This window comes from Acomys russatus, chromosome 10 (genome assembly GCF_903995435.1).
Source record: "Acomys russatus chromosome 10, mAcoRus1.1, whole genome shotgun sequence".
In the NCBI taxonomy this organism is placed as follows: domain Eukaryota; kingdom Metazoa; phylum Chordata; class Mammalia; order Rodentia; family Muridae; genus Acomys; species Acomys russatus.
The window spans coordinates 12,270,908-12,415,086 of NC_067146.1; the positions used below are offsets into that span (position 1 = coordinate 12,270,908).

The 144,179-nt window shown below is 45.9% G+C and overlaps 1 protein-coding gene across 6 annotated transcripts; it reads right to left on the reverse strand.

The window, feature by feature from the left end:
- Positions 1–42,642: 42,642 nt before the first annotated feature.
- On the reverse strand, positions 42,643–113,735 carry Nrf1 (nuclear respiratory factor 1). Of its 6 annotated transcripts, none has more exons than XM_051151799.1 (12): positions 113,557–113,734; positions 112,265–112,499; positions 112,114–112,149; positions 103,982–104,096; positions 100,401–100,527; positions 95,875–96,015; positions 81,247–81,405; positions 80,020–80,217; positions 79,140–79,241; positions 77,172–77,329; positions 70,638–70,762; positions 42,643–43,745 (listed from the first exon to the last, which is right to left on the reverse strand). In XM_051151799.1, the coding sequence occupies exons 2-12, from the start codon at positions 112,485–112,487 to the stop codon at positions 43,582–43,584; spliced, it is 1,548 nt and encodes a 515-aa protein (XP_051007756.1). In that variant the 5' UTR covers positions 112,488–112,499; positions 113,557–113,734; the 3' UTR covers positions 42,643–43,581. The 6 variants fall into 6 exon arrangements, with proteins under 6 accessions (XP_051007756.1, XP_051007757.1, XP_051007754.1 ...); XM_051151797.1 differs by lacking the exon at positions 42,643–43,745 and adding an exon at positions 50,498–51,076 and having other exon boundaries at positions 112,265–112,496; positions 113,557–113,735; XM_051151796.1 differs by lacking the exon at positions 42,643–43,745 and adding an exon at positions 50,499–51,076.
- Between the last annotated feature and the right edge of the window lie 30,444 nt (positions 113,736–144,179).

Below are 144,179 nucleotides of genomic sequence, written 5' to 3' on the forward strand. Positions count from 1 at the left end.
CTGGAAGGAAGGCCTTCAAGCCTTGCTCACAGGCTTTTCCTCCATTCTAGTAGTCCTTAGTCTCCTGGTTCTCAAAGTGCAGTGTATGGGGCCAAATACCCAACTGCCTAGATCTCTTAGGAAGTTGGTAGCTCCAAAGCAGAACCAATGACGTCAGAGGAGAGGCGGGACCAGATGCTGGAAGGTTGTCAGATGGGGGAGGACAGCTATAGAAATTCAAGACAACCCCTCTCCCCTCCCCACCTCTCCCACCTCACCCCACCTTGCTCAGGGAAAAGCTCTTCCAGATGGCAGCAACACCCATGTCAACATCTTCATCCCTCAGTGTTCAGTGAGGGTGGGTGAAGAGTGTGCCATGTGAGCTGGTCAAGGTGACCCTGAGGGAGGAGTAGGAGGCAAGGCCAGTCAGCTCCAAGACCTGGCCCAAACTGGACGGTAGTGGTGGAGGTGTGACACCAGAGAGCCTGGCCAGAGGTGGCATACACTGCCTTCTGGAGAGTCTCTCAGAGATTCAGTTTCTACCCTGCCCTGAGGTAGAGAAACCTGTGGTCCCAGGTTTCAGAGCATCCTCAAAATGCTGTGAGTGTAAGATCCCCACATCCTACCTCGCGTTCCTCAGCGGGCTGCCAGAAGTCCTGCTTAGTGGCTCTTGCTGTCCTGTTGCTAGAACCATGGCACATGAACCCATGTTGAGCTGAGGGGCACAGGCAAAGGGTGAATAAGGGCACTGGCGGCCCCTCCCCAGCTCCTGATGACAGCTACCCACCCTCTGCTTTGGGGGACAGGTGGATAGGGTGGGACCCAGCTGCACCTGGAGCAGTCAAGCCGGTCTTGGAGTTCCGTTCCCAGACTCTGTCAACTTCAAAAGCAACTTCCTTTATTGTTGGCACCTTTGGCTGGAACAGTGGATGAGTAAATTAACATTGGGAGCAGGTGGGCTCAGTTGATGCCTGTGTGTAGCCTTGTGTCCTCTCTATAGTAAACAAAGAGAACCCCGGGCACACAACAGTGGGTCGGTCCGTTTCACACTGCCCCTGCTGCCCCACACCCACACCCCTCCCTCGGCATAGATGAAGGCTTCTCCGTGGAAGAGACCTGGAGCCCTTCCCCAGCTCAGGGTGGTGTGGACTGCTGGGCCTCACGGTGGACACCAAGCTCAGCTGCCCGACCCTGCAGGCTCAGTGTGGCTCCTTCTTGACACTCTCTAAGCCCCTCCTCACCCACTGCCAGGCCACAGGAAGTCCTAAACACTGCAATTGCTGTTATTATCCTGTGCCTCCTGGGGCCTCCAGGCCTGGCTCACTCCCCAATCTCCACACCCACTCTATCTACTTCATGAGGACTGGGTCTGGAGGCCAGCAGCAGCTCCTGAGGCCTGTGTTCACCCTTAAGAGGCTCCCACCCTATCCCATGGGAGGAAGGACCCTATCCTGACAGAGACTCTGTTGGGGTGCCCCTTGGCACCCCAGAAACTAAGATCCTACTTTCTGTTAGTCTCTAGGTCCTCACACACTGATCACCAATGTATCGAACACTGACCGTGGCCTCGTTTCCCTGTAAGACAGGTACGCTGTCTTTTTTTATCTGGTCTAGACCGGGACAGCCACACAGATGGCCCCACTCCCTCCTTTCATGGACCCTTGGAGACAGGTGCTGAGTCCCTCCCTCCCTCCCTCCCTCCCTTCCTTCCTTCCCTCCCTCCCTCCCTTCCTTCTTTCCTTCCTCCCTCCCTCTCTCCTTCCCTCCTTCCTTTCTGGTGCTGGGAACTGAAGCCAAGGCCTGAGCTATTCCAGGTAAGCACTCTAGCACACAACTGCATGCCCAGCCCTGAAGCCATTGCTGTGACCTACCCCTTGACCAGATGGAGTACCTAGCATAAGGTCAGGTCAGGGAATGGGTAGTGTCCTTTTACCCTGCTCACAATGGTGTCATGCTGCCTGCCCTTAGACACCACTCATCGCAAACAATGTAGCCAGCGTCCTCCCAGGATCTGTGTGCTCTCTCTCCCCAGCCCACAGCCTGCATCCTCAGGGGCTGTTACTGATTCCCAAGACTCTCCTCTGCCTCTTCTCCTTCTGCTCTCTGTGTCCAGTCTGTCTTCTGCCACCAGACAGCTTTCTTCACATCCAGATCTCCTGCCAACAAAATTGCATGGCAAGTTCTCAAGTAGGGCATGGTGACACACACTGTAATGCCAGTGCTCAGGAGGTAGAGGAAGCAGGATCAGAAGTTCAAGGCTGACCTCAGTGTGGTGATTTGAAGGAGAATTGACCCCATGAAGGGCCAGTTCTGGCTAGAGTAAGACCCTGCCTCAAAACAAATAGAACAATTGATACCCCAGCAGAGCTTTCCATTAAAGCCAACACTGATGGCCTGGCCTGGGTTTGAACCCCGAACCCCTGGACCACATCCACAAGGCAGAGGAGAGAACTGACTCCTGCAAGTGGCAAGTGGTCCTCTGACCTCCTCATAAGCTCTATGTCACTCCGCCCCCCCGCCACCCCACCCCCCAGACAGAGTTTCTCTGTATAGCCTTGGCTGTCCTGCTGTCCTAGACTCGCTTTGTAGACCAGGCTGGCCTCAAACTCACAGCAACCTGCCTGCCTCTGCCTCTGAAGTCCTGGGGTTAAAGGTATGTGCCAACCACGCCCGGCTCTGTGTCACATTTGTCATTTGTGTGCCCCTCCCACAAACAAACAAACAGAACAAATTAAATAAACAAAAATAAAATAAAAGCCAATAGTTGGGCGTGGTGGCACACACCTTTAATCCCAGAGCTCTAGAGGCAGAGGTAGATGAATCACTGTGAGTTCAAGGCCACCCTGGTCTACAAAATGAGTCCAGAACAGCTAAGGCTACACACAGAAACCCTGTCTTGAGAAACAACAACAAAAGAAAATAAAAGCAACAATACTGGCAGGCGTGGTGCCAAAGACCTTTAATCCTATCAGTTGGGAGGCAGGGTCAGGTTGGTCTCTGTGAGTTCCACACCTGCCAGGGCTACACAGAGACCCTGTCTCAAAAAACAAACAAACAGCTGGGAGTGGTGGCAGAGGCAGACAGATCAATGTGAGTTCAAGGCCAGCCTGGTCTACAAAGCAAGTCCAGGATAGCCAGGGCTACACAGAGAAGCCCTGTCTCAAAAAAACCAAACCAAACCAAAGTGATGATAGAACCAAAATTTGGAAAGGCATGAAGCCGAATGAGGTCAGTGGATTTCTGGAGTCCATATTGTTTGCTGTGGCATCCAGTGATGATGTGCTGCCCAGGGGACTCCAAGCATCAGTTCTGAAGGAAAATTAAACAAAAAGGAGGAATCAAAATTCAGGACACCCCGCCAGGCGTAGTGGCGCATGCCTTTAATCCCAGCACTTGGGAGGCAGAGGCAGGCGGATCCCTGTGAGTTCAAGGCCAGCCTGGTCTACAAAGTGAGCCCAGGACAGCCAAGGCTACACAGAGAAACCCTGTTTCAAAAAACCTTAAAAATGTCTTCTTAGGTCCTCAGAGGCTCAGGCCTGACTGAAAGCAAACCCTCTTGGCTCCCCACACACTGAGTTTCCAGCAGCTGGGGTGGGGGTGCTGGACAGTCCTTAGTGAATTGTCACTACCCATGGCTCCCCAACTGCAGAGAGAGGCCTCAAGGGCCCTTGTTTCCATGTGAGGTGCTAAAACACGTTCCACAGATTATGGATTATAAACCCAGTGTTCCTATGAAGGGGAGACGTGCTCACCCCGACCCTTAGAAGAGGAAGCTGAGGGAAATGGAGGTAGACACTTTGCTTTAATGTAACACTAGCCAGGAGGCCGGCAGAGATCCGGTTTCCTGACCTGGTCCTTGCTGCCACTCAGGACTTTACCTGTCCCTTCCCTGGGTCCCCTCTAGGGCCCAGCTGGGGCCCCAGGGTTGAGGGGAAAGGTCTGATAAGGCCTTCTCCTCCCACCCACAGCCTTCCCTCTGCAGGGAGACCTGGTGTTCCTGGTGCTATCTTCCCCACCCCACAAGGGACAGAAGTTATCCCCTCAGGCATGAGCCTAGCCTGCTCCCAGGGGAAGCAGAGAGGTGAGAAGGGCAAGAGCTGAGAACCCCGGAGGGCTCCCTTTCTTGGAAGGAGCAAGATCTGAAGTTCAAGCCCAGAATTAACCTGAAGGCTGACGCCTTCCATGTATCTGAGTTCTTTCTTTCTTTCATCTCTCTCTTTCTTTCTTCCTTCCTTCCTTCCTTCCTTCCTTTCTTTTTCTTTCTTCTTCTTCCAGACAGGGTTTCTCTTTGTAGCCTTGGCTGTCCTCCTGCCTGGACTTGTTTTGTAGACCTCAAACTCACAGTGATCTGCCACCTCTGCCTCCCAGAGTGGTGGGATAAAAGGCATGCACCACCAGGTCTAGTCCAAGTCCAAGTTCTTAGCACCACATGGTGGTGCTGACAAGGTAGGGGGTGGGGGAGAAACAGGTTTGGTTAAGGAGCCCAGGTAGTGTTGCTAGATTTAGAAATAAAAACCCTAAATCCAGCCAGGCTGTGGTGGCACACGCCTTTAATCTCAGAACTCAGGAGGCAGAGGCAGGTGGATCACTGTGAGTTCGAGGCAAGCCTGGTCTACAAAGTGAGTCCAGGACAGCCAAGGCTACACAGAGAAACCCTGTCTCGAGAAAACAAAATCAACAACAAAATAAAAATGGAAAATAAGCCGGAGCACAATGGTACATGCCTGTAATCCCAGCACTTGGGAGGCAGAGGCAGGTGGATTGTTGTGAGTTCAAGGCCACCTGGTCTACAAAGCGAGTCTCCAGGACAGCCAAAGCTACACAGACAAACCCTGTCTTGAAAAAACAAAGAGAGGAAAGGATGAAAAATAAGTAAATATGAATCTAATAAAAATTGAAGATTATCAGTCAAGGTCTTTTTGTTTTTGTTTTTGCTTTTTGGTTTTTTGAGACAGGGTTTCTCTATGTAGCCATGGCTGTCCTAGATCCACTTTGTAGACCAGGCTGGCCTCGAACTCAGAACGGTTCACTTGCCTCTGCCTCCCAAGTGCCGAGATTAAAGGCATGCGCCACCACACCTGGCCCTCAGTCAAGTTTTTTTTTTTTTTTTTCTTTTTCGAGACAGGGTTTCTCTGTGTAGCCTTGGCCATCCTGGACTCACTTTGTAGACCAGGCTGGCCTCGAACTCACAGCGATCCGCCTGCCTATGCCTCCCGAGTGCTGGGATTAAAGGCGTGCGCCACCACGCCCGGCTCTCAGTCAAGTTTTAATTCAGAGAAACCATGAATGCTTTCTTTTCTTTCTTTTTTTTTTTTTTTTTTTTGGAGACATGGTTTCTCTGTGTAGTCTTGGCTGTCCTGGACTCCCTTTGTAGACCAGGCTGGCCTTGAACTCACAGTGATCCACCTGCCTCTGCCTCCTGAGTTCTGAGATTAAAGGCGTGTGCCACCACGCCCGGCTCATGAATGCTTTCTGACTTGCCCTTTGGAGAATCTGGTGTTGTACCTGGTTTCCAGGGCCTGTGCTTTCCTTAGCCCCATAAGTGAGTGACCACAAGGCTCCAGACTGTTTTTATGACCAGGCAGCCAAGACCGGGCCTCTATGGTCCTGGTACAAACTCAGAGCTCATCTCACACCCAGTGAGGCCAGTCTGGTTCCAGTGGAGGGAAGGATGACCGATGACAAGCCCCCTTCCTCAAGGCCAGCTCCACCTCAGGAACCCGAGCTATGCCTCCTCCCTCCACGACTCACCCTGTGTAGAGGTACAGGCTGGCCCCGGAGCCTGTTGCAGCCTGTGAGGGAAAGTGTCCTGAGGAGCTCCAGGAGACCAGGAAGCTGAGCCTGCAGGCTCCTCAAGGAGTATTTAATGGCAGCTGGTGCACTGAGGAGCGTGGCTTCTCCTAAGGGTGTCCAGGGGCCTAGGCATGGGGGTGCAGCCAGGGAAGTCCCCTAGCCAAGCAACTCTTGGGACAGTATAGACCGCTAAGGCTGGAAAGAACTCTGACTTTTTTGTTGTTTCATTTTGGTATGCCGAGAATGGAACTCAGGGCCTTGCACCAGCTACGCAAGCACTCCAGCCTCGAACCACCCTACACCCCTCGACGCCTGTGTCCTAAATGAGTTTGTTTTGAGGTCCTGAGAGGTAGTCGTAGTTTCCCTCTCCCCCGGGGCCATGCCACATGTCATGACATCAAATGCTACCTCATAACTCTGGTCTCCTGGCCAGGATATGTGATGCTGTCCCTTAAAAATACCCAGCCAGTTTGGTTAGCGTGTTTTGTGCCTCTTTTTGTCTCTGCATGAATAACACAGGCCCACTGTCCCTGACTTCACGGATGGCGGAACAAGGGAGCACAGAGTGTTGCTCAAGGAAACTTGGTGTGGTGGCCCAAGCCGGGAATCTAAGCACTGGGGAGCTGACGTGAGCAAGGTCAGAGGTTCAAGGTCATTCTCTACTCCATCTGGAGCTCAGAGCCAGCCTGGGCTATATGAGACTTGGAGAGAGCAAAAGACGTGGCAGTGGGTGGCGAGATGGTGGATGAGCCTATGGAGACCCGGAAGCCTGTTTGCCATCCCAGCGGGGTGCAGTAAAGCCCAGGGTGGGAGGGGTGGCTCACGAGGTGAGAACGCTGTTCAAACGTCAGGGCCTGAGTTCGAATCCGTAGAGCTCAGGAGAAGAGCACCACTTGGGCCCTCACACCTGCAGCCCCAGCACTGTGTGGGCAGGAAACAGAGGGTCATTGGGCCTTGTTGGCTGCCAGCCCTGACCAAGCTGAGTGTGACTTTGTCTTAAGGGAATAAGGTGAGAAATGATAGAATAATATATCCAACATCCTTCTCTGGACACGTTTGAATACACACACACACACACACACACACACACATTCATATATACACACAAACACATATACACATTCACAAAACACACATTCACACACACATATATACACACTTATACACATACACAAAAACACACAGACACACACAAAAAACACACTTAATAGCGGGGCATGGTGGTGCATACCTTTAATCCCAGCACTTGGGAGGCAGAGGCAGGTGGATCTCTGTGAGTTTGAGGCCAGCCTGGTCTACAACGGGAGTCCAGGACAGCCAAGGTTACACAGAGAAATCCTGTCTCGAAAAAACAAAAACAAAAACAAAACAAAAAAAACCCCACACTTATAGACACACACACACACACACACAGAGAGAGATTAAGGCAACTGGTAGCTCTTTCCTCAACCAGCCTGGGGTGGGTTCCAGATGAGAGCCTGTTCTGTGGACACTCAAATGAAATGCATGGGCATGCTCAGATGGTGACATAGATGTGTTGTGAGTTTGCCTGAAGAAAAGAACTCCGTAGTCTTGGGAGATTCTATGAAAACATCAGAGAGACAACACCACCCAAGACAGCACCATCCCGAGCTGTGCCTCCTCCCTCCACGCCTCACCCTGTGTAGAGGTACAGGCTGGCCCTGGAGCCAAGGTCTCTCCTGTCTGGGGGCCTAAATGGATTACTTCCAATCCCCTCTGCTCAGTTTCCCTGTCTGTGTAGTGGGTGGAGCCATGCTCTCATCTCAGGCTCACAGGGGCCCAGTGATGCCCTGTTTGATTACAAAGTGGATTAAAAGCCTTGATCACTTGATACAAGTAACTCTATCCTGTGCACAGACAGTTTCGGTAGGCAGCAACCTTGGGTGGCCTCTCAGCAGTCTCCTGCCACCCACCCAACAGGAAGAGCTGTGAAGCAAAGAGCACAACAGCTTCGACCCTGAAACATTGCTCAACTGAGGACTCTTAGGAAGACCCATTGAGTAATGGCTCCTAGGTTGTCTCTGTGGAAAGTGGCTATATTTGTCTGAGTAGAGACATGCACAGAGGCCACGTAGAGCCCATGAGCACCCACATCCCTCTCATACTGGGCCTCTCTTGGGGAGCCTGCAGAGGATCTCATGCCACATCAGCTCAGATCCTGCCTATGGCTAACATCCAGTCCCCCCATACCCCGTGGAAAAATGCGAGCTGACTCTTGGAGAATGACTGGGAAAGCTAGTGTCACTATGTGCCCTGTAAGGACTCACTGGGACCCCTGAGCTCAGCTCAGAAAATGTTTAGCCACCACACCACATTAAGTGTGGTTCAGAATGGCTTTGCACTTCTCCTGAGGTAGGGGCAGGTCCTATTCATTTTAGTGACTCTCCTCCTCCTCCTCCTCCTCCTCCTTCTTTTGGTTTTCTGAAGCAGATTTCTCAGTATAGCCCTGGCTCTCCCGGAACTCATTCTGTAGACCAGGTTGACCTCACACTCAGAAATCTGCCTGCCTCTGCCTCCCGAGTGCTGGGATCAAAGGCATGTGTCACCACCGCCACCCAGCTAACTGGCTTTTTTCCAGTGATTGTTAACTATGGGATGAGTCCTTTGCACTCTTCTGGAGGGAGGCATGAAGCTAAAAAAGAAGTATTCATTGAGATATAGCCTAATAGCTTTTAGGAGATCAGCCATTAATGGAATAACACACCTTCCCTGCCTCTCCCAGAGCTGACAGGGACCCATCATGCTGACATCCAGGTCTCTGTGGCCACAGCAGTTCACTTACAAATGCTGGCTGTCCATAGCTCCTGCGTCCAAGGGGCTTTGTGAGGACCAGAGATATTGAAAGTCTCTGGCTGTTATCCTGTAGAGTAGAGAGACCCAAGACTGAGGCTGGTGCTGGGTTTGAGGACATGCTGCAGCTAAGAGGTTGGAATCCATTGTTTTGTGATCAACGCATTTGACAGACATAGGCAGGCAGGTAGGCCAAACAAGGCCTATGGAGAGGTCACCTGCCTCTGGCTCCAATTTGAGCTCTCTACATTCTGTTCACCAAATTGTGAGACACCCCAGCCACAAGCTCCCACAGCCCTGGGGTTCTCATGCTGTCCCTGCCGTTGTGGACTGTATCCCTGTAAACTGTGAGCCAAAATAAGCCTGGTCGCCCTCAAATTGCTTCTGTCGGAACCCAGCAGAGGAACAGAGTCCCTCACCCCAGGCAGAGGAGTCTCCTCAAGGACAGGTGGCAAAGCCAGAGAAGAGGCATTCTAGTTCTTTTTTTTTCTTTTCTTTTTTTTTGGTTTTTCGAGACAGGGTTTCTCTGTGTAGCCTTGGCCATCCTGGACTCACTTTGTAGACCAGGCTGGCCTCGAACTCACAGTGATCTGCCTGCCTCTGCCTCCCGAGTGCTGGGATTAAAGGCGTGCGCCACCACGTCCGGCTTGAGGCATTCTAGTTCAAGCCTCAGTATAGGCTGGGTAGGGGCATTGGGTTCCCCGTCAGGATGTCTCCATCTTCTTCTTGTCTCTTTTCTCTCGACCACTTGACAAACCATCAACAGCAGGAGGAACAGCCATGTTTTATCTCTTGGGGTCTGCATGTTTTACACCCTCTCTAGAGGCCCCAGAATTAAACTATCTTTAGCTGGCACAGTCACACCCTGGCCAGAGCATGCACAGGGAAATGGCCAGCTGCTGTGGACAGTCTGAAGCAGCCCCATATCCCACACCTGGGATTTAAAACCGAAACATGTTTACATCATATATGCAGCCTTGGCTGGTCTAGGGCTTGCTGCAAAAACCAGGGTTGCCTCGAGAGTCACCTGCCTCTGCCTCCCAAATGATGGGATTAAAGTCATGAGCCATGACACCCAGCTCATCTGTTTTTTGTTTGTTTGTTTGTTTTTGGTTTTTTTTGAGACAGAGTTTCTCTGTTTAGCCCTGGCTGTTCTGGACTTGCTTTGTAGACCATGCTGGCCTCGAACTCACAGCGATCCACCTGCCTCTGCCTTCTGAGTGCTGGGATTAAAGGTGTGTGCCACCGCCCCTGGCCTGGTTTTTTGTTTTGTTTTGTTTTGTTTTGTTTGTTTTTTTGTTTTTCTGTGTTTTGTTTTGTTGGTCTGTTTTATTTTTTGTTTTTCAAGACAGAGCTTCTCTGTGTAGCCTTGGCTGTCCTGGACTAGCTTTGTAGACCAGGCTGGCTTCCAACTTACAGCGATACACCTGCCTCTGCCTCCCAAGTGCTGGGATTAAAGGTGTGTGCCACAACTGCCCAGTGTGTATACATTTTTATCTTATCAAAACCAACCAAACAAAACTCAAACTTTACCCACTCTGCCCCACCTCCTCCACAGACATGGATCCTGGTGGATACACGCATTACTCACCTGGAACAATCAGAGAAAACTCCCTAGCCAAGGGGCTACCTCTGGAGGAAGGCCAGAGAGAAGCTACTTTGAGTAGGACAGGTAGGACTCATGACTCTTAAAGTTACACCTACCTGCCTGGCTTTGGTGGCACACGCCTTTAATCCCAGCACTTGGGAGGCAGAGGCAAGTGGGTCGCAGTGAGTTCAAGGCCAGCCTGGTCTACAAAGCGAGTCCAGGATAGTCAAGGCTACACAGAGAAACCCTGTCTCGAAAAACCAAATGACCCAAACAAACAAAAAAAAGATACACCCACCCTAAGATAGACAGAGCCAATCAGATGAGCCCCAGAGAAAGCTACTCCACCAACAACCCTCCCTACCTTCCCAACCCTGCAGAAACTGGGGGCTCAATGCTGCCTAGCAAAAATGATGTCTTTTCTAGAAAGGCTTGTGGAATTAGGAAAACTGGGGTTATATGAGTTTAGAGGAGAGACTACAGAGAGGAGACTCAAAAGGACCAAGCCTGCCAGCCGACTGCCATCTTTTGACATGTGTGTGTGCTTGGAGGGCTAGCATATGGCCAGTAATGACCAGCTGTTCTCTGTCTGTTCCAGATGGAGTCTGAGAAAAAGGAGCCTCTTGGATAGCAGGAAGGATTTAGGTGGCACACAGTGATGAACTTTCTGAGAAGATTCTTGAGAACAGTGGGCATGTGTGTGTGCACATCTATGTAGGTACATGCGAGCCGGGGTGTGTGTGTGTGTGTGTGTGTGTGTGTGTGTGTGTTTGTGTGTCCAGAGTGAAAGATCACAACATTGGTATGATTCTTCCCTCTGTATCATGTTAGGAAAGATAAAGCTTGCTCTGAAATGAGTGTGGGTCCTTCTGGGCTGGAGACAGAGAGATGGACTCAGACCCTTTCTCTACATATTTCTGAGGGCAATTAATGAGCTGACCCATCGGTAAGACCCCAAACCAGAGGTCTGTGGAGCCAGATGGATACTTACTTCCATGGCCAATCTCCTCCCAGACGGCCCTCTGCACTCTCCTCCCCATTAGAGCTGAAAAGACCATCCATCACCCTGGTGGAGAGCTGGTGACATCACAGCCACAGCCTCCACTACAGAGGAAGCCTTCCGACTCCTTCAAGGTGCTAAATCATTCATGGGGCAGAGGCTGGGTGGTAGGAGATTACTGCTGAAGAAACACTGTAGGGACTCATGGAAATCAATTCCTTAAAGAGACCCCATCAGCTGGCTAGTGGCCTAAGGCTGAGGCTTGGGTGCATGACACAGTGAGATGAGGTGGACAGGCCCTCTGCTCCAACACAGAGAATGGAAGTGAGCCGGACATGGGGGCCAAGGAAGGGCAGCTTCTAACATTCTGAGAGAGAAAGCAGGGGAGGAGCTCCCAGCCCTGCCGCCCTCTGTCACCTGTGTGGGGGTTGTGGCCAGACCCACAGAGGTTCACAGGTGATTTAGCCTCAGAGAGGAGGGTTGTTACCACTTACTGGTTCTTTGAGTTTGCAGGTCCTTCAGTGCAGCTCCCTACCACCCTCAGGCACCCGAATGCTGGAAATTTCCAGAGCCATGTGGTCCGTCTTAAGTGGTAGGTAGAATATCGTCTACATGTGTATCTGTAGAACAATGTGAGCTTAAAGGCCCACACAGTCTCTGGTGTGTGACAGAATTCTGGGCCTGGGTGATTCAGCTCCCATGGGCCATCTATTGTCCCATACCACATGGCACATAATGAGAGACTCATCACACGCACACTTTTGAGCACTACAAGTTCTGTGAGCCTCAGTTTCCCCATTTGAAGAAATAGGCAGTACGCATCCCTCTTCTCAGAAGGAATAAAGAGGATGTGCATGTGAGCAAGTGCATCCAAGGCCCCTCCAGGTCAGGCCCTGCATTCTCAGTGCCCTCAGATACCTGGCACTGCACAGCCTGTGTGCTTCATGGGACAACACACTTCTTCAATGTGTCTTGGAAAAGGAAGCTGGAGGAATGACACTGGAAGAGCGGACCTATGACAATGAAGAAGCCTGGGAGGTCCCCCCAGCAGTCCCTTGAAGTGTCAAGACCCAGGCTGAGGTCCTGCTAGCTAAAGCAATTGCGCGGAACAGGAGCCACCACAGAGAAACCAAACGGGCTCTGAGCTCTTCTGTGGAGTCTGCTGTGCTATCCCTGTCTAGCCAAACACAGACTCAGGGACAACCTTTCTGGATCCCCAAGAGTTTGTGCTAAAGGGCTGACACCAGCCCACCCGTGAGGTGGGAACCAGGCTCAGATCCACACTGAGCTCCCAGCAGTTTGGCATCCTTGCTGCAGACTGAATGCTGCCTCCCTCAGGCAGAGCTGGCAGCTGCTGAGGAAAGCCAGCACCCGCGGCACCCCTCTGTCTCTGTGGGTCTCCAGAGGAGGACCGTTAGTGTTTCCACAGCAGCAACTCACTGAGGGGTTCGGTTCCCTTTCTTGGCTGAGGTTGGTGGACAGATCACAGCGCTTCAGGAATTCTTGATCAGCACTTGTTCCAACAAACACACAGACTGTCCTTCTCTCCCTTGATATTTTTTTGTTTTTGTTCTGTTTTTTTTCCGAGACAGGGTTTCTCTGTGTAGCCTTGGCTGTCCTGGACTCTCTTTGTAGACCAGGCTGACCTGGAACTCACAGCAAAGCACCTGCTTCTGCATTCCCAGTGCTGGGATTAAAGGCGTGCGCCACCGCGCCGCGGGCTCTCTCTGTTGATTTCTGATAACCTCCTCTCTGAGAGGCCCAGCGTTGTCCCTGGGGCTAAAGAGGAAAAGGACCTGAAGCAAAGACAATTTGATAATCTTTCTACGAAGTCCACCCTCCAGGGTGTCCCCAGGAAAAATTTCTGCAGTCCTGGGTAGCTCCCTCAAGAAAGGCCCCTACCCCACCCCGCTTTTCTATGGGTCCCTTGGAGTACTTTAATCTCCCCCCACCCCCGAATTCTCTATGGATCGACTAGGTTTCCAAGAACTAGATTCTAGTGGCCACTCTGCCCGCAATTACGGGTCTACCTGGGCTTCCAATCTTTCATCTACAAAAACAAAGAGAGCAGTAACAAGGAGATAGCACGGCACAACCCCGTGCCAGCTCTAACGCGAACGACAACTCTGCACCTTCGCTCATGCAGTCCTGGTAGTCAGAAACCAGGTCTGAACTGAGACGTGGCCCGGGAAATAAGGGACTCTGCTACAGCAAGGAGCGGACTAGCATTCTCCGACAACTTCATCTCCTAGAACGTATGTGACGGCGGGGGGTGGGGCTGGGGGGGGGCAAAAACAAAACAAAAGGATGATGACAACAAAACAGTCCACCGAAAAAGCGCTTTGTCTTAAAAATAAAAAAAAAAAAAAAATTAAAAAAATGAAAGAAAAACATTTCCTAATTTGATGTTCACAATAAGCTCCCAAGTCATAGCCGGAGAAAGTGAGTCTCAAAATGGTCACGAAGGGAGGAACAACCCCCACCCCCTGGGGAGGGGCAGGGTTTCCAAAGAGTTCTTGGCTGGCCTGAAACTTGTGGGTGGTGCTCCGCCGGCCTCTGCTTCCCAGGTGCTGTGATTACAGGTGTGTGCCACTGCCATCCCCAAATATGTTTAGTGATTCATAAATACTGCAGATTATTGTTTTTAATTTGGGACATTTATGAGCTGATTCTTCCCCTGGGCGTGGTGTTGCACGCCTTCAGGCGGGGGTGGGGGGTGGGGGTGGGACCACTGCGTTTGTATGGTTTGGGGGCAAATTATTCAGCACAATTAAGCTGGTTTTCAGGAGGCAGAGACAGATGTATCTCTGATTTCCAGGCCAGCCTGGTCTACAGAGTTTCAGGACAGCCAGAGCTGCACAGAAAAACTCTGTCTTGAAAGAACAAAACAAACAAAAATAAAAATTCTGCTTTGGGTTTAGGGAGTGAAACCTGACGCACAACCAGAGCTGTATCTGGGTCACCGAACTTTGGGTAATCAATCTATCGAGAGCTTCAGGGGGACCAATCCCCCCAACACTGCAAACATAAACTGACTAGACCCTCAAGGTTTCTGTGCCTGAGACCTGGGAACTCTGAACTTGATGTGTGGCGGGTGCGCTCTGCTCTCTCTTCTAGGTGCAGTGGACGCTGAAGGGTCGCACGGGGGTGGGGTGGGGATGAGGGGGGTGGAGGATCCTTCCCGAGTAAGGATGGGGAGACCCAATCCCAGCTGAGCAACGCGTGGAGACGTCCTCTGCCAGGCCAAACACCTTCCGTTGCGCATCCTCCCCATTCCGGAAAAAGGCATGGAGGATGTTTTTCAGTCTACCTAACGGACAAGGCAACCCGATAAATGAGGTCCTCTTTCCCCGCTGGCTTTGGTCTGTTCCGACTCCGGTTAGCCACTCTTGGGGAACGATGCTCAAGACACCATAAAGCGGTGGTGGAACTCAGCTAGGCAGTCTACAGATAGAGGAAGGGGAGAGACCGGGCTGCGAAGCCACGAGGACTCCCTAGCTTCTCTCCCCTCCCCCAGCCCTTGTTCGAGGCGATGGTTCCGAAGCCCTCTTGGGTGCCACTCCTCTAAGACCACAAAACAGGTCGGGTTTTAAAAAACAAAAAACAAAAAAACCCAACTTTTGAGTTTCCCTTTTAATTAAAAGGTCATAGAAAGGCAACACCGTCTCTTGGAATTGCCTAGAAAACACACAAGAAAAAAAAATCACAAAAATACAAAAGAAAAAAATCTTAAAATTCTTTGATTCTCTTCACTACATAAAAAGATGACGTTTAAACCTCTTGCCCCGTTCACGTATATTTTTTTTCACAAACAGGAACTGGTGTGCCCTTTGCATTTTTCACTGAATGCCCAGATAATTTTCAAGATATGGCCATATATATATCCTATTTAGCTGATTTAAATTAATGATTTAATTAATAAATCTACCCGGCAACAGGAATTCGATATGCATTCCAAGGCTGGCCTTAACCTTGCTGCAGCCTCTCTGAGGCGGAGATTACAGGTGTGTGCGACTCGAGGACCAACCGAGCACCGCTTCTGGTTCTTTTGAGAGCTGTGTGAATTCCAAGGAGGATCTCCTACCATTTGTGGGCGTGTTTCATTCTTTTCCACCTGGCACTGCGTCTCCTCCTCCCGCAGCTGGAGTAGTTTTCCATAGGTCCGGAGACTCAAGCAAGATTCTGCAACCTTGGGGGCCAGCGAGTTAGTTGGATTTTGAACAGCCCTCCGTGAGCACCTATTCTACTGCAAAGCCTTTCCCCTAGAGCTGAGGCTGAGTCAAGGCAGTACGCCCACATTTCCCTGAACGCCCTGTTTAATGAGGGGAAGGAGGTGTCCAAGGGGTCTGGGATACCATAGCAGAACCAGGGTGCAGGGTCTTGCAAGAGATAGGAGTCATGCTAACATTTTGTTGTGGTTGTTGTTGGTTTTCTTTCTTTCTTTCTTTCTTTTCTTTCTTTCTTTTTTTTTTTTTTTTTTTTTTGGTTTTTCGAGACAGGGTTTCTCTGTGTAGCCTTGGCTGTCCTGGACTCACTTTGTAGACCAGGCTGGCCTCGAACTCTCAGCGATCCGCCTGCCTCTGCCTCCCGAGTGCTGGGATTAAAGGCGTGTGCCACCACGCCCCGGCTCTTGTTGTTGGTTTTCAAGACAGGGTTTCTCTGTGTAATAGCCTTGTCGGTCCTGGAGTCACTTTGTAGACCAGGCTGACCTCGAACTCAGATCTTCTGCCTCTGCCCTCTGCCTCCCTTTCGAGTGCTGGGATTACAGGAGTGCGCCACCACACCCCGTTCCATGCCACTTCTGCAAATGGGAAAACCAAAGCTCATAGAGGTGAAAAGAATCTGGAAACCGTGCATGCATGTGATAAACAGAACATAGCTGTTTCGAACAGTCCATAAATACAAACAAGCAAAAACAAATTAACCCACAGATGTAGCAAAGGACCAAACTGAAAGTACGAGGACCCAATTCCTAAGAGGCCAGGAGATGGATGGAATTGCCTTTAGTGGTTTGGTTGGGGGGCTTGTAGCCCACACAGCAACCCCATCCCCAACGCATCCCACTTAATAATGGAAAGGCAGGTGGAAATTGAGAATTACTTCCTCCTCCTCCTCCTCTTCTTCTTCTTTTGGTTTTTCGAGTCAGGGTTTCTCTATGTCATCTTGGCCGTCCTGGACTCGCTTTGTAGACCAGGCTGGCCTCGAACTCACAGCGATCTACCTGCCTCTGCCTCCCAAGTGCTGGGACAACTGGGGCCACCACGGAGGAGTGAGGGGTTAGAATTAGGTAAATTGCATGGGGCAGCGGTTGGGAAAGATAACTCATCAGAACATGCAGAGAAATACCAGGAGTGCTAAGTCTGCGTGCCCTGGCACACAGCGTGCTGGCCGCCCAATATCCCACAAGCCTAGGACCAGAGAAGGCTCTGAGGTCCAAGAACCTAAGCACCAGATTTTGAAGGTGCGGGTAAGTAAGACCATTCCGAAACCGGAGTCGGGAAACAAAACTACGTGTCTCTGACAGCAGCACTCTGAGCTGAGTGGGTCGTTAGCCGCTAGAATAGAAGGCTCTCTGTAGGTGGGGAGTGCCGCAGCTGGTAGGCAGACGTTGGATTTGCTGAAGGAAGGGTAGGATACTTGCATGCAGCCGTGGGGTACACTCAGCGGGCCAGCAAAGTGGGAACTCGAGTTCGTCCTAGCCCTTCTCTGGCCTGAGCCCGGAGCTGTAAGCGATCTAGGATATCAGGTCCCTGGGGACCGCCCCCTCACCACTCCGGTCCAGCTCCAGTTACTGGCCGAGCCTGCTCCCTAAAATATGTATGAGGACCTTGCGGGTGTAATTTCGCGGTCGCTCCTAGCTTGAGCCGGGGGATGGTGTCTCAGGGTGCGAAAGGAGCGGCAGGGGCAGGCAGCCACGCTGGCTGTTGGGCGGGGGCTGTCTCGACTTTCAACAGAGCATTAAAGAAGGTAGAAATCGGATCCATCTCACCCGCGACCCCGCCCTTCGAGTCCCGACGGCGGGACCCCGCAGCCGAGCGGCTAGCTTTCCGTTCTGCGGTGTCTGGTTCTCGACAGCAGGTGAATGGGACCGGGCGGGGCACGTGGGGGGGGGGGCGGGGCGCACGCTATAAAAGGGCGCGGTGGGACTAAGGGGCCACTCGCAGCCAGCGTGGCCTGCGCGTCCAGGCACATAGTGCGGTGGCCGCCTGGTGCCGGACAGGCCTAGGGACCAGGTAGGGCGTGAGTAGAGACGACGGCCGGCTGCGAGGTTCAGGGCCACCGGGATTGAAGGGGAGGAAGTGGGGACAGGGAGGGGTTAATGTGGAGTCACCACACCCTCCTGAGGTCTGTTGGGTCGGTCGCGCCTTGCTCCTCCGTTCGGTTCTGGTACATCACTTCCAAACCCCAACTGTGATGGGCGAGGTACAAGCATGGCCTGGCCTTCCTGCCTTGGGATGGGTCTTGCTTCCGGAGCTGTCTGTAGCATCCTCGGCTGAAGTTGGTCTTGCCCAGGATCTGAGTATAAATATATATGGGTTCGTATCTGCAGCGTCACTCTCAGATTCTGGCGGACTGCAGAGGAGGGAGGAATCTAGGGGTCAGATTCGTCTAGTCCACTTCCTTCGCTGGAGCTCAAGAGAGTGCTAACGGTTTGCACCTCAGAGCAAGGGCCTTTCAGTTTGCTGGGAGCAGCAACTAAGCCTCACCCCACCCCCATCCCCGGTTTCAGAGGCTTCTAGGCGGTCAGACCTGCTTGGATTCATTGGGAGAACTAGGAGCTAAAAGGGAGGAAGGCGGATTAACGTTTTATTTTAATCTGGTTTTGAACTGTGGCTGCCGTCTGGGGCAGCAGGGAATGGGAGGACGCCTAAAGCAGGAGAGGGGATGGGGGCGCGCTCCGGCCTCAGGATGCTAGAAGGAAGAGGAAGAGGCCACCTCTACGGGGGACAGCAGGGGTGTACCTTAACCCTGTGGCTCCCCAAGGCTCCGGGGGTGGCAACCGAGCTAAAGAGGTTCCGAGGGATCTGATCCTGGTCCTCGATCCAGATGGCCCCGCCCCTTCCCGGGGGAGTCACTGCGGCAAAGGAAGGGAAGGGCGGTGGGAATGGGTCTGGGGGCGGCTCCTCTTCCCCTCCCCCTTCCGGGACAGGCGGTCTTTGTTCCCTGAGGCGGTAGTAGCCAGACACCTGTGAGGCCTCACGGCTAAGCAAAGGTGGGTTTGGAGGAATGGAGAGCCCAGGGTGCTCACTTCAACTTTGTGCCCTCCGGCTAGGTGCTCCCACCCAGACTGAATAGACTTGTCCTCAGTTCTCCGTGGAGACTGCAGAGAACCGTCCAGCGTGGTTCCCCGCTATTCCAGGGCCTCCAAACGCCTTTCCCCTCCTCCAGCCCAGAGTCGGATTTCCAAGTTTGCTGTGCTTCACACACCTCCGCTAGCAACCGGCTCAAAGGGGGTTGGGATGGCAGGGCATCGGGGCGCACCTTGGCCTGCGGCACCCCAGCCCGAAGGTAGGAGACTGGAACAGAAAGTGGGCGGCGGGGCCCCTTGGGGGCCAAACCCAGCAGGATTGGGCGAACAGGCGGGGCTCCCTGTGTCTCCGCAGTCCCGGTCGGGCGTGTCCTCCGACGCGCACCAACCGAAGCCACATTCAAGGTGAATCATCTTCGGTCCGCCTCCTGTCCCTCCCCCGCCTCACAGCACCTGAGCCAATGGCGCGGCGCGGGGGGCGGGCGGGGCGCTGGGGGGGGGGCGGTAAAACCCTCCCCGAGTCATTATCTCTGCACTCCGTCGAGTCTCCGGGTCTCGGTGCCGGAGCCCGCCAGCCTCCTTCTTTGAACACGGTCGGCGCACCTGGTGCACCCTGTTCGTCTGCCTCTGGGGCCCCGGTAACCATACAACCCTACCCCGCCTGCTGAGTGGAAGAGGCTCCTCCTCAGGTGGCTCAGCCGGGGCCTTCCCCTGCAGACCTGTCACCCGACACCCAGGAAGCGCGCGGCCCCATCCCGGCTTCTCTTTGTTCCCCCGCTGGGCTCAGGGCTCCGGCGCCGCCTCCTCCCGCCAGGGCCGCGGAGATTCGGGGCGCCACCCTGGGTTCAACCTGGGCGCGCCTCAAGTTCCGTCCATTGGGCCCTCTCCAATGGGCCTTTTTCCTCCCCTGTTTTCTTTTTTGCCTAGTTCCTCGGGTGTGGACTCCCGAGAGGAGCTGGGAGGCGACGGTGCTCCCTGCCCGGAGCCGGCGCAGGTGAGTGTGCGGGGCGGGGCCCTGGAGAAGGTGGAGCGGGCGCCCGAGGGCCAGCGGTGCTTGCACCCAGTTTTGTGGGCGGCTCGAGGGGCAAGTGGAGGCCACGTCGTTAGCTGTGGCCTTCGGGGATGACGCGGCACTGAGAATTCCTGACTCCCCTGGCTTTATGGCCGTGGTTGCTCACGAGGTGCCGGGGCCCCGGGGCCCTCAGTAGGGTGTGCTCTGCATCATTTGCGGTGCCCCGGGCAGGGGGAGGGCGGAGAGTCGTTTTGAGCGCAGATTGGGTTTGGCTCGGTGCGTTGAGCTGCCCGCCCTTGTGTCGCCTCCCGGAGGAATTCGGCTGGGGTCGCGGGCGTTTCGCCGCCCTGGTGGGCCAGGGAGGAAGTGCAAGGCCCGGAGGCTGCCGGTGAGGCGGGCTAGGGGAGCGTTCCAGCACCGAGCTGAGCTGGTTTCTCCAGCCCCTTCTCAGGCTTTCACGGCGCGTTGCTTACGGCTTCCGTGGCCCGGGGCCTGCCCCGCCCAGTCCCCTGAGGAAAGCAGGTTCCAGACCTCCAGCTCTCCTTCCTTCTGTATCCTCCGGCCTTGAGCACCAGGAGGCCAGTCCTGAATCCCAAGGCATTCGGTTAGCAAGGGCTAGTCGCCGCGTCCTGCTCCCCGGACGCGTCTCTTGGACGTTTTACCAGTCGATCGCTCAATTCTGCGGAGCCCTACAGGTTGATCCCTTACTTTTCCTTCCTTCATCCCTGGCGTCCATACACTAGGTAGGAAAGATCTGCCAGTGCTAGGGAAGTAAATCAGGTTAGGAGATTAGGGACAGGGATGGGGGAGGGGTTGCCCTATTCGCGGTCCCTTCACCGTCAGAGTTAGCTAGGATCGGGCCTTCCAGGTTTCCTGTTGGCTTCGCTAACCTCCTGAGGACTGAGTCCAATTTCCACACTGTGGGCTGGGTCCCTGCGCTACACGTCGTTCCCGAGAACCCCCGCCCCCGCCCCCGGCACCCAGCTCCGTTAGCCTGCACCACCCTCTGCCTGTCACACAGACCTAGGGCAATCGCGTTTCCAGATCTCTGCCCCAGGTCAATCCAGCCTTTCAAGAAGCCAGGGCATGAACCGAACCCACCTCTCAGCTTCTACTTCTTTTCTTTAGGACTTCTAGCCACATTTTTTCTTTTTCTTTTCTTTTTGTTGTTTTTGTTTTTGTTTTTTGTTTTGTTTTTCCAGACAAGGTTTCTCTGTGGTAGCCTTGGCTGTCCTGTGCTCACTTTGTAGACCCGGCTGACCTCGAACTCACAGAGATCTTACATACCTCTGCCTCCGAAGTGCTGGGATTAAAAGCATGCGCCACTTCACCCGGCCTAACCACCTTTTCAAGCAGTGATGGGAATTAATAGGGAGGGACATTAGACAAGAAAATTAACTGCCATAGTCTCTCTTGTGAGAATTTCGTTTATTCTTGTTTTCCACCAGGAGTATTAGCGGGGTCGGGTGACTCCAGGACCGTGCTTGTGCAAAGCACAGCTACACACACTCAGGGTATTGGACTGCATCGAACGCTGCTTGGGGGGCGCTTAGGAGCTCACTAACCCCCCCCCGGGAGGTTAGGCCACGCCCCGAGCGTGTGGAGGGCCTGGCCGCCCCAGCTTTTGGGGCATTCGAAGGAGATACTAATGACCAACCAGTGCTGGGCCGATTGCTGCGGGGAAAACTCCACAGGGACTCTAGAATCATTGTGTTGAGGTTGATCGGAACAGCTAAGTTACGGGCTAAATGGTAGCAAAAGATCCCTGAGACCCCACCGAACCACTCGCCTCTGAGGAGCTGTTAGCTGAGAGAAATGGGGGAGTGCCGAGGTACACACTGCTGTGGGGCTAGTGCCCCGGGTAAGAACCCTACCCCCCCCCCCCGCACACAAAGAGAAGGACGATTTTGAGAAGTGTATTGAGGATCCAAATAGAGTTCAGGATGGTGGGGCAGAGACTTAGCCGAGGGAAACCTTGCAGGGGGTGTAGCTCTCGCTTGCGCGCTCTCTCTCTCTCTCACCCACCTAGGAGGACACCTGTCTCCCTGATGTCCTGTTACACACCAGCTCTGCTTTTTTAATTGTTCTCACCTACCAGGCTGGGACACAACCTCTTTCCACGGCCCAGAGAGGATTTCTTAGCTTTTAATCTCAAGGTCAGGGCTCTGACCTACAAGAATAGCAAAAAAGACTGGTCTGAGGTCCTCCCTTTGGGGAGTACCAGTGATGCTTTTGCAGAGCTCCACACGTGCCCAGGAGATACTATTGCCTCTGACCCAGGCCAGGTTCTGCTTCAACTGAGGTCCAAGGATCACTGCTCAGTTGTTTGTTGGGGTAGACTCAGGCTGTGGACATGGGTGTGGCCCTGCCGGGGCACTGCGGCATTATCTCCTGCCGCATTTGAATTAGGAGGGGCAAGGCAGTGTAGGGAGGAGCCTCACCCAGCTGATTAGAACTGGATGCTGAAGGGGTTTTTCCCTGTTCTGCATCCTGCTTCATTACAGAAGAGGAAAATACAGTCAGAAGGGTGGGCATGCCCAGGCCCTTGATCTCACAGGGCTATTCTTTTCCTTAGGGTGCTTTATCCCTTCCTGGGTGCTCCAGCTGTATTCTCAGGAGGGGTCTGGGAAAGGAGTTTCCAAACACTAAGCAGCTTCCCCAACCCAGAGTCACACTCCCTGGGCTTATATTAAAATGTAGATTTCCAAGTGAGCCATGAATCTGCATTTCAAGAGGCTCCTCAGCAATTCTGATGCTGACAAAGGCACTCCTGGACCACACTAATTACAGCTATTCACCTCTACTTGACCCACAGCCTCACCCTCAACCCCCAAGTTCTAAGAATTATCATGCGAGAAACTGGCAGGACTACCACCTGTTCAAGCCGAAATGGTCTGTGGGGAGATGGCTGGAGGTTCCAGAATGTACTAAGTGAATTTTGTGACAAAGACCCATAAGTACAATATCAAGCCCAGGGCTGGAGGTTCAGCATGGGGCTAACCTGGATTAAAAGGAGAATTCTATCGGATCCTCCAGGGTACCTCCCCCTCCTGTCTAGCTTGCCCCCTGGGCTCAGGCTGGCCTAGGGTAGGCTGAGCTCTGTAATCTCCAGCTCTCATGCCCTGGGCACCAACTCCAGAGAGACCTACCCTCCCTCCATCCCCAGGGCACCTGGCACCAGAGGCAAAGGCCTCCCTGAGCCTTCTCTCATGGCAGCCGCTGTGGCAACCACTGATGCAACCGCCCCTGCCCTCCCTTAGCTCTCTGGCCTCCACCTTCCTCCAAAGCACTCTCGGAGCCTTCCAGAAGCTGCTTCCACAGGCCCCTGCCAGAGACAGGTCACTGGAGCTCCTTCCAAGCTGCCTCCTTGTCTGAAGAAGCCTCCTGTCTTGATCCTGGCCCTGGGCAAGCAGCAAAGGTGCCCATCAGGGGCATTTCACAGTCTTTCCTTCTGGGCCTCTGCTTGTGTCACAGGGCAAGCTGGGGCTGCTAGCCTCAGGGTTCAGGGGCCATGAGAAGCACCTTGGATGATCTTCTCACTGCCCATTTGGGACTAGGTGAGGTCCAGCATGACAGGTCATGAGGATCTGGCAGTGCTTGCTGACCTTGGCAAAAAAGATGGCTTGATTGGGTGATGGTAGAAGGCCAGGAGCCTCATGGCTGAGACGGAAAACCCAACTACCTTCTGCAAATCCAGGAAAGCAGTGTTTCTCCTCTGTTGTCTTGTCTCCTTGAAGGTCTCTTTGAGCTAATAAGCAACGGCAAGCTCGTGAAGAACTGGTGAGGAGAGTTGCTGAGCTGTGGGTGACAGCAATGGAGGTGGGGTGGGGTTGCAGGGCCTCCAGGAGTCCTTTTGGGTATTGAGGCTTCCTGGAGAGGGCAGCTGGGCTCTCTGCAGGGTCTGCAGGCCGGAGAGTGTGACTCCTGTTCTGTGTATGGCACTGGTAGAATTCACTGTGAACAGTCTCGGTCAGTGAATTACCGAAGGGCCATAAACAGAGCAGAGACAGATCCACGAGGGCCTCGGAGTGCCTCGCCCCTTCTGCCTGGATGATGGCGCTGTTTCCAGGGGTCTTCTCTGTCCCCAGATGACAGATCCGCGAGTGCCTGGGAGCGCCTCACCACTTCTGCCTGGATGGCAGCGCTGTTTCCAGGGGGTCTTCTCTGTCCCCAGAGGGCCTGTTCCAGTACCATCTGCTTGGCCGATTTTGGCACTAGCACATTTTTGCTTGTGTCTCTCCGCTCTGAGCAATCATGTGCAGTGCCAATATGGGAAAAGCGGGCTGCTGCGGCCACGTTGTTCACCTCCCCCCTGCATCCCTGGGTCTAAACTTCTCACGGCTCCCTGGCCCATCTGGCTTAATGTTGGGTGAGGGTACAGCCCTATCTGGGTGGACAGCCAGATCGCCTTACACTGCCTGGGGCCATAGTGGAGTCAGAGCTGGGCAATCTGAGCTGGGCCAACAGATGGAGTTGGTGGGGGTGAGGGTCACCATCTGTAGGGCCTGCTTCTGTGATGTCATGAGTAAGAAGTGCCCTGCTTGGCTCCTAGCACACCCCTGAGGTGAAACCTCTTCTAGCCGAATGGGGCCTGGCTTTCTGCTGCAGGGTTCCAAGGAAGCAATTCTAGGCATCGGGGTTTTCATGTGCTCAGCCTGGGTGTATTATGAAGGCCACTGTCCCTAAAGCCTACCATTGAGTGGCTTACCTCTGGTCAGTGAGGAAGGAAACTAGTGTGGTTTGGCATTAAGAGTGCTGGGGAAGGGTCAGTTGTGACCTTCAAATCCACACACTAGTGGAAGGGGGCGTTTCCCTCATCCTTGGATTCCCAGTGACTTACTGGCCCTAAGCTGCCCACGAGTGTGCTAGGTAATTTTGTGTATGTACAGCCACATGGGGTGTGTGGTTTCTAAAGAGCCATCTTACAGTTGGAGAAATAGAGGCCTTGGCAAGAGAGCCAGGCCAGAATTCTAGGGGTAGTGGAATACAGTCAATATGGTTCTTCAGTCCCTACAGAATACTGACCTCCAGTGGAGATTGCTTGTGCCCCGCCCCCCCCCAGGGTTGGGTGAATCTTGGCTCTGACCCTTTCTACATCCCTGGTCTCCAGGATGAATAAGGTCTGAACCTGGGCCATTAGGCTGGGAAGAGCCTACCAGCCAGTCTCTTGGGTGAAGCCCTGGTAACTAGCAGGCAATGCAAGGTGTGCTGGCTGACCTGGTCCACTGACCATCTGGTAGCCACCATCTCTGAAGTCCCTGGGCCAGCCCTAATGAGGCTGCGTCTCCTTGGGGAACCTCATGTAAGGACTAGTGACTCAGTCCAATTACTGAGTCATTTTAGGTTGCCAAGCTAGAGAGGGCTGGGGCTAGGTCAGGGGAATGTGGTTGAGTCTGGAAGTTAGACCTCAACCAATCTAATTGGTTGCTCATCAGGAGCCAGGCAGAGCTTCCAGGGCCACCTGCTTGGGTGCCCTGGGGACTGTATTGGGATAGCCAGGACATTTATCCTTACTATTGCCTGAGAGGAGGCTTGCATAAGTCTCTGGGGTGTGGTGCTAGTGTCCCTATGCAGAAGGCATTCTGAGTGCCTGGGGGAAGAGGAACAGCTTACTTATTTAAGGATTGGAAGGGACCTCACTACTGTGAGGTCTCTCTTCCAAGTCTCGCCTCTGTAGGCGCTGACCCCCTGTCTCTGCAGCCTCTGGCTATGGCTGTTTCAGTCAGACTGAGTCCCTAGCACCTCACTGCTCCTTCCTGCCTACCACTCAGCCTGAGTGGTTGCTCTTGCCTCTCACCCTGACCCTAGCGGAGGCATTGTGGAGCCCTCACTAGCAGGTGTTGGTGTGGCCAGTTCTACACTTCCATCCCGGCTCAGGGCCCCTGCACCTCTGTGGCCTGCATTCCTAGAGGACGGCCTGGAGTGGGGGGGGGGGGTGCGGGCACAGCTTTCTGGTTCTCCTCAACTAGCCAGTTCTAGGCCTGGGTAAAAGTTCACTGGCAGTGGAGGCCATAGGCCAGTTGGACTCCCTGGGGACCATGCTGTTGAGGGCAGGGTAAAAGAGGGCTCACCTTGTCAAGCAAGACCGGTTTCTCGCTGGCTGGCTGTGATACTGAGGAAGGATTTACCCCCTCAGTGGACACCAGGGCAGTTGGTGAGGTTTAATCCACCTGGGAATCATTCTGCTCTGTATTTTTCATGTTTTTCATGCACGGTGGCTCCTGGGCCTTGTTGCCCCAGGTTGAGGCTGCCTAGGCCGGCAGCTCCCCAGAGTCCCTGTGCAATGGATTTTCCAGACTTTCGCCCTTCCCCCATCACTCCATTTGCTTATTCAATCCAGGCCATTATCTGGGTCCCTGCCCGGGCTCTGCTCTAGGAAATGCGATCTGGCTCCATTGATCGCAAGTGGGCAGGTGGGGGCTGCTTGCTCCCAGCCTGGTTAATGCGGCTCAAAATTGAGTAGTTCAGGGTGGGGACAGGATGGGACCCTCCTCACTCATGCTGGAGTGGAGAGAATGACCCACTCAACCCACTGCCTGCTTTCCTGAACATTTTATAACATGATGAAAATGGCCTGCCTTTGATGGGTATGGGACCAAGAAATCCAGGCCCCCTTTGCGTTCCCTCAAAGTTTCACCCACTCTAGGTCAAGGTTCAAGGACCTTCCGTGCAGAGCAGATCACCCTAGCCCTTGTATTCAGTAATAGGATCACAGGTGTGGCCCACAACTCTGGTCCCTAGCTATAAAACAACTTTTTTTTTTCTGGGCAGTAGTGTCATCTAAGTGCCCAAGCCTAGGCCACTCGCCGTGCCCAGCCTCAGTGCCCTTACCCTGCAGAGCAGGAAGAACAAAACGGACGGTGGTATTGCCGCTGCTGGCCTTGGGAGCCAGCAGCTCTCATGTTTGGAAATGAATCCATGGATGTTTGGAGGCAAAGAAGTATATTGTCTTTGGGTGGCCTTCCTGGAAGGCTGTGGTGTGCGTATGTGTGGAGGGGGGCCGGGAACAACAGACAGACACTTTAGGAGGGATGGGTAAGGCGATTCTATGCCTTGGTGATACAGTGGGTGAGTGCAGCTGTGTTTGTCTTGGCTGGCCAGTGCTGGACTGCAGTGATGACTGCCTGTGCTCCCTTGAGAAGGTCTTACCCTAGGTGTCCCTCCTCCCCAGCCTCAGGGAGGAGACCACAGGCCCAGCATTGGTTTGCCTATGGCTTGACAAGGAAGTGTGAAGTGTGTGTTAACTTTTACCTCCCTCCCTGTGAGGCGGGCCATCTGGGGAACTTTAGGCTCTGAGGAATGGTAGGAAAGGATTAAACAGGATGCCACCAGGGGCACTTGGTAGATGGCAAAGCTGGCTCTCTGCAGCTTTCTTCCTTGGTTACCAAGCAGGGGACTCCCTGACCTAGAGAGCACCCATTCCCAAGCCCCTGCCGTCAGGTGCCTGGGGTGCAGTCACCCTCTAGAGCCTCTTTGATGGCAGTGGCTATAGCTCCATCACTGCCCAGTGTCCCTACACAGGAACTGTGGGTCTCAGAGGGGAAGGAAATGGCTGGGGGGGGTGGTGGTGGTGGCTGGAGGGGCTTTCCACACCAGAGCAAAAAGACTGTAATCTGCGTCTTTTGTCTTAACTGTGGGAACAGAGTGTCCTGCTTGAGTCACCTTAACTGCTTCTTCTTCAGCACAGGCTCACTGGTCTGGCTGCTGGAGGCCTCCCACCATCTTTGGCAATGGTAGAACTCACACCGGTAAAGTACCAGGACCCGGTGGTTCTAGACTTGCCAACTATGGTGTAAGTGCTGAGCTGCTGAAGGAGGGTCTGCACCGTGCTGGAACCTGCTGATCACCCGGAAGGAGGAGGGACTCTGGTCCCCAGACCACCAGGCAGTGGCAGAGGGTTGGCACAGCTGGGAGTGACCCTTAATGCTTCCCTGCGCCCCCCTGAGGTCACAAGTCTTAAAGGCAGCTGGGAGACCAAACGCTTACCTCTCATGAATTTCAAAGAGGTTCAGCCTTGCTCCAGATGGCCCTTACAAGGATGGTGGGGAACCCTAAGCTTGGTGAGGAAGAGGCATGGTGTTTAAGTGCCCATATTTGGCTTTTCTTCTGGGCAATGTATCTTCCTGCCCTCAGCCCCCAGAGGCTGTGTTTTCCGTAGGTTCTGAGGCCACAAGGAAATGTTGTCTTGGTCCATGCACACAGTGTGGATCTCTTTTAGGCCTCCTGGCTAGGGGGATGAGGGTGGAGATAACATGCTGTGAACTCACACAGACATCTAGGAATCTTGCCAGGGCCCTAGAGGGGCCGAGGAGTGAAGGCTCCATGTGCAGGGACTGTGCTGAGGTCACCTGTATAAGAATACAGAGCTGCAGCGGCTGTGCTAGCCCCTCCAGGGCTCTGCTTTGTAGATAGACTGCTGTCACCACTAAGCCTGTGTTCACAGAGGGAGGCCAGTCAGACTGTGCTGACAGTCTAGACTGCAGGTTCCTACAACTCGACTTTGGAGCTGGGGTGAGTGACAATTCCCAGAGGGAAGGTCTGTCAGGGAAGCCTGGGCCCCAGGGTTAGTTTCATGTCCCTATAGATGGCCAAGGCAGCTGACTTGGGAAATATAGGCATGCTTGTGATTGTACAAATGCACATTTGTATGTGTGACCCTCGGTTAAAACCTTTCCCCTTCCTCTGACAACACCCCAAACCTCAACTCTTGTTATTTGTAAATAAGTCCCTGTCTTCCCTCCCCTGCCCTCAGCGATAGAGATTCTAGTCCCTGGAGTTGATGGGAAGGGCACAGGTGGAACAGGTCCTCTTCACAGCCTCTCGACAGAGGTTGCTCAGCCACAACATCCCAGGAAGAGATAGGTCAGAGAGGAGGGAGCACCCACGGGACTGCACTGTGCTGTCAGGCCATTTCCATCAGCTTTAGAAGAATTCCACCACCGTTCCCCTGTTCTGTACCCATGTCTTCTCTTTGCAGAGAGCTCCATTATTATTTATTTGTACGGTGTTTGCTAGACAGAGGTACACTAAATTTATTTTTCTTTCTTTCTTTATTTTTTGTGACAGGGTCTTGCCACGTAACCCAGACTGGCTCAAACTCAAGATCCCTTTGTCTCTACCTTCTTAGTGCTGGTGTTGCAGGTATGTACCATTAAGCAAGTAGGTTTTTTTGTTTTTTTCTTTTTGGGGGGGGGTTGAGACAGGGTTTCTCTGTGTAGCCTTCACTGTCTTGGACTTGCTTTGTAGACCAGGCTGACCTCGAACTCACAGCAATCTGCCTGCCTCTGCCTCCTGAGTCCTGGGATTAAAGGCATGCGCCACCATGCCTGGCTTGTCCCGCGCGCCCCCCGCCCCCCAGGGTTATATTAGATAGCCCTGGCTGGATTAGAATTTACTCTGTAGACCAGGCTGGCTTCAAACTCGGAGACCCACCTGCTTCTGCCTCCCAAGTGCTAGGGTTAAAGATGTGTATCACCATGCCCAACTAGGTGACTGATGTGTAGGTAATGTTTGTTTTTTGAACCTGAAGGCCATGGGAGACAGAGCAAGCAGTGGGGAAGATGTGGTGGGACACATGTTTTGTTTTTGTTTTCTATAACAGCGTTTCTCTCTGTAGCTTTGGCTGTCCTGGACTCACTTGTAGACCAGGCTGGCCTTGAACTCACAAAGATCCACTTGTCTCTGCCTCCCAAGTGCTGGGATTAAAGGCGTGCGCCACTACGCCTGGCGAGATGCATGTTTTATGAGAACATTTTTGTAGTCAAGTGGAAAATCAAAGGATCAAACGGACCAGTGGAGCCCGGGAAGGCTGACTGCCATGGGCCTAAGGCCTACATAGTAAATGCCAAGCCACCATAGGCTACGTAACAAGATCCTACCTCAGAAAACAACACAGGCCCAGGGATGGTGGCCTGTGCCTTTGATCCCAGTACTTGAGGCAGAGGCAAGCAGATCTCTGAGTTCCAGGCCAGGCTGGTCTACAAAGCAAGTTACAGAACAGCCAGAGTTACGCAGAGAAACCCTGTCTCAAAAACCAAAAAGCCAGCTGGTCACGGTGGTACATACCTATAATCCTAGCACTCAAGGCCAGCCTGGTCTACAAATCCAGTTCAGGACAGCCAAGGCTGCGCAGAGAAACCCTGTCTCAAACCAAGCAAGCAAGCAAGCAACAACCAAACTCCAAACAAAACACAGCATAGTAAAAAAAAGAGGTCTGGGGGGGGGCACAAGGGTTAGCCCTGAGGGGAGGTGGAGGATAGACCCACAGAGTGAACAGGGCTAGCCTGGGAAAGTCCCCAGATACAATCCTCAGAGATGAGTGGGTTCTGTCTGTAGCATGGGCCACATGGTTTAGTACAGTAATAAATAATCTGACTTGATAGAAGGGTGGCTAATGGCACCTAATGTCAGCGCTAATACTTGTAATGGTAAGCGTTCAGGTGGACAGGTAAGTGACTGTAATTAGTATGCAGTTTATAGCCAGAGCTATAAGAGGCCGTGTGTGGGTCCGGTGCTCTGCCTGTGTCCAGAACCCTGTCTCCTGGCCTTGCCCGTACAGCTTCTGGGGTTCCAAGATGGCTGGTTTGGGAATTGGAAGGACAGGAAGGGATAAAACCATTCTGGGATCTTGGTGGGTTAGCACCGAAGAAGGAATAAGGGGGCTTCAGCCTTTTAATAAAAAATGTACTACTGTAACTGGGCATGGTGGCCTTTAATCCCAGCACTTGGCAGGCAGAGGCGGGTGGATCAATATGAGTTTGAGGCCAGCCTGGTCTACACAGCCAGTTCCAGGACAGCCAGGGCTGTGTGCTCAGCAGGGTCCAGGTGAGCAGAGAAGATGGTACGCAGAAGTGCCTTGGGCCAAGGTGAGCATGGAACTGGAGGCTGAGTTCTTCCAGAGCGGGCTGGGTGAGGTGGACCTGTTTGCCTCTGCAGGTAGTCCTGCTGTATCCTGGAAGTTATGGCTGGGTGGTGCAGAAATGGGGTGCTGGGGAGCCAATCACTACCTCCCTTCTGGGCTTCCATTCCACCCCACGCCACTGTCCTCTGAGCTAATCTCACTCCCCTTCCCCTCAGTTAAGCCCAAGAGCCTTACCTGGGCTATGATCTGTGTGACCCACCTGCTTTGGGCTCTGATGTCCTATGCCCTCTTCACCTCCTTACTGCCTTACTGTTTAGTAGGCAGCAAGTGAATGTCTCTTGCCACTCAGGCTCTTGTGCTTCAGGGCCGTCTCCAGGCTGTAGTCAGGTGCACCTCATGTGTCCTGAGCCTGAGCACGCTTGATGAAATCATTGCCCCAACCCCCAAAGGCCGGGAGTGGGCCAGGTGGTTTCAGTCCTGTGTGTGCGTGCATGCGTATTTGACACATACATTCATGTGGAGCCCAGATGTTGAGTGTCTTCCTTCACCGCGCGGTGCTTTTTTCCTTTTTCGATGTTTTTATTGAATTTCTTTATTGGGCAGGTGTGTGTGTGTGTGTGTGCGTGCGTGCGTGCATGCGCACGCACTATGGTTCACCTGTGGAAGTCAGAGACAACTTGCCACCTTCAGTTCTCTTTTACCACTAGGTTCTGGGGATCAAACTCAGGCTGTTAGGCTTAGTGTCAGGTGCCTTTGCCCACCAAGCCATCATGATCTCATGAAGCTGGCACTCACTGGCTAGACTGGCTGAACAACAAGCCTTGAGGATCTGCTTGTCTCCAGCCCTGATGCACTAGGGTTACAGAAGCAAAGCATCTATCCTGGGAATCCAAGCTCAGGTCCTCATGCTTGCACTGTGGACATCTTAGTAATAGCCAGCTCCCCAATGGCCCCTCCCCCACTCACTGTCTCCTGTAGCCTGGTGGGGAACTCACTGAAGCCAGGGATGATCTTGAACTTCTGATCCTCCTGCCTCTACCTTGAGGTACTGGGATTAGAAGAACAAGTCATCACCGGGGTCTGTGTGGTACCTCCGTTTTGTGCATGCCAGGCCAACACTCGGCTGATGGGGTGGTCACCTGTTTTGTCCCCTCCTGTACAAAGGAGGCCTTGGGATCTTCCTAACTTGGGTGTCCATCTTAGTTCCCCATAGTCTATGACCTCAGGAACCCACAGGACCTGGTCATTTCTTGAGTTCTGGTTCCCATAGACCAAGACATTCCTCACAGTTGGTCTCTCTTGGACCCCATAAAGTCATAGGAAGGCTTTCTTGGCTTTGGCCTTCCAAAAGGAGGCTGTGTCCCAAGGCTAGGGATTCTCTGTGTAGTCCTGGCTGTCCTAGATTTGCTCTGTAGACCAGGCTGGCCTCAAACTCATAGAGATCTGCCTCTGGAGTGCTGGGATTAAAAGCATGTGCCACCACTGCCTGCCTAAGCCTGGCACCTTTTGAAGCACAGGTAAGTGTCCCCAAAGGGCCTTCTAAACCCCCAGGGAAAGGTTCTGCCGGGCCTGGCCTGGTGCTGTGTGAGCATACACCAGGCTTGTTGCTGCTCATAATGGAGGGTAGTACATTGCTGTGGGCCTTTCCACTATATTTAGCTGGGCTGGGGAGGTGGGCCAGGTAAGGGGATACTCATGGTGGCCAGTGAGGATACGGAGCAAGAGAGCCATATAGAGGCAGGCTTAGCACCTTGGGATGGGGCTGGTTCTACGGCTCCTGAGTATAGGCCACACTGAAATTGGGCCTTAGTGGAGAGAGGATGGAAGGAGCAGCTCATGGCCATGGGGCAGGACATCCATAGGACACTGTCTTTGTGGAGTGGGTCGAGGAAAGTGTGTGCTGTTATCCCTCAGTCATTTGACACTGTGGTAGAACATGCAGGCCATACATCAGGCTGGTACGGGCCAGTGCATCACTGGAGGTGAGTTTTACCCCTTTGGGGGTGTGCAACGGTACACCCCTGGAGACATGTCTATTATCTTGGCTATGGGGGAGGAGCCGTTGACATCATGGTAGAGGCCAAGGCTGCGCCCAGCATCCTATAATGCAATAATCAGAGCCTGTCAATTGAAGCAGGGCACACTGGCATTTTTTGTAATCTAGCACTTGGTAGGCTGAGGCAAGAGGATTTTAAGTTCCAGGCAGCCTGTGCTACAGAGTGAGGCTTTTTTTTTTTTTTTTTTTTTTAAAGTGTCAGCTGAGGGCAAGAAATGGAGTAGGCTGTCAGGTTACAACCAGCAAGTTGACATCATCAGACAGCAGGGACAGCAGCCCAGTCAGGGTAGAGGAAAATCAATTGCACAAGGGCAGGACCTTGAGAGACTGCTGAAGGTCTCAAGATTCGGTGCCTTTGGCAGAGCATGTGCTCACATGGGTCAGCACTAGAGGAGGTGAGCGACCATCCTTGTACCTTGGTCAGATCCTGGCACCTTCTTCAGAGTGTGCCTTTGGTTTGGGTCAGATGAGTGGCAACTTGGGTACCTAGAGGACTTTTGTGGGTTCTTAATGTTATTGTACATTTAAAGAGACATTTAAAAATATCTTCTGGCTTTGGAGGTGTGACTCTGTGGTAGAACTTGCCTCATATGCATGAGGTCATGGGTTCAAGCCCCAGCATAGGAAAGAAAATACATCTCATCTCAGCTTTTGTGCTTTGTGAGGCAGGCTGTTCTGGAAGTGTACTGTCCTGTTATTAGAGGCAAGTCAGCCATCTCCAGGAAAAGCTTACCTAGAAAAGGCGGGAGTAAAACCCTTTCAACAAGAGAAGCTACAGGGGACCCCTCTGTACCCCAGGACATCCTTATTGGTAGGTGGGGCCTTGGTGGCTTTAGAAGGATGATTGGTCTCTATTCACAAAGGTGGCCTCAAAAGGGCTGGGGTGTTGCCGTGGGTTGCTGGCTTCAGTAGGGTTTAGGTCAGTTTATTTCTTTTGGTTTTTCGAGATAGGATCTCTCTGTGTTAGCCTTGGCTGTCCTGGACTCACATTGTAGTCCAGGCTGGCCTTGAACTCACAGCGATCTGCCTGCCTCTCCCTCCCCAGTGTTGGTATTAAAGGCATGCCCCACCACGCCTGGCTAGATTAGTTTCTTATCCAGTGGGGTCTCAGCAGCCCAGGCTCCACAGTCATGCCCAGGCACCTTCCAGCTAGTTTGTTTTCTAAATGTGTGCAGGTCTGTGGGGAGGAGAGAGCCACATGAAGAAGCACTGTGCTTTCTAAACGCATGTGTCTTTTCATGCACTGCAGATGCTGTACGCTGATCCTCTACTGAAAGTGGGCTTATCCAGGATGTGGGTTCCGGATGCTCTGTTACAGTTCTTGGTATGATCCAGATCTTCCTGGAATGAAGGTGTCCTCCTGTATGGCTCTGTCCACGTTCCTGCAACAAAGTCTGGCAGGAAAGGCAGATAGCAGGCGGTGGGTGGGGCTCAGCAGCTAGTGAGGTTCTCTCTTCCTACCCAGGCTCATGCCTATCACAGACACTCTGGAATTCTCCTGGACGTGCTCTCTCAACCACAGACATCCTGCCCTGCTGGGGAAGAGGGCGCAGACATCTTGATAGTCAGAAGAGGAAACCCAGCTGTCAGTGGAGATTGTGGGGGTTGGGGGCTACAGTGGAGCTACCCCTGCATTGACAGGATGGGCTAAGGTGGGGCTTGTCCTTTCAGGAGACCAGACTGGTGTCTCAATTATGTGGAAATAAGGAGACTTGTTACTCTGAGGTTCCTTCTGTTTATAGTCTAAAAAGGCATTTTTTTAAAAAAATTAATTTATTCTTGTTACATCTCAATGTTTGTCCCATCCCTTGTATCCTCCCATCCCCCCCCCCCCCATTTTCCCATTATTCCCCTCCCCTATGACTGTTCCTGAGGGGGATTACCTCCCCCTGTATATTCTCATAGGGTATCAAGTCTCTTCTTGGCTACCTGCTGTCCTTCCTCTGAGTGCCACCAGGTCTCCCCCTCCAGGGGACATGGTCAAATGTGAGGCACCAGAGTACGTGAGAAAGTCATATCACACTCTCCACTCAACTGTGGAGAATATTCTGACCATTGGCTAGATCTGGGAAGGGGTTTAAAGTTTACCGCCTGTATTGTCCTTGGCTGGTGCCTTAGTTTGAGCGGGACCCCTGGGCCCAAATCTGCCTATCATAATGTTCTAGGGCATCCTATTGGGACTCTAAATGAGAGACGCATGGGAAAATAGCAAAATAAAAGGATACAGAGGGTCCTAGAAATCTACAAGTAAAAAGGCATCTTGATCTGGTGAATTTGAATGCAGAATCTTTTCTTGCAGAACTTTGTTACTATGCTTGGGTGACTGTGTTCTTGGCTCCTTTAGGACATTTGGAGTGGATTTCTGCAATTGCAAACATTCATTCCCCCAGCCCCCCTCCCTGCCCCAAGCGCCCCCAGTCCTCTCCACTTGAAAGCTTTAGTCTCCGACCAGAGTTCAATTACAGGACAGCCCTCTGAGGAAGGCAGGTTCTGAAGTGTGTTGGGAGCACGGGGTGTTTGCCTCATGCACTTTTCTCTTCTTGGGGACAGAGGGTGGAGGGCATGAGGGGCTACTGGGAAAGATCTGTAAGCACTTTTCACAGGATCAAATGAAGGAGCAGCTCTCACTTTCTGGACGGTCTTAGATGCAGCAGGTTTTGCAGCCTGCTCCTGGGTTGGCGTTGCTCTTGAGAACCTGAGTTCAGATTTCCAAACAATTCTGTCTTTACTTGTATCTCCCAGGAAGGGAGGACTCACCCTCACCCACCCCCCCCAAATCTTTTTTTGTTTTGTTTTGTTTTTTGAGACAGGGTTTCTCTGTGTAGCCTTAGCCATCCTGGACTCGCTTTGTAGACCAGGCTGGCCTCCAACTCACAGAGATCCACCAGCCTCTGCCTCGTGTGCCACCACCTGAATCATTCGTTGTTACAGCCACTTCAGAAGGACAGGTTAATTTGCTTACCATCTTTATCCGCTTCAGCCTTTCGTCCCAGAGTCACAACCTGTGAACAGGCACTTTGGGAGTTGAGCCCTTGGCAGAATATGTTTGCAAGGTTTTTTAAATTTTTATTTTATTTTGGTTTTTTGAGATAGGGTTTCTCTATGTAGCTTTGGCTGTCCTAGACTCTTTGTAGACCAGACTAGCCTGGAACTCAAAGCAGTTGCCTCTGCCTCTTAAGTGCTGGGATTAAAGGCGTGTGCCACCATGCCTGGCTTGGGAGGTTTTTTTTTTCATTAAATATTTATTTGTATGTGCATTGATGTTTTGCCTGTGTGTATGTCTGTGAGGGAGCCAGATCCCCTGGAACCGGAGCCACAGACAGCCATGAGCTGTCATGTGGTGCTGGGAATTGAACATGGGCCCTCTGGAAAAGCAGCCAGTGCTCTCCACCACTGAGCGAGCCATTTCCCGGGCCCCCAAGGGAGGTATTTAAAATAATGCTCAAGGTTGTCAAATCCTAAGGAAACAAAGCTATTCCTTAGCTATAAAACGTGGAAGAACCTTGGGCTGGGTGTGGTGGCATACACTTTTATTCCCATTACTCAGGAGGTAATGGCAGATGGAGCTCAAGTGGAGGCTAGCATTCTACATAGTGAATTTTAGGCTAGTTAGGAATACTGAGATCCTGTTTAAAAATAACAACAAAAACACCGGATTTCTTTCAATTTTTGTTTTCAAGGTAAAGTCTTATATAGTCCAAGCTGGCTTCAAACTAATTCTATAGCTGAGGCTGACTTTGATTCTCCTGACTTCTCCAACCAAGTACTAGGATTATAGTTTTGGGCCACCAAACCTGGCTTTTCTGATATTTATTTATTTATTTATTTATTCATTCATTTATGAGACGGTGTGGCTGTGGCCACACTATATAAAATAAAATCTTATATTAAACCAGACTGGCCTCAAACTCCCAGAGATCCACCTGCCTGTCTGCCCAGTGCTGGGACTGAAGGTGTGTGCACCAGCATGCTGGCTTTTTTGTTAAAATGTTTCTTGTCTTGTTTAAACCAGTAACACTCTTTGTTCTCTTACGACCAGAGTTAATGGAACTGTTACTTCACCAAGACCAGAGTTAATGGAACTGTTACCTCACCAAGGTTGACCCAGGTTGGAAAATGTGTGGCCTTCCCATTCATGCTGCCTATTAAACTTCATTGTATACATCTTTTAAAAAAAGTATATAAAAGTGACTTCTTACTGGAAAAATAAAATGTTCTAAAATTGGATTGTGGTAGTGGTGGCGTGTATAGTTTTATAAAGCACAGACAGCTGCTGAGTGCAACATGAAAGTCCACGAGATGAGCTTCTTTCTATCATTAAAACTTAAGAGGTTATAGGAGGGTGGGCATGGGGGGTGGTTAAGTAGCTCACTGTTGTCATAAAGACCCCCTAATTTGCTGGGCACAGTGGTACATGCCTGCAATCCCAGCACTCAGGGAAGCTCGATTTCTATGAGTTCAAAGCCAGCCTGGTCTACAAAGTGAGCCCAGGACAGCCAGGGCTACATAGAGAAAACCTGTTTTGGAAAACCAACCAACCAACCAACCAACCAAAACAAAACAAAAAAACCAACCCCCCCCAATTTACCGATTATAGACTCCAAAGGGTCTAGTTGGGCCACTGGGCTCCACGCTACCTGTCATTGTGTCATATCTCAGCCTTGATAGTTGTCTCCTCCTGGGTTTGGACTTTGTGGCTCAATCCTTGGTGAGATACTAGATGGGTCACAGTGGGCATGTCACAGACCACTCTCAACAGTAGCCTGTCCTGGGCTGTAGCTGGTGGCCGCCACGCTCACCTGAAGCCTCCAACTGGAGCAGGTGGAATAAGGGAGCCGTGGCCACCATAGGGTTCAGTCCTTCACAGCCCAGCCTCAGCTGGAGGGCAGGGGCACGCTGGGAGTGCTGTGCAGGTATGTCGAGACTGATCAAACAAGGGAAAACTGGAGCCAGGCGGAATGTTCCCCAGAGGACCCACCCGGCCCACTGCAGACAGTGTCATTGCAATGTAATGCCAAGGCAGAGCCAGCTCAGTGAAGGTTGAGGGCAAGCGTTTGGATGTGATCCCTGCTGGGTGCCACGTGGCCCTGGCCTCTCCCTGCCTCTGGATAGGCACTTGAAAAAATTCATTTTAGGCTGAGCATGGTACCACACGCCTTTAATCCCAGCACTGGGGAGGAAGAGACAGTCATATCGCTGTGAGTTTGAGGCCAGCCTGGTCTATAAAGTGAGTCCAGGACAGCCAAGGCTACACAGAGAAACCCTGTCTGGAAAAAGAAAACAAAATTCATTTTAGAGCCTGGCGTAGTGGCACATGCCTTGAATCCCAGCACTCAGGAGGCAGAGGCAGGTGAATCTTTGTTTGTTCAAGGGCAGCTTAGTCTACAAAGAGAGTTCCAGGATAGCCAGGGCTACACAAAGAAACCTTGTCTCAAAAGAAAAACAAAACAAAAAACAACCCATTTTATTTGTATTCATGAGGCTGTGTATATATGTGCTTCCATCCGGGAGCTGGAATTCCAGGCAAGCTGGTAACTGAAACTCTGTAAGAGCAGCAAGCACTTCTAACCGCTGAGCCATCTCCCTAGTCTCTCCCACTGGGCTTTTATGGGCACAGGTAAAAGGCCTGGGTGTTAGCTAAGGTTGTCCTCTAAGCTAATGCTGCCTTCAACCCAGGTCAAGCCTGGGGCTTAGACCCAGCTGACCTTACAATCCAAACTGTCCAGATTTGGTGTGGCCTCCTTGTTTGATGTCTCTTGACTTTTGTTGCTAAGTGGGTCTTGGAGATTTTAAAGACAACAAAACCTACTAGGTTGCAACAGGCCCTTTGCCCTTGCAGGATTATGGATTAAATCAACATTTTTTTACACCAAATTATTTAACTGTGCTATACTGTTTTGTGGAAAAATGTTGAGGAAGAAAAGTGGATGTTTGGGGCTCCCTATATATAGTTTGTGGTTAAGAAACTGCTGGACAACTAGTGTGATGTATTCAGCTGCCACTGATGTGTGCCTGTACAGGTGTGTGCCTGAGCTCATGACGAAAAGGCCACAGCTATCGCAAGGCCTGGACAAGCATGACAGAACAATTGCAGGCTTGGCTCAGAATAAGCTGACCATCCACTGAGAGGCTGAGCTCAGGGCACTCTGGTCTACAAAGCAAGTTCTAGGCCAGCCAAACAAACATGTTTAGAAGTCTAATGTGCAGGGTTTTTCCTTTTGTTTTTCTCAAGACAGGGTTTTTCTGTGTAGCCTTGGCTGTCCTAGACTTATTTTGTAGACCAGGTGGGTCTTGAACTCAAGAGAGCTGTTAAAGGTGTGAACCACTACCACCCAGCTGGCCTGGAACTCAGAGATCCATGTGCCCTTGCTGGGATTAAAGGTGTACCACCATTGACCAAGCCCCTCCTCACCCTTTTAAATTTTTTTTTTTCCCCGAGACAGGGTTTCTCTCTGTAGCCTTGGCCATCCTGGACTCACTTTGTAGACCCGGCTGGCCTCGAACTCACAGCCATCCGCCTGCCTCTGCCTCCTGAGTGCTGGGATTAAAGGCGTGTGCCACCACGCCCGGCTCCTCACCCTTTTAAAAACATTTCAATTAGTTAACATATCCCTCCTCACCAAGGGTTTCTCTGTATAACTGCCCTGGCTGTCTTGGAACTTGCTTTGTAGACCAAGCTGGCCCTGAACTCAGAGATCCACTGGCCTGTGACTCCTGAATGCTGTGATTACAGGTGTGTATCACCAAGCCCTGTTTTCTTTTTGAAATTTTATTTGCATTGGTGTTTTGTCTGGATGTATGTCTGTGTGAAGGTGTCAGCTGCCCTGGAGCTGCCATGTAGGTGCTGGGAATTGAACCTGGGTCCTCTGGAAGAGCAGTCACTGCTCTTAACCCCTGAGTCATCTCTCCAGCCTCATCCAGTATGAGTAACTTTAAACTATTAGCATCCTTTTTTTTTTTTTTTTGACTTGCTCTGTAAACCAGACTGGCCTTGAACTCAGAGATCTGCCTGTCTTGGCATCCCAAGCGCCAGGATCAAAGGTGTGCACCACCACCTCCAGCTCCCTCTTTAAGAGCTGTGGGATAGGAACACAGTGAGTGACTTCAGTGAAAATCTTCGAGATGGGTCTGGCCCCCACCTCCCCTGAGCTGTTCTCCCAGGGATCTCCCTAGCTTGGTCACAGGAGTCACAGCACCACCAGGGAATACCTTAAGCTGCAAGAGCACCGAGGATTCCTAGATTGGCAGGTCCACAGCACAATGATGAGCTTCATGGTGGATACAAGACACCAGCGCACGCCGGGCATGGTGGCACACGCCTTTAATCCCTGCACCTGGGAGGCAGAGGCAGGCAGATCGCTGTGAGTTCGAGGACAGCCTGGTCTACAAAGTGAGTCCACGACAGCCAAGGCTATACAGAGAAACCCTGTCTCGGAAACAAAACAAAACAAACAAAACCAAAACAACAAAAAACAAACAAAAAGACATCAGTGCTCATTTCCTTCCTGGTAGAGGGCTCCAACAGGCCTCACCACACCGGCCTATAGCAATCTATGAACCGTCTCCCCTCTTTACTCTTTTACTCATGTGCAGACTGAACCAAGGCCGTGACGTATTCTGGACAAGCACTCTATTATTGTGCTACAATCCCAGCCCTCCTGCTTCTCACAGACAACTGCCAACTTGATTTTAGAAAAAGAATTTCTGTGTGTGTGTGTGTACACTTACAAGTGCCACGCCACACATGCAGAGGAGGTCAGAGGACAACCCCAGGGAATCAGTTCTCTCCTTCTGTGTGAGGTTCAGGAACCAAACTCAGGTCACCTCACAAGCCTCCTCACAGGACCATGCCAAGCTATTTACACAGGCTGTGCTAGTATTCATGAATTTAATACAATAGACCCTTAGGTCAGATCTAATCAACAAGGCAAGAGTTTGCTGTGCCTGCAGACCACATACTGAATTTCTTAAAAATTTGCTTACCTTTATGTACATTGGTGTTTTGCCTACATGTATGTCTATGAGCATCAGGTCTTGAAGTTCCAGACAGTTGTGAGCTGCCATGTGGGTGCTGGGATTTGAACCTGGGTCCTCTGGAAGAGCAATCAGTGCTCCCCCCTACCCCAAGACAGGCTTTTTTTGTTTAATAGGCCCTGGCTGTCCTGGAACACTCTATAGACCAGGCTGGCCTCGAATTCACAGAAATCTGCCTGCCTCTGCCTCCCAAGTGCTGGGATTAAAGGTGCAATCAGTGGTCTTAACCAGTAATCATCTCCCTAGCCCTACTTACTGAATTTTTATCTAATACAATCAGATTTTATATTGAAACCAATTTCCCCCCATTCACTGGCAATCTTGAAGGTAGCATGTCCTACCTGCCTTCGAGGTGACATTCTGTTAACACTTAGGAGAGGCTGGCCGTCAGACAGCTAGCTGTCTGCCACCTGCCTGTCTCACGCCCGTCTCTGCTCCACGCCTTGTCTTCCTCACTCACCCGGCTTAGCTGGCCACCATCCGAGCTGGGTGGAAGGCGCTGTCTGTCTGGGTCTGGCTAGTAGGAAGCATGCTGGACAGGCTGGTCAGGAGGTCTGCAGATAACCTGTGCTCTGGGCAGCTGCGACCACTCCTTCCTCTGGCCCGTTCTCTCGGGAGAACATGGATTGGCAATGTACCGTGTATACAAAAAGGGAGAGAAGCAGGCAGGTGACATTACTGAACCAGGGTCAAGCCTAAAGAAGAAACACGGTCTCCTCATGCTGCTCCAATCCTGCCAGCAGGCGACTCACTGAAACATCTCCCAACAAAAACAGCAGAGAAAGGCCATTCAAGGGTGAGCTGAAGCACAGCTTGCACAAGAAGACGCAGAGACTTTTGGGAAGGGCCTGGCTAAGATGCGGCAGGAGACAGCTGTGACCATGGCAGCTGCCACATTAACAGTGAGGTGTGTGGGTGTGTGAGGAACCAAGAAGTAAGGACATAAGCAACTCAGGACTTGGACCTTTTGCACCAAGGGTATTTCCTGTATCAGTCACACTCACTAGGGAACCATAGGGGACCATCATCCACCTAGACTTCCGTCTGCCTCCCAAGTGCTGGTATTAAAGGCATGCGCCACCACATCTGGCTTCACCTAGACTTTTAATATGGTGTCAGATAAACACCCACATCAAATTCCACAGGAGAGCTTCAAACCATCTTGAGGCGTTCTCAAGTGCAACCCTTACAGAATACAATACAGAAAACAGGTAACAGACTGAGTTGGCCTGGTGGGGTTCAATCAGCCCCGTGAGCCTGGACAGGTCCTCTTCCTCCTGGAGCCTTCTGCAGCCTCTGGGTATGGTCCAGTGTAAAGACCTGACCTCTAGTACATGTCTTTTGTAAAGGACAATGGGCCACCCTTCCACTCCCCCAAAAGAGTCCTGTAGCCCAAGAGGCCAAGGCTGCCACAGAGAGGGGCACTTCTTGTTGCCACATTGAAACTATTTATTGAATGAGGCAGTTTGACAGAACGGAGAACACAGAATCCATGCCCGGCTACTGGAGTCTTGATTTTTTTTTTCTTCTTGGCAATTCCTCAAACTATTGGGAGGTTATTTCACCACAAAGGAACAGGCCTCAAAGCCCCTGGACAGCTTCACAATATATGATAAAAATAGTAATTAAAAAAACAACAACTGTAGACCCAGGACTTTATATGTTAAATTTCCGGCTTCGCCCTTATTACGTACAGAAAAGAACATACAAAGAACATTGTATAGTTGTATATAAAACAATCAAATATAAGAATTGGAAACGTTTCTCAAAGGCTGAGCAAGACATGAAGAATCTTTTAATGTCTCATTAAAAAACAAAAAACAAAACAGCACATTAAATACACTATCACACATGTGGGAGGCCCAGGGAAGGAAGAGTTGTCCCTGTACGCATGGAACGGAGATTTGGCTTGTCAGGAAGTCAGGTGGAATGAGCTGAGGAGACTCGGGGCTTCTGGCTCGAGAAGCACAGAAGCTCCCAGTGACAAAGACTGCTCACTGCAATCCACACTGCGAGCAGGACAGCTGTTCAGGCCTAGGCTGCCAGGGTGTGTCCTCAGAGTCCTGCCCTGGAGCAGCCCCGGCTGGCCCCTGGTCCTTCCTTAGGTGGCAGTCTCCTTGTTGAAACAGCTGTAGACTGCTGTAGAACATGGTTCCGTAGGCAGGCGCACCCTGGCTCACGACGTTTGCTCCCTCCTTCCTTTCTTGCTCTCCCATACTCTCCCCATCTCTCTCTCTCTCTCACACACACACAGAGGCACACACGCACCTGCACACACAGCCCTGCATTCACACCAGCCTGCTCCTTAAGCATTCCTCAGACCCTTAACATTTCTGTTACCTTCAGTTCCTAACAGGGCTGGCCTCACAGCCAGAGCAAATCTTTAATAGTCATGAGACTGAGGATTCCTGGGAAGGGAGGAGATGGGAGGCCGAGGGAAGATTTCTTGCCTCTGCCAGGAGCCTGCAGGGCATTTACCTGCCTGTGGCAAGGTCAGCACCTGGGCCAGCCTGAAGAGTGTCTTGGCTGGCAAAGCACGCGGTGACTGGACATTGTATGCACTTTCTGGACGGCACTGTGTCCTGGATCTTCCTTCCCTCGGCGTATCTAGCAGAGACTTCTAGGTGGCCACTGGGAGGCAGCTTTGGTGAAGGAAGTGGTCACCTCTGCCTGAGTTTGTCAGTAGCTCAATGCATGACCCTGCTATGAACGAAAACCAGGTGACTGTGTCTGGCCATGTACCTACCACCCACTAAACTGGGTGGGTTATTGTTTCCACAGTTCACCTCGATTTCATACAGATATTCCATGCGGGTTTCATACATATATATGTATGTACATATATACTTTATACATATATGTAAATGTGTATGTCCATATGTACACATATACATATACTCACACTCACACATACACACATGTAAGTATACACACATTTCCACAAAAAGACGTCCGGCCACAATTTGGCTTTTTGGGACAGTGAAGTCGGTGTCGTTTCTCACTCCACAAGATCCCAGAAGTGGTGCTTCTTAAAAAAATGTCATTCCAAAATCTGCTGTCTTTCTTCCTTCTTAAAAAAAGGGTTACTAAAACTTGTCTTCCCAAGTCGAGAGACTTAATTCCATTTGATTGCACCTCTGCAAACATGTAAAAAAAATTGAAGTAGACTAGAAAATGATGCCATGATAGAGCTCCGTGTCACTGTTCCAATGTCACCACCTCCACAGCCTGGCCGTCCATGGTGACTGCGCTGTCCGATATCCTGGTAGTCACTGGGGCCATGGCCACCTGCACTGGCCCGTTGCCCTGGGCGAGGCTGGTTACCACAGTCTGGTACATGCTCACAGGGATTTGGACCAGGCCTGGAGAGACAAAGCAAGACTGTTGGTGGGGCCGTGCTCAGGGACCAGGTGCTGGCTGGGGCAACTGGCTCTGGTCCTGCAGGGGATCACTGTCTGGCAGCCCCAGGTCAGTGACTTACCTGCTTTCCAGACACAAACAAGTCTCAACTTCTTTCTTTCTTTCTTTCTTTTTGTTAGAGACAAGGTCTTACTATGTAGCCCAGGCTGGCCTTGAACTCTTGATCTTACCGCTTCAGCTTCCCAAGTGCTCAGATTATATGTGTGCCATGGCACCTAGCAGTAAATCTCTTTTCTCACTTCATCTCTTTAAGACAGACTCTCAGAAATGAAGAGTGGAGATACTAGAAACCCGCTTCCCCAGAGGTCTGCGCGCCTCCATCTTTAGGAAGCATAGCCCATTGGGTGTGAGTCTCCCTGCACTGCTGGCCACCCCTGCTCCCAGCACAGACCACCTGTTCTGCTGCACTGCTTGTCTCTCAGTGCTCTCGCTGCCATGCTCAAGCTTCTATCAGTTTGAAAAGAAACAGCAACCAAACCCAAATTTCTGTCTTTTATCCCTGTTGTGTGGCCACTGGTCCATCTATGTCTTTTACTCCAGAGTCAAGCGTATAAAAAAAATAAACCTCTGGGCGTGGCGGCACACGCCTTTAATCCCAGAACTAGGGAGGCAGAGGCAGACGGATTGCTGTGAGTTTGAGGCCAGCCTGGTCTACAAAGCAAGTCCAGGACAGCCAAGGCTACATAGAGAAACCCTGTCTCAAAAAACAAAAACAAAAACAAGAAATAAACCAAATCAGCTCATCTGTCTTCTGATTTTAGAATTCCACAGACTGAAATTATTAAAGAAAAAACCACATATTTTAGAATTAACTAAAAAGCAACAACAAAACCAACAACCACACCTCAACTATCTCCCAATACATTATCACTTAGAGCAGAACTACTGTCTGAAGAAAGTAGCATGGAGTCTCAGAGACGGGTTACTCCATTTCCAGTTAACTTGGCCAAACAATCCTGTGCATTGGCCTCATCTTCCCATTGGAAGTAGAATTACATGAAGATGGGATGGTCTGACAGTCAGTAAAGTGGAAGCTGTAAACCCCAGTCCCAAAAGGACTCATGGCATGGGGGCCTGGATTCTCCAGGAAGAGGGAGGAGGCTGGTAACAGAAATTTGTGGAAAGTTAATATTTAATATGGTTAATAGGTAGGTACCCCAAACCCTTACATCCAGATCACCGTGACAGATCATCTGAGATTCAGGCCAAAGAACATACTTATAGTGAAATGAGGTGAGTGGAAAGGCCGCTCTAACACTAACTGGCCCTAATGTCCATAAGCCAGCTAGCTCTGTCCCATACAACCTGGGAAGCAGAATTCTGATGTGCCACACGTAAGGGGCACAGAGGTACACAGGACAGGAAGGCAGCTTAGGGAGAAAACAAAACAAATGCTGTCAAAGTCTGCTATCCTCAAATTATTGTCTTAGAATGGGAATCCATCTAGATCTATACATAGCGAAATATATACAACAAAACAAAACAAACAATCTCACACACCTGTAGTGGGGCTCTGAGACAGGAGGATCATGTGAGCTCAGGAATTCCAGGCTAGCTTGGGTTATAACATGGGGGGGGGGGGTCCATTTCAGAAATACAAAATGTAGAGCTGGGAGTATAGTTTAGTGGAAGAAGTTTCATCTGGCATATAAGAGGCTCTAAGTTCAAGTCCTATCATCACAAACAATAGCAGCCACCCAAACCAGCCAACCAGTCAGACCTCAAACCCCCACATTTGTGATAGGGTGTGTCTGCGATGCTACCTCTCAAGAGGCCATGACAGGAGAATGGTGAGCTAGAAACCAATCTGGACGGCACAGTGAGACCCTGTCAATAGAAACCACAGCAGCAACAATGAAAGCCCAGATGACTCCAAGATCCTACAGCCAACTTGAAAACAATGAGAGTAATTTAAAAATAAAAAGTGCAATAAATAAAGCACATTCCAAAGGTTATAAGATAACAAGGAAAATTTCCAGAGACTAGGAAAGATTACAAAGTAGGGAAATTTAGACACACTAGCAAACTTCTATTACTGAAGAACGAGTTTGGCACAGAAAAGTCCATTTGATGTGCTCGGCACAATGGACAGTAAGAGACCCAGACATCAGACACATCTCAGTGAACAAGGGAGACAGCAAAAAGCACAAATGATTCTAGAAAGGGTGAACTAAGGGTTGGGAAGTATATGCAAAAAACTACGTAAGAATAATAATGAAAGCCAGGTGTGGTGGCGCATGCCTTTAATCCCAGCACTGGGGGGGGGGGGGGGGGGCAGAGGCAGGTGGATTTCTGTGAGTTCAAGGCCAGCCTGTTTACAAAGAGAATCCAGGACAACCAGGACTACAAGAGAAACCCTGTCTCGAAAAACAAAACAAAACAAAAAGTCACCATGGCAAATATAGAAGCTAAAATGATAGAGCCATGCTTTCAAGCATCCAAGAATCACTTTCAGCCTAGAATCCCCCCCCACCCCCCACCCCAGACAGGGTTTCTCTGTGTAACAGCCCTGGGTGTCCTGGAACTCACTCTGTAGATGAAGACAGCCTTGAACTCACAGAGATCTGCCTGCCTCTGCCTCCAGAGTGCTGAAATTAAAGGTGTGAGCCACCATGCCTGGCTCAGCCTAGAATGCTATACCTAGCTAAGATGATCTGTATGAACTGCACATAACACAACTTCAGCTATGACTCACAACTTTGGCTGCCCACGCATACTGCATACTTTCTCAGGAAGCTTGGAAAATGTGCCAGTATGGAGAAATCTCAGACAGCAGTCACATGGGCTGTGGACACCCTGACAGAGAGAACAGGAACAAGGGCCAGAGCTGCGCCTGAGGCCAGGAGCCGCCAGAACTAGAGCTGGGCACAGCTGGTTCAACCCTCAAGCAGGTCGAGGAGTCTCAGGCCTGTCCTATCAGAGGTCACCAGCTGAACGACAGAACAAGCTGAGAGGCAGCCTGAGCTACTCACACCTGAAAAAAGTAGATGTTGTCCTCTACTGTACTAGTAAAAATAAAAGCTATACAAAAGGACAAAAATGAAATGTACTAACACAATCGTTTTAGCAGTGAACAACTTTTACATGGTTATAATACAAATAGTCACAATTTGTGTGGGAGTCTTACTTGAGACTAAAAATTAATTTGAAAAACAGACTTTAGGCAGTGCCTGGGAAGCAGAGGTAGGCAGATCTCTGAGTTGGAGGTAAACTTATTCTACACAGTGAGTTCCAGGCCAGCCTGGGCACATAGTGAGACCTTGTCTCAAAAGAAAAGAAGCCTATGACATGAGTTCAATTCCTGGGACCCACATGGTGAAGAGCAATGACTCCCAAAACTTGTCTTCTGACCATCACACACACTTGGTAGTGGTGGTAGTGTGTGTGTGTGTGTGTGTGTGTGTGTGTGTGTGTGTGTGTGTGTGTGTGTGTGTGTGTGTGTGTGTGTGTGTGTGTGTGTGTGTGTGTGTGTGTGTGTACCTGCCCAAGTGGGGTTAAGGAAATTAAAACAAAAGAAAATCTGATTTCACAGTCTTACCTGTGTGTGAGCATTTTCTATGTGTCAGTTTTTGTCAATTTAATTTTAATGATAGTCATTTCTGAAACCCTACTTTTATGAGCATGTTAACAAGACAAAGGCCGTACATGATGGCACATGCCTATAATCCTAGCACTCTGTGAAGGCAGAGGCAGGTGGGTCTCTGTAAGTTCAAGGCCAGCCTGGTCTACAAAGAAGTCCAAGATAGTCAAGGCTACACATTGAAACCCTTTCTCAAAAAGCAACCAAACCAAACCAAATAAATACCCCCCCAACAAAACAACCCCCTCCAAAATCCAAACCCAAACAAAGGCAGGGGCAGTGCAGCCTCCCTGAGAGTCAGAGCTGAGGAGAGCTCTTGTCTGTGTGATGGGGAGAAGATGGCAAAGGATTGAGAAGGAACAGGAGGTGTGGCTTCAGAGCAGAAGTGGTCCAGCTTCTTCGAAACCACTGCAGCTACTGGCTTTTGAGCTGAATCAATTCGTTCCATTCACCTTTCTTTGCCACAGGCTATGTTGCTTAGCCCTGTGGTTTCACACTTAGGTACCATAATGTTAATAGTTAATAATATACCCCAAATTCACAGCACAGTAGAGAGGCTTTGGCATGGTGTTTAAGGCTCTCATGGTTTGCTCTAGTCTATTTTCTTGTTCTGAGGCAGGGTCTCAATATGGAGCACAGGCTGGCTTTGAACTTTTCATCTTCCTGCAAGTGCTAGGAATGCAGGCATGCACCTACTATGCTCTGGCCTATAAAGGCTGGGATGTACTTAAGCTTCTCACACAAGCACCTTCCTGTTTGTGTGCACCATGACTTCTGTAGCAACTGCTCTTGACTTGTTCTCTGTCCTCCAATGGCTTGGGTCCTCCTCCCTGGTAGCCCCATTGCACTGTGCCTAGCCCTGTACAGAGGAACAGTCTTACACATCACTGTGTGCATGTCTTGTCTGCAACTCCATTGCAAATGCCTCAAGGGATCAAGCCTATAGCTGAGGCTCTACACGAGCAGGTGCTCAACAAGTTCTCCATACTCACAAACAGAAACTCAAATGTAAAGTCTCTGCTAAGATGGCAGTTCAAACCCATAACCTCAGCAGCCAGAAGGGCTGCCGTAACTCCAAGGCCAGCCTGGGATAAACAGTGAGACTTTTTCTCCAAAATAAAAACAAAGTAAAAATAACACACCCAAGACCCAGCAAAATAAAACTTTTTTTTTAAAGACTGCATTTTGTGTATTTCATATTACTCAGGGAAGGAGCCAATTTGCCCTCTACAAACTGAGTTATAAAATGACTTCCACACAAAGCTGTCTTCAAGGGGTTTAATTGTGACAGTCACTGCACATCTTAAAGAGAGAAATTCCACAAACAGGGGGTCACTGCATAACCTCAAATGCCTTGAAATCCCAGCCCCACTCTTTCCTGCATGCATCTTGTTCACTCTGCTACACCCGTGTGGGGATTTTAAGACCTCTCTGTCTCATACACAAACACCCACACAGGCATTTTGACATGGGATTAGAGTAAATCTCCTCAGTGTCTCTGACCTAGCAGCCTTTATGTCCACGGCACAGGGGAGGGACTGGAGGCTTTGAAGCCCAGCACGCACTAAGTCGGGCGGCTGCCCTTGGCTGGGATGATTAAATGCTGAGGCACAGTAATCAGGCTGGAGCTGCCCCTACATCTGCTCAGCCTGGCCCTGATTAGCCCTAATCTAGGGGCACATGCTAATCCAAGCCTGTATTCTGGGTCACTTCAATTGATTAAGCAACAGGAAGCCCTTCACGTTCTACTTTAAGGGCCTGAAGTTTCTTTTCCTTTTTAGGGAGACCCAGTACAGGTGTAGTAGCAAGACTCCTCCAAACACATGTTGCTGCATGTCCCTGAGGAGGGATGCAGTACGGCAATTATTCAGAAAAGAGCACTCCTTCAGCAGAACCCTGGATATATCAGGGAGGCGCAGACTCACAATGTTCTAAAGACTTTAGTACTCCAAAATATCAAAGCCACAGAAATACTAAGAGTTTAGCAAGTCCAAACTGCTTTAAATTCAAATTTTTATTATCATTTGTTTTGAGATAGGGTCTCACTGTCTAGCCCAGGCTAGCCTCAAACTCATGGCACTCTTTCTGCCTTGCTCAGCCTTCTGATTACAGATATGATGCCAGCTGTAAAACATGTATCCAATCCAGCTCCTGGGGAATTCACAGAAACAGGTGGATTTTTGTGTTTGAGGCTAGTCTGTATGCAGAGCCAGTTCTAGGCCAGTCAGGGACAAAAAAACCAAAGCCCCCCCCCCCCAAAGTTTAGGAAAAAACAAAACAAAACAAGAAAGGTCAGGCAAGATGGTTCATGACTTCAGTAAGTAGTGTTCTCTCTCTCTCTCTCTCACACACACACACACACACACACTCAACAATACTCAGCAGCTACTGGGTGTGGTGGTGGATGCCTATAAAATGAGCACTTAGGAGGCAGAGGCAGGAGGATCTTCAGTTTGAGGCCAGCCTGGGTTACACAGGTGAGACCCTGTCTCAAAGTCAACCCCACCCTATCTCCCCAGCCAGGCAAGATAGTGCATGACTCAAGTCCCTAGCCCACAGCCTCCCTGAAGCTAGCCTTGTCAACAAAGTAAGACCCTGTCTCAAAAACAGAACAAATAGGTGAACAGCCTGGCTCTCCTGTGTGCTGTACACACGACCCTCCCCCAGCTTGGCTAGCTTATGAAGCTAGATGCCTGGGCTTTGGATCTGGATCTGGGAGCCTTTCCATGCACGAGAGCACCATGGCCAGCAAGGCAGAGGACTGTCCTGTCACAGCTCACACTGCTCCCTTTCCAGGCTTCATGGCACATCATGGTCCACGTTTCCTCTTAAATGAGGCCTGACCTTGTTCTGTCTTAATTAAAATAAAATCTGTTGGGTATCATGTTGAGCATAAACGGTAGGGCCCAGCCCAGTCTTCCCTTCCGACCTTACCTCAATACATGGCAATTACATCCTTCCCGCTCTCAGGTGCAGGCCTTTGAAGGCACCCTCACCAACCCTCGACTTCATGTCCAATAAAGTACCTAACCCTGTCAACTCTGCTTCCTTGGTTTTTGTAATAAATAAATAAAAATTTAAAATTAATATTACTTATACATATGTATGTGTCTGTGCAAATGAATGACTGGAGGCTGGAAGAGGCTGACAGGTCCCTTGGAGCTGGACTTACATACAGGCAGCTGTGAACTGCCACATGTAGGATTTCTGAACGGACAATGAGCACTCCTGGATGCTGAGGCAAGTCTCCAATCCCAAACTCTCCTTTCAAAAGCGAAGGGGAACACAACTTCTACTGTCTTATGTCAGTAATAAGTCCTCCCATCCAACTCTGTACCTTCAGTTTTCAGAAGCTTTAGTTAAAAGTGAAACAAAATAAGCACCCACAAGTCAAAACCCAAAGCCAGACATATGTGCTAAAGTTAAAAGCTAAACTTTATTTCTTTTTCAGTTGCTGAGGCGAATTAAATTTGAAGAAGATAATATCTCCATCTCCAACAACGTAAGCTCTGCCTTGTTGTCTGTACTTTCCAGCAGCCTTAGCTGCATTTTCAGAACTTTCCTCTTTAAGATCTTCGTCTTTCATTACTTCCGCCATAATGAATCCCTTTCCAAAATCTGTATGAATCTTTCCTGCAGTCTGAGGAGCCGTCACGGCTTTCCTGATGGTCCATGCATGAACTTCATCTGGGCCTGCAGTGAGAAAGTATTCTAGTTGGAGTGCTGAAAAGCCAGCCTTAACGATCGTTGGTAAAGCACTGTCACGCTCATTTCCAGATACTTCTACGTGTCCTCAGAACTTTAACCCAGGCTGGTCTCTTGATGCTGCTGCCACAGCTTCCCAAGTGCGAGATTACATAACTACCTGCTTAGGTTAGCTGACTTGAGCAAGCATAAACTCTTCCCACAAGTTCCCTCCATCACAGCCATGCCTGTTTCCTCAGCACACCCTAAGTACCACACACACTAGTCCATGCACATCTCCCTCCTAGATTCATCCTGCAGGTAGGCTGGACTCTTCCGAAAGCCCTGCTTTCGAGTAGTTCCTGGGTCTCTTTAGAAGTCTGCTACTTGAGCTGTTGACAGGACCGTCACTGAATACTGAGCAACCTGAGCAGTGGCTGTCCAGTGGCTGGATGCATCATGACACACCTCATGTTCTTCATGACCTTTTTAGAAATTGGGCTACATTCCTTCCAGCTTTGACCTGATGCCCTTTCCTTGGCTCCAGAGCAGAGCAGCTCTCTCCACAGTGTCCTCAAGGTGCCAGAAGCAAATGCTCTGTGGAAATCTGGGGCTTTTCACAGGAGGGTTATCTTACTCCACAGGCTATCTTACTTCCATGAACGCATTCTTAGCCACAAAGGCCTGTATGAATTCTGTCATTGACACCTGTGGGCCTTAGTTTCCTCATATGTAAAATGGCGATTACTAATCACACAAAAAAGCTGAACCAGGTGTGTCGACATAGGAAACCTTTGGTATAGTGTCTGGCACACAGTAGGTCTACAGTACTTGTCAGCTGCATCTCAAGATGACTTTGAATGAGAAGTCTAGCTTGGGTTGCAGGCAGTAGATCAAAGCTCCCAGGAAGCAGCAGGCAAGCGGAAACAGCACTCATCTTGCAACAGGAACTCGCTCTTACGGTAGGCAAATCATTTGCCAAAGGCCTCCAAAGACACCAGCCATGGAATCATGCAGAGAGGACTGGTGGCCAGCTCCCCATGTGCATCACAGCAGTGGGCTCAACAGTACTGAACTACATGCCGGAGATGAAGCAGCCGCTGACCCACTGCATGGGTGAGCACGTAATCCTGGGCAAACCACTAACATGGACTAAAAATGACAGCGTAACATACACAAGGGTATGGGTTCAATCCCTAGCACTGAAATAAACGTGTCATATACAGGTGTGATCAGGTATAGGATGCTATTACCACAGTTCTGAAACTTGTCAGAAGTGAACAGGACAGACATGAACCCAACAGAACACAGGGCCTCAGGACTGGCTGCTCATCCTGACCTGCCGTAAGCCCTCCCCCACCTCAGGACAAACTAGGGCAGGACAGACCACTTTCAGAAGAATGGGCCTTTCATTTGTCTCCCAAGCTGGGAACCCTCTGGGAACTATTTGCTGTAACTTAATCTTTCAGTCCGAAGGCCTTGAGTTGGCTCTGGAAATAACTCTAGTTGGGAGAATATTGATGGTCAAGAGAGGGAAAAATAGCTAAACAAAACAAACACAACAGCCGGTGGAAGAGTTTTTTGAGATGTATAGCCTTTGAGACTGTAGCTTTGGCTGGAACTCATTATATGGCACAGGCTGGCTTTACACCCAGCAAGTCTCTTGCCTCAGCCTCCTGAGTGCTGCAATCACAGGCATGAGCCACCACAACTGACTGAGAAATGAGTCTTTTTAAATAAAATTTAAAAAAAAAAATTTTTTTTTTTTTTTTCTGAGACAGGGTTTCTCTGTGTAGCCTTGGCTGTCCTGGACTGGCTTTGTAGACCAGTGTGGCCTCAAACTTGCAGTGATCCACCTGCCTCTGCCTCCCGAGTGCTGGGATTAAAGGTGTGCACCACCATACCTTGCTGGAGAACTGATTCTTAAAACTAAAAGATGATATTGTAGTTTATGTAACATAAAGGTGAACTCAGGTAGGAGGAGAACACTGGCCTAAGTGGAGAATTAAGCCTACAACCAGAGAGGCTAAGAACGAACAGGAAAGCCCTGAAGAAATGGCTCAGAAGTTAATAGCAATTGTTACTCTTGTGGAGAACTTGGGTTTGGTTCTCAGCATGGCAGCTCACAATCTTAACTCCATTCAGTTTCAGGGGATCTGATGCCTTTTTTCTGGCACCAAGCACACACACACACACACATATGCAGATAAAGGCAAAACACTCACACAAAATAAATCTGAGGAGAGGAAAAGGAAGGAATTTTAATTGCTTTAAAAACAAGGAATTAAGTCAACCACCCTCATGTTATGAAGTTTGTCAAATCTTTCAATATTTCACTTGAAGACTTGGGAAAAACACACTAGTGGCTGATGTGTAAGAAAAGGCACTATCTTGGCTCACAGATCCCATACAGAGCTGCTGAGATCTGATCCTGCTGGAAGCAGATGTATACCAGTCTCACAGATATGACTACTCCCTGTCTCTTCACTGGATCAGATGCTTTTGATAAGTGTCCCATTAGCCTTTGACTAGCTTTTCAGCCTTTCTAGGCCCTGACAACAGCGCCCCTAGTGTCAGCAGGAAGGAGTTACAGAAGAGAATGACGTTTTCCCATTTATAGGCTGAAATGCTAAGTCAAGGGCAACTCTCTGGCATGAGGGACAAACGGCTGTAAGACTCTTAGTTCTGTTTAAACCAGTCATGCTTTGTGTCTTCCCTTATATCAAGCAGGGATTGGGTGCCATCCAGCTAATAGTCATGAGGGCACAGTACAACAGGCCAACTCAGAGTAATAAGTTTCAGAAAGACCCATGATTGGGTGTCAATGAACCTGTCAGAGGGGGAATGTAAGGGCAAACTTAATGCCATATTCTGTATTCTGCAATTAATGATGTTCTGTATGAGAACTTGTCCTTTAGGTGACCCTTCTCCCTGTGTTCTGGGAATGACACCTGCCAGCAGTCCCCAGAAACTGCAATCCACCTGAGTGATTACATACAACTAGCTCCCAATGTTCCCCTCCAGACTCAGGCTCCACCCAACCTGCCTGAAGGTCAACACTCCTGTGACCTACAACTTCCCTGAAGATCCAGCCCCCACCCAACCTGCCATTCCTGTGACCCACTATGCCTTCTTCCCTTTATAAGCCCATTGCCCTTGAACTTGGGGTCACTCTCCTATCCTGCTGTGTCAGGAAGGACTGTGATCCGAAGCTTTGAGCCTTTAATACAGGACCCTGTGTATGTTAGAAAAAGAAAAGGCACTATCATGTGAATCAATGCAGGCCTGGTTCCCTGGCAGAGAGGCAGAGATCCAATGAGAAGATGGACAGAAGGCCAGAAAGGAAGGCCATGAAAGGAATACCAACCTCACACGGAAAAGAGGCTCAGGCAGCCCTAACACCAGCAAGAAAGGAGCAAGGCCCATCCAGCCTTCCCTTTGCTGCTAAGCCTGAGGTATCTGGAAGATTTATGGATCAAACGTGTTACACCTAGCAAGCACTGAACAGTCTGGTGCAGCCTGGAATAGCTTCAGAGGCCCTCGTCTTTCTCAGCACTCAATGCTTGTCTCTTCTGGCCAGATAATCTCCAGAGACACTCAGTAAAAATGCTCCTAGGAATACCGGTCACAGTAGTGTTGGCTAGCTGGGACAGTGTCATCCAGTCCTTTGCCCTTTGAAGACTACCAAGAAACTCCTCCCCCTTCCCCATACATCAAATGTTAAAAGTCACTTTTACTTTTTAGTAGTAAATGTATCTTAAAAGATATCTGGAAATATAAACTCACGATTTCCTCTTGAACACCTGAAGTGCAGGGAAGCTCAGGACACTATGAAATGAGCTACCAAATGCTTCGGCATTATCCTGCAGACTGAACCCCCTGTGTGGGTTAAACTGAACTCTAGGCTTGCTGATCTGACCATAAAGGCTTTTCTGAAAATGGAATAGGAGCAAGCCTTCGATTACTGTGCAATAGAACTGTATAGAGCAATCCAACTGTATAGAGCAGCCAGTGGGGACAAGAGCAGGACCACAAACTCACACACAAGTGGCTTGAATATAGTCCTCAGAAGAAAGTTGCCATGCTGAGTTTTAATGAGAAATGAGTAACGGTAGGCTCACTCAGGAATTATTCAGAGTGAAGGATGGAGGAACAGTAACCGGACACTTCCAGAGTTTGACAGTCACACAGAAAGCCATCTACCTTAGTAAAGCCTCACCTTTTTTTTTTTCCCCAAACCAGTCACTTTTTATTGGGTGTTAATACTCAGGGTATGAAAGGGGTCAGCAAAGGCAGAATTCTCCACCCAGGAGTCAGGCAAGGCAAGCACGGTCCAGAGTGCACCGTGGGCACTGTCCCCTCTTCAGTGGTTATGTGGCTTGCCACTCAGGAGTGAATTCTTTGTATAAAAGACAGGAGCTGAAAAGCATGTAAGCTGCCAGTAGCAAGGCAACCCCAGCATGGCTTCTTTTCTTCTCATAGATGCACGTGTGGCAGTGACCTCTTTGAAATGCTCCACGATGCCATTAGGGGTGAAATCCCACATCAGTGTCTAGCACAGCAGCTCCTCAACTTTTATATCTAAAGGTTTCTTCTTCACCAGTGGGACTGGCGCCATCTTGGATTCCGCGTATTCACCAAGACAAGCAAACATCGTCTTGACCAGTCATTCTCTCTCTCATTTGAACTTGCATAGCCAACTTGTGTGTGTGTGTGTGGGCGGAGGGGGATGAGGACAAGCTCTTTATAAAAAGAACTAAAGCCAATCAAACAAACAAACAAAAAGAACAACCCTAGAGATACCAATTACCAACAGATACCATAGCTACTAGATGACTGGGTGATGGGAGACTGTACTGTTGTGGAACTAGGCCATCCATGGAAGAAGCAGAGCCTGGAATGGCAGTGTTATAGCTACTGCCCCCTCAGCTGCTTCCTTCTCTTCTCAAAGATGAACCCACCTGCAGGCTGTCTTGCCAGGATCCACTTGTAACCTCCAGGGTCTGCCATGAAGAGGTCTGACTGACAAGAGCACAGAGCTGTCAAAAGGCACTGGGCAAGAGGGGCCACTAGAACCCGCCACAGCTCTGCAGCTTCCCATAGGCCCTGGTACAGTGTTCTGTGAAATATTTAACAGGCTCAGCAGCTCACTGACGATGGATGGTGCATGGGCTACAAAAGCTACCTTATAGCCAGCTCTTAGTTGAGCCGAAGGGACAGTAGGTTACTCCTGCTTACCTAAAGTAGCATTTCTGATGCGGTTTTCTTGTAGCAGATCTACCTTCCTAATTATGTCTTCCTTAAGCTAATATGAACACTAATTTGTATTTCCTAAGCACCTAGCAGCTGGGCGAGGAGTGGTGGGGATGGTCTAGGCTTACACTGGCCTGCTTAGAGAAACTGCCCAAGGATTTAAAATGTGTCACAAGTAATCTACATGAGAGATAATCTGTGTGTGACAATTAAGAGTTGATTACATTTATAAAGTACACAGGCCACTATTAGGGCCAATTTGTGCTTAAACAACATTATTTTTATTAGAGTTAGGTTAGAAAAAAAAATACTGTCTAAATTTAAAGTAAAGGTGTTTATTTCATATGAGCACTCTCCTAGGAGTGAGGGCAACTATGTAGTGGCCACTGCAAGCAAAGCAAAGAGGAAGCAAGATTAAAAGCCACTCACGTCTTGGTCTTATTGAGAAGGGAAGGAGCCACAACCTACTTCTTGACTTCCAAGAGTACAGTCCACTTTCATGCTGTCTATACAATGAACAATTCACATACATTTTTAGCCCGAGTCTCAAGTAGTCTCTTGTTGGAGACTGTTTATTGAAAAATGAACTTACTAGTCCTCACAGCTGGGCCATAAAAACTTAGGGAAGAGAAGGCCAGGGAGAGGATGAATTGAAAACAGACGTTCACCTTTCCTGGGCGTGGTGCCAGCACTGGAAGGCAAAGGCAAATGGTCTCTGAGTTTCAGGACAGCCTGGTCTACAGAGTGAGTTCTAAGCCAGCCAGGAATGCACAGTGAGACCCTGTCTCAAACCAATAACAAAATAGACATTCCTAAAATCAAATCCCTTCTCACTTAGTATAATTCAGTGTTTTTGTTTTCTTTTCCTTTTGTCAGGATAGTGGGGCAATTCTTGGAGGCAATTTTTTTTTTTTTTTTTTTAACTACAGTAAGCTGAGCGGTAGTGGCACATGCCTTTAATCCTAGCATTCAGGAGGCAGAGAAAGGTAAACTCTATGAGTTTGAGGCCAGCCTGGTCTACAGAGTGAGTTGCAGGATAGCCAGAGCTACACAGAGAAACCCTGTCTCCAAAAACAAACAAACAAACAAAACAACAACAACAAAACCAACCAACCAAACAACCAAACAAAAAACAAAACAAAACAAAACAAAAAAAAAAGATTTGAGAACACAGTTTAGGTAGCATAGCTAGGAGCTAGCTATTCTAAATGTTCGGACACCACTTTTTTTCCTTCTATCAAGACTGGACTAGATATTTCAAGGATTCTAAAGCAGCCAAGACATTTCAAGTTCAGACTAATTCAGAGAATTCTCCATGACAAGACATGTTCAGTCTGTGTGCTGGCTAACACAGTGGCTATGGGAGGTGACTAAAGAACTATAATTTAGGGGCTGGAGAGATGGCTCAGTGGTTAAGAGGCCTAGCTGCTCTTCCAAAGGTCCTGAGTTCAGTTCCCGGCAACCACATTGTGGCTCACAACCACCTATACTGAGATCTGGTGCCATCTTCTGGTGTGCAAGCTCACAATGCAGGCAGAACACTGTATAAATAATAAATAAATAAATCTTTAAAAAAAAAAAAAAGAGTTGGGTGTGGTGGGGCATGCCTTTAATCCCAGCACTTGGGAGGCAGAGGCAGAAGGATCAATGTGAGTTCGAGGCCAGCCTGGTCTACAAAGGAAGTCTAGGATAGCCAAGGCTACACAGAAAACAAAAACAAAACAAACAACAAAAAAGAACTACAATTTAAATTTTATTTAACTTAAATAGCCAGGATTAAAAATCTTTCTAGAGTTTCTACTGTGCCAACTCCACATCGCTGATAAACATCAGGCACACACACAGACACACACACTGGAAGAGCTGCCTTTGTTTAGATGGAAACTCAATCTGAAAATGGAGGCTTTGTGTTAGCCTGAAATATATTTCCTGGACATTTCCTTGGTTTATATGTCACAATTCTTTTCTTTTTCTACTTCACCCTACCAATGTATTTTAACCCTCTCTGGCCCCTTAGGCCTCTATAGGAGAAACTGCACCAGGATCACAAACAACACAGTGTAAGGTGTGTCTTAAAGTTAGTGCTGAGCATCATGGAGAAGCTGGGACGGGCAGCCAGAAGAGCTGTAGCAGCTCTGATGAGCCAATCTGATAGCACTGCCTTTGTTGCATTGCTCAGGGCCAGTCTCTCAGCTCCCATACTTAGAGTCCTTCAGTAGTTCTCAGATCCAATCACTGGCTTTAAAACAGCAAAGACTCCTTTTAAAATAAATTTCATTTTGAAAACCCCATTTAGGCTCCAAAAAATCTCTAAATTGGGGCCCTTCTGACAATGAAGATTTGGTGTAATTATAATGTCACAGACAATTGTGCCGACAAAGCAAAACCAGCAGGTCTCGCTGCTGGGCCTTTGCTCCCACTCTGACCAACAGAAGGAGAAAAGAAGCTTTGTCAGGAGCAGATGTGCAGTGGGAGGCCCAGGAAAGCAGATCTACTGAATGAAGCAGGTGCCACTTAGACATTCACTTTACTGACTCCAACCACAACCTGCCCTTCATTTGATACCCTGCTCCTGGCAGGAACTGGAGAGAGCATCACAGAAAAAGGAAGCATGCTTATCCTGTTCGGATTACTTCTTCCAGGCTGCTGCTGGTCTCTGCACATTTGCTCATTATTAAGCAAATGGTATAGCTGGATACAGGGAAGTGAATCTTGGATTTACACAGGTAACATGAGAGCTAGAAGGCCACAAAGCATGCAGGCTGTGATGTATAAGTTATTAGAGTTAATAACAGCATGCTGACATTCCTTCAAAATCCCAACAGAAGCATAAACTAAAAGAAGAACCTCTTTACTCAAGACCCTTAAAAAATTTTATTCTCTGTCCCTGTGTGAATAGTAGCTAATGCCCCTTTAAATTCCTAATTAAACCTGCAAGGATGTGGGGAAAAAAACACAAACAACTATTTTCCAATCATGAATTGAACATAAATGACTAAATTTTTTTCAACTATGTTTCTTGATTTTGTACATAAGAAAACAAAACAATCTCTTTGCTGAGTGTTGACTTTAATGACAGGCACCAAGACTCTGACTTGGTCACAAGGTGTTGGACTCATGAGAAACTGCAGCCTGCCTTTCCTGTACAGAAACCCAAACCTAAGGAGGCAATACATACAGAAACACATGCTGGCCTGAAGGACACTGGGGCACAGTGGTCAGTGGTGTTCACCTGCCAGATAACAGGGATAATCTAGAAGTCCCTGCTCAGAGTGAGCGTGGTTCATGGGATGACCATCAGACCACAGAGCAGTGAAGGTATGTCAAGCTGGCTCGCTGATATGTGCTAATTCCTTTTGTGGCACTGAGGACCCAAATGGAAAGCACCTAGCTTTTTTTTTTTTTTTTTCCCCCGAGACAGGGTTTCTCTGTGTAGCCTTGGCCATCCTGGACTCACTTTGTAGACCAGGCTGGCCTCGAACTCACAGCGATCCGCCTGCCTCTGCCTCCCGAATGCTGGGATTAAAGGCGTGCGCCACCACGCCTGGCGCACCTAGCTTTTTAACACAGGTAACAGCTAAGCACTACATTTGAAGGCATAGCTCAGATGAGCACTTAAAACGGAGACAGAGGCCCAATAGTCTAACATTCATCACTAAGGCCCTCAATGCACACTTGCAGCCTACTATCTTTAAGACAAAGATGAGGGTCAGTTTTGCTCTCATTTTCCTTCTCTCCTTTCCTTCCTGTCCCCTATTCCTTAACTCTAGCAGGGTCTTGCTGCATGTGCATCCCAGGCAGGTCCAAAACTTGCTATGTGGTCTACACTGGCCTCAAGCTTGTGAGGCCTGTCTCAGGCTCTCGAGTGCCAAAATTACAGGTAGGACAGCATGCCATACTAACAGATGAGCTAAATCCATGCCAAGGAACAGGAGACCGTGCAAAAGGCGCTGCTACCTCTGAAGGTGTCTGTAACATACTGCCTTTGCAGGAGGCAAAGTGAGTCCTAGAGAATGCTGCTGTAGAAGCTCTCCCAGCTGTGGGGCTATGTCTAAGCAATAGGAAGGCCCAGGACCTCTGGAGAGGCCTGAGGGACAGACCACAGTTCTTTACAGAAGCTTCCTGAAGTACACTGTCACTTCCCTTCCTATTTAATGTCACTTTCTAATGATAATGGCAGTTACTGCCACAGTGGCAGCTATTATGTGCGTACGATACCCCAGGCATTAAAAAGAGTATGACAAAATAGTTCCTGCTGCATCTTAAGCGGTGCCTGCCACTACTGCACCTCCCTGGACTGGGAGAAACTGGGAAGTTACGAAAACTGCTACCTCCTATAGAGAGCAGAGCTATTCTGGAAGGCACTTTGGACTTCAAAGTCCTTCAGGAGGGAGGAAAGAGAAGTTTCAGGAGTGAAGACTCACTACCACACAGTCCCTTTCTTCTCTTGGGTCCATCAACAAACAGAGTGAGTAACTAACACCCATGAAGTTTGGGTGGGTAACACTTATGGGGTGGAGGATTGTAGGGCTCTTTCGTGCTTTAGAACAGAGTCCATAGCACAACTTCACGCTCCCATTTTCCATCTGTGCTTGTGATGCAATCTGGAATTTACCCAGTAGCATTGGCTACTTTCAGATGCATGACTCTTCCAGCTTTCAGTCCTTGGTTTTGGGTACCACTAAAATTCATCCAGATACCTGGCTACAAGGATCTTTAACTTCAAGAAAGAACTTGCACTTGTGTGAGGAGTCTAAGCAGAAATATGCAAGTGGTCTGTGTCATAAAGTGACTATGAAGTGGGTTTAGGCGTCATCACTGTCTCTTGCCTCAAGTTTTCCTACTAAAGACACTGCTGTGCATAAAAACAGAGCAGTTCTTGAAAACTTCCTTTCTGTTTACATCTGTTTACATCACTGCAGTCACATGGGTGGCTTTTTTTTTCTATTAAAAAAAAAAAAAAAAGCAGGGTCATGATGTCTAAGAGTCGTGAAGGTCATCAGGAGACAAAGTTCACAAGATCTGTACGGTTCTCCCTGTGTGAGTGGCAAGCCCGCTAGGAGGAGACTGTGTTATTTCTGCTATGGCTGGCATAATGATGTTATAAAACAAAACAAAACAAAAAACCAAACAAACAAACAAGCAAAAAAACTTCTCCAGCGATGTTAATTTAATAGATTTATAGTCTACTCTAGTGGTCACCAAGTATATGTTCTTATTTGAATTTAATTGTGAATAGACTATGGTTAAAAGTTCAGTATCTTAGGCCACAAGTGACCAATTATCACTTCAAGTATGATTATTGTAACTAAGTAAAAATCTTCATGTTAAGTTATAATTTACTTTCATTTAAGTGGCCACACATAGATAATAGCTACTCCACTGGATAGTACAGTTTTATCTATCTTTTTAAAAAGTTATTTATTATTATGTACACAGTGCTCTGCCTGCATGCACACCTGCAGGTCAGAAGAGGTCATCAGATTATATTATAGATGGTTGTGAGCCACCACGTGGTTGCTGAGAGTTGAACTCAGGACCTCAGGAAGAGCAATCAATGCCCTTAACTGCTCAGCCATCTCTCCAGTGCCCCCACCCTTTTTAAAGAGCCATTACATTGTTCAAGTTAGCTCCAAATGTCTGGGCTCATGTGACCTCCTCCCCAAAGTCTGCAGCAGCTGGGAATGTAGGCGCATGCTGCTGCCTCTGACTGTGTCTGTGCAGCTTGATGGCAGGTTTGATATTATATAACTATTTGCCTCTGCTAAGGTGTGCGTGTGTGCATTCCTTTTACTCGCTTCTTGACAATGGCAGCTTAATAAGATGAGTAATGAAGACCATGACTTCATTTGTTTTCCACCTTCTTTTTTTTTTTTTTTTTTTGGTTTTTCGAGACAGGGTTTCTCTGTGTAGCCTTGGCCATCATGGACTCGCTTTGTAGACCAGGCTGGCCTCGAACTCACAGCGATCCGCCTGCCTCTGCCTCCCGAGTGCTGGGATTAAAGGCGTGCGCCACCATGCCCGGCTGTTTTCCACCTTCTTTACTTCCTAGGATGGCTATAGGTTGGCAAGAGGGCAGTGCAGGGGAATAAGCCACAGGAGGCAGAGCAAAGAACACTGCTCATCAGGGCTGGAGCTCTGTCTCCGCTAAGCAGCTAATGACCACAGCAAATCAGAGATTTGGCCGCTCTGCACAGTAGGACTAGGGAACCATGCCCCAGCCCCTTGAGTTGAGAGCTGTACAATGCAGACAGTCCCCAGTCACCTGCAAAAGGACCGCAGTAGTGGCAGTAACAGTGAGGGGAAAACCATAAAGCTCTTGAACAGTTATGTTCAGTTGTTTAGCAGCAGGCAAAGATCAAGCAAAACCAGGTGGTTATTTCTCTGGTATAAGGCCTAGGAGCAAATCTCTTTATTTTACAGAGAAGAATTAGTTGACTCAAATAGAGAAAATCTGTGTCAGAAAAAGCTAGTTTCTTGGCAGGCTGTGGAGGACACGGTGCTGTCACTCCCTGGATGCTGCACTACACTGCTGAGGGCTCATCTGTAGCCCTGTTCATGCCCATGCCTTTCTTTTCCTTCTGACCCTCAGCACTGCACTCCCTATTGTCTTATCTCTCATAAGAAGGGGTCTCTGTTGGTGTGTACGGAAGCCCTGTGATTCCATAGTGGAAGTGGCTGTACTAGGAATGAACCGGCACTGGCCGTTTTTTGTAGAACAGGAAGTGGCCCCGCTTTGCCTGACTGACCACCCCAGTGCCTTCATTTCCAAGGGGGTTAGTGGAGAAGAGGGTCATTCACCTTCTAGGACGCCCACAGTAGCTACAGTGATAACTCTGTGTGGGCCTCGAAGGTAAGGCTGTAGCATGCAAATCCTGGGATTCAAAACACATGCAAGAAATAGTTGCTCAGGGGCTGCTTCAAGCTCTGGTGGCACAGTATTTGTCACGTTTAGTCAGGTACAAATGGTATCATATACAATATAATTCTATTTTTTCTTTGAGACAGGGTCTCTCTGTTTAGTCCTAACTGTCTTGGAATTCAGTATGTAGACCAGGCTGGCTTCCAACTCATAAATCCTCCTGCCTCTGCCTCCTGAATGCTGACAGTACAAGAGGACAACTTTAGGGTGCCCAGTATCTTCTCCACATGGGTCAGGAGATAGAATTCGGGCCATCTCACCAGCCCCCAAATGTATCCCATTTAAATTTCTTTATTTAAATCTCAATTAACACCAAGTCAAAAAGTATTAGAACCTCCTGACAAAAAATGACTGACACATTTCCTAAATTAACGCACAGCTCTGCTGGCTCTTTTGCAAGCACGTCACCATCGACCAATGAATGAGCAGCATAGGAGGGAGAGTGAGATGTTTCATGATGTATCAGAATAGTATCTTGTGTTTTATTTCTTAAAGAGCTAGAGAACCAAGGACACGGTAACAATAGTGGATAATGGTGATACTGACAAAAACTTCACAGAAGTCACCCTTCAGAATGGATGGGGACATCAACAGTCACTGAGATCAGCAGAGGGCCAGTGCCACTTCAGGAGGGAAAAGGGTGCCCTAATTATTGGCAACTATGTACTGTAGAACAGCAGCCCTACCAGGACAGGGACAAAACTCCAAAGTAGGAGCTATGCAGTGCCATCTTGTACTGCCCTCAATCAGGGAGACAGCACGGGCTTCTGGCCCCTCCCAGCTGTGTGGTGTCCACCTCTGCAGCCTAACTCTTTTGATGGCAGAGGTACACACCTGGATCTGTTGTACAGATGAAAAAGTGTGGCTCGTTAGTACTGTGAGCTATCTACTTCTTGAGCTACTGGGTTAAGTGTGGAGACACTGTCCCACTTACAGTGTGTCTATGTGCCCTGTACTGTGCTAAGCCTTGGACAGGAGGCATCTTGTTCAATACTTACCATTGTCTGAAAAAAGAGCAACCATTATCCCAACTATACAGCTAAGGCTTAGGGAGGTTAACCTGCTGCCCACCATCATCATAGTGACACAGTGTTAGCACTCAGCTCACAGTCTGTCCATCCTACTCTCAACACCATACCAGACACTTACAAAGTTAAAGGACCCTTGCTCTGACTCCTCCCACTCAATGAGGAGCCAGAGCTTGGCACAAACAATGCGCACACTCTCATACTCAACTGCTTCCCTGGCCCCCTGCTGCCATTTTTTTGTAGCAGAGGTTCTTTTTGTTGTTGTTTTTTGATTTTTTTTTTTTTCGAGACAGGGTTTCTCTGTGTAGCTGTGGCCGTCCTGGACTCAGTCTGTAGACCAGGCTGGCCTCGAATTCACAGTGATCTGCCTGCCTCTACCTCCTGAGTGCTGGGAATAAAGCTGTGCGCCACCATGCCCGGCATAGCAGAGGTTCTTAATCTTAATCTGTGTGTGCATGAGAGAGAGAGAGAGAGAGAGAGACAGACAGACAGAGAGAGACAGAGACAGACAGACACACACACACACACAGAGACAGAGACAGACAGACACACACACACACACAGAGACAGAGACACAGAGAGAGACAGAGACAGAGTGCATGTGCGCTCTCTAATCAACAGCTAAGTAAAGCTATGGATCCCAGACTTTTAAATAGAGTATGTCAGGATTTATAGACCTCATATTAAAGATGTTCTGATGCTCTTATAATACACATCAAAGAGGATTCACGAGGAAATTAAAACACGCACAGTCTCTTCTGTGTCTAGCTTTGACTCATTTGCTCACAGGCTGTAGAGCCCTAAATGTAATTTCCATTTTCTCTTGTGAGGTGAGGACGTTACCCAAGAATCTTGCTCCTCTCTCAGAGCCTCATACTTGTTCTGGCCCATCTTTTCTGCTATCCTTCTTGCTAAGAGAAAACGATCAAATTTCCTTTTCTCTCCTTTTCTTTCCATCCTAGGTACTGCACATGTCACAGAATCTCTCTAGCATTGAACCACATTCTTAAGCCCTAAGGATCAAACTTTAGAGAGATATTTTTAATACAGTTGATCAAGTTACAGTGGCCTACGTAGTGAGTTCTAGTATAGCCATGCTATGTAGAATTCCTGTCTCAAAACAAAACAAGCGTAAGAGTAAAGAGGTCAGTGAAAACTAAGAATGAGAAAATATGAGGTCATGCTAAGTGAGGAAAAGACAAACAGTCACTTTCTACAGGTTCTGAAACCTTTGCTTCAGGCTGGCAGCAGGGGCAGTAAACAGACGAGTTTGAAGTATAGCAAGACTGGAAAAATCTTAAGGGAGAGCCAAAGCAGGAAACTGCTGCCAGGGCCGGGGGGGGGGGGGGGGGAGGGTGTCCGGGGGCACAGGGGTAAGCAGGCTCTGAGGCCCAAGGGTGACTGAGAGCAGCTGCTCTGTGCAGATGCACTGTCAGTGCCTTGCCATTAGCGCTAATGTGTAAAGCAGTCCCCCAGCCCACTTTCCTCCTCTCAGAGTGCAAGGGAAGACTGAGACCCCAGGTGTCAGCCACCACAACACAGGTCTGCAGGGGTCAAGTACAAATAGAGGCTAATTCCTCTAGTTGAACATCAAAACTAACGTAAAGCACACTCTTTAGAATTTTGACTATCTTTTCCTATTCAAATTTAAAAATGGTGTTTCATTGACTGATAATACCAAATATTGTGATACCAATGGAGGGAAAATACAACAGAGATTACTATCTAATAACACATATTAAAATAAATTTAAGATATCTTATAGTATTCAAAATTAAAAAACAAATCAAGACCATATTAGGCTAGGCTGGGCTACTTGAGACACTATCTTTTAAAAAAAAAAAAAAGGGGTATCAGGCAGTGGTGGCACAAGCCTTTAATCCCAGCACCTGGGAGGCAGAGGCAGGTGGAACTTTGAGTTCAAGGCCAGCCAGAGTTGTACAGAGAAACCCTGTCTTAAAAAAAACCAAACTAAACAAAAAACAAAAAAACAAAAACAACAACAACAACAAAAAAAAGAAAGTAAGAAGGAAAGAAAAGACTCATTGAACATAAAAGTATTCAGCCATGGTGGCACACACATATTATTTCAGCACTTGGGAGACTGACGTAGCTGCATCATGACTTTGACACCAGCCTGGAAAACATATCAAAACCCTGTCTCAAAATAAAAACAAAAACAACAACAAAGGCAAAAACTCTATGAACGTAAAAAACAAACAAAAAATATCAAGCCTTTCTAAATTAAGAATAGACAATACACATATACACAAATGTGTCGAAGAACATTAATAGGACACAGACAAATATGCAGGCAAAACATTCACACATGTTTAAAAATAAATCATGAAACACACAAATGCACAAATGTAGACAAAGCCGTGAGCTAGGTGTAGTGCTCACTCATGCCTGCAATCTCAGCAGTCAGGGGATGATGTGAGAGGGTCACCTCTGAGTCTGAGGCTAGCCTGGACTACAAAATGAGACCTTCTCAGGCCAGGCGTGGTGGCGCATGCCTTTAATCCCAGCACTTGGGAGGCAGAGGCAGGCGAGTCGTTTTGAGTTTGAGGCCAGCCTGGTCTACAAAGTGAGTCCAGGGCAGCCAAGGCTAACACAGAGAGATCTTGTCTTGAACAACAACAAAATGAGATCTTCTCAAAAACAAAAAAGTGACTTTTAAAAAAGTGAACACATATTACTAATATAAAAATTGCAAATTAAATGAGATGGAAGTTATTATCTGTCCTATAATAGGTAAAAGTCTTAAGTATGATAATATTCAGTGCAAGGTAAAGAAGCAGCTTGTCAGTGCCAGTGTGGTAAAGAAGCAAGCAAGGGCAACCAAATAATAAACAGTAAATAAAGGTGTGCAAAATCTTGTACAAACACAAACAGTACTATTTTATTGTAAAAAAAACTATAAATAAGCTAAATTATCAGTAACAGGAGGCTCCGTAATTATGGACACTAAAATGGAAAGACTACTGAGCATTATAAAGTGACCTTTCCAAAAATTATTTAATGACATGAAAATGGTTAAGTTACTTCAAAAATGAGTTACAAAACAATACTGACAATACCCCGATCAGACTGAAAAGGCCAGATTTAAAAACAAAAAACAAACTCCAAATATCTACATTCTATTGTGTGGAATTATGAATAAATTTATAAGCAAGGAAAAACCAAAAATATCCCCCTACCAAACAAACAGAAAAATGAAGGCCATAGCAATCGCTATCCTTGTCCTTTCTTTTCTCTTCTGGATCACTAGGAAGAGGGTCAGCTAATTTCTCAATGTTGAGACACTGAACAGCCCAAGGAAGAAAGCAGCATGGGTACCTAACAATTTCAGTCATCTCTTTTGCTTGGCCTCATCTTTTTTTTAGGAAAGAAAGATACCCAAATGAACCTGTGATAGTATTTCTGACATAAAAGAGGGGACTATTTGAGCCGGCCAGGAGCCGACAGATCCTTTCATTGTTTTTGCTGTAAAATAGGAAAGAGGAGAAAAGGTCTGTGAACACCTCCCCCCACGGAGTGACTGCATCCGCTGGTCCTTGAGGCCATGAGTCCTGGGAGCACAGGGGATCCGGGGCCTAGCAGAGAAGAGGATGGTAAAGTGAAGGGAAACGTACAGGCTGAAGTACACAGCCTCTTAGAATATAAACAGAATCAAGCAATCCCAGGGCTCCAATTTCCTGTCATGTTGGGATGGAGTTGATACCCAGAAAAAAGGGTATGTCTTCAGGGCATATGGATGGACTGCAGTTATTAGGTCTGCCTTGATGACCTAAAACTTTACCTCTGCTATGCATGGGTCATGATCTTCAACACTGCCTTATAAGATACCGCTTTATGCTCTCAATACCCTAACCTATCACCCATGGTTACTTGACTCCATCAAATTCTGTGGCCAGGCTGGGCATGGTGGCACATGCCTGTATTCCCAGCACTCAGAGAGGCAGGTGGATCTCTTTGAGTTCCAGGACAGCCAGAGCTGTTATACAGAGAAACCCTGTGTTGAAAAACCTAAAAAACAAAAACAAAAAGAAAACAAAACTAACCCAAAACAAAACTTGATTTTATTTCTGACACTAAGTTCTTCCCACATTTCCTATGATCTCTCACTCATAAGTATGAGTGACCCTTCACTCTTAGCCCTGAGCTATAGGTATGTGTCACTACGCTTGGTTGGAACTGTGGGCTCTTAGGGTGTAGAGCCGGGCGTGGTGGCACACACCTTTAACCCCAGCACTCGGCAGCAGCAGAAGCAGGCGGATCTCTGTGAGTTTGAGGCCAGCCTGATCTACAAAGTGTCCAGGACACCAGAACTATTATACAGAGAAACCCTGTCTCAAAAAACAAAAAAGAAAGAAGGAAAGAAAAGAATACAGCCAATAACATGAAAACTACTAAGAAAGAGGCAACTTCTGGCACTGGATAGTAGAGAATGTGGTTCATCTCTATGATAGGGCCATCAGGTCTGTTTAGCTGGATACGCTGAACATCTTAGACTTCTGTATAAGCTGTCATTCTGAAAAGATGAGTTGGGAAAAGCTGGAACCCTAGAGCAGTCATTTCTCTCCTAGACATGTCCATTTGACCCACACAGTCCACCAAACTCTCCAATGAAAGCCACAAAGTATTTTAGCAGTTCCACTGAGGGAAACAGCAATTGTACTCCAGAAGAGTGCCATGTGGCCAATTAGCCTACTTTCCCCTCTGTTAAGTAGATGAGAACTCAGACGAGGAAGAGCAAAGGTAAAGAAATAGAGGCAGGGTCCCAGCCACAGAGAGAGCTTCTCCTTAATTCTGTCTCCATGGTCCACTGGGTCCTGAACACACGGCTGTAAGATGTTCTTCATCCTAGAGTATTCCGGCTAAAACCAACCTTATCTCTGTTCAGCTACTGTAAGAAAGCCCCTCAGCCTCAGAGAAGACAGCCTGAGGGTGTAGTATGTAATTTGTTTCTGTTTTTTGGGAAACTGTTGCTCAGAAGTGACAACAGCAGAACTTCCTCTACTGCAAAGGAGGACACATGTATCTTCCCCCAGAATCTTTCCTGACCGGCAGGGTATTTAGTTCTTATAGGCTGACCATAAAAATAATAAATAGTCAAAGAAATAGAAACTTTCTCTCTTTTTCCCTCTCTCTTCCAAGACAGAGTCTCACTCTCTAGCTTTGGCTGTCCTTGAACTTACAGAGCTCTGCCTGCCTCTGCCTTCCCTGCTGTGTGTGATTAGGCACATGCCACTACGTCCAGCTGAAACTTCTCTTTCAGGCACTTAATGCCACTAAGGAACTTTCTGCCTAAATAAAAAGATGTTTTCTACTTATCCTCTTGCCAGGACTTTAAATAACAATTTCTCCCATACCACAGATGCTTATTTGTCCTGCTAAGTAAAGAAACAATCACACACAGTCTCACAGATCAGGCTGGTTCTCCTGTTTGACCCAGACAGACTTCTGAGGCCCTTCCCTGGGAAGCCCAGGTCCTGGCCACTGACTCCCAGAGCCTGCTGAAGTGGAGCCAAAGAGCTGGGGTGGAGCCGTAAGTTTTTGCCACCATATTTCTATGAACTTTATCCCTTTTGTTTATTCGGAACAGTCATCAATGTCCAGGAAGTCACAGAGCTGGGAGAGAAGGGCAGGGTGGCAGTATGTTACTGGCTATGTTACTGGCCTTACTGGTAAGGCTGCATATAAGCAGCAGTGGAAGCCACAGGACCACACAGAAAAGCGCCTTCACCACAGACTGCTGTACACCCCAGGACAGGGCACATGGTTGTGCCTTTCTGAACGGAGTGACCACATTCCACCCACCCATGGGCGTCTCTGCTGCAGTCAAGATAAATAATCTACCCGACCCTATAGGGCAGTAGGAAATGCCCCACAGCAAATTCTAAGGAGTGTCTCAGCAAGTTTCATCTCAGCAAAACAGCTAATTTATTTAAGATTTATTTATTTATTATGTATACAGTATTCTGCCTGCAATGTTTGCCAGCGCACCAGAAGAAGGCACCAGGTTTCATTGTAGATGGTTGTGAACTATCATATGGTTGCTGGGAGTTGAACTCAGGACCTTTGGAAGAACAGACAAGTGACCTTAACTTCTGAGCCATCTCTCCAACCCAAAACAGCTAATTTTTAAGAAGTATTATGATTAAGTGGCCATTATTGTGGCACTTTCCTTCAGAGAACCTCAAGAATCAGAGGCCCTGAGACTTTCCTAGGCATCAACTGCCTTCCTATGAAGAAAACCCGAAACCAATCTCAGCCTCTTTCTAAAGAGTTTGTTGCCAGCTATATCAGGAAGGTTTAAGTGGATACAGGGAACACACTCAATAAAATATTCATGCTCTCTTACCATTAGCATCTTGGACTCCAGTAAGTGCTCCAACAGCTGCTGCGGTCTCCCCAGACAGGACTATCTGTCCCCCGCCTTGTAAGGTGGCTTCAGCCAGTGTGGCGACAGCATGGGCGGCAGCTTCACTGTAGGAACAGGGACAGGACAGCGGGGATATGCAAGATGAGTCAAGGCACAATACTGTTTTTCCTAGGCTCTTTGGGCTGCCTGGGTGCTAGACACAGGGCTAACGGGTAAGAGCCAAGCATAACTTTCAGTGATAATAAACAGCTAGAGAAACCCCCAAGTCTCACATATTTCTAAAGCTGTCCTCTTTCCTCAGTACCAACTGAGGACCTGCAAACCAAGGTGGGAGCTCTCATCCACATTCACACAAAACTGTCTTGGTTGTCAAACACAAGATTTTCTTTTTCTCTTTATGTAACATAAGACAGACATCAGAAGCTGTCCTTTCAAATCAAAGACAAATGATGATCTGCTGAGTCAGCAACCTGGACGTGCTATAATAACAACATAGTTTACATACACTTTTCAAATACGAGGTAATGGCTAACTACTAACTTGAAAAATGTAGCTCTTCCTCAGGCTTCACTTATATGCAGATAGCACTAAAAATGGAGTCTTAGTATTGTAAAGTCACTGCTGTATGGCTGTACTTCTGAAGTTCAAGGAAATCATAAACTTTTCCTACGAAACAGCAACGCACAGAGCAGAGACATCTGTTTAAAGGGAGCAAATGCTTCTACCAGTTTGGGTAACATTTTTCTCCTTCTTGTTAGTTGCTTTCACTATATAAATAAACATCCATTTTTCTTGACTCAGTAATGAGATATACTATAAGATATACTATTATTTTAATGTACCAATAAGGAAGAAAATCCCTAAAGATGTTAAAACTAAAATTTAGCATCTAAATTTCAGTGATCTTAAAAACAAAACTAACAGCTCATAGGAATATCAGAATCTCTGCTGTGAGGACAGAGATATCAGCTGACAGTTTATGAGCAAATATTGAATTGAGCATACAGAAACTGCAGACTTTGCACCTTGAAAGCGGTCTTCTTGTAGGCAGGTGTGGTGGCCCACCTTTAATCCCAGCACCTGGGAGGAAGAGGCAGGCATATTTCTGAGTTTGAGGCCAGCCTGGTCTACAGAGATGTTTCAGAACAGCCAAGGCTACAGAACTCTGTCTCAAAAAACAAAACAACCAAACCAACCAACCAAGCTGACTGGTATAGACACACCACTCAGGATATACCAATGCATGTATACCCTATTAAATGCAGTTCTTTTTTTTTTTTTTTTTTTTTGACATGGTTTCGCTGTGTAGCCTTGGCTGTTCTGGACTCACTCTGTGGACCAGGCTGGCCTCAAACTCACAAAGATCAGCCTGCCTTTTCCTCCCAGAGGGCTGGGATTACAGAGTAAATACAGTTCTTCATCTAAGAAGCTCAACAGGAATCCCAGCGCTATGGGAGGCAGAGGCGGATCTCTGAGTTCAAGGCCAGCCTGGTCTACAAAGCAAGCCTAGGACAGCCAAGGCTACACAGAGGAACCCTGTCTCAAAAAACCAACAAAACAAAACAAAACTCAGTCATGCATTTAAGCATTTTTGTTTTAATCCCAAGTGTGGGATATTGGGCTGCTTTAGTTTGTCCATAGCTGATAATTGTCTCGTGCAGGGCATGGTCTATGCCAGCTGGTAACAGCCTTGTGTGGATCAGAGAGGGGTGTGATCTTTGCCAACTGCATTTAGTGGAATTCTGAGGATTCCAGGAGAGTAGAAATAGCAGAGCCCAGAGGAAGGGGCTTCTAGGAGAGCGATGGAGGAAGCTGCTTATTTATCCTGTTGTGTTTGCTGTTGTGGAACTGCTAGATGTCCTGATGACTGAGGTTGGTATTTTCCCAAAGAACCCAATGACCCAAACCAGCTGGAACTAAGTCTAAAGAAGTCTATGTGCCCTGTGTCTTCTAACCTTCTTTCTCTCCTACCTAGGGTTGGGGGGTTAGAGGGAGGTATAGGCATAAGGAACCTCAAGTAAAATAGTTAGAAAAAAGGCACCTACAGGCTACTATTGCAGAGGAATGAGGTTAAATTCCCAGCACCTATATGGTGGCTCACAACTGTCTGTAACTACAGTTCAAGGGGATCTGAAGCTCTCTTCAGACATCCAACGGAACTAAGCATGTATGTGGCACACATACATGCAGACAAAATACTTATACACATAAAAGTTATTACTAATTACTTAAAAATATAAATACAGATTAAATGTTCCTAAGCTATTACTCTAAATTTTAGTCAAAATTATTTTCAAAACAAAATGGTTCCCATCAGTGCATGTGTGTTGGCCAGAGGTCCACTTTTTTCTTGAGGCAGGGTCTCTGTGGCCTGCCCCTCTACCTCTTTGGGGCTGCTGAGTTAGTTACAAAAGCAAACCACCACACTCTGTAGCTGGGGATGAGGATTCAACTCGGCACCCCACCTGCTGCCAAACACTTTACCAACTAAGCTATCTCCAAGTCCTCCATCAATCTTTTATTTGTAGATGTCTAATGCCCCCCCAGATAGGGTTTCTCTGTGTAGCCCTGGCTGTCCTGGAACTCAGAGATCTACCCGTCTCTGCCTCTCAAGTGCTGGGATTAATTATATGTCTAATTTTAATCTATAGGAAAGAGCACAGTCATTACCCACTGTAGGTAAGGACATTATGATCCACATCCTCCACCCCATCTTATTGGACCAAGTCAATCTATATGCTTAGACAACACTGTATCTTAATAACATCTCTCGTGCTATTTTCAGCTTGAAGAAAAGATATAAGAATGTTTTAAATGACAAAACATTCCCTAAATATGTATATTTGTGTTACCAGTTAAAAATAAAACAAAAAGAACTTTATTTTTGTTTGTTTATTTGTTTGTTTTTTCTGAGACAGTGTTTCTCTGTGTAGCCTTGGCTGCCCTGGACTGGCTTTTGTAGACTGGGCTGGCCTCAAACTTAGAGTACCGGATTAAAGGAGTGCACCACCACACCTGGCCTCAAGAAAGAGGCCATATTTTAAAATATGGTTTACTTTCTTTTCCTTCCTTCTTCCTGCCCCTTGGTGTGTATTATTTATTTGCAACAGGGCTTTGCTAAGCAGCCCTGGTTGACCTGGAACTTCCAGCCAGTCTCCAGCCTCCGGTGCTGGGATAAGGGCATGAGCCACCACGCTGTTTTACTTCTTTTTAAAGCAGTCTCCACAGGTGAAGGGCATATTCCAAGTTCCCTGAAAAGAAATGGTCAGCTTCCTCACAATGCTGCGTGGACGAACTGTACTCAGTGGACACACAAATATTGACAAAACAACATATAGCAGGTTTTTCCTAAGGTAAATACAGGCCCAGTGCACACATCTCTACCATGTGTCTCTGCAGGGATGCACCGGGGGTGGGGGTGGGGAGACTTGACAAGTATCTTTGCAGGAGAGTCTGGTTAAGAGGGACTGCAAGTACAGAAGAGCCTAGGCAACGGACACTTTACCAACTAAGCTATCTCCAAGTCCCTCATCAACCTTTTATTTGTGGAAATCAAAGTCATCAGGTATGATGGCATCACTTCCTGTGTGTGTGTGTGTGTGTGTTGCTCTTTGTTCCAAGATTCTCTTCCCACCTCCTTCCTAAAAGTGCCAGCTTGTTCTTTACTTTATACACTAAAATGAACACTGGTAACTTTTGCACAGCCCCTTTGGGTTGTTATGGTAGCAGGGTGGGCTAAGGCTGTGCAGCCCTGGGTCCTGTTCTGACTTGCTGTAAAAACTTTTAACAGCAGAGTTGAAAAACAGGTCTGTCCTCAGCTGTCCGGACGCTTCCCCTCTAGTGGATAAAGGAAGCCTGTGCCTTCTTAGGCCCCCCATCTGCCTTTCCCCACAGTGTGCTGCTCCTTTCTCACCCTGCATTCACATCTGCTGTTTACAGCACAGCAGAGGTGCAGGTGGTTATTAGAGAATCGTGCTTGTTCCATCTGCACCTGAAACAGAGACTGGGGGCAGATTATGAAATCACTTTGTTACCATAGCAACAAAGACTAGTGTTCTCTGTGTATTTTTCATCAAGAGTACTTCCAACAATCAAGGATTCCACTGAGTCTCATGCATAGTGACTCACTCAGTCAAGGGTTGTCTTAGACCCAACTCTCCTGACAAAGTCATTCACCGTGGGTTACAGCTTGCTTTGCTGCCAGGCTTGGCTTCTGGCAGAACCTGCAAGACATCACCCCAGGACACATTGGGATATTGGACTATCTGATTGCAAACAGATTTCAACATCTCTTTGCTCCTCCTTCAAGGCACAGTGAACTACTCTCCTTTCTGGAGTAAACACTGCAGCCACCTCAGCTGCATCTGAGTTCTGTTAACAAGCCCTTGGGGGATACCATTCTGCTCACTGGCTTTAGGATGAGCTTTTTATCCTCACGGCAAAGGGAGCCAGAATGTGCTTCAGATTTTCCAGTATGTGCAGGGTTCCCAGGATACTGCACTTCACTGGGTGTTAAGGTGCTGGCTGGAAGGCTCTGGTCTTTAGTGATGGCTTGTTAGACAAAAAGGAACAGGAAGGGATGGTAGACTGAAGGTAGGGGTTTCTCCCTCTGAGCCCTTCAGGAAGTTTATCTTGATTTCCTGGAAGGTAGCCAGTGTGTAAAAAGTAAGACTGCCATGATTCTGGAAAGCACAGGCATCTGTGGGCTGAGAAGCTTCAGCCCAGGTCATGCAGAGATTCATAGAAAGTCTGAGAGGACAAGGGTGAGGCACACCCCTGAGCCTCAGTGTCTGACCAACTGTGTCTTAGCAATGACTTACTTCATAATCCCTGGTTTCCAAGACTTTAACAAAGCACACTTGGGTTCTGGAGTGCCTCATCCTAACTGGTTTTACAGTCATGTCCCACTATTGTCAATTCTGACTAGTCAAAAGTTAAAACACAGTTTGAACCCAGGGCTTCACACATGTCAGGCTCTCCCACTGATCTAAGCCCCTAGCCCCTTGCAGTGTAATTTAAGTTAAGATGAGCACGGTGGCTCACACCTATAACCCCAGTATTCAGGAGCCTACAGCAGAAGCATCACCATGTGTTCCATGTCAGCCTGGGCTATAAGAGAGGGGGTGTGGGAAGACGGAGGAGAAGAGAGGAAGGCAGGAAGAAAGGGTGGAGGGAATGAAGAAGGGAGGGAAGAAGAAAGGAAGGCAGACAGATTTAATTCCTTAAGTGTTACCACGAATGGGATGCCTCTAAGAGCTTTATGCACGCTCTCACTGGGTTTGAGTCTGTTGGTGACTATTACCCTACAGTAACAAAGAGGAAACCAGAACTCAAAGCTAAGTTCTAGGGGCAAATGGTTTAGCTGGGATTCAAACCAGAAATCTATGTGACCTTGGAACCCTCTTTTCAAATACCACATTGTACAGCCTCATACAGCACACGACATACAAAGCATGAATGCTCTGCAGTCATCTATCCCTACCTGAACATTTTTTTAAAAAGCAGTTAACAACAAAAAAAGTCTCTCCAATCTACACTTGAGTTGATTTTTGTATTCTGGGAAGCTAATTCCTCTCGCTGGATTTCTGGTGTTCACAATCAGAACTCCACAAGTTAATAGTGAAGAACTTTCTGGGGTCACTTGTTAGGGGGTTCTCCGAAATTAGTCTCCCTAGTAAGAGCAGGATTTCTTTGAGAGTGGAAACTGTGTGTTTCTCTACTCACAACTCACCTAGCTGGCTTTCCTTGGTGGTGAAGGACTATGTGAGACTGATGCTGCACACAATGATGAGCAGCAGCCCTCACCACAAGGATGTCACCCCAAGTGACGGCTTCATCTCACACCATCTCCTCAGCACAGGCACTGGCAATACTGTAGAAAGCCTGGGCCCTGAGAGTTTAATTAAACTGGTCAGCTACCAAGTGACAGGACAGCATGCCTTTTTTTTTTTTTTAAAGACAGGTTTTCTCTGTGTAATAGTCCTGGTTGTCCTGTACTTGTTTTTGTAGACCAGGCGTGCCTGGAACTCAGTGATCCACCTGCCTGCCTCTGCATCGTGAGTGCTGGGACTAAAGGTGTGCACCACCATGCCCGGCCAGGTCCTTGTTCTTAATGACTAATAAAAACTCCTAAGTCTGCTGAAAACACAGTTGTGCCAAGAGTGAAGAATAATATGGGGATGATCTTTCCTGCCAATAATCAGTAGGAAGTGGCCAGAAGGGGACATGTAATTATGTTTTGGAAAAGGCTTCTCTCTTCCTGTAGTGTGCTCTTCCTAAATATTCCTGAAGAGAATGTGCTCAGATGTTCTTGGTGAAGGCTGATTAGAAACCAAAGTGCTGTAGCTCAGTATCAGAATGTCTGCCTGACATGCATGAGGCCCTGGGAGCTCCATTCACAGCACTGCAGAAACAACCAGCCCTACAGCAGCATAACGTGAGCTTGACGCTATCCCTGTGAGCTGTGGCTGAGGACAGACCTACAACCCCACTCACTCCCCACCCTGCCTCCACCTGTTGAGGGCCATAGTGACAGTGGCTCCTTGCTGCATCTCTTGAGAAGCTGCCACTGCGGCTTCTGCCAGTGACGCTACCGCCTGGGTGGCCTCTGATGCTTGCGTTGTCTGGATGGTCATTTCACCTCCCTGTAACGTGGCCCAGTTTTGTTCCACCTGAGGCAGAAAGGACAAGTCAAAACATAACAGTCAAGTGAACGCATAGGACATAACCTATGTAACATGTGGGGAGTTTCATCATGCTATATTTTGTGCAGAAGGGGATTGTTAGAGTTTACATTTGAATTTGATTGTGCCTGTATCAAGTAGTTCTGGAAGCATACAAGAGAAACCACCGAAAATAATGTGAGTCAAGCATGGCAACACATGTCTATAATCTCAGCCCTCAGGAGGCTCCCAAGTCCCAGGTCAGCCTGGCTACATAGCAAGATCTTGTCAAGAAAGACAGGAAAGGAAGGAGGCAGGGAAAGATGGATAGAGTAAGGGGGTAGAGGAAAGAAGCAGAAAACTTGCTGGGTTGGATGGGAGAAGGGCAGACTTGATACCACCTGCTTCTAAGAGTGCTTTCCTTGGTCGTGCTTGCTTGAGTCTGGCACTCTTTCCTTCCTGTGTAACTAACTGTGTGTGCCTGCATGCTATTGTGTTCCAGAGAGAGGGCTCTAAGCCCAGAAGGTAAAGCGACTCAGAAGATGTCCTACTGCCTGTGCTGAGGCCACTAAAAACAGTGGCTTCTCTTATATCTAGTGGATTGAGCCATTGTATCCATTTTGTGTTTTCAAAACTGAGGGCGTGGACTGCCTGCATCCCGGCCAGGGAACACTCTCATCCTGGATCCTTTCTCCTGTTGCTTTCCTCTGTCTGAGCAGCCCAGGCCTATCATTCCTCTGGAGAGCACTCAGAACAATTCCCTCACATACTCCTTTATTTTCCTACCTGCTATCGAGCCTATCTATCTTTCAGCTGAGTTGATATTCCTTAAAAAAACAACCAAAAGAGGGCTGGAGAGATGGCTCAGTGCTCTTCTAGAGGACCCAAGTTCAAATCTCAGCACCCACATGGCAGCTCACAACTGTCTGTAACTCCAAGATCTGACACCCTCACATAGACATACATGCAGGCAAATCACCAATGACATGAAATAAAGATTTAAAAAAAAAAAAAAAAAAAAAACTACCCAAAACAAACAAAAAATTCAGTCAGGTAGTGGTGGCACACACCTTTAATCCTAGCATTTAGGAGAGGCACGTAAATCTTGGTGAGTCAGAGGTCAGCCTGCTCTAGGACAGCTGGAGCTCTGTTACACAGAGGAACTCCATTTAAAAACAAACAAAAAACCCAACAACAACAAACAAAACAAAAATAAAAACCAAAAAGCCCTACCAAAGTGTGCCCAACAATTTCAAACCCATCACATGTGCTGGCGTCTGGCTTTACATTCACATCTTTAATGCCTTTATACTTTGGTGCTATTTTTTTCCTTTGTCCAGCAGAATTACATATACCATTGTTATCAGTTGCAGTTTTAAATAAATTACATATTTTAAAAATCAACATTCAGAGTTTGCTTTACAATTTTAATGCTGAACTCTAAATGTCCACACAACTTGTACTGTGTCTCTAAATAACATATAATATATATATTCCCCCCCCCCCCATGCTGAGCAATGGGAGCCCCTACACAGTCTTTCTCGTAAGATTATTGAAGGGATAATCCCTTTTATTGTGTTTTATACAAAATAGAGTATTACAAGTAGAAAATTCTAAGTTTCCAACAGGTCGGTTTGGGTTGTAGTTATCTTGGATTTTAACTGTTACAATTAACACACATAGTATTAGACGTGTCTCTAAACTGCCATGGTCTGCTTAAAGGGCTGAGCTAACACAAGGGTGCTCCTCCTTCTTCGGGGCCGGTTCTTCCCCTTATTATCGCACTGTCTCACAGGGGCATACAGGAACCTTTTCTTACCTCTCCATCAGCCACAGCAGAGTAATTCACTTGGGCAACTGTGACTGTGGTTGGCAGTTCTGAAGCATCAGCCAATGTGGCCACTGTTGCCCCCGTACCAACCTAAGAAACACAGGGAGTTAAGTGTCTGTGGGTACGCCCTCCACGTAAGCTAAGGCTCACGAACCCCAAATGTGGCTAATATGCCTTCTGACAGGAAGGGAATTACCCAGATCATCTCTTAGAGACTAGCATGAGTTTCAGAATTTTACTTCAACCAAATCAGTATTAGAAAAGTGACTGCATTCTATTCTAGTGCTTGGTGCCAGTCAACCCATGCTCTAACCCCCACCTGAACTTTAGAGATTCCTCACCTGTCAATAATCAGTGTTTTACATCATAAAAGGTATTTCCTGGCACGTGTTCCCAAGTGCACGCCCCTCTCTTTCCTTCTCCCTCCCCAGTCCTCCATTCCTCTCTGAAGGTGATGGGGACTGAGGTAATAGGTTTAATACATGCTAGGTAAGCAATCTGCCACTCAATTGACCCCAACCCAAGAAACAATTTTCAGATGCTTTGTTTGAAAATGTTCCCGAAGCTACTTACAGCTCTGAATTAAACAAAATGCAAACAATGTAAAATACGGTTCAAAGGCTGCAGATAAGGTGCGGTCATGTAGCAGAGTACTTTCCTAGTGTGGGTGAGGCCCTCAGTCCCATTTGAAGCATTCGAATAAAATGAAATTAAAAAAACAACAAAACACTGTTTAGATGAGCATTCTAGCTGGGAAGAGCTAGAGCTGCTGCATGATGCTCAAAGAATAATGTCTGTAAAAGAAACTTCGTCAGTGCAAGGTGAGGTGGCACTGACCCATGTTGCCTAAGCCGTCAGGCTAACTTACCTGGATGAGTGACACGGTCCCATCAGGGTTGCTGAAGGTCTGTACTACGGTCTGAGATGGTACCAGATGGGCTATGCTGTGCGTGGTGGTGGCCTGCGCTTGTGTTTGCTGATCTTCAAAAGCATAGAGAAGGTCCTCCCGCCCATGCTGCTTGTAACAGTTTTTAACTATGGTCCGTAATGCTTGGGTCCATGAAACCTGTTACCGGGAGGCCAGGAAGGGAAAGCTTAGTCAGCCACACAGAACTCTGGTACTCAGGCCACTATGGAGTAATCAGCCATGTGCTTATCAAACTTTGTACAGAGTTACTCTCGTAGGATTTCTCACAGAATTATTCTGGAACAAGAAACTGATGGCTTTCCTTCCTTCCTAAGGTCTGAGTTAGCTTTAGGTTTTATGCCCTATTCCAAACTGAGGCCAAACTCTCAAATTTCTCATAAGATATAACACTGATCAAGAAGCATATGTTAACTTCCAGACATAATTTTTTAAAAGTTTAGAAAAGGAAGGAACATTATCTAGTTCAAAGTGCTGTAACTAACACACTCACCGGGCAGACTTCCCCTCTAACACTAAACTGATTTCAATAGTGATTCTTTCAAAATTTTTTCTATGTATGTATATATGTATGCATGTATGCACACACACATGCATATCTGTGTGTGTGTCTGTGTGAGTGTATCTCACGGCAGCCAGACAGTGTTGAGTCACTGGAACTACAATTTCATGTGGCTGCAGCTACCTGATGTGTGTGCTAGGAACTGAATTCAGGGCTTCTGCAGATGACTGTGAACCACAGCCATTTCTAGCCCCTCAGTGACTGCAGTGGGTTTGGCCTATTGCTTACTATGTTGTGCAGGCTGGCCTTAAACTAGAGATTCTGGTGCTGAGGTTACAGGTATGTGTCACCATGCCACACTCAACAGCGAGTCTTACTAATCAGAAATAAGGCCACTTCTAAGCTTTCAGAGGACCAATCCTGTAACTTCAAGTTTCTCTGGGGTAAGTAAAGCTTTTACAAAAGCAGCTATGAAGAAACCAAGTAAAAATTCACAGCCTTTCCTGATCTTTCTGTGTGCAGTGATGGAGTAATGAACAAGAAGGGCTGTATATCAGACAATATACAGCTTCTTTGGAGGGACAGGGTTGACTAAAATGTTCTGAGACTTTGTAGCCAAGAAGCAGAAGTGACAGAAGCTGGGCAGTGGGCAACTCGGAGGAGCTCACCCTCTGCTTCTGCTCTTCTGTGCGGACATCACTGCGGACGTTGGCCCATGGGATGTCTTCTGGCCACCAGATAGGCTTGCAGCTTTCTTTTCCCCAGCCTGGTTTCCCCCGACCTGTGGAGTACTTGAGCATCTCTGGGATAAATGCCCGAAGCTGAGCCTGGACGAGAAGAGCATAGTCACCAGTGAACTCATGACCAACACCTGGGATGTGCTTGTGGCCTGGCCAAACCCTAAGAGCATGAAACAACTCCCAATGGGAGCGCTGAGAGCCTACTGCTTCCTGCAGTTACTTCTGCTCGTGATTGACTGGGGAGGCTACACCCATGGGTTAAGAGGACCTTAAAAGCTGCATTTTGTAGACCTGTTCTCAGAAGGGCAACAATGTCTACCTCCAAACCTGATTTCTGCCTCAGACACTGCCGCACCTCATTTGCCTCCCATAATTCTCATCAGCTAGTGGTCCATGTCACCACTGCACTGGAGGTGGGAATCAAGACGACTAAAGAAGGAAAAAAGGGAACAGGACTGCCAGAGAACCAAGTGAAAACATCACCAACACTAAAAGGTGGATTACAGCTGGGTGTGGTGGTGCATGCCTTTAATCCCAGCACTTGGGAGGCAGAGGCAAGCAGATCGCTGTGAGTTCGAAGCCAGCCTGGTCGACAAAGCTACTCCAGGATAGCCAAGGCTACACAGAGAGACCCTGTGTTGAAAAACCATTTTTAAAAAAGGTGGATTACATCCATGAAGAGGTGGATGCTTGTAAGATGTGAAAACAAATTGCTTTCCCAGTTAGTAAGATGAAAATAACCCAAGTTATTCTTTCCCAAGTACCCTGGAAGCTGGGCCAGCGTATACAAGTCTCAGAGGTGGATGTAGCGACTGTGTACACTGAATACATCATGGACTTTACTCAGCTTGATTTTGCAAAGCTAGTTGAGATCAAAGCAGGTTTAAATCACAGACAACTGACATACTTATTTCCTGGCCTCAGAACCAGTGCACACATGCAGGAGGTCAGTAGGTCTGTGTTGTGAACACTCTTCAGCAAGGATGATGATGATTTGGGGCAAGAAAAGCAGTTAATTAAGTTAAAAATCTTAGATCTTGCAGAGAGCAGCACCCTGTACCCACCGAGGACACATCTGTGCTGCCTTTGCACCATAAAATCAGAAAGAGAGGAGTATTTTGAGCAAAAAGTCAGACTCAAAAATTCCGGCTATAGCTGTAACTAAAAGGTAAAGCAAAAAGGGTGGAGGATGTTTAAAGAATGAGCATATAGTACTTAAACACGGGGTGTGTGTGTGTGTGTGTGTGTGTGTGTGTGTGTGTGTGAGATCTACTGGGTGTTCTTATAGTTCTTCTTACAATAAATAAAGAATCCCATCACACTAGGAGATAATACAACCTGTAATACAGTAGGGGACCATGAACACAAATCATGTTTGCTTATGTAATAAGGACGGGCCTGGATCCCTCTGCGGGCCATGCCAACTCACCTCCTCCCAAGTGCTTCCTGCTTACAGCCTCCTGCCTACAATACTCTCCATGTATATTTGGCGCTAAGGCATCAAAAGGCAGGCTAATAGAAATGCATCCATTTGCAAACCTGCGCTATCAGCTGGCTCATGAGGTCATTCCTACAGTTATTTTAAGAAAGTGTATCTCCAAGTCATTTCCCCTTGTATCATAGTTTTTTGAGTGTTTTCTCTAGCCTCAGATACACAGAGCAGAAAAGGGGCTATATACATTTTCTATTTCTTCACATAAAAAAACAATATCTACACAAATGAAATAAACCGATACCATCCTTAAAAGAAGGCTACTTCTAAATTGTCTCAAATAAATGCTAAGACGACTTAAAGAGACAGACTCTCTTTCTCAAAAAAGTCAATAATAATAAATACAAAGAAAGCTGAGTATGGTGACGCACGCCTTTAATCCTAGCACTTGGGAGGCAGAGGCATGTGAAGGCCAGCTTGGTCTACAAAGTGAGTCTAGGACAGTCAAGGCTACACAGAGAAACCCTGTCTCGAAAAACTAACTAACTAACTAACTATTTTTATATATGTGATACAAATATATATTATATATATATATGTATACATGTATATGTATAAATCAATGATTTGAACCAGGATTCGAACTTCAGAGTCTCCAGCCTCAGCCTCCTCAGTGCTGGGACTACAGGTATAGGCCCTGACCAGAAAGGGACTATAAGGGGAAAATCAGTTATCAGTTGTCTAGCATAGAAAGAGTTAAATAATTCCTTTCCAGAATTTAACTCTGTGTCTTTATTGCCAGTTGGATTAATTACTGGTCCTAGAGAGTTTGAGAAGCAAAGCTTTTCGCTGTGCTTGTTAAGGGAGGTTTGTCTGTGATCCCCAGGGAGACAATCAGCAGGATCTTACTCTGACTGTCCTTTAATTGGGCTTGAATAAGTTTGCGTGGCTGCTCTCATTCTGACATAGGTCTCTTGTGAGTCTATAGGGCCCTATGTGAGCCTATAGAGCCCTACGTTAGCCAGTAAACTTATTCCAAGCCACCACAGTAGAAAAATACTGCTCCTTCCAGGGTACAACTGGAGAGAAAGCGGTATCAAATTCATGTCAGTAGCAATCAAAAGCAAAAAATGTAGGAGCTAGAAAGAGGGCTTGCAGTGAAGAACACTGACTGCTCTTCCAGAGGACCCAAGTTTGATTCCTTGACTTCATGAGTTCCATGGTAGCTCATAACAGTCTATTAAGTGCAGTCCCAGGGAATCGGATTCCTTCTTCTGGTATCTGCAGGTACTACATGTATGTGGTGTACAGACATACAATATGAAGTAAACCCCCCCCCAAAAAAAAACAGAGTAGGGGGAATAATTGAGGGAGCTGGAGGGATCAAACACCACAAGACCTACAGAATGAACTAACCTGGGCCTATGGGGGCTCACAGAGACTGAACCACATACCAAAGATCATGCATACACTGGACCTAGACCCCTACACATATGTAGCAGATGGGCAGCTTGTTCTTCATGTGTGTCCCCTAACAATTAGAGCAGGGGCTGTCTCTGATACTGTTGCTTGCCTTTGGATCCCTTTCACATAGCTGGGTTGCCTCATCCAGCCTCAGTGAGAGAGGATACACTTAGTCCTCCTGTGAATTGAGGTGCCAGGGTGGGCTTGGTACCCATGGTGGGGCCTCCCCTTCTCTGAGGATAAGGGGATGGGGGAATGCAGGAGGAGATCTGAGGAGGAGAGGAGAGGAGAGGGGGGCTGGTGTCTGTGACCAGGCTGTAAAGTAAATAAAAATAAAAATGAAAATAGTTAAAAAAAAAAAAAAAAAAGATTATATGGAAACAAAACTGGGCATGGTGACACTTGTCTGTAATCCCAGCATTCAGGAGGTGGAAACAGGAAGATCAGTTCAAGGTCATTCTTAGCTATATATCAAGTTCCAGGGCAGCCTGGATTACATCACATCCAATCACAAAAAAGGCAAGCACATATTCACTAGAGACGGTTTTGAAATAAAAGAACTCCAAAAATGCTCAACAGCCTAATTGAAGAGCTGGACTAAACAGTAGAACGCTCCCATTAGCATATGCAAGCCTTGCCTTTCTTTTCTTTTCTTTTTCAGTTTTTCAAGACAGAGTTTCTGGGTAGTTGGCTGTGCTAGACTCTCTTTGTAGACCAGGCAGTCCTAGAACTCACAGTGAACGGCCTGCCTCTGCCTCCTAAGTGCTGGGATTAAAGGCGTGCGCCACCATGCCCCACTCTCAAGCCATCATTCTTGATCTAATATCTGGACACATAATAAAAGCTAAGCAGGGTATGGTGGTGCACATCTTTAATCCCAGCACCCGGGAGGCAGAGGCAGGCAGATCTACAAAGTCTAGGATAGCCAAAGCCCAAAACAGCTAAAATGAAACAGTAGTCCTTACTGTGCTAGCAATCTGCCATCTGTATTTAGTTATTATTTATTTGCTGTTCAGCAAATGTATTATCCTTAACACACTCCAAAATACCATTTGCTCCTCATTCCCTCTATCTTTATACCAGGGATCTTTGAGGGTCCTCATTGGCTATTAGGTGCAGTTGTAAGGAAAGAACTTTCAAGTCAGTACGTCTCCTAACTCTATGGAGTACAAATCAGTCCTTGGTGTCTGTGAGTTATGTATCTGCAGGTTCAACCAACTGTGAAACAAATACTCAGGGTAAAAAAACAAAAACAAAAACAAAACTCACTTGTACTGATTATGTGCTGACTGATCTTTTCTGTAGTTATTTCCTAGATAACACAGTCTAACAATTGCTCATATGGATTTACATTGTATTGGATGATATTATAGGTAACGCAGAGGTAACTTAACGGAAAGACTCAGACAGACCTCACACAGAACACTATGTTCCACTTTCTGTAAGAATGTGTGCACCTGTGGATTTGAGTATTATATACAGTGAGGACAACTGTGTAACAAATTTAAAGAGAAGTAGCACATATTAAGCTATGCAAAAGGTAAGATTTCTACAGTCTACAAGAAAATCATGACATGGCAGAGAAGGTAAACTGGAAATTATTATTTTTTGTCTCTATGTGTATGAGCTATGCTACAACATTTGTGTGGAGGACGAAGGACAACCTTGGATGAAGGTCCTCACTTTCTACTTTCAAAGGCCTCACTCTTTGTCATCACTGCAATCCACCAGGTGACTGGCCTGTGAGCTCCTGGGGATTCTCTGGCAGTGGTGGCACAGGCCTTTAACCCCAGCACTCAAGGAGGCAGAGACCGGCTGGTGGGTCTCTGTGAGTTACAAGCCAGCCTGGCCTAGAGTGAGTTCCAGGACTGCCAGGGTTACACAGTGAAAGCCTGTCTCAGAAAAACAAAAGCAAAAAATCCAAACAACAAACAGACAAAAGAGTTGGGAGTACAGACATGTATCACCATGCCTGACTTCATGTGGTTGTGGGAATTGTGAACTCAGGCCCTTTACCCTGAGATAACATCAGCCAGGTGTTATTTGACTTTGAAGTGAAGAACTTCCAAGTTGACAGACACCTTACATCCAATGTGTACTTCAAGGGCACTAGAGAACTAAAGCACAATGATTTCCTTGCTCATTATCTGGATTATTTGCACTACCAACTTCTGTTCAGAGATGAGCAAAGTGGCTAAATCCTGATGAGAAATGTAGTTGCCTACAATTGCCAACACAAACACTGGGGTGTCTTGAACACTGGCTTTTCTCAATTGCATTATCTCCCCACTCAAAACACAGTGCCATAGAAAACATGGGAACCCAGTGCAAGTGTAACTTCAGGTGAGTGAGGTCGAGGACCAGCCAGTGGAGTCACTCATTTATTCACTTCTTCAGACAAGTCACATGTTTGCCTCCATTTTCACACCCTAGGAACCCCTTAATGTGTTGCCCTTCAAGTCTCACTTTTTCTACTCTCAGGTTGGTCAGTCTCCGCTGGCTTGTGGTAGTTATACTCTTTTTGTAAACTGCACACTAAAATAAGAGGCCTGCTGGCCTATCAACTCAGTCTCCCCTCCAGAAGCCTTAGACTGATGAACAGCTTTCCCTGTAGGCCCATTCTACCCATTACATGATACTGTGTCATTAGAGAGAAGTCATACAGTGCATCTCATGCATGCTTCACGAGGAGCTTCTTCTCTTTCTCCTCTGATTCTTCTTCCTCCTCAAACTCACAGTGACCTGTCTGCTGCTGTCTCCTGAGAGGTGGGCTAAAAGCATGCACCATCGTGTCTATTGTGTGTACCTTAAGAAACTGTGGAAAGTGAAACTGTTGGTAAAAGGTACACACTCAAAACTGACAGATACCACCTTTCCTTCTCCTACCCACAGTGACAGTACTCACTGTTCTACACTTGCCTTTACATTTTAAAAAAATTTTAATTCTATGTGTATAGGTGTTTTGCCTGCATGTATGTATGTGTACTACATGTATGCCTGGTATCCACAGAGGTCAGAAGAAAGCATTAAATTCCCCAGAACCAGAGTTATATAAGGCTCTAAGCTACCATGTAGGCTCTAGGAATTGATGCCAGATCCCTTGTAGGACCTACAAGTGTGCTTAATGGCTGAGATCTCTCTTCAGCTAGACGGTCCACATTTCCTTCACATCTTTCTTTCTTGTTAACTACTAAGCTTTCGGGTTTGGCCTTATCTGATATGGAGGAAATAGTTCCCTATTTTTATTACTAGTGAATTAAAAATTTTTAAAAATATGTTTATTGGTTATTTGTTCTTTTATTTATTTTCATTTTTAAAAGATTCGTTTATTTATTAACTATACAGTATTATGCCTGCATGTATACCAGAAGAGGATTACCATATCTCATTATAGATAGTTGTGAGCCATCATGTGGTTGCTGGGAATTGAACTTAGGACCTTTGGAAGAACAAGTAGTGATCTTAACCTCTGAGCCATCTCTCCAGCCCCTAATTTTTCTTATCAATTTGAAGGAAGCATTAATTTGTTCCATATATTAATTCTTTACCATATAAGTTGCAAATATTTCCTTGGTCTTATAGTATCCTCCTAAATGTGTAATTTACATGGTCATTATCCCTTTTCTCAGCATTAAGTATACTTTATGCTTCACTGCTTAAAAAAAAAAAATGTATATATATATATACCTTGCTCTAAGAATATATATTTTTCTTTTGTTGTTGTTGTTTTGTTTTCAAGACAGGGTTTCTCTGTGTAGCCCTGGCTGGCCTGGAATTTGCTCTGTAGACCAGGCTGGCCTTGAACTCAGAGATCCACCTGTGCCTGGCTTTGGTGTGCTGGGATTAAAGGCATGTGCCACCATGTCCAGCTTATATCACATTTAAAAAATTACTATGCATGTATGTTTTATGTATGTCTGCATGCCATGGCATGGGTGTTGGCTTTCATCTTCTACCATGTGGGTCCCAGGTATTGGACTTCAATCATATTGGATTTGGAGGCCAAGTGCCTTCCCCTGCTGAGCTAACTTGCTGGCCCTATACCATGTTTTTATTATCTTTTTATATCAATATGCCTACATGATCTTTTAAAAAGGGGTGTGTGTGTGTGTGTGTGCGCGTGTGTGTGTGTGTGTGCGTGCGTGCGTGCGTACGTGAGAGAGAGAGACAGGCAGGCAGGCAGGCAGACAGACAGACAGACAGACACAGACATACATGGGATGTGGCTATTTGAATTTAGGTTCTCATACTTGTATGACAAGCCCTTATGCACTGAGGCATGTCTCCAGCCAGGTGGAGGTCAGAGACGCCTGCCTGCCTGCCTGCCTCTCTTCCCTTTGGTGGTGCTGCAGCTTGAATGCTAGGCAAGCACTCTACCACTGGGATATGCCTATTCCTTCCACTTGATATCTTGCAAAGCATGGCAAGGCATGCTGTACATTCATACTCTGAAAACTTCAGATAGTAAGAAAAGCCTGCTGGGTGTGGTGACATAGGTCTGTAATGCTAACATTGGGAGTCAGAGACAGGAGGACTTCCAGTTCAGTGTCAGTTGGCCTGAGTTACATGACACTCCACCCATAAAAAAGGCAGCCTGCTTGGCATAGAGAGGCAGCTGGAACTGTTGCTTACAGCAGTGGCTAACACAGAATCTGAGGGTAAAACTACAGCTGTTTAACTTCCATCCGCAAAGACTCACACTTAATTGGCCTGACTTTAAATTCCTCGGGTGGCTTAGTGTGAAGCCAACCTTGAAGACCACCAGCTCCCCCTTTTCCCCTTTAAATTGTTTTTTATATATAACATAAAATCACTACCCTAACACGTACAACTCAGGGACATATGGTGTATTCACTATGTTGTATGATTACTTCCAGAACTTTCTTCATTATCATCCCAAATAAAAACTCTGTTACTACTTTCCCTCCTCATTTTAAGCCCCCCAACCCCTAGTAACCTTTACTCCCCCCCACCCCCCCAGACAGGGTTTCCCTGTGTAGCCTTGGCTGTCCTAGACTCACTTTGCAGATCAGGCTGGCCTCGAACTCCCAGTGATCTGTCTGCCTCTGCCTCCCAAGTGCTCAGATTACAGGCGTGTGTCACCACGCCCAGTGTAACCTTTACTTTTTATCACTATGGCTTTACCTCGTTTTGTGAGGTCGTATGTTCATTTCCCTCTATTTTACTTAGCATAATGTTTTCTACTGTTTGTGTAGGAAAGACTAGACCCATGCTTTATCAAAACAAAACAAAGCCCTCAAAAACCCTGACAAGGAAAATGAATCAAAGAGTGTGACTAACCCCTCCTAATGAAGCAACTGCTGTGTGAACTGCTTCAGAAGGTTTCCTGAAACTAGAGAATTACTGTCCAGTTGCATCATCCCTCCCAGGGACCATTAAGGCAACAAAGATGGCCCCAGTGAGAGTAAAGGACCGCAAGGTCAAGGGGCAGTGAGAACAGCAGGGAAGGAGGGAGTAGAGCAGACTGTTTACAGATCTTTTCAAATACAGCTTTCCCCAATATGTACATCCTCTCCAGAGTACGGACGTCCTATCCTGCTCAACTGCGCCAGAAGAACTAACTCCTCTCCCCTACCCACCATAAAGCTTTGTTGGCCTGGAACTCACTTCGTAGACCAGGTTGTCCTCCAATTCACAGAGATCCACCAGCTCCCGCCTGCCTCTCAAATGCTGAAGTAGAGGCTGTGTGTTGTCCCACCCCAGGGGACTGACTGAAAACTCCTCAGGAAACAATGTAGTTCTCTGGCTTTAAGTGCAGCTGAGAACTAGCAGCAGAGGCTGGCATCAAGCGTGGACCTGAGGGCTTGCTCCAGAACTACTGATCACAGTGGGCACCTGACAAGAGCTGGCAGTGCCTGCCCACACAGTGGTGTCTGAGAAGCACAGATGAAGCCACTCTCTAGATCCTGCTCTGTCAGTCCTGGAATGACTTGCTAACATGAGGTGCTGATTTTCTGAAAAACAAGGCCTGCACAATATAGTCCACACCTAGAGTCTCTGCTACCTGGGAGGCTGAGGCAGAATTGCTTGAGCTCAAATGGTCAAGATTTTCTGGGTACGGCGGCACACAGCACCTTTAATTCTTAACCTAGGAGGCAGAGGCATGCCTGTGAGTTTACGGCTAGCCTGGTCACATAGTGAATTCTAGGACAGCCAGAGCTACACAGTAAGACGAAGTCTGGGGGTGGAAAATGTTCAAAACTACTCTGGGTAACATAGAACCTAACCCACCCCAAAAGTAGGTTACTCTGCTAAACCTTACCTCAACCTTCTCAATTTTTTATTTAAGAGTGGTTTAGAAAAAGAATTATACTTCCTTCTCTTCCTGTGTGTATGTGGTTTTTTATGACAAGGTTTCATACTGCCCAGGCTGTCCATAAACTTGCTGTGCAGCCAAAGCTGACTTGAACTTGAACTTCTGGTCCTCCTACTTTCACCACCACACTCAGACAAGAATTATACATTCAAAAGTAAAGCAAAAAAGATAAGAAAAAACCCGAAGCACAACAGCAAAGCCCCACCCACAGCTCTGCCTCCTGAACACAGGGCAGTCAATTCTGGATGAGTTCAACAACTCCGTCCTGTAACTTCCATCTATCTGCATGAGGCAATTTTCAGTGTTTAAGGAGGGTAGAAAGGGGAGCTGGGGAGCTGGTTTAGCAGTTTAGAATGTTTACTGTTCTTGCAGAGGACTGGAGGGTAAAAGATGCTGTCTTTTGGCTTCTGCATACATAAAAACATAATCTCTCCCTACCCTGTACCCCCAGTTGAAAATAAAGTCAATTGCACCTAGGTATGGTGGCACATGTTTTTAATTCCAGCACTGAGAAGGGAGAAACAGATGAGTTTCTGCCAGTCTGAGGCTAGCCTGATCTACATAGGAAATTCCAGGCAAACCAGGGCTATACAGCGTTTGAGAAGAAATAAAATAGTAAAGTCTTAAGTTTTCTAAAATTAAGTATTAAATAATACAATTTTGAAAAAGCTAATTGTAATAAAATTGTGAGATAGTTTGATTTTCAAAGCACTTTACTCCACAATACCTAAATTTTACTTTCTCTAACTTTATGAGGCAGGAAAGCTTATATAAGTGAGGTCTAGAATTAGTATATAATAGTGCTGGGACTAGAAACTAGATCTTAACTTTCTTATAAAAATGGGTAAACTATTAATTTACAGAGGATCAAAAAAGTTAACATTAGGCCAGCATGCAATGAGTACCCTTGGATGACAGGACACATCTTCAGGTCTGGAATAGCATCACACACTCACTTTAGCTCCACAGAAACACGAGCCCTCCACATCCCACAGTGCAGCTAGACGGTTACCAGAGTCTATTTGTTTCCTGGGACTTGGTCACTTTAACAAAGTCACAGACACTCATATGGTCTGAAATCTAGAATTAACACTCTGTCACACTTGTTTTATGCCTATAGTCAGATCTGAATTCTGCTTTCTGGACTATGAAGTAGAAACACATATTCTCTCTCTCTCTCTCATATTCATTCTCTCTCTCTCTCTCTCTCTCTCTCTCTCTCTCTCTCTCTCTCTCTCTCTCACACTCACACACACACACACACACACACACACACACACACACACACACAAAGAGAGGCGGGGGATGGGGGGAGGGAGTGACGGGGGAGGGAACACGCAAGCACGCAAGAACAGAGGAGGTGCCTCTGTGAAGAATAACTGTGTGGCTCCCATACTCTATAGAAATCCAAGGTGGTAAAAAGAGTTCACATTTTTCATCCCAACATAAAGAAAAATGATCTTTGGTCAAAACAGAGCAGAAACATCAAGTTTGTTCCCTAAAAAACAAAGAAAAGAAAACAAAAATACCCAAAACGAACAAACAAAACCCAAGCTTAATATAAAAACTGAAAATACTTTTATTTCTGTGATTATAAAAATATAAAAGAAGCCGTGGTGGCGCATGCCTATAATCCTAGCACTCAGGAGGCAGAGGTAGGCAGATTGCTGTGAGTTTGAGTCCGGATTCATCTACAAAGTGAGTCTAGGACAGCCAAGGCTACATAGAGAAAGCCTGTCTTGAACGCCCCCCAAATAATGACAATAATAATAATGATGATGATGATGATGATGATAAGAAGAAGAAAAAGAAAAAATGTTATATATATATATAAATAAAAGAAAAAACCCAGCCTGGCAGTGGTGGCACACGCCTTTAATCCCAGCACTTGGGAGGCAGAGGCAGGTGGATCTCTGTGAGTTCAAGGCCAGCCTGGTCTACAGAGTGAGTTGCAGGTCAGCCAGAGCTGTTACACAGAGAAACTCTGTCCCGAAAAATCAAAAAAAGAAAAAAGAAAAGAAAAAAAAAAAAACCCCTAAAAATTAATAATCTATGATATCAACTAAGAAAAGCCATCCTAATGGAACCATCCATCACTTAGTGTATTGATGTATGTTCTTAAAATTTTAGTGTTAAAAAACAAAAACCAACTGTAGTGCACACACTTTTAAAAGTTTTATATTTTTATTTATATGAGTGTTCTATTTGCATGTATAACAGAAGAAGGCATCAAATCTGATTACAGATGGTCATGAGCTACCATGTGGTTGCTGGGAATTGACCTAAGGACCTCTGGAAGAGCAGTCAGTATGCTTAACCGCTGAGCCATCTCTCCAGCCCCAGTGTACATACTTTTAGGCATGCTTTGTGTACACATTTTGGAAAATGAGGTCAATCAGCTCTAACTTTGTGTTCTCTAAATTAAAAAAGGAAAAATCTAGCCTTCGAAAAGAAAAGAAAAATAGTAAAGCCCCAACCTACAATTAAGTCTGTGAGAAATGCAGTTACAAGTTATCTGCTATGTATCATAGGTACTATCCTACTGCAACAGGGGGCACTGTTTTAAGAGCCCAGTAGGTCTGAGTAGTACTAACCATGTCGCCTGTGGGCCATGGTATGATCCCCCCATGTGAGCAGTGGGCACTCCTATCATAACTTAAGCACTTAAATTCCATACTCTCAAACTTCTCCTATTGTAAGCAATGCTGTCACAAACAGTAAATGATCATGGCTGCTTTAATAGAGAGCAACCCACACACCTTTTAAAGATTATTTATACTTTTTATGTTGAATTATGCGTACACATTTGTGTGGGTATAACATATGAGCTTAAATACCAGCAGAGGCTGTCAGGTTGCCTGGAGCCGAGGTACAGGCAGTTGTAAGCCACTGAGAACATAGTTGCTAAGAACCAAACTCAAGTTAACCCCTGAGCCATCTGTTCAGCGCTGGACATGTGTACTTACCGCTCCACTCTGCACAGTCCACCTGCCTTCTAGAAACTCTGCCAGCCACATTCTCACGGACAGTATGCACAAGTGCTTTCCCCATGCCTAGTTTGAAATTAAACATTCCTCTTGCTACTATTAAAATGAAAGGGTTTAAGATCATTTAAGATAGAGGTACTTGGCTCAGCTTAAGATGAAAGTATATGAGGAAAGCAAAACAACAATAAAAAGCAGAGGGAGAAAATACCAGTATCTGGAGACTTAGAAATTTCCATTCAATTGGGGTTGGTCCTTTATCACCCTACTTACTCCTCTTTATGTAAGTTTTAAATATGTATTTTAGTGTGGGCAGCATTACCACAGAGCACATAAGGGAGTCAGAGGACAGCATTTGAGGGCCAGCTCTCTCCTTCCACCATGTGGGTTCTGGAGACTGGGTCCAGGCCATCAGGCTTGGTGGCAACTGTCTTTACGCACCTCACGGGGCTCCTGTAAAATGCGGTAGCACTTAGAACTCTCTGTCATCTACTGTGGTGAGAAGGGAACGGAGGACTGTATGGCAGTGTGCACACAGGCCTGCGGCAGCCCGGAATCTAGCTGCTGAGGAAGCATGGCTTTCCTTGGGTCTGTCACTGCACCAGGCTGTGCCCACCAAGTCTGTGGCACGGAATGGAGCACACTGAGGTTCCCGTGATTTGCTTTCCAAACAGTAACTATTTGCTCCAATTTCTGTGGCTATTGGCTGCTCTTTGTGAAAATCAGCATTTAGGCATGTTTATCATCATCAAACCTCAGACCATTTCAACTAACACATCAAACATGGCAGTGAGGAAGAAAAACCTATCCCGGAAGAGAATTCTACACTAGTATCTGACACCAGAGCTTCAGCTGGCTTCACATACACTTTATGGCTGACAGACAGAGTAGATTCTTACATTCTTCCCCCCCAAGACAGGGTTTCTCTTATAGTCCTAGCTGTCCAGGACTCATTTTGTAGGCCAGGCTGGCCTTGAACTCAGAGATCTGCCTGCCTCTGCCTCCCAAGTGCTGGGATTAAAGGCATGCGCCACCATGCCTGCACTTAAAATTAACCATGCAAAATGGATCTAGCAATAGAATATAACACCAGGTCTTTTGTGGTGGCACACACCTTTAATCCCAGCACTTGGGAGGCAGAGGCAGAGGCAGGCAGATCTCTGTGAGTTGGCGGCCAGCATGGTCTACAAAAGCTACTCACAGAGAAACCCTGTCTCGAAAACCAAAACAAAAAGTTTAAAGGGACTGGAGAGATGGCTCAGAGGTTAAGAGAACTGGCTATTCTTCCAAAGGTCCTGAGTTCAATTCCCAGCAACCACACGATGGCTCATAACCATCTATAATGAGATCTAGTGCCCTCTTCCATTACGCAGGTGTACATGCAGGCAGAATACCATATACTATACATAGTAAATAAATAAATCTTAAAAAACAAAACAAAACAAAGAATATAACACCAATTGTGAAAGGATAGAATATGCCTTTCTTTCTGAACAATCACTGAACTAGCCTTCATGTCCACATAATCAAAAGATTATGGTTTGGGTTTATAACTTTTTTTAAAAGACTGGGTCTCATTATGTATCCCAGGCTAGCCTTGAACTCTTTGTGATTCTCCTGCATCATCCTCAGGTGTTGGGATCATAGGCCATGTGATACAATACCCAGCTGGCTTTATATTTATAAATCTCTGATCCAGACCTGTTCAGGGAACCTGCTGAACTGGTGCCATTGCTCAGGTGGCACTCTATTTTAGATGCTGGGCAGCTGAACTGAACAGCAATAAAGAATACAAAGCCATTGCTCGAAAATTCTACCTGGAGAAACAGACCAAAACAAAGCCTCCTTTGTTTCAGGTGTGGTGGCACATGCCTTTAATCACAGCACTTGGAGGCTGAGGCAGCTCTGAGTTTGAGGCTGGCTATGTATAGCAAGTTCCAGTCCAGCCAAGGCTACCTAGAGAAACTCTACCTCAAAAACCTGGGGGGCAGGGGGTGAAAATCGGGGGCAGGAGCAGCCCAGCCTGCTAAACTTGTCTCTCCTGACTGTGATGCCTCGAACTTTGAACAGTTTTCAGGTGAAACTAACCTGAAGCAGAACGTTTCCTTCACTAGCACAGAGACCCCACTCAACAGCGAGCACAGCTCGCAGGGTAGGGTGTACACATGTGCTCAGTCAGGAGGTTCTTCCTGGGGCGTTGTCTTCCCCACGGCTGCCATACACTCTAGTCTATGTCTCATGCTTTGGTCACATCACCAAAGACAAAGCTAGAGAAGTGAGGAGAGGCCCGCCCACATTTGCATCTCCTCTTTGCTTCTCCTCCTCTCCCCGCCCTGTACCTGGGTCATTTTGTCCACAGAGACTGGAATCCCATCGATTGTGAGAGGTGGCAGTTCTGAATTAACCTCCTGTGGCGCAGGGGCGTGTTCTGCCAGAGCAGACTCCAGATCTTCCAGGATCATGCTCTTGTACTTTCGCACCTGCAGGGAATTAAGAGCAGAAATAAACAAGATGCTCAACAGCCAGGGAGGGCTGGTGCCAAGCAACAAGAAAGTGGGTGGGGCCCGTCTCCCTTAGCCACTGCAGAGCCCCAAGAACAAACACTCCTCCAAGTAGAAGGTGAAAATACCCGCTGGCCCCAACGACACCACACTGAACAGAATCAAATGAAAAGATGATGAAATTTTAGGTAACAACACTAGGAAGGAACCAGTGGGGAAAGTTCTACAGAAATACTACTGCTTCTTGGTTAGAAGTCATGTTTTCTCAATCCACAGAGATCTGTCACGGGTTCCAGGTATAATGTAAATAACATTCATGACTCAGCATTTCCTAGGCCAGTTGTGTCTCCAGTCACACCTAATGTGACAGTTATCTGTCACAATGTTTCAGATCTGAGGACTTGCATCTCTAAGCTCTTATGTATTGGAAACTGCTGCTGTTTTATGAGAAAGTCAGGCACTCCATGGACAGAAGATCCTTCAGAGGCTGGACTGAGGCCAGGGAGCCCCACAGGTCAACCTCTCCTCCCTTCAGGTCAAAGCCATGGTGCCTTTCTACATGTCAGCCTAGCTCTGAACTAGACTCTGTTCTTCAGCATTGCAGTGAACAGCATTTCAGGACAAGAGAACGCATGTGCACGTGCTTCCATCACAGGCAGGAAGAGGGGCAAACAGTGGGCCATAAACATCAACAATGGGCTTATTCACTTAGGAGAATACACGGGATGAGGATGTCACTAGGGATAATAAAGCCAGGAATTATGGAAATACGACTAGATGGGAGGGGAAATTACTTGTTTTCAGGCCGTTAAGGCATTCTCTTGAGGGCATAGGGAACAAAACGAATTTTGCCAAGAAGTTCAACAATGTTTTCTGCTCAGTGAACTGATTCCTTACTGGTGTCTCATTGTGAGCCTCAAAAGAAGAGACCCCATACTCTACCTCACAAGGCTGAACAGCAGGAACCAGTCCAAGTTTCAAAGCTCTGGAGTCCTCCAGTTAGGAGGGCTAAGGGAATGAAGGAAAGGTAGGCCAAACACTAGACTCACCCTACCTTGACTAATTCGGTTTTATACTAATACAGAAAAAGTTTCAAATATCATCACCAGTGTGTTTATTATGACAAAAGTGTCTGGTCCTATCAAGGCATGATACAGACTTCTATTTTCTGGGTGTTTATGCTTCAAATCCACAAAGGGGATTGGCAGGGGTGAAGTGGAACAAATTTTGACTTTTCTAAGTCTAGGTTCTTTGAACTTGGTGTATCAAGCTGAATTCCTATGTAGGCCCATAGGAGGAATGCAAACACCTTTGACTGTGGTGGCAATACCTGACATCCAAAGACAGGAAAACACTGGGTTACCACCATTACATTAGCCAGTATGAAGTATGCCATTTTTATGAATCAGGAAAAAGCCATATTCTGTTATTTGGCTAAACCTAAGAATGCTATATAATTCCTTAACAATACTGGTTAAAATGCCGACAGAGTATGTTTTAGAGTAACTTGCAGCAAAATTTCAGGTGAACACAGCGCTCCCATTTAAGCTTGCTTGGTAAAGCAGATTTCCTGGAATCATAAAGCTGGTGTTTCAGTTCTATCTGATCCCTCAACTGGGCGATGCATCCCCCACTCCCCACCCACAAACCTTTCAGTCCTCTAAAATCAGCGCATCAAAACTGCTGGCCAGCGCCCCACTGGCCTTTGCTTCTAACAAGTTCTTTTCTGTTTCCTATCCAAATAGTGTCTATTTTTCAAAGTGCAACTCAAGTTCCACCTACACTTTGAAAAACATTCTCAAGTGTTCCTGTCTTAATTATCTCCCTGCTTTAAATTCCTAGTCTCAGATAAATATGTCGCTTACATTGTCATTCCCAGAATACAGTATGCCCAACCAATACATTTGACTGCTGAGCAGAGACGAAGCCTTTCTTTTTGTTTTATGAGACAGGGTTTCTTTGTAGCTCTGGCTATAGACAAGGCTAGCCTCAAACTCAGAGATATGCCTGCTCTGCCTCCCAAGAAAGCCTTTCTTTTTAACATATATCATGAAATATTTCCTGTATTCAGACACAGAGAAGTAGGTACATTACCAAATAGTCTCATGAGTACCAGGGATAGAAGATTAGGCTTAGTGCTTTTACCTGAATCATTGGAATTCTGGACACAGATTTACTATTGCAGGTTTAGAAACTGGCCTTTAGTTAGGTTGCAAACAAACAGCCTGGGACAAGATGTGATGATTCTTCTGTATTTCTGAAGCTTTCTGGATATGAGGAGCCTTTGGAAGGTCCCATAAAAGGTCTTTTAAAACCTTATCCATTCGCCACTGAGACTAAAAATAGACTGTCACCTGGAGCATATACCTGAGAGCTGCCCAAGCATGAAGCAGCCCTCACACCCGGGCCTCCAGCACTGCCTAGGAGTCATGCTCCAGCTATGGCTGGCTTCATTCTGCTCTTTCCAGCCCCTATACTAAGGTCATCCACCAACTGTGGAACCCCCTATGTTGGTTTGTTTTACAGCAACATCTTTTTTTTCTTTTTGGTTTTCTAAGACAGGGTTTCTCTGTGTAACAGTCCTGACTATCCTAGATTCACTTTGTAGACCAGGCTGGCCTTGAACTCAGTGATCCACCTGCCTCTCGAGTACTGGGATTAAAGGTGTGTGTGTGTTTCTCTCCCACCTCTCCATATGCATGTGCCATTGACACTGTGAGAAGCTCAGAGGACAATGTATGGGAATGGATGACTTCCAGGAAGCTGGTGGCACTTCCAAAGCTGCCTGTTGGTTGCATTCAGTGGACCCTAGCTAAATGTCATAGGTTCCTGGTTCTGACTAAAGAGCTCTCCGTTTGAAGCCCTGGAAAAGTTCTTGAGAAGTCTTCCCTTTGTCCCTCAAGAACATAGTTGAGACTATTCCTGTCAAGCTCAAGAAATTCAGAAAGTTGCCCTCAGAGCACAGCAACCAGCACCTTAGACCCCCATTGCCTAAGTTAGTGCTCCTCGTGCCACTTCCCCTGAGTAGGTTTTACTGGGCAGACACTCAGCTTAACTATCTGCTCGCAGTGAGGAAGGTGCCACCATCGTATTTTACACAGAGGACACCGAGGGAAAACTCTAGTGGAAAATATTTTCTTTTCTTTTTTAAAAATTATGGGCATGGAAAGATGGTTTGGTGGTTAAGAACCACGCCTGCTCTCCCAGATGACCTGTGTCCAATCTCCAGCACCCACGTGGTGGCTCACAACCATCTCAGACTCCAGTGCCAAGGGACTTTCCGTCCTTTTCTGGCCTCCAAGAACACACATACAGGTGAGGCATACACTCACAAGATAGACAGACACACACATATACAAACAAGAATAAAAATATGCAGACTGGGCTGGTCTTGAACCCACCGGCCTCTCCTGCTGAGTGCTGAGAATAAAGGCATGTATCACCATGCCCAGCTAAACCAACAAAAAACAAACAAACAAACAAAAAAGGCAAATGAGATTTAAAAAAATATACCCAAATACCTGGTTAATAAAATACATTCAATTTGTTTTATAAAATGGTTATCTGGAGTCATCTAGTGAATAAAAATTTTCACATTGATTCTTTTTCTTCCTCTTATCCTTTTTTTCCCCTTTGTTTTGTTTTCAAGACAGGGTTTCTCTGTATAGCCCTGGGTATCCTGGAACTCATTCTGTAGACCAGGCTACCTTGAGCTCAAGAGATATGCCTGTCTCTGCCTCCCAAATACTGGGATTAAAGGTGTGTACCACCATACCCAGCTCTGTTTTCTCTTGTTAAAGTGGTATCTAATTTAGCTGAGAATGGCCTAGAACTTTGTGGCTAAAGGTATCCTTGTGCCTCCACCTGCTGAATACTGAGATTACAGCATGTTCCATGACAAGTGGTAAGGTGCTTAGGGTAGAACCCAACACTTCATGTACTCTAGCAAGGGCTCTCTACCAGCTGGGCTTTGCCCTCAGATCTGCACTGGTTTCTTAACTAGAACCTGCACCTGCTAGATTATAACACCTTGCTTTAGAAAGTAGAAACAGTAATGATGCTTTTTAAAAAATTATTATATGTGCCCAAAGCATGAAATAGCTTTGGTTACCAAGTCAAGCATCAAGCTGGGTTCAAAGGCCTACCATCTACCATCTGTTCTGCTCCTGACTACACAAGAACACCACCAATGCCTTCTTTCTGACCACTGCCATAGGGCTGATCCTTTTTGTTTCAATCTGCATAAAGTGTCTGAAAACCAGTTGCCTCCTTCCATCCTTGAGCACTGAACTGAAAAGAGGAATAAAAGTCAACAATCTGCACAAAGCCAAGGCCCCCTGGACCATAGCTCAGATCTGACTTACCACATTCTCCAAAGGTGCTGCACCAAACACTTTAAAGACGGGGTTGGGTTTGGAGGGTGAGATACAGAGAACAATAGCTTGCTGTCCCACTCGAGTAGTATATTCATCTAATGTGGCTCTGAGTTTCCTGAACAGAATGAAAATAAAAGGTTACAGGATGATAGAAAATACTGTGACGGAGTCACAGACCAGTGTTACTATGATTAGAGACAACTCTGATTAGATATGTTCAGGAGAATAAAGTATGGAACTCTGTCAGGAAGTATGCACACAGTCTCTGTAGCCTGCCACATAGATGTACTGGGGCCTATGCACAGGGTCCTCTACATAGCCATGGTGGTTCTACAACCTGCTATGTACACCAGGCAGGCCTCAAAGTCACAGAGATCCACCTGCCTCTGCCTCCTAAGTGATTGAATCAAAGGTGCACCACTACACCCAGCCAAGTTTCAACACCAATTATTTCTATTTACAATTTTAAGGATGACTGCTGAAATGTCACTTACAGATTTATTTTTTGTCTCTATAATTAATAAAGGTGGCCCAATCGACTCTTTTATTGATATAGTTACTATTAATTGCACATTGATAATTTTTTTAAAAAAGATGTATTTATTTATTATTATGTATACAGTGCTCTGCTTGCATGTACTCCTGCAAGCCCGAAGGGGGCGCCATATCACATTATATATGGTTATGAGCCACCATGTGGTTGCTGTGAATTGAACTCAGGACCTTTGGAAGATTTTACCCAAAATAAATACTTTTAAAACGCTGTAGGTTAGTGTGACGAGCTCGGTGGTAGAAGTGCATGCTGGTAGGCCTGAGAACCTGAATGCAACCCCAAAGGAGAGAACGAGCCACCAGCGAGCTACGCTCTGGCCTCCACACCCAAAATAAATCCATGTGGCAGGGCGGGGGAGCATTGCGACTTCAGATTTCTTTATTTATTTAGTTAGATCTTTTGAGCCAGGGTCTGCTTAGCCCAAGATGGGCACTCTGCCTCCTCCCTCCAAGTGCTAAGTTTGCAGGTGAGTGCTACCTTGCCTGTGATATAGACACACTGTCCTAGTTAGCTGTAACTGTCAACTTGACACAGCTTAAAGTCACCTCAGAAAGGAGTGTCACTGTGGGTGTGTCTGTGAGGGAATTAGGATGAGTGCTAATTGATACAGCAGCGCCCGGGCCTGTGGGCAGCACTATTCCCTGGATAGGCGGTCCTGGGCACTGTTAGAAGGCTAGTTAAACATAAGCCTACAAGTGCTGCAGTGGTGCATACCTTTTAATACCAGACTTGGCATACAGAGGCAGGCAGATCTTTGTGAATTCAACGGCAGCCTGGTCTACGAGGTGGGTTCCCACATAGCAAAATAAGTAGTAAGAAAGTAAGTAAGTAAAGAAATAAATACACCAACAATATTGAAAACCCAAAAAGCCTACAAGGGAGCAGGCAAACAACATTCTTCTGTGGTTTCTGCCAAGCGCCTGCTGACTTCCCTCACTGACGATGTGACCTGAAGTATAAGGACTGGAGCCCCTTCTTCCCTTAAATTGCTCTTGGTTGGAGTATTTTGTCACAGCTAGAGAAAAGAAATTAGAGCACAAACCCACAGTGTACTGCAAATAATTATCTATGGGACTCTGCTCCAAAACTCCAACTGGTTATCTATATGTTGAGAAAGAATTAACCCTTTGTATACTGTATATTCCCCTATACATACATAGCAATGATAACTTTAATTTACAAGGCCAGTATAGGAAGAGATGAGCAGGAACTAACCACAGAGACATTATAATGGAGGCTGGAGAGGGCTCAATAGAGACATGGAGGCTAGAGACAGCACAACAGCTGAGAGCACTTGCTGCTCTCTCAAGGATCTGCTCTGACTCCTAGCTCACCCGTTAGGTGGCTCACAACTGTCTATAACTCCAGCTTCAAGGGATTCAATGCCTCGGGCCTCCTCAAGCACACATAAACCCACACAGGCACACGCCTTTAATCCCAGCACTCCAGAGGCAGAGGCAGGTGGATTGCTGTGATTTCGAGGCTAGGCTGGTCTACAAAGTGAGTCCAGGACAGCCAAAGCTACACAGAGAAACCCTGTCTCGAAAAACAAAACAAAAAAGAATAATAGAGAAACAATTATGTTCTCTGACCTCCTGAAATATTTTCTTTAATCTCTTTCCCCCCAACATTACTCTCATTTAATATTAAATGAAAAATAAGTAAAAGGAACAAACATGACTACTCCTAGGTATGGTGGAGGAGAAAATTTATTGTGGAAGGGAGAGCATAGCCAGAGCAGAGCTATCTGGGAGAGCCCAGAGTGGATGTGAGCCATGGGGGGGGGGGGGGGGGGGGGAGGGAGAGGAGAAAGGAGCTGCTGACCAAGATGGCAGTCTGGAGCAAGAGACTTGCCTAGCAAGATGGCTGATGACACAGGGAAGGGCAGCCCAGTCCCGAGGCTGGAGAAGTTTAGGGTAAGGGGCAAGGACATGCCAGCCATAGCCTGTGACAGGTAGGGACTGAGGGATGCTGGATGCTGGGAGAACATGGCAGTCAGGTCTGTTTTGATATATTTAATAGGCACCTTAGGCATTGTTCCAGGATTTGAGGCTTACCGAGTATAGTGTGTGTTTGTTTTCTTTCTTCCTCTTGCAGAATATAAATTCTTTTGTTTTGTTTTTTGAGACAGGGGTTCTCTGTGTAGCCTTGGCTGTGTACATTTGCTTTGTAGACCAGGCTGGCCTCAAACTCACAGGGATCTGCCTGCCTGGAGGCTGGGATTAAAGGTGTGAGATACCATGCCCAGCTGAATATAAATTCTTTAAGGGGCCTTTACTGCTCAGTGCTATACTACCAACGCCTAGGGTGCTGCCTGAAACACAGCAGGCACGCAAACTTTCCTGGATGAATTAATGTGACATTAGACATCTTCTTTCCTTCCTTATTTTGAGATACTGTCTCACTATATAGCTTTGGCTGACCTAGAACTCACTCTGTAAACCAGATTGCCCTCGAACTCAGAGATCTGCCTGCCTCTACCTCCCAAATGCTGGGATTAACGGCGTGTGTCACCACAGCTGGTCAATATTACACATCTATTATATCATTTTCTAAGATTTTCATCAATTTTATTTTATGGAAGTGTCGTCAAATACTCCAACCCAGTGTCATTCTTGCCCGCCCCTTCAAAAAAACAGGGTTTCTCTTTTAGTTCTGGCTGTCTTGGACTCCCCGTGTAGACCAGGCTGCCCTTGAATCCACAGAGATCTGCCTGCCTCTATCTCTCGCTGGGATTAAAGGCCTGCGTCACTACAGCTGTTTTTTGTTATTGTTGTTGTTGTTTGAGACAGGGCTTCTCTGTGTAGCCCTGGCTGTCCTGAACTGCTTTGTAGACTAGGCTGGCCTAGAGTTTAAAGCAATCCACCTGCCTCTTCCTCTCGAGTGCTGGGATTACAGGCGTGAGCCACCATGTCGGCTCAACCCAGTGTCTTGAAGAATCTAGTAAGAAAGGTTCTAGCTCTGACATCCACACAGGAATCGTGTGAATAGCAAAATGGGGTAAGGTAGCCCTCACCGAAGCAAACGTGTCTGCTGTCTCTTCCGGATAGACGGATTAGACTCAAACACATGAGGCCGTTTCCGTTTTTTTCCTGTTGCCACAGCAGCAGCAGCAGCCATTCCCACAGGACCTGAAATGGCAAGTATGCGGTGAGATTAGGCAGGAGCCTGCAATGGCACAAGACAGAAAACAACACACTATCAGTGAGAACAGAATTTTTATGATATTATCAATGTTCTTCAATATTGATTCCCATGAACCATATACATTTACAATCAATCAGTCTTTTAAGAAGCAAATGGTTTATGCCGTCCCACCACATACCATCTTGATTTTGTACAGTGCTGTTGCTTTGTATTGCCAGTATGCCCACACTGTTAGGACAGTGGTCTCAAAGGTACCAAAACATACTACAGCATTGAGAAGGAGCCCTGTCTACACTGAAACAGCCTGAGGGCTTGACCCTACACTTGTAGTTCCCTGGCCCTCCCACCGACACACTCCCACCTATAAAGGTCCACCAGGAAGAATACCAGCTGAATGGCCACAGCAACCATAAGGTCCAGATGATGAAAGGATCCTGGCCAAGGAGATGAACACTTCCTTACGCCAACAAGAAAATGTTACCAACAGTGGGTCTAGCTTTCCTGAAACTAATGCATAAAGATGTTGGGGTTGTTTTGGAAGGGGAATTCTAAGTAACTACTATTATCGTTTTGATATCTAGGGGTTAACATTTCAAAGGTGACATTTCACCTTTATCCTTTATTGCCAGCCCTATGAAAGGCTTAGATGAAAATGAAATTGCTAACAATTACATTCGCATGTCTATTTATTGTAAATGGGTGAACTGCAGTAAGCCTTTCTATAATTCTAGACAGGCTTCTGTCTGCAGGCTGCTCAATGCTATCATGGCCTCGATGAAAAGAGACCCTCTTAAAAACAAAAACAAAAAACCCAGAGCAAGCAAAAGCCAGACGATTGCTCACTTTGCCAAAACATGGTAGAGGATTTGTTTTTATTTTTTGTTTTCTTTTTCCAGGATCTCACTACATAACCCAGTCTAGCCTGGAACTTAAAGTAATCCTCCTGCCTCAGCTCTCCAAGTTTTGGGATTATAGGTACCATTGTACTCAGCTAGCTATAAGGGGAAAATCTTAATTGTACTGCCCCCAACATTTTATTTTAAAATTGGCAATATTTTAACATAAGATCCATCTTTGAATACAATTGTGCGCAAACAGTATTAACTACAGCCACATGAACAGATTTCTATAATGACAGTCTCATGCTGGTCTGGCTGACCTTAGAATCATTAAGTAACCAAGGAGAACCTTGAACTCCCTGGCCCTGGCCCTGACCCTCCTGCTGCCTCCTGGGAGTAACAGGTATATGCCTTCATTCCCAGCTTGTCTGCCTCCAGGCCTACCTTCTCTCCCTCCTTCTGACCTTCCTTCCTCCTGCTCTGGTACACTCTAGGCTAGCACTAGTGGCATTAAGCACTTAAGCTCTATCCCCAACCCTAAAGTCAGCAGTTCCCCACATCTCCTTCCCGCAGCCCCGGCAGCTATTCCACTTACGCTTCAATCCCTCATGGAAGTAGAATTACCGAGTATCTGTCCTTCTGTGACTGGCTTGCTTCTGTTAGTATAATGTCTTTGAGGTTGATCTATGCTGTTACATATGGCAAGATTTCCCTCTTTGAATGCTGTGTTGTGTGTGTGATTTCCTCTGGACTTTCATTCACAGAAAGACATCTAGGTTGCTTTCACATACAGCTACTGTGTGCATCAGTATCTCTTTGGGATTCAACTCATTTGGTTACTTAGAATAGGCCTTCTGGATCATGTGGAAGTTCAAACTTTAACTTGGAGGAAACTCTACACTTTTTTTTTAATATTTATTTATTTGCTTTACATATATGAGCGCTCTATCTGCATGTACACCTGCATCAGATCCTAGTATAGATGCTTGTGAGCCACCAAGTGGTTGCTGGGAATTGAACTCAGGACCTCTGGAGGAGCAGATGGTGCTCCTAACCTCTGAGCCATCTCTCTCCAGCTCCAGAAACTCCACATTCTTATAGCAGCACTACTTTGTATTATCACATAGTGCACAAGGATCCAGCTGCTCCATGGTCTTGCCAATACTAGCTGCCTTTCATAGCTTAGGTAACAGCTATCCTCTTAGTAGTCTGCTGTCATCTCACTGTGTTTTCAGTATGACACGTATGGGAGGTGTCTATCTAAATCCTTTGACCATTTTAAAATATCGGGTTACTTTTCTCATTCCGTTGCTATTAAACTGTCAGGATTAAAGATTTTATCATAAAAAAAATTTTAAAGCTGAAAGAACTTTAACTTTCTACCATGCATTTCCATTCTCTAATTGTCAATCCATACTTGTATTTTGGTGTATCTCAAAGTAAATTGCAAATGTCAATATAATAAACACCCTTAAATTTTTCATCAGGCTTATGATTAGCTAGATTCACCAACGTATTGTTTATAATTTTTTGCTTATTTTTTGAGGTATATGTGCACACATGCATGTGGGTGTGCACTCCACTTTACTTTTTGACAGTTTCTCACTGGACCTGTATTCTCAGATTTGGTCAAGCTTGTGGGACCCTGATCTGATCAATTTATAAATTCAAACATAAAAATCCAATGAGACTGTTTTTAGAACTGGATAAACGAATCCTGTTATCTAACTGCAAACACAAGGGCCAAGAATCGGCAAAAGAGTGTAGCAGATGCTAAGCAGACACCCCTCCTATCACACAGCACCACGAAGCTTGGGTTACTAAGGCCGTGGGACAGAACTGAACTGCAGCGACCCTGTCGGAGGACAAGGGTGAGAGGAACAGGCTATCAAAGGCATGGTGCTGCCTGGCCACAGGGTGAAATACATTTTAGCTATGGACAGGCCATTTAACTAATACCAGTTAACAAAGAGCCACCTGATTAGGAAGACCAAGAGAGACTGGACAGAGCCAGCCCAGGCTGAGAAGGCACGGGTGCTCTGGCACACCTGTGAGGGAGTGTGCACTAGTGCCTGTCTTGGTAACAGTCAATAAGCTGAAAATATGCCTATCTTTGTTCCCTCAACTCCCTCCGGGATGCACCTTCAAGTAGCGTGTCAAGTCCACTTGTGGGAATCTAAGCACTAGAGAAGTTGAGGCAGGAGGACTGAGAACTCCGCAGCAAGGTCCCCATCTCTTGGGCTGCAGATGTCTCTGTGGTTAAGTGCACACATTCCTCTTTCAGAGGCCTCAGACTTAGCCTCACTTATGCTCCCCCCACCCACACTGGGGTGCTCACAACAGCCTGTTCTAACGCCAAGGAATCCATTGCCCTCTTCTGGCCTCTGCAGGTAGTGCACTCATGTGGCCCACCCATCTTATATACATAATTGAAAATAAAATAAAAATATTTCAAGAACACCATTTCAAAAAGAAATTCCACTAAGTTTTCTCTTTCTCCATGAAGCAAATGGTAACCCTTTGGTAGTCCATGAGGAGTATTTGTCTAATAAAATAGAAAAGAGTCAGGGTAGGAAGAGTCACTTGTAAGGAAGGTACTACTTAATAAAAACGAAAAATAACCATTTCAGTCATAGGTATGTTTGTTAATTTGAGGACAAAATATAAAATATATTGATATGGGAAACTGCAATCCCAGCTGAGACAAAAATCTACAAATGGTAAACATTCTCATTCTGATAATAAATGCAATAACCACATTATCAACATAACTGAATCTCAGAAAAATGCTAAATGAAAATGTCATTATGAAACTCAATTTGTACAATGAATATACATTAATTAAAAAAAAAAAAAAAAAAAAAAAAAAGAGGGTCCAGACATGCTTCCCTGCTCCTGCTTGCCTGTTCTCGAGGAGGGCCAGGGAGACAGCTCGGCAAGGAAAGGCATCTGCCCTGTAAACACAACCTGGGTTCTGATCCCCAGAACCATTACACATACATAACAATAAATGTTCTTTTTGTTTGTTTACAATTTTGAGAAAGAGTCTCACCATGAAGTGAAGCCCAGAGTGGCCTGGGATTTACTATATAGACCAAGCTGGCCTTAGACTCACTGAGATCTGACGGCCTCGGTCTCTCAAGTGATGAGATTAAAGGTGTGCACCACCATGCCCAGCTTCAAACAATGTTTTACCTTTTTATAGAAAATTAGTGCTAAACAAATAAAAAGCTGAACAGAAACAAAAGTTCAGAGCAGTATTATTAATATAAAATGTAAGGCATGTAAACCAATGCCAACTATTACTTAATGATCCATGCACATATAGCAAAAATGTGGGGAAATTGAAGAGAATAAAGAAATGCAGAATACCTGTGCCCTCGGGAGGAGGACGGCTAAGAACAAAGTTAGGACGTGATCCTGCACACCTCTAACCAGCACTCAGAACTGAGGCAAAAGGGCCGGCCTGGCTATCCAGCAAGACACTGTCAAATAAACAGGGACATACCAGAAGTTTCAACTTCATCTGTAGTGCTTACTTCCAAATAAGAAAGTAAACAAACAAAGGTATGCATGACTGAACGAATTAGCCAGGCATGGTGGTGCATGCCCTTAACACCAGCACTTGGGGGAGGTAGATGCAGGGAGATCTCTGAGTTGGAGTATGGGAGAATACTAAAAGTTTCAACTGCATCTGTAATGTTTATTTCCAAATGAATGAATGAATGAGTAGACCAGGCAGGCATGGTGGTGGTATGCCTTTAACCCCAGCACTTGGGGGAGGCAGAGGCTACACAGAGAAATCTTGTCTGAAAAAAACAGAATCAGCTGGGCATGGTGGCACACGCCTTTAATCCCAGCACTCAGGAGGCAGAGGCAGGCAGATCACTTTGAGTTCGAGGCCAGCCTGGTCTACAAAGCGAGTTTGGGACAGTCAAGGCTATGCAGAGAAACCCCGTCTTGAAAAATCAAAAAACCAAAACAAAACCAAAGAACAACAACAAAAACCCTACAATTTGGGGGCCCAGGAAGATGGCTCAGTGGGCTAAGATGATTACTTCTGAGTTCAACAAACTGAATTCCGTCTCTGGGGTTCACATAATAGGAGTGAGCATGTTAAAACAGTAGCGATACCCAACACAAAGCTGGGTAGCAAGCATATTTATGTTTGTCATATCCATCTCGATTCTTTTCTATATTCCAATGTTAGGCTGTTTTTTTGTTTTGTTTGCTTGTTTGGTTGTTTTTTTTTTCAAGATTTAAGATTTAATACTTGTCAGGCAACTCATCAAACCTCATTCTCGCCGGGCGTGGTGGTGCACACCTTTAATCCCAGCACTCGGGAGGCAGAGGCAGGCGGATCTCTATGTGTTCGAGGCCAGCCTGGTCTAGAGTGAGTTCCAGAACAGCCAAGGCTAAACAGAGAAACAAAACAAAACCCAAAAAACCTCAATCTCAAGGTAGCAAATGTGTCTACATAGCATGCAAGTCTTTTTCTCTATTTCTATCCACTGCCTCAGAGAAAATAATTCAATTTCATTTAGAATGAAATCCCCGGGGGCTGGAGAGATAGTTCAGCAGTCAGGAGCATTTGTTGCTCTTCCAGAGGATCCACCATTGTCTCCAGCAACCACAGCAGCTCACAAGCATCTATAACTCCGGGTCTAGGGATCCAACACCTTCTTCTAACTTCTATGGGCACCAACACACATGTGGTACACATACATACATACATACATACAGCAAAACATTCATAAATCTAAAATAATAAAACATTAAGTCCTCTGAAATTGATACTGGAGGTTAATGTGGATAAAAGTTGACACCCTGTGCATGTGTGTTCCTTACGTGTTATCCACTCATTGGCCTGAAAAGTACCAGCTGGTCTAAGCTGGCCAGTAGAAGGCCACCGAGGTCTGTCTGTGTCTGTGTCCCCAGTGCCACACCCAGCTTCCTATCTGGGTTCTAGGACTCAGACTCAGGTCCTCAGGCTTGCATGGCAAGTGTTTTGCTGACTGAGCCGTCTACTAAGGCCCTTAACTTTTTTTTCCCCTTGAAAATCAGCACTGACCAAGAGCTGTCTGGACTGAAGAGAATCAGAAACATTTTATTTGGCAACATGGACGAAGGGTCATTTGACTTTTCTGAGTTGCCTTTTGGATACAATGATGCTACAGACCAGTCCTCAGAAAAACCTCTCTAGCAAACTACACATGTGACAATCAAAAACCCGGGCAGTTAATAAAGACTCTGTCACTTCTGCAAATTTTCTTTTGTTTATTGTAAGTGTGTGTGCCTCTACGCCCAGCTGCTCCTGCAAATCTTCATCCTGCAGAAGAGTGCCCCCCTAAACACCACACATGGTTAGACTCAAGTCAGCCCTCTTGTACTGTTTTCCCTTCTGGCTCACAAAGCTCAGCCACAATGGCCCCTTTCTGTTCTTTAACCTGAGAGTCCTTGCCTGTGAAACTTCCTCAGTCTGAAATGTCTTTTCCTTGGCACTTCCCTGCACCAATAACTTGCCACTAGTGGCCTAACAGCTTCTTCAGAAATAAGCTATCTCAGTCAAGAATCTATACCTTGCACCATATCTAATTTTAGTTCCTTAGTGGCAACTCATTAGAAATTTGAAGGGCCTGTTTTCACACGGGTCAAATGAAAGACTTTAGTCCTTTCCTGTTCTTTTGTTTGTTGTTTCTTTTTGAGGCAAGGTCTCATCGTGCTGTCTAGGTTGCTCTTGACTACCTGGGCTCAAGTGTCCCTCCTGCCTTGTCCTCCTGAGTAGTTGTGATGACAGGCACAGGCCGTACACCTAGCCAGCTTCAGTCCTTTGCTTAGTCCTGTTAGGACCTGACCCCCAGCCTCAGCTACCCTGGCATCATCTTCACTCTATGACAATGCTGAGCAGTAGCAAGCATAGCCATGTCTCAAAGCATCTTCCTCCATAGAAAAGAAGTTGGCTTGGGTTCATTATGTTAGGATGCCCTCTTCTGGGAAGCATAAAAATTTCACAAAATATATGTTACAAACATTTAAATCCAGTGCCTTGCACATGCTAGCTAAGCAAGTGTTCTGCCAGGAGCTATAGCCCAGTTCCTGCCTTATTTTTTAAGTTCACCATTCCAGAAGTAGTACAGTGGCTATTCAGCATTTATAAGTATGAGGTTATTATACTTTTCTTCTTCACCTATAGCATTTTGGTCTTTTTCTTTTTTTCAAGACAGGGTTTATCTGGGTAATCTTAGCTATCTGCATTTTTTCCCCTGCACATATTTTTAAAATGTAGTACTTTGGCTATTCCTGATAGCTGGCTTCCTGCTCACCTTTTCTAAAAACAACACTAAGCCCACCCAGGCATGGTTCATATGTGTATCCTCACCATGATGCTAAATACACACTGTACATAGAATGATACAAAACGCAGCTTTAAGTCACTTGGCATCCTGGAAAATTTCAAACTCATAAAATTGGACTGAGACAACTCAGGGTTATTCATGTTCTTGGTACTATCTAGCAGAGGGAAACAAAAACATGTCCAGCATAGTCTCTTAGACCCCAAACTATTTTTTTAAAATAATTTCCAAACACACCACAAATGTTTACTGACACATAACTAGTATATGAAGAGAGTAGCCAGCATAAACAAGGACTATCACTAACAATAGACAGGAGACAGACCCACAGCCCCTCAGAAGGAATTACTAAATGGACTATAAAATCATATTATTACTTGTAGAAGTCTAAAATCATAACAGTAATACATTTCCACACAAACTGAAAGCTCACAGTGCAATTCTGGACAGGTGGGAAACCCACTCTCATAAGAAAGTCTTGGGCTGAGATACACAGTTCCAGGTAGGGCTCTTGCTCTGATTTAGCATGTAAAAGCCTGGGGCTCATCCCAGCACAAAGGGAAAGAAAAGCCAATACTAAATTTTTTTTTTAACCTTAAAAATAGTAAAATCTAAATATGTCAGCCCTTACATTTAATATAAATATAATAAAAACCAGAAGACTGTCAGAATGAAAGAAAATCAATGCCATAACACTAGTAGTAAGTGACCCCAGAACTCAACTCTCATAGAACAGGCTAAAGTTGGAGATGCAGGCTTAAAAACTGTGATGAAGGGCTTGGGATGTAGCTCAGTGGTAGAGTACTTGCCTAGTATATGCGAGGCCCTGGGTTTGATCCCCAGCACTGAAAAAAAAAAAAATGATGAAAAGAAACGTGAGAGTGCTTGAATCCCAGGCTCTTTTGATAGGCATGAATCCACAAGTTAAGGAAAGAAGCAAGCTTCCAGTGCGAACATTACCTGCAGCGGCCAGATGGGCCGTTACCTCATCAGCTGCCGTGGAGTTGAGGATATCCGAGTCATCGTAAGAAGTGTCCTCAGGGGAGGAAGGAGAGTCTTCATCAGCACTCAGCATACTGTGCTCAGTGTAAGTGGCTACATGGACCTGCTGGACTTGCTGGGCCACTGCATGGGCTTCTATGGTAGCCATGTGTTCAGTTTGGGTCACTCCGTGTTCCTCCATGAAGATCTACTGCTAGAAAAGAAAAGGAGGAAGAAGGAGGAGGAGGAGGGGGCGGCGATTCAGTGTACAATGTAACACAATGCTTAAACTTAGTTTTTTTTTAAGAGCAGAGAAACTTTGACAAGCCTCGATTTTATTAATTACTTGAGCACACCAAGGTGTGGGAAATTCAAATGACATTTTCATGTGAAACAATTTTGACAAAATTCCACTACAATAATTATATTAAAACACGCATACATGTTACCAAGTAAAACCCACTAAATATCCTTGATAGGTGTGTAACAGATAGTTAAAATAACCCAGGGACTAGCATTTGATATTGTGATATAAAAACACTAAGTGAAAGTTAGATTATCTTTGTATTTCAAAGACAAATGGGAACAATCTTCCCATACAATAATTGAATTTTGCTTTGTGTTTATAAAACTGTGCTCCTGGGCTGGAGAGATGGCTCAGAGGTTAAGAGCACTGACTGCTCTTCCAGAGGTCCTGTGTTCAATTCTCAGCAACCACATGGTGGCTCATAGCTATCTATAATGTGATCTGATGCCCTCTTCTGGTCTTCGGGCGTACATGCAGGTAGAGCACTGTATACGTAGTAATAAATAAATCTTAAAAAAACAAAACAAAACAAAACGGTGTTCCTTTTAAGTCCTGAAATGAAACAGTGCTTTGTAGTATAAAGCTGGTTCTCCTATCATACATGGTCTCTCTTCCCTTTCTCCACCAAAATGGAGCAAATGTGTACACAGATTTAAAAATAAAAACAGATTTAGAATGACACAATGTTGTGTCTTCATTTTACAATATGTTTAGACATTTTGACATATTAAAACACAAACCTACCATATTGTTTTTGAATATCTATACAATACTTCATTGTTTAGATGTGCTACATTTATGTAACCAATCACCTGCTGACGAAGCAAGGCTGCTTCCAAATCTTTGCTGTTATAAACAATAGTGCAGTGTGCATTCTTCCATATGAAATTCTATATATTGGTTCCTACAGTGTTTTTAAAGAAGAACTACTATATGATCTGGTGACTGAACTTCCGGTACTTACCCAGAAGAACTGAAAGCAGGGTCTTAAAGAGCTATGTGCACAACCATGTTCCTAGCAGCATTATTCACAACAGCCAAAAGGTGAAAGTTACCCAAGTGTCCATCAATGGTTGAATGAGAAACAGAACGTGGCACATATGAACCACGTATCACTCCACCTTAAAAAGGGAAAAATGCAAATTAGGAATAAAGGGGATTTCCTCAAGTTGATAAAGAACATCTATAAAAATGCCTATAGCCATTATCCTTCAAGGTGAAAAACTAGAAACCTTCCCATTAAGATCAGGGGCAAGACAAGGATGTCTCCTCTTTTCAACATTACATAAGAACTCACAGCTTATGTGGTAAGACAGAAAAAAGAGGAGGAAGGCAGGGGAGGAGAGAGGAAGGAGAGAAGAGGGAGACAAAGCAAGGAAGGCATCTCTGGGAAGAAAAACAAAAAACAAAAACAAAACAACCAACTATTTTTGCATGGCATGACTATCTAAATGAAGGCAACCAGCCAAAGGCTCCTGGATTGAACAGCAAGTAGGTTGTGAGATACAGGATAGATTCATAAACAAGTAAATGTTTTCTTATATATCAATAATGAACAAGTAGCATTTGGAATTAAATGTAATTTCACTTCTATTAATGCCTCCTGAAAGTGAAATATCAAAGTATAAATCAAAATGTGTACAGGAGCTACATAAAGGTGGAGCGAAGCAACTGAAAAGTTATGGTCACAGTGAGCGACTAGGCTTAGTTTTGGGTTTAGTGATATCCGATCGGATATGTCTGCTGGGGGTCAGGGAACATATCCCCTGAAATTCTTTAAAATTTATTTTTATTTCCAATAGACAGATAAAATGTACAGCATGAAGTTCGAAAGAATATACACATTGTGGAATGGTAATATCTAGCTAATTAAATAAGCATTACCCCACATAGGTATCATTTTGGGAATGAAAGCATTTAACTTCAGTCTCAGCATGTTCAACAATATGATGCAGCATCATGAACTGCAGTCACTATGCTGTGTAATAAATCTCTTGAATTTCCACCTTAGAAAAATATTCTGAGGAAAATTACATAACTCTCATGCAAAGGACTGACTACATAAAGGGCCACTGCGTGCCTACGAATAGAAAGACACAGTATGGCTAGGTGTGGTTGTGCGCGCCTTTAATCCCAGCACTCATGAGGCAGAGGAAGGCAGATCTTTGGGGCCAGCCTGGTCTACATAGCTAGTTCTAGGACTACATAGAGAGACTCTTTTCAAAAAACCATCAGTCTCTCTAGATTCAACATTATATTTGAGACAGGGTCTCAATTATGTATGCCTGACTGGCCTGGAACTTACTATATAGACCAGGCTGGCCTCAAGTTCATAGACTTTATTCAAATAAAAGCTTCCCTTCAAGGCTGAAGAAATGGCTCAGTGATTAAAGGCACTAGATACTCTTCCAGAAGACCCAGGCTCAGGTCCAGGCATCCACAACTAGTGTAGGCTAACAACTGTAACTATAGTTCCAGGGGATCTAACGCCCTCTGTGTCCTCCGAGGGCACCACATAACACATATGCAAGCGAAACCCCACACAATGAAAAAACAAACAATAAACCTTTTGTTCTTTGGACATATCAGGTAGCTATTTCCTCTGAATCAACATTTTCCCTCCTGTGGGGATCAGGGATGCTCCCAAGCTAATGAAAGTGCAGAAGCTCAGAAAGTAAGTTCAGGAAATTGAGAACTTTCAAGGAGGCTCAGAAAGTTGCAGGATGCACAGGCTCCCCTTGGAGGGCATATGAGTATCGTAACTGCTGAGGAACAGAGGGTCTTCAGTGGAGCCACCTGCAAGTGGAGTTCCAGGGATGCAGCTTTCATGATTCAGTCATCCACACTAGAGCAGCGTTTTCAGTGATGCTGTGACCGTTCAGTTGCCTGCCCTGTTTAGTTCTCATTCACACTTCTGTGAGTGACCCCAAAACCTCATTGTCTCAACATGTTAGACTCAGGTGGAGTCATTTCTCCAGCCTGTGGCTGGTGCTCTACCTGGAGTGAATAGATGTTTGCTCCCTCCTCCTACAAAAGGTCACACAACAGTAACTGTCGAGAAAATAAGACAGGCTCAGAACAGGGAAATACATTTGCCGAATGATAAGGACGGGTATTCAGATTTTTTTTAAATATCTAAAACTTAACAATAAGATTATAACCAACCATTTAAAATATAGACAAACGACCATTTCACCAGGAAGGTATAGTACAGTAATTAAAGATGAAAAGGTGTTGAACATCATATCACTATGGAACTGCACAATAAACCACAGTAACACACAGCTCTATCCCTGCTGTGTGGGTAAAAGTCTACAAGCAGCTCCCTTGCTCTCTCTTTGCTGTCAGACTTCTGCCATCATGGGTCACATGCAGGCTTCCTGGGGGACAGTTCCGCCATCTGAATGAAGCTGACCTCTGAAGGAACAGATTGACAAACTGGCCAACAAAAGCCTGACTTTCTCCCAAATAGGTATGATCCTGAGGACTCACGTGGCATGGCACAGGCCTTTAATCTCAGCACTTGGCAGAAACAGGCAGACCTCTATGAAATCAAGGCCAGCATGGTTGACAGAGTTTTAGGCTAGTCAGGGCAACACAGAGAAACTGTTTCAAAAACAATAAAAAAAACAAAACAACAACAACAACCCCCCCCCCCCAAATAGCAAAGAAAGAAAGAAAGAAGATTATTCAGTATTAGAAAGAAAGCGAGGGCATGATACTACACGCCTGTAATCTTGGCACTTGAGACAGAGATATCAGTATCACAAGTCTTAGGCTAGCCTGGTCTACACACCAAATTCTAGGTAAGCCAGGGGTATACTGCAGGACTTTGTCATGAGGGGTTGGGGGTGTGGTTGAGTTGCCAAGACATAAAATAACTAGGTAAAAGGTTATACATTATATGATTGCAACTATATGACCTTCTGGAAAAGGCAAACATATGCAGACAGTAAAGGGGAAGGAAAGGATGGACAGGCGGAGCGTTGGTGAGTCTGACAGAATTGAAACTTTGTACGTTACTATGCACCTGTCCAAGTTCACAGAATGAACCATAAGGTAATATAGACTGTGGGTGATAATGACATGTCACATACTCATGAGCAGGAGTCAATGTACTGCCATGGCACAGGATGCTGACAAAGAGATACGTAGTGTATTAAGGGCAGGAGACATATAGGAAACTCTTGTACCGTCAACTGAATTTTGTTGTACACTTCAAACTGTTCTATTTGAAACTAGTTTTTTTGTTTGTTTAATTTTTGCAATTTGGACACACACTACACTATGGGTGAAACTTGAAGATAATTTGCTCAGTAAAATATGCCAGTCACAAAGATAAAAGTATGAGTCCATTTGGGTTTTATTTTACTTATGCCTGTATGTATATGATGGGAAAGGTGCCTTTAGCCTGCCTGTAGGGCCAGGTCTCTCCTTCCGCCCTGGGTTCTGGGGACTGCAGAGCAAGTGCTTTCTCCTGGTGAGCCATCTCTGCAGCCTGCAGTCTCTGTATGAAGTAATTATAACAGTCTACAGAGAAGAAGCTGCCAAGGGGTGAGTGCAAGAGGGTGAGGAGTTGTCTCACGAGTTCTGCAGATTTGGGCATACAATATCATGAATGCCCTTAACTGAACTGTGCACTAAGACTTATTGTTACGTATGCTTTACCACAATGTGAAAAAGCATGATCATCCCTGGCCTCGGTGTAACCTCCTCTGCATAAAGAAGAAACAAGTAGCCCAGTGTGGTTTTGCACGCCTTTAATCCCAGTACTCGGGAGGCAGAGGCAAGAGGATCTCTCTGAGTTCAAGGCCAGCGTGGTCCACAAAGTGAGTCCAGGACAGCCAAGGCTAAGAGAAATCCAAGTGAGTAAGTGGGCATTCTCACAGCAAAATAAAACTAAGACCATATCTTTTTTTAAAAAATTGATACATTATTTGATAACTCTTAAATTCTTGCTGTTTCTGGTGGCTGTGGCTGTGGCAGTGCAGGGAGAAAAGGGCTGGCCCTGAGGAAAGAAGAATGGTACTCAGCAAAGCCTTCTGCATCTACCACACACTGGCTGCCTGGCCTTTGAGATGCACAGTGGGAGGCAGGCTAAGAAGTGTCTGTGGCTCTGTTCTGTGAACTCTGATCTCTGCAACTCTTAGATTAGCGGTTTAAAAAAAAAAAAGATTCTTGACAGAAAAAAGAAAAAAGAAAAAAGAAAAAGGTAAAGTTTCTGGCGTGAACGTCTCAACATCTGACATGTACCTGAAGTTATGATCCACAGTTGAAGGTTTACCTTTATGTTAACATCACCTCTCCTCATACAAACTAATGCAAATACAATATAAAATTTGACTGTTGTAGTAATATACAGCACTCATATCTAGAATGTACCAAAAGCAATTGACAACCATACATAATCAGAAATATGATTCTTTAAAGAAAAAGGTGAAGTGCCTGGCAGGGTTTCTTTCCTTTCCTAACTTTGTTGTGAATTTTTCTAAAGTATATGAGGAATAAATCCCAGGCCCCTTGTTGGTGCTTATCTAAAGTACAATTTAATACATCAAGTCACACAATGAAACATGGTATATAAGAGGAAGATACCTATAAAGTGATATTTTTCCATTAATTTCACTGTGCTGGCATGAGACAAGTTCCATTTTAGAATTCTGCGCATTTCAAAATGTTCTTAAATGATTTGGATTAAATGGCATCTAAACTGCTTTTCAAAGGGATTTGGATGCTATGTGCCTGGCATAATGGATTTCCAATCTTTGCTCCAGAATGCAGCTTGCAGCATAAATCAATAGGGCTGTCTGCTTCACAGGCTTGTCACTTCCACCTGGTGCCTCTTCTCTTTGCGCCCTCCCCCATCTCATCCAGGACACTCTAAAAGCAAAGGCAGAGGCATTTCTGGCTTCTCTGAACCAGAAACGGAGTACTTGTAAATACAGCTTTCAGTGTTTTCATAAAACCATAAATAATTAAAGTTATCTAAGTCAGTTACGAATAACATACACATGTTGCTGGATCAGACATCCACTTCCATATTTAACAGAGAGAAAAAATAAGGAAGAAAACAGTCCACCATTCCCTAGGTCAGTTTTATTTTAAGATTTATTTGTTCTGGGCCAGGCATTACAGAACACACTCGTAATCTCAGCACTCTGGGGGCAGAGGCAGGCAGAGCTCTGTGAGGCCAGCCTGGTCTACATAGTGAGCTCCTGTCGTCGTCATCCCCCTGAAAAAGAGATTTATTTATTTTATATCACGTATATAAGTATTTTGCGTGAAGGCATGCATGCATGTGTGTACCACATGTCTGCCTGGTGCCTGTGGAAGCCAAAATGCCCTGGAAATGCAATTACGGGCAACATGGGCCATTATATGGATGCCAGAAACTGAACCCGGGTCCTCTGCAGAAACAGCAAGTGCTCTTAGCCACTGAGCCATCTCTCCAATCCCTTCTCCACCCAGGTCAATCTTAGCCTAGTACTTCAACTTTTATCCTCTAAGAATCAGATGCTCTGGATAGCAAAAGTAATGACAATTGCTAATGGGTAAAGAGATGAAATAACACGCATTTAAAGGCGAGCATAGACTCTTACCCAGATATCCAGAATTCCCTCGACAAGTTACTTACTGACCACCAAGCCACCACTCTGTCACTGTTTTTAAGATGAGAAGAAGAATAACAGACTATATCCTTCAAAGGATAACGTGAAGATCAAATGATCCCAACAAAGTCTAGAACAGAGTACTCAGCACATATGTGTTTAATGTCAATTATAATGCCAAATCTTTTGAGTCTATCCTTTTAAGCTCATTTTCCAATCTTGCATGTACCACCCACTCTGCCTCAATTTCTTCACATCTAGACACCATTTCTGAGGCTTTCTTGACCTTATCTGAAAAGCTGTGCTATGACACCACATATACCTGAGCAGGAAACACTGTATTAGGCATAAAGTGAGAAAGTCAACACACCAATAAAACTCTGTGATAGTGTATGAAATGAAGGGGGGGGGGGAGAAGAAGCGTATTCAGCAAACTACTCAAAACTTAATTTAAAGTAAGTATTCCTAGGGAGTGGAGAAACATCTTTGTGGTTATGAGCTGCACTGTTCCACCAGAGTAGTTCTCAGAGTGGCTTGGTTCTCAGTACCTGTATCAGCGCTTCTCAACTTGTAGGTTGTGATCCCTTTGGGGGGTCAAACAACTTTTCACAGGGGTCACCTAAGGCCATTTGTATATCAGACATTTACATTATTCATACCTGTAGCAAAATTACAGCAATAAAGTAGCAATGGAAATAATGTTATGGCTGGGAGTTGCCACAACATAAGGAACTATATCAAGGAGTCACAGCATTAGGAAGGTTAAGAATCACTGGTTCATATAATGAGAGCCTGCCTCAAAAAATATAAACAAACAAATAATGAGTTGTTCATTATTATTAATATTATCATCATCATCATTATTACAGGTTGTGGGTTTCTGCTTTTCCCTTTGCAGAGCAGCTACGGTACAACCAGAGGACAGTGGCAGGGCAAACAGCAAGCCTGTCTTAGCACACAGCACCCTGGTGTCATGCATGGTCTCTACACAGTACCTGGGGAGCTACTGGAATTTGGAGGAGCTAATCAAGGAGCTTAAATTCAGTCTAATCCACACATAATGGAGGAGATTAGGTGAAGAGTATTTAAAAATCAAAGGAAAAAGAGAACCAGGTCAGGAAATCTAATCAAAGCATAACAAAATATAAAAGAGAGCATTAGTCTAATCAATAGCATTATCATTTCAAAAGAAAATAATCAGCAAGAATGGTCTAAAAATCTCAATCCAAGCAGTGCCCATGGGAAAAGAGGCTCAAGTTACCACTCCCTCCCCTTACACACACACTCTGGAACCTAAAATCCCTCACTAGAATAGAAATCATACTCCATAGTCAATAAAATCTAATGTCAACAACAAGATTTGCTTCATGGGAAACAATTGTACCAAAAAAAAAAAAAAAAAAAAAAAAAAAAAAAAAAAAAAAAGCCAGACTTAAAAGTAGAAACAAGGCTAAATGTGTCTTCAAATTCTGGGTGCAAATGAAATTAAAGAACAGAAGAACCTGTCCACCACACACCCACTTCAACACAGATCCTCTGCTCCAATAGTGTGGCTCAGAGTGCACACCCTGAAGCCACAATAGTGGCTCTGCCACATTAGACAAGTTTCATTTGGTGTCTATGCCTTAGTTTCATTGTATATAAGTGAAGCAGGGCAGGTATAAAACTGCCTGAAGTTATACTACGCTCTTTCCCTTCTAAAGACACAAAAGAAACAATGCTTACAGATCACTTCACAAGGACCTGTATCAAAAGGCAAGTCATGGGTCCTTTGGAGGAAAGAAAAAGGTATAGACACTTTCCCATGGGAGTGAAGAGACAAAAGAAGGGGAGGAGATGGTGGGAAGGAGAAAAAGAGATTTCCAAAATGTCTTAGTGTTCTTTGACTGCAATCAAATGAGAAGCCGAACATTTCAAGACTGTATTGCTACAAGGTTGAAGCACTAGATGATACAGCAGACAACGGGAAAAATGCAAAGACCACACAAGGAATGTCAAGTCCTTAAAACTGTTCAACTAGAACACGCTTCCACAAAGAATGGGCTGAGGAGACAGTTCACTGGTTAAGAGCACTTGATGCCACGCAGAGGACTCAGGTTAGACTCCTAGCAGCTTCATGGTGAATCAGCAACCCCGGTTTCAGGGGATCCAAGAGGCAGACATGTACACATACATATGTGCAGGCAGAAAAATTACACACATAGAGTAAATAAAACTAATGTTTAAATAAAGAAGTTGGGCTAATGCACTTCACTGTTTAAAGACACACCTACTCTTCTGCAGGCTCTAGACTGTGCCAGCTAACAGAATTTTCAGCAGTAACATTTTTCATCTGTCATGTCCAAAGTTAACAGCCACTAAACACTTATAGCTATTGACTATACTGAAATGTGACTATTGTGACTTAAGAATTAAAATTTTCAACGCAATTTAATTTTAATTAATCTTTATGTTAATGTGGTGCTAGCTTTCATAAGGAATAGGCAGTTCTACATTCTATACATCATTGTTAAAGAAATTTGGAATAAAGAAATTCATACAGTAATTTAGGCCAATCAGACATAATAATCCAATGTTTTAGAGATCTGAAGATTAACAAGGTCAGCTAGGTGTGGTGGATCTCTGAGTTCAAGGCCAGCCTGGTCTATCAAGTCTCCGACAGCCACGGCTGCTACCCAGAGAAGTCCTGTCTTGAAAAATCCAAAAGACAGACAGACAGACAGACAAAGGAATTACCAACGTCTCTTGCCACTCTGAGGACGCAAAATCAAAAGCTTTCTTTTACTTCCTAAAGAAGACCCTACCTACCCAATTCCTTGTGCTGTTTTATTCAAACAAATGCTTAAACTCCTGGGTTAAAATAGCTTTTTAAGTTGTATGTATGTGTGTCTGTACAGAGGTCAAAGGGATGGCATCAGAACCCTGAAGCTACAGCTACAAATTGTTGTGAGGTATCTGTTGTGGGCACTAGAAACCAAACACCAGTCCTCTGGAAGACTAGCAAGCACTCTCCAACTGCTAGCCCACTTTCCCAGCTCCAAAACGACTTTTATTAAAGCAGGATTGCCAATTTTAAAAAGGAACAAATCCCATGTTAGCAAGAATTGCCAATGGCCATGTAAAGTAACACTGTGAGGACTGGGTCACCAGGACATAAGCAGCATCTTGAAGGAGACAGTCTTTGGGCTCCAGAAGGGGAAAAAAAGGTGCTACAGGCAGAGGCAACAGCTTGAGAGTACATGACATGGTTCAGAGGTATCAATGAACAGCAGACAGCAGACCCAGGGGGAGGCTGGCACCAAAGGAACACAGGCCGCTGAAGCCTTTCACACCGGATTCTCTAGCAGCTTACTATGCAAAACAAACAAACATAAAGCTAATGCTGGCCACCTGTCAGAGGGGAAACAATCTTCCACTCTCAATACCACACTATACTTTACAGCCAGGGTCTGGCACAGAATCTTCAACGAAATAGATGCCTAATAAATGTCAGTGACAATGATAAAGGGAACTAGAAAAATGTATTCTTGTCAAGGAAAAGAAACGCATGGGTGTTTAACCGTTGGCAGTTTAGGAAAGCTGAGGAAGGAAGTTTGGCATGGCCAACCACTTGCTAACTGGGTCCTGATACAGCTGCTTTGGCTCTTGCATCCTGGTTGGGTGGTGGGAAAGAGAGAGACAGGAGAAAAGGGAGGAGGATGCTAGGAAGGGAAGGAAAGAAGGAAAAGAAACACATTTTCAACCACATAGATGCTTTAAAAGCACTTGAGTTGCTTTAGGAAGGCTGTGGAAGAGAAGTTTGGTGTGATCAACCAACCACTTGGTGACTGGGTCTGAATACAGCTGCTTGGCTCTTTTTGTACAATAATTGTTTGTCTGCAGCTGCTCCCAAATTACCAAAAATCAAATAAGTAGCTGAAGTAGCTGTCATGTGATAGCAGGATTAGAGGCTGCCTCAATTTCCATTAAGGAGAAATAACATAAGTGCCCACAGGCACCACCCCTCAGTCTGAGACCAGCACAAAGGGCACTTTTATTCAGACTCTGCATACTGTGAAATAGCATTGTGGCCTGGCTGCTTCTGTGGCAGGCCTCAATTCTGTTGGATCTGTCACTACACAATCAACACTCAGTGAAAGACGTTTCTTAATTTTTGAAGAACAGTTTGATGCATGAATTTTCTTTTCTTTCTTTCTTCCGTTTTCTTTTCTCTCTCTCTCTCTCTCTCTCTCTCTCTCTCTCTCTCTCTCTCTCTCTCTCTCTCTCTCTCTCTTTTTTGACAGGGTCTTACTATGTAGAACAGGCTAGCCTCAAACTCACAGAAATTCACTTGCCTCTGCGTACTGAGTGCTGGGATTAAACATGTGAGCTTCACAGCAGTTTCCTAGAAAAAGGAGGAAGAGGAAGCAGCAGCAGCAGCATCTCACCATATAAAACAAGCTGGCCTTGAACTCAGTACGCTAGCCTTGAGCTCCACACCTTCCTGACTCAGCATCCCTGCGTACAAACCCATATATACCGATTTAATTTTACATTTTGAGATAACTGAGCCAAGGATTTTTTTTTTTCCTGCATAAAATTCAGAGCGAGATGGCTCACTTAGCACAGTGCTTGCTGTAGGAACTAAAACTAGAGTTCAGAACCTCAAGACCCACATACAAGCTGGGCATAGCAGCACCTGTGACTGTGACTCCAGCACTGGGACGAAGAGGATAGGGATTGAGTGGGATTGTGAAGCTCACTGGCCAGGCAGCCTAGCCAAATGGATAAGCTCCAGGCTTATTAAGAGGCTCTGTTTTTAAAACAAGGTGGAGAACAACGGAGGAAGATACCCAAAGTCAACTGACACACACCGGCACATTTGTATATATACTCAAGCTCATGTGCATGTGCAAATGTGTATGTGCCTACAAGCATCTGCAAATATACATGAACAAGTACATAAACCACACAAAAATCATGGGAGTATTATAAGCAGGAATATCTGCAATTCAATCACTTATCCATCAATAAATATGCACTGAATTCATTTCAGGCATTATACTATCATTTTAGCATGCATATTCTGAGAAAAATGTGACCTTCATCTCCCATTTTCTATCTATATTTGAAACAACATCTTCCCATAGAAATGACATATCTGCCGGGCAGTGGTGGCGCACACCTTTAATCCCAGCGTTTGGGAGGCAGAGGCAGGTGGATCACACAACGAGTTCCAGGATGGCCAGAGCTGTTACACAGAGAAACCCTGTCTCGAAAAACAAAACAAAACAAAACAAACAAACAAACAAAAAACCCAAAACAACAACAACAAAAAAAAGAAATGACACGTGCTCTTTTAGGGTAACTGAGAAAACCACAGCCAAGGCTATGCATAAAAACCTTGTCTTGATAAACCAAAACAAACAAAAAACATGAGGTCCTGGGTCCAATCCGACACAAGAGGAAACAAAACAAAAAACTAAAAGCATCTGAGAATATCTTTGCCAGGTCAGTGTGTGTCCTTGTAGTTTCTTTCCTCTCTTCTCTAATATTTACATTTCTTGTTTTTTATGAGTATTTGCCCTGTGTCTATGTATGAATACCATGTGAGTACCTAACACCATCAAGGGCAGAGGAGGGCATCAGATCCTCTAGAACTGTAGCTACAAATGGTTGTTAGCTACCATGTGGGTACTAGGAAATGAAACTGTGTTCTCTGTAAGAGCAGCAAGTGTTCTTAACTGCTGAGCCAAATCTCCAGCCTTTTCTAGTTTTTCTCCTCCTCCTTGGTTTTTCAAGACAGGGTTTCTCTATGTAGCTTTGGCTGTCCTAGACTCGCTCTGTAGACTAGGCTAGCCTCAATCTCACAGAGATCTGCCTGCTTCTCCCTCCAACCATCACCTGGCCTTTCTTAGTTTCTTCTTTTGTTTTTGTAGATTTATTATTTATACAATATTCTGCTCCCATGTGTGCCTGCACACCAGAAGAGGGCACCAGATCTCATTATAAATAGTTGTGAGCCAGCATATGGTTGTTGGGAATTGAATTCAGGACCTTTGGAAGAACCTCTGAGCCATCTCTACAGCCTCCCCTTTCTTAGTTCTTAATGTGCTGTTTTGAGCAGAAGCTAGACAATACTGTGCAGTGTCTTTTTTAAAATTTTAACATTCTTACTTTCTATTTACATGTGTATGCACCTGGTTTCCTGGGAGGAAGAAGAAAGACTCAGATCCCTGGAGCTGGAAACCAAATTCCAGTCCTTTGTACATACTTTATAAGTATTTTTTTTTTATTTGATACAAAGTAAGAAAACTCACACTATTAACATGGTTTGTATCATTCTAAAACTTTAGTAAAGTATAGTTTAGTGGCACAAACCTGTAATCCCAGGAGGTCAAGGTCACTGCTGCTATGTAGCAGAACGGAGTCCAGCCTGAGATGCACAGAGCATGAGCATATCCACTGTAAGCCACAGGAAGATGGCTCAGTAGTTAAGAGCACTTGCTGTTCTTGTAGCAAACCTGGGATTGGCTCACCACCATCTGTAAATCCAGTTCCAGGGAATCTGATGTCATCTTCTGGCCTCCTTGGGCACCAGGTATGCATACAGTCAAAACACTCATTCATTCACATAAAAGTTTTTAAAAACTCCAAAAAAACTAAACTTTAATTTTTAATAAAAGAATGTATATACCAGTCAGTGGTGGCACATGCCTTTAATCCCCAGCACTAAGGAGACAGAGGCAGGCAGATCTCTAAATTTGAGGTCAGCTTGGTCTACACAGATTAAGTTCCAGGACATCCAGGTATACAGAGAAACTCTGTCTCGAAAAACCAATAGATAAATAAAGAGAGAAAATAATGTATAGAGGTTAGTTTCTGTCTTAGTTAGCTTAGGGTTGCTATTGCTGATGAAACACCACAATCAAAGCAGCTTGAGAAGAAAGTTATTTCACCTTAAACTTTCAGATCACAGTCCATCACTGAGGGAAGTCAGGGCAGGACTGTGAACAGGGCAGGAATCTGGAGGCAGAAGCTGTTGCAGAGGCCATGGAGGGGTGCTGCTTACTGGCTTGCTCCTCATGGCTTGCTCAGACTGCTTTCTATAGAACCCAGGACCACCAGCCCAGAGATAGCACTGCTCACAATGGGCTAAGCCCTCCCCCAATCACTAGTTAAGTAAATGCCCTACAGCTGGATCTTATGGAGGCATTTTTCCTCAATTGAGGTTCCCTCTTTTCAGATGACTCTTGCTTTATTCAAGGTAGCATAAAACTATCCAGCACAACTGACCTCTTGTCAGCTTGACACAAACACATCACTGCTAAGCCACACCCTTATCTTTCTCATTCACCCCCAAGGTCTCACATTAAAAATACAAATAACTTTTAAAATACTTTACAAATACATACACATTCAAAGTTTAGTCTCTTTAAAATATCCACTCTTTTTAAAATATCCAGGGCTGGAGAGATGGCTCAGAGGTTAAGGACACTGACTGCTCTTCCAGAGGTTCAATTCCCAGCAACCACATGGTGGCTCACACTCATCTATGGTGTGATCTGATGCCCTCTTCTAACCTGCAGGTGTATATGTAGGCAGAGCATTGTATATGTAATAATAAAATAAATAAATCTTTTTAAAAAGTTAAAAATAAATAAATAAAAATTAAATATCCAATCTCTTTTAAGACCCAACGTCTTTTAAAATCAAACTCTCAAAACTGTGGGCTCTTATAAAATAAAAAATAAATACATTCTTACTTCAAGAGGAAAGAACCAAGGCACAGACACAATCAAATCAAAGCAAAACAAAATTCCCAAAGTGTAAATAACTCAACATCCAATGCCTGGGATTCACTCACAATCTTCTAGGCCCTTCCAAGGGGCTTATATCACCAACTCCATGCTCTGCAGAAAACACAGCTTGTCTTCTAGGCTCTGGCAGGCTCCGCTCCAAGGCTGCTGCCGTTCTTGGTGGTCATCCCATGCCACTGGCGTCTCCAAAATGCTGGGGTCCTCTGCTGCAACTGGGCTGCACCTTCACCATAGCTGTCTTCACAGAGCTAAGCCTCAACTTCTCAGAACGACCCTTTCAATCCTGAGCCTTCAAGTGCTACCGAGGTTGCGCCTTTACCAACGGCCTCTCCCAGTGCCAAGCCTCAGCTTTCTCCATGACCTCTTTCTTCTTCATGCCTTCAAAACCAGTACCGCCTGGGTGACTCTTGCACTACAAAGTTCAGCTGCCAGTAAGAGGTACCTTCCCTTCTGCCTCTGGAGCACAGCTTCTGTGTGCTAACTCTCAAAAACCACTTCCCAAAAGATTTCACCCCACTGAGTCTCTTTTTTAAAAAATATTTTTTATTAATTTATTCATATTACATCTCAATTGTTATCCCATCTCACCGAGTCTCAGGTCTAGCTGATCATCCAGTGGCCCAGCAAAGTTTCACTTGAGTAGTTCAAGGATCTTGTTGATCACAGCTGATTCTTACACCCCAGATAACCAGAACCACAGAATCTTAATTCAAATTAGCAAATGGGCCTCAGTTTTTAAACTTCCCTCTGAAACATCACAAGCCAGGCCTCCATCTTCTGCATTGGGCTGGGGCCTCTCCCCATCAATGACTAATTAAGAAAGTATTCTACAGCTCGATCTTATGGAGGCATTTTCTCTCAATTGAGATTCCCTTTTTTCAGAGGACTCTAGCTTGTGTCAAGTTAACATAAAACTATACAGCACACTTTCCTATCCCCAGTAATAGGTAGTCCCAACTTTTTGCCATTCTAAATATCATTGTGTTGGAAGTCCTATCTATTTCCTACCTCAGCCATAGAGTCTAGGTTTTTTAATTGATAGTGCTGAACCCATACAATACACAAGAGATTCCTTCTACAATGGGTGTTGAACATGCGCGTAAAGCAAGCACAGAAGGTTCATACAGTAAAACAAACACAAACACAAAGACAAGCGCAGATGGTGGTCAGAGGGCAGAAGTAAAATACCACCTTGATACCAGTCTTGATAAGTATTGTTAGGTGCCCATTTTCTCAGCTACTCAGGAGGCTAAGGCAGAAGGATTGCTTAAGCCCAAGAGTTCAAGGGCAGTCTGAGCCACATAGCAGGACAGTGTCTCAAAGGGGGAGGTACTACTACCCTCAAAGAGGAAAGAACAGCATTTATAACTCCATTTCCAAAATGGCAAGTTAAGATGCCCTCCCAAGCTGGGCGTGGTGGCGCACACCTTTAATCTCAGCACTTGGGAGGCAGAGGCAGGAGGATCTCTGTGAATTCAAGGCCAGCCTGGGCTACAAAGTGAGTCCAGGACAGCCAGGGCTACACAGAGAAACCCTGTCTCAGGAAAGGGGTTAGGGGAAGGGCCAGTGAGAGAGCTTAGTGGATTAAGGCACTTGTCACCAAGCCTGATGACCTGAGCTCAATGCCTGAATTTCACATGGTAAAAAGAGAGAAATTACTCATAAAAAAAAACTGTCTTCTGCCTCCAAATGCATGTCATGGCACATACATGCACACACAAAATGAATACATGTTAAAAAATAAATACAATAAACATTTTTCAAAATAGTTAAAATATCAAATGCCCGAAACAGTGAGCAAAAGGGGAGGGGGATGCTTCTAGAAGGCAGAGTTGGAAACAGAGGCAAAAGGAAGATTAGGGGTTTTGTGTTTATTCGGTTTGCACCCTCCATGGCTTTCTGACTTATCAAAGTAAATAGCAGGTTCATAAAAATTGATGGGAAAATCTGCAACCATTCACTTCACCTCTCCAAACTCTATCTTTTCTTTTTTTTTTTTAAGATTTATTTAGTTTTATTTTATGTGCATTGATGTTTTGTTTGCATGTTTGTCTGTGAAAGTGCCAAATTCCCCCACAGTTGGAGCTACAGGCAATTGTAAGCTGACATGTGGGAGAATTGAACTCAGGTCCTTTGAAATAACAGTCAGCGCACTTAACCGTTCAGCCATCTCTCCAGTGCCAGCTCTATCTTATTTGTTGTTGTTGTTGAATCAGGGTTTCTCTGTGTTATCTTGGCTGTCCTAGACTCACTTTGTAGACCAGGCTGATGTCGAACTCACAGTGATCCACCTGCCTCTGCTTCCCAAGTGCTGCCACCACGCCCGGGCCAGCTCTGTCTTCTTATATTAAGTCAGGGACAACTGTTCACAGACCATTCCTTTACCAGAGACAAATCTAGAGAACATCTAGACTGACTTTTCTCATTCTATGGAAAGGCTGAGTTGAAGTATGAAGTAGAATCATATTTCTCGTTGGCAGCAAGATTCCAGCACACACGCCCTTCCTCCCAAGCAAGCGCTCCCTGCGTTCCGCTGTCCAACACCGTACCGGAGCACAGCTGCTTACCGTTATTTATTTGGGTTCCTTGACCGATATTCTACCATCACAAACATATTAAAGCCAAAAGTTGGGTTTTACTGAGAATTTAATAACTCTGTATTAACAATTACACATATCAGAGTGACTGCTCAAACTGCCCCTGCAGTCACCCATCTTGGTACTCTAACAAGTGTCCTTTTCCTCCCACCCATAGCTCTCTCCAACCACCACCACCGTCTCAGAAAACTACTCTGAGGACCAGTACCTAAAAATGAGGCTTCTTGTGCCGAGGAACAAATGTAACTCATAAAGTTTCACAGCAGGCTCCTATCAGCAGCAGGACAGTCAAAAGATTTCATATTCCTCATGGGCATGATGACAACACACCCATACACCCAACATGTAGGAGAGGCAAGAGACTCGATCTAAAATTTCGGCTAGCTGTGTGTACGCAGAGAGTTTCACACAGCTGAGAGTACATAATGAGACCCTGTTTCCAAAAAGCAAGAAGCAAACCTGTAGATGGCTTAGTGATTAAGAGCACTCTTTGCTCTTGTAGAGAACCCAGGTTTGATTCCCAGAATCCATAAGTAGCTCACAATCATCTCTAACTCCGGTCCAGATCTGATGCCCTCTTCTGGCCTTTGTGGGTACTGTTACACATAGTGAGCAAAACACCTATACATACAAAATAAAAATAACAAACCTTTTTTTTTTTTTAAAAACAAGGGAAGAGCAGCCAGGTAATGGTGGCACACTTGGGAGACAGAAGCAGGAGGATTTCTGTGAATTTGATGCCAGCTTGGTCTACAGAGATAGTTCCAGGACAGCCAGAGCTACACAAAAACCCTGTTTTGAAAAGCAGAACCAAAACCAAGAGGGAAAAAACCAAAAGACAGCTGTACACCAGACTGATATTTTCTAATAGAAAATTTGGCTCACATTTTTATAACTGTAATCATACCAATACATAAAAAATTAAACTAATTCATTTTTATGCATACAGGTGTTTTGTCTGAGTATGTGTATACACCGTGTGTGTCTGGTGTCCACAGAGGCCAGATGAGGGGTCAGATCTCCTCTCAGTTGTGAGACACCATGCGGATGCTGGGAATCAAACACAGCTACTCTGGAAAAGCAGTTAGTACTTTTTTACCATTGAGCCATCTCTTTAGCCACATAAACATATTTCTTTATTTTGAGACATGTCTTGCTTTGTAACCCAGGCTGGCCTCAAACTCCCAATTCTCCTTTCTCAGCCCCTGGATGGTGGGATGTAGGACAGGACTACAGGACTGTTCCACTTACCTGAAATTAAATTGAATTCTGAAAGTATAAATGCCCCTGCAGATTATTATTTTTCTAAGTCTAGGGATAAGGAAACAAAAAGTAATATGTAAAAACAGGTGCAAGCCACCATTTTACAATATGTATACTGATCTTGTCTTCTCACACATGAGCTGGGCATATGGAGGGCTGAGGGACTGCAGCACAGTAAAAAGGGAGGGAAGAGAGGAGAGACAGAATCCTAGGTTTGGCTTCACACTGACAGGAGAGCTCTCTGAAGTGGATATGTAAGAGATGTTGTAGGGGAGCAGTGGGGCCTAGGATGTTGACATTCTGGGCAGGGGCAACAGCATCACCTGAGCACAGCCTATGTGTTCAGCTGGGGGAGTGAATGGTGGGAGTTCTAGACACTGTGCAAAGTAACACGTAGTTATTCTTGCTGTTCAGTGGCACCTAATTTAAAAGATCCCTTCCTAACACAAGAAGAATGAACAAAAGTAGAGAGAGATTCTACTATTACCCGGTTTCAAGACTACTTGCAATTTACAAGATAAAATAAGAGGAGGGTTGGACACATGATGGCTCAGTAGTCAAGAATGAAAACTGATCTTGCAGAAGACCCAAGTTCTGTTCCCAGTACCCACACCAGACAGCTCACAACCACCTGTAATTTGGGGGATCTGACAGGCCTCTGGCATCTGCAGACGCCTGCATTTGAGAACACATACCCAAACAGGCACACATATAAACCTATTAAATATACAATAACAATTTTAATAAGACTGTATTAAACATTAGTTTCTTGAAAAAATAGTAAGCAGTACCTTTGGGAGACAATATAATCTAGCCTACCCAAGGATTATAGGTCTGCAATGCCTCCAGGCACTCCTCAAGGTCCCAGGTTTTGATAACTTCAGATGCTGAATAGATAAGTGGTGTTCTGTAATATTCCAGTTGTCTGCAGAATGGGGAGGACTAAGGCTAGAGGTAATCTCGTCAGGTGACTAATTTAATGATCCCCACGAAGCCTACTGGAGGCATGAATTAAGACAATGGAGATGGAGCTGGGTATGGTGGTCTAGGCCTTGAAACCTAGGGGAGGCAGAGGCATCTCTGTGATTCGGAGGCCAGCATGGTCTACACTGGCAGCTCAGGCTAGCCTGGGCTACATAAGGAAGCCTGATCTAAAACTGTAAAACAAAAAGACCTGAGATGTGTAAACAGTGAAAACCACAGGACTTAGTGAAGAGGTAGGTGTGTGAAGAGTGAGGAAGATCAGGGCTGCTATCTGCTGGCTGAGGGTGGTGTGGTCCTTAGCCAGGCTACAGGTCACAAAGGGAAGCAAGCGCCTTTTCGTGAAGGAAGACAGTAACTCAAGTGTGATGACGGGGGAAGCCTGTCAACAAGAGCCCGGCAGGGGAAGCAGAGAACGTGAACATCAAGCAAGGCAATAAGAGAAGCACTCCAACAGCAGGGCCCACTTCCTTACAACACTTGGGATGCTGAGGCAGGAGGACTGCCATGAGCTCCTGGGCTAAAGAATGACCTGCCAAAAAATAAATAAATAAGTAAAATAAAATAATGACTGGGAAAACAAAACTCTAAAAAGCCATGTGTGTCTGAACATGTCTTTAATCCCAGCACCCAGAAGGCAGAGGCATGCAAATCTCTGTGAATTAAATACCATCTTGATTTATATGAGTTCTAAGACAGCCAGGGCTATATATTGGCCTTGTCTCAAAAATTAAATTAAATTTAATTTAAATTAAACCAAACCAAATAAATTAGTAAACAAGAAGCAAAGATCTTGGGTGACAATCAAGAGGTCACAGAAGGCATAAGGAAAAAGATGTAAAAGGAAAATGAGAACCAGAAGACTGTAGTGTAGTTTTGCAAAGTAAAAAGATAAGAGCTCAACATATACAAGCTCAGTAAAGGAAGAAAAATAACAGAAATAACAAAGTTTCATGCATTCATTCCTAACCCTGATGTGAACCAACCCACTCTGACTTCTTGGATTTCACATCCTAAAGGGGAGGAGGGCAGCAATAAACACATACAATAATCTTTAGGCTCAGTAAGTACCAAGGAGAAAAGCAATGAAGAAGGTCTTAGTCGGGGCTTCTACTGCTGCACTGAAACACCATGACCAAAAAGGCAGTTGGGGAGGAAGGGCTTATTTGGCTTTCATTTCCACATCGGGACAGGAACACAAACTGGGCAGGAACCTGGAGGCAGGGGCTGACCAGAGGCCATGGAGGGGTGCTGCTTCCTGGCTTGCTAGGCCTGCTTTCTTATAGAAGCCAGGACTACCAGCACAGGGGTGGTATTGCCCACAGTGGCTGGGCCCTCCCACATCAGTCACTAATTAAGAAAATGCCCTACAGGGCTGCCTGCAGCTCACTCTTACGAAGGCCTTTTCTTAACTGAGGGTTCTTCTCAAGTAACTTCAGTTTGGGTCAAGTTGACATAAAACTATCGAGCACGATCTAGTTTTCTTTTTTGTTTTTGTTTTTTGTTTCTCGAGACAGGGTTTCTCTGTGTAGCCTTAACTATGCTACATACGTTTTGTAGACCAGGCTAGCCTCACAGCGATCTGCCTGCCTCTGCCTCCCAAATGCTGGAATTAGAGGTGTGCACCACCACCACGCAGCAACAATCTAGTTTTCTAATTTCTGCTTTTAATGGTAAGAGTAGACTGAAGGAGGGTGGAGAGTGAAGCATCCTCAGGCTCCTGCAGTGTGAGCATGGCTTGGACTAAGGAGCAGCAGCAGAGCTGGCGGGAAGTAGTCAATTTTCACACATACTGAGGTCAGACTGCCAAGACATCCTTGATTTGATGGAAGACAGAGCAGTCAAAGGGGTTTTCCTTTTGTTTTTTTCCATGCTGTCTCTATTTTGAAACACTTTGTTTCTCAGTGACAGAGACTGGGACCAGAAGTCCTGCGCATACTAAGCAGCTACCACCGAGCCGGGCACTTCTGCAGTCCCACACTCAAGCTTTGTTTAGCAGCTGGAAGAACTCAACAGTCATTTTTTGAGCTGGGGGTGAACATCGGAAGAACTGAGAGGCCAAGCTCTGAAGACTGCAATTAGGAGCTGCAGTCACCAGGTGGCGGTTTCGCTCGACGGGGTCTATGAGAAGAACACAAGCCGGCAGCGCTGGAAGGTCACAGGCGTCATTAGGCTGGACTGAGCAGCCTTCCTTGTATGAACCAACTACCCAGTGAAAGAAATCATAATAGTCTTTGTGCATAAAAATAGTAACAAAACTTTAAGACATTTTTTAAAAAGTAAGAGAGAAGTGCACTTACATTTTTCAAAGTGTTGCCAACATTTTATTATCCAGGACCACTAATTTCTTGGCAAATCAGTTACAGCAACACCACTGTCACGTCTTCTCAAAAGTGGCAGCACAACACTAGTTTGCAGTCATCTATTGGCTGTGTCTGTGAGTTTTGTCAAACTTTCTTTTTAAACAAGGTTTTGCTAGGTAGCCCTCCTGCTTCTGCTTCTGGAATTCCGGGTGTTAGGGCAGCCGAGGCTGGGGGTGAGACTCTGTTGTAGTACCTGCCTAGGACGCACAAAGCTCTACATTCCCTAAAACTGTCTACACCTGGCAGAGTGGTGCACACTCACCCAGAGCTGAGGCAGTGGAGGCAGGACAATCACAACTCTAGGTTATGTTTGGTTACACAGGAAACAAGGCCATCCTGGGTAGCATGAGAACCTGTCTCTAAAACTAAACAAAGTGAAAAAGAAAAATGAAGTAAAGTAACTGCTATGGGGCAAACAGGAAATGTCAGAAACAATCTTTGTCTTGGCAATGTGCAGAATTCTCTGAGGTTTATTAAGACAGTTTCATATTTTATTACATTTAACAATATGAAACTGCATGGCAGCTATTAGAGAGAATGACATTGGCAGTTTGTACACAGCTTCTACACTCCCTGTGTCAGCAGCACTCCTCTCTTGAAGAGACTGTAGTTTGTATTTTCTTATGAATGATGTCTTGGCAGAATTGAACTTAACATCTTTTTTTAAAAAAGATTTATTTTTATGTATAGTGTTCTTCCTGCAGGCCAGAAGAGGGCACCAGATCTCATTATAGATGGTTGTGATGCACCATGTGGTTACTGGGAATTGAACTCAGGACCTCTAGAAGAGCAGACACTGCTCTTAATCCCTGAGCCATCTCTCTAGTCCCAGTTTACAATTCTTTAGTGCTGAGTATATGTGAATGTATGGGCTGACAGGTGGTCAGGAAGTGGAGACAAGGCTGCTGGCAGCTTTTCCACTACAGCCATTAGTGAGAGAACCACTCCAAACTGTCATATGAGCTGATAAAACTCTAACTAAAAGATGCACAAGAGAAATGAATACAAAGGCACCACAGCTGAAGGAAATCCCAATACAGGCCAGTAATTTGCTTTCCACAGTGACATCACGTTGCCAAGATAAAATTATAAGCAATACATAGTACATCTATTTTGTTTCATTTTCGTGATTTCCCATTTTCAAAAACCTTAAGATAGCCAGGCATGTGGGACACGCCTTTAATCCCAACACACTTTTAATCCCAACACTCAGGAGGCAGATGTAGGCAGATCTCTGTGAGCTCCAGGATAACCAGGACTCCATAGTAAGAGCCTGTATATTAAATAAAAATAAAGCCAAAATAGTACTTAACATTTAAAGGGGTAAGTATCATCTACTTAGTATCTTTTAAAATATATTTTTACTAGAAAAATCTTATAAAATTTAAAACTGCTTTATGTATTGTCAGTGTGCATATAATAAGAAAGTGGAGGCATACACATGTTAGCACAGGACACGCCTTTATGGAGTTGGGTCTCTCCTTCTACCTTGTCAGGGTCTCGTTTCAGCCATGCTACTACACACACCCTAAGTTGTGTGTAATCCAGACATGAATGTGTACATGCATGTGGTGGTCCTAAGTCGATGTCAGGTATCTTCCTCAATTGAGCTCCACTTTGCTGATCAAGTGGCCAGTTCCAACAGTGTCATTAGGCAATTTACCCAAGGATTCTACCTCTGTCTCCTGACCAGCTCCCACAAAGGTACTAGATACCCCACCTCCCATTGTGGGTATAATTAGAATAGGCTTATAAAGTGTAGTAGCCTAGAAAAAAAATTATTGCTTCTTCCAGGTCAATACTTAGTCCCTAAGCGAATTTATAAAGTCTTGGAATTATTTGAGTCATGGCAGAAACCCCACAAAATGCATTTGCAGTAGTTTACTTCATTAGACTGTTCTAGGTACCATCTAATACTGTATGACTCTAGGAACTCATGGTAAAAAGATGGCAAGCATCTTCCTCAGAGTTGAAGCCTTCAGCCCTCTTTGGGCTTAGCTTTTGCTAAGCTCGCACTACAATCACTTTACCCACTCATGGTCTCTCTGGATCTGACAGAAGACATTTCTTCAAAACATTAAGCTTGTAAAATAGCACTTCCTCCCCAGCTTTATTCTCCAGCACACTTGCTTCTCTTCCCAGGAGAGAAATGTAAGGATATCTCAACTAAAAAGGAGACAATATTATAACAAAACGGGACAATACTTGTTCTTTGGAAACCCAAGAGAATAGATCCACAGATAAAGTTCAAAGGTGCAATCACAGTTAAAGCTAAATTTTCCTTAAAAATATTTTTGTGTGGGCTTGCGGGCAGGAGCATGCTTGGTAGGCATGCCAGGATTACAGATGTACACCGCAGCATCCAGCTGCTTTATGTGGATCCTGGGAACTGAACTTGGATCACTGGGCTTGCTTGGCAGGAGCTTTTACCCCCAAGCCTGAAGTTAAATTCCCAGCCACCTCGAGGTCTCCAAGCCTAACTGAAGCTCTGACAGAGAGTAGTTAGGCTTCCTGTCATTGGACATGCTCATAGAGGGCTGAAGGCTTCAACTCTGAGGAAAATGCTTACAATCTTTTTACCATGAGTTCCTAGAGTCATACAATATTAGATGGGACCTACTAGAAAAGTCTAATAAAGTAAATTATTACAAATTCATTTTGTGAGGCTTCTGCAATTACTCAAATAATTATGAAACTTGATAAACTGAGTTGGGGCTAAGTGTTGACTTGGAAGAAGCAGAGTTTTTCCAGGCTATTACACTTTATGAGCCTATTCTAATTATGCCAAAACTTTATCTGATGCCTCTTTCTACCTTTCTGATTTTGTTTTTGAGATAGGCTGGCCTTGAACTCACAAGAAATCTGCCTCTGCCTCCCAGGGTGTGTTCTACCACACTCATGATTTTTTTGAGACAATGTCTCATCTTCAAACAGCCTCAAGATTCCAATCTCGCCTCCGCACATGCTGGAACCCAGGCCCATGCCACCCAGTGCAGCTCTGTGTCTTCTCGACCTTCATTACTATCATATCCCCAATGAGCTAAGGACCAAGACAAAACCCATTCTGTAGCAGCCACTTTTCCTTGAACCCAGCTGCTGTTGTTCCTCTGCCGTTAGCTCTCTCCTCTACCATCTCCCCAGAAGCGTTACCTGAACACCTTCATTTTCCAGTCTTTTATATCCATGTATCTGTCCATCTATGTAATTTTACAAATTTATGTTTTTTTTTTTTTTGAGGCAGGGTTTCTTTGTGTAATCTTGGCTCGAACTTACAGAGATTCTCCTGCCTCTGCCTCCCGAGTGTTGGGATTAAACCTATGTGCCACCATGCTGGCTTTTACAATTTTATGTCTTGTAATAAGTCTATCAGATGTGATATTAACACCAAAAGATTTTTACTAATTGAGTAAATGTTCACAGCGTATTTTCTACTTACCAACAGCAAGACTTTATGAAAAAAAAAAAAAAAGTCACTATGCTCAGGTTTCTGGGTGCACCTGCAGGTGCTTCGGGAAGGTGCAATAAAAGGTAGCGGTGGATAACAGTAATATCACTGTAACCCTGGTCTACACCAGGTTCCCAACCTGTGGGTTTCAACCCCTTGAAGGTTGCACAGCAGCAAAATTAGTTATGAAGTAGCAACAAGATAATTTTATGGTTGGGGGCGAAGGTTGAGAGCCACTGCTCTAAGATTTACATATGTTTGAGTGAACCTCAGACAGCATCTCATGTAGCCTACACTGGTCTTGGACTCCACTGTAGTTAAGGGTGACCTTGAACTTCCAATCCTACTATAGCTGCCACAGAATACAAAGACAAGATTGTGCCACCACGCCCAGTTTATATGAGTTTTAAACAACAAAAAGTTTTAAAATATTTTAAAACTTGAAAATAGGTGAGTGGGATAAACATAAAATACTGGACCATGTACTTGGGTGGAAATCTTCTTTGGGTTTTGCAGGGTCTCACTAGCTATCCTTGACTCGCCTTAACCTCACTACACAGACCCAGCTGGCTTCAGATGTTCATCAGTCTCCCCACCTCTGCCCCCTGAGTGCTAGGATTATGGGCGTGCATCACAGTGCCCAGTTTAATGTGCTTGTTTTAAGCTAAGTGTATAAGAGCCAAAAACTTTAAAATTTGCAGTAAATTTTTGCTTGTTGAAGAAATTCTTTCCATAAATTTAGTTCAGTCTAAGTACACACCATATACCCAACTGTCTCCAGTAAGGTACAGCACACTAGGCCTCCACAAATTACCACTCACTGACTAAACCTGAACAACTAGACTCCAGGACACAAATGCCATTCACAATTAGTATATATAAACGATGTATATTTTAATAATATCACTTTAAAAATCTTTTAGGCAAAAAAAATCCTTTAGGCTGTAATTATACTGCACCTCTTGTTAGATATGTTGTTAAACTGCTTGTGGCATTTGTGCATTAATATGACAGACAGGTTTGAAGTATAGAACAACAAATCTCACATACCACCTACGTGTATAGCCATGGAATTTGTAAAAGTAGAACTAAGGATGCATTTCTTATGGTATGGCCCTGTCTTCAAAAGATTGCAACAAGCTGGTCATAGTGAGTTCTGGGACAATCAAGGCTATCACGGAGAGACCCTGTGACAGAGATGGATGGATGGATGGTTGAGGCATGACTATACTTGGGTAAAAATACGTTGAGTACTAACTACATTAGCTAATACCAAGAATCGACTTATTATTTTGTACAAAGAAAAAAAACCAGTCAGGTGTGGTGGCACACGCTTTTAATTGCAGCACTAGACAGAGGCCAGCATGGGCTACAGAGGAAATTCCAGAAAACAGCCAGAACTACGTAGAGACCTTGTCTCAAAAGAAAAGAAACAAACATTTATACAACCTTGAACTACTACAAGGGTTAAAAACAGATTAGGTTACATTATAGTACTTAAAAGAAGTTTCTTCTACATAAAATAAAACCTTTAAGAAAGGTGACTCAGAGAAAGTAGTCACTACCTAAAATGAGAACATTCCACTGAGGGAGAACATGTATTTCGTGCATTTAAAATATATTGGGGGGGGGGGGGTACTTTTTGAGACAGAGTTTCTCTGCTAAGAGCCCTGGCTGTCCTGGCTCAGTATGAAGATCTGCCAGCCTCTACCTCCTGGGTGCTGGGATTAAAGTTGTGTGCCACCATGCCTGCCTCTGCTCCTTAGTGCTAGGCCGTTTAAAATCTTTTAAAATAAAATCTTTTAAGCTGGGTGTAATGGCACAAGCTTTTGTTTCCAGCACTTGGAAGGCAGAGGCAGACCAGTCTGGTCTACAGCATGAGTTCCATGATGGCCAGGGCTACTCAGAAAAACCCTGCCCCAAAACAGGTGTATGCAGACAGGTAGATCAGTCAATGACTATATAAAGTCTTTTAACTCCCCAAGGAGTTAACACTTTTTTGGAAGAAGAAAGATCTTTAACACTACTGTATTATAATATTGGTTCTACAAATACTTGCTCAATTGGTATAACAGCTTGAAAGATCTCAAAGCGAAACAAAAGACTAGGGCTGGAGAGATGGCTCAGCGATTAAGAGCACTGACCTCTCTTCCAGAGGTCCTGAGTTCAATTCCCAGCATCCACATAGTGGCTCACAAACCATCTATAATGTGACCTGATGCCCTCTTCTGAGGTGTAGATATGCATGCAGAGAGAGCACTGTATACATAATAATATTTTTTTAAAAGACTAATAAACGAGATTTATGTCAGAAATCATTCTGAAAACAGCAATCTTTGCTAGGGAAGTTTGACAGCAGTGGACAACATAAGGTAGTATGTAAGAGAAACTGAGGTTAGCAGAGTTCACTTTCGTTTCACTGAGCTAGCCAGAACACAAACAGCACTGAATGGAATAAATACATATTTGAAGAGAAAAAATTATAAGCATTATTCCATTAAACAAAAGTAGTTGGAACTGTCCCATTAATATTTCAGGCTGGGCACGGTGGCCCACACCTGTAATCCCAACACTCTGGGAGGCAGAGGCAGATGGATCTCTGTGAACTTAAGGCCAGCCTTGTCTACAAATGAGTCCAAGGCAGCGAAGGCTACACAGAGAAAACATTCTCAAAAAACAAAACAAACAACAACAACAAACCACTGCCTGCTGTTCCAGAGGTCCTGAGTTCAATTCCTAGCAACCATATGGTGACTCATAACCATCTATACTGGCATACAATGCTCTCTCCTGGAATGCAGGTGTACATGCACATAGAACACTTAAAGAAATAAATCTTTAAAACATAATAATAATAAATTGAGAAAAAAAAACTAAAATCAACTGTATTAAAATGTTCTTTATATGGTAGGGTTGTGTTTCTTTTACTTTTCTTTCTTTCTTTCTTTCTTTTTTTTTTTTTTTTTGGTTTTTCGAGACAGGGTTTCTCCGTGTAGCCTTGGCCATCCTGGACTCACTTTGTAGACCAGGCTGGCCTCAAACTCACAGCGATCCGCCTGCCTCTGCCTCCCGAGTGCTGGGATTAAAGGCGTGCACCACCACCCCCGGCTTACTTTTACTTTTCTATAGTGAATATATATTACATGTATTTTTATATTCAGTAAGTATAGTTATTAATATAACAGACTCAGACTTCATTTTAGAAGTAATTTTTATTTAGAAGAAATTTATATAGCCAAAACTAAAGGGAGGCAAAACTTCAACAGTCACAAAATTAGCAATAGAGTAAATCATTTCTTCCTCAGATTGAGTACCCACCCAAAGCCCACAAGAGCCAAGATGCTGGTTCAGAGATGTGCACTTAAGCAAGCCTTGGTTGATTTTTTAAATATGAGAAATTGATCACTAAAACTTTTGTTTCTTTTGTTGTTGTTTTTGAGACAGGGTCTGTGTAGCCTTGGCTGTTCTGGACTTGCTTTGTAGACCAGGCTGGCCTCGAGCTCACGGGGATTAAAGGCATGCGCCACCACACCTGGCAAACTTTTATTTCATAACTATTTAAAGACAAGGAAGGAAGGAAGGAATGAAAGAAAGAAGCCCTAAAGAACAGACACCCGCCCCCCAAAAAAAGCTTTTCTTTTATTTGGATCCTTGTAGATGAACACATACAATAACCCACTTTACAGCAACATGCATGACACGTTATAACATGTGAAATTAGTCAGGCCCAGGAGAATCCCACACGTTCTCCCTAGCATGCAGGAGGTAAAGAAGTGGTTACCAGAGGGAAAGTAGTGGCAAAAAGTATACACAAAGGTTGGCTAACAGACACGAAAGTACAATCAGGATTAGGTTCACATGTTCTACAGCATAGTACAGCAACCATAGTTAATAGGTAGGAAAAGGGACTTTGAAAGTTTACAACATAGTAATGTTCACAGTGCTGAATGTGCTTAACTCCTCTGTCTGAAATACTGTACACTGTTTACAACGCAACTACACCCTGTAAGTGTAATCAACACAAACAGTCACAAGCTGTGTAACAAACTTTCTGTTTAAGATTCCCCAAACTTTATCTGTCCATTGTTCCTGTATTGGTAATATTTCTGCATGATAACCTATAAGCAATGTCAACCAGTATTAATTATTTGTGACCAGGGCAATCAAAAGTATGAAGATTAGGGCTATAGGTGTGGCTTACTGGTTTGTCTAGCAAGGACAATATCCCAGCACCACCAAGTGAGTAAGTAAATAAACAAATAAGTAAAGTAAAGTACAGGAATTACCACCTAAAGCCAGGTGTAGTGGCACACACCTTTAGTCCCAACACTTGGAAAAGCAGAGGGAGGTTGATCTCTGTGAGTCCAGAGGCTGGCCTACACAGAGAAACCCTGTCTCAACAAACAACCAACCATCCAGAAACTAAGAGCTGATTAAAAACTGTCTATTAACCAAATTTCAGAATAAACTACTCTAGGAACCAAGCAGATTTTTGTATGGATTATTTATTTATTTATTTACATATTTATTTATTTGGAGACAGAGCCTCCCTATGTAGCCTTGGTTATCCTGGAACTCACTATTAGGCCAAGGCTGGCCTGGAACCCAGAGATTTGCCTGCCTCTCCCTTTCGAGTGCTGGGATTAAAGCTGTGCACCACACCTATTTATTTGTAAGTAATGTGTTTGAATGTATACATTTCATTCATGACTACTAGGCAGTGTGTTAGCATTAAACTGTCTTGAATATCAAAGTATTCTATTCTACAGTCATGTCTCACAGACCGTAACAAGACAGAAGAATTGTATTTTCATTTCATGATCACTTAAGTTAGGTAAGGAGAGCAAATATCTTGCCATGCATCACTAACTGAAACAACTGGGCAGTGGTGACACACATCCTTAATCCTACTCACTACTCAAGGTGGTAGAGGCGGGCAAATCTCTGTGAGTTCACGGTCAGGGTGTTCTATAAAGTGAGTTCCAGGACAGCCAGAGCTATACAGAGAAACCCTGTCTTGAAAACAAAAAGATGAAATAAAAATTTTAACTTAGAATCTTTTTGGGGGGGTTGGGTTTTTTCGAGACGGGGTTTCTCTGTGTAGCCTTGGCTGTCCTGGACTCTTTGTAGACCAGACTGGCCTCAACCTCACAGCAATCCACCTGCCACTACCTCCCAGTGCTGGGATTAAAGGCGTGCGCCACCATACCCAGCTGCCATTTATTTTAAGAGCATTATTTTTTTTTCCTTTAAAATAACAATACTGGCCCTTCCCAGAGCATGGCCTGCTCTATCTATTGTGCATGAACAGTTAAACACTAGTGAGTCCTGAAGAATAAAAAACCACAAAGACCCAGGCATGGTGTCTTATACCTTTAATGCCAGCACAAAGGGGCACGGGGGAGGGACAGACAGACACACACACACACACACACACACCGATCTCTGTGAGTTCAAGGCCAGCCTGGTCTACTGAGAGTTTTCCTGGACAGCCAGGGCTACATGGAAAAACCTTGTCTCAAACAAAACAAAAAAAAATAAACCAACAAAGATCTGGCAAGTTTCTGCAACTGCCTAAGCTTTGCTCTGGGCTTCCCCCACCCTCCACTAAATATTCCTACTCAATCTCTAAGAAGCACCTCACAGCACCTCACTTAAAGACACCCACACCAAAATCTCTCCCTGGAACTTATTTCAGCCAACTCACCAATAGAACCACCACTGGATTTCATCACTATTACTGAAAAGGCCCTTGACATTTTATGTGCCAAGTGCAAGAGCCTCCAAGCATCTCAGAAAAGTGAGTCTGGGCCCTTCTCCAGAAATATCACGTTAAGCGCGCACACACAAATTTTTGCATGTATGATTACATACAGCCAGCTGGGCAGTGGTAGTGCACACCTTTAATCCCAGCACTCAGGAGGCATAGACAGGCAGATCTCTGTGAGTTCGAGGCCAGCCTGGTCTACAAAGTGAGTCCAGGACAGCGAAGGCTACACAGAGAAACCCTGTCTTAAAAAAAAAAAAAAACAACAACAACAAAAAGAAAGGCTTTATATTTGGAGTTCAGGGATGTGTTATAACTGTGACGTTTTTTCCAGACAGGGTCTCTCTGTGCAGCCTTGGCTGTCCTGGACTCACTTTGTAGACCAGGCTGGCCTCAAACTCAAAGCAATCTGCCTGCCTCTGTCTCCCCAGTGCTGGGATTAAAGGTGTGTGCACCACCATGCCCGGCTCAATAAAAACTTTATAAGATGTATTTACTTACCATATTAGTACCATAAATAATCAAAGCTCAAGGTGAATTTGAGTTTTAAGAGATGCAGAGCAGGGGCTGGAGAGATGGCTCAGTGGCTAAGAGAACTAACTGATCGTCTAAAGGTCCTGAGTTCAATTCCCAGCAACCATGTGGTGGCTCACAACCACTGTAATGGGATCTGATTCCCTCTTCTGGTGTGTGAAGACAGAGCATTTTTAATATGCAAATAAATATTTTTTAAAACTTAAAAAAAAGATGCAGAACGCCGGGCG

Excerpts from the sequence above, each read along its gene's own strand:
- Nrf1 (XM_051151797.1), bottom strand. The coding sequence starts at position 112,487 with ATGGAGGAACACGGAGTGACCCAAACTGAACACATGGCTACCATAGAA. Across the intron at positions 104,097-112,113 it reads CAGGGCCTCGCATATACTAG|GTCCTGTGGGAATGGCTGCT; the intron begins GCAAGTACTCTA and ends TTGCCATTTCAG. Across the intron at positions 96,016-100,400 it reads CAGCACCTTTGGAGAATGTG|GTGCGAAAGTACAAGAGCAT; the intron begins GTAAGTCAGATC and ends AATTCCCTGCAG.